General features: G+C 41.2%; 3 protein-coding genes across 7 annotated transcripts; 2 read left to right on the forward strand and 1 right to left on the reverse strand.

Moving 5' to 3' along the window:
* Positions 1-4548: 4548 nt before the first annotated feature.
* LOC140564051 (uncharacterized) lies at positions 4549-43097 on the forward strand. Of its 5 annotated transcripts, none has more exons than XM_072689110.1 (7): positions 4549-5025; positions 5097-5220; positions 25494-25575; positions 26964-27197; positions 27642-27880; positions 31373-31426; positions 41501-43097. In XM_072689110.1, exons 2-7 carry the CDS (start codon positions 5152-5154, stop codon positions 41624-41626), a joined length of 804 nt encoding a protein of 267 aa, XP_072545211.1. In that variant the 5' UTR covers positions 4549-5025; positions 5097-5151; the 3' UTR covers positions 41627-43097. The 5 variants fall into 5 exon arrangements, with proteins under 5 accessions (XP_072545211.1, XP_072545210.1, XP_072545212.1 ...); XM_072689109.1 differs by having other exon boundaries at positions 4549-4696; positions 4936-5220; XM_072689111.1 differs by having other exon boundaries at positions 4549-4696.
* A 5326-nt stretch (positions 43098-48423) lies between these two features.
* Positions 48424-60754, reverse strand: slc4a1ap (solute carrier family 4 member 1 adaptor protein). The gene is made up of 14 exons (XM_072689113.1): positions 59912-60754; positions 58559-58784; positions 57055-57183; positions 56892-56952; positions 56639-56778; positions 56170-56330; positions 55951-56020; positions 55627-55816; positions 55247-55346; positions 54244-54490; positions 53268-53372; positions 53095-53150; positions 51664-51733; positions 48424-49715 (listed from the first exon to the last, which is right to left on the reverse strand). Exons 1-14 carry the CDS (start codon positions 60752-60754, stop codon positions 49666-49668), a joined length of 2448 nt encoding a protein of 815 aa, XP_072545214.1. The 3' UTR covers positions 48424-49665.
* Positions 60755-61196: 442 nt separating this feature from the next.
* supt7l (SPT7 like, STAGA complex subunit gamma) lies at positions 61197-66738 on the forward strand. The gene is made up of 5 exons (XM_072690280.1): positions 61197-61301; positions 62636-63092; positions 64083-64407; positions 65241-65478; positions 65603-66738. Exons 2-5 carry the CDS (start codon positions 62662-62664, stop codon positions 65863-65865), a joined length of 1257 nt encoding a protein of 418 aa, XP_072546381.1. The 5' UTR covers positions 61197-61301; positions 62636-62661; the 3' UTR covers positions 65866-66738.
* Positions 66739-144179: the final 77441 nt, after the last annotated feature.

A 144179-nucleotide genomic window follows, 5' to 3' on the forward strand; every position in this document is an offset into this window, starting at 1 on the left:
AACAGTGTTCCTAAAGATCCTATATTAATTGTTAAAATGATTAGAATACATTTTGAAGACAAATCTAGACTAAATCTCCATGATCTGACTGTGACAAGGCATAGATCAGGCCATGGTCTAACTTTGACAAGGCATAGATCAGACCATGGTCTGACTTTGACAAGGCATAGATCAGACCATGGTCTGACTTTGACAAGGCATAGATCAGGCCATGATCTGACTGTGACAAGGCATAGATCAAACCATGGTCTGACTGTGGCAAGGCATAGATCAGACCATGGTCTGACTGTGGCAAGGCATAGATCAGACCATGATCTTACTGTGACAAGGCATAGATCAGACCATGATCTGACTGTGACAAGGCATAGATCAGACCATGATCTGACTGTGACAAGGCATAGATCAGACCATGATCTGACTGTGACAAGGCATAGATCAGACCATGATCTTACTGTGACAAGGCATAGATCAGACCATGATCTTACTGTGGCAATGCATATATTAGACTGTAAGCAAGAGGATCTATGCTGGCAGCATGTGGGAAAAGATTCTCTGGTCTGATTAGACTTTTTCCGTTGTATATGTGCTGTTAAAGGGGCTTCTACAAAGTACTGAATAAAGGGTCAGAATACATTTGTAAATATATGAGATCTGAGTTTTTGGTTTCTAATTCATCTCTAAACTCACTGAATCTTTTAAAAAACATGTTTTCACTTTGTCATCATGGGTGAATTTACCCATGAAGATTGATAAAATGGCATATGACTGTATATTTGACAGATTATGACAGGTGGTTGTTTTTTTTTTTTTTTGACCTAATGAATTATACAGTGAGTATATTGATTTATGCACATGAAAGTAATGCAATAAAAATGACTGGTTTTCAACCTTTAAAATGTTTAATGGTGTTCATCACAAGAGAGCTTAATTTAGATTAATCAAAAGTTAAAATGCTAGCTAGCACTATTTTTTTTTTTGAATTTGTGGGTGGGAGAACAAATATTTGCCTAATAAACTGTCTAGAGGAACCTGTTTATTTTATTCTTATAATATCTCAGTGTAGTTTTGAGAACTTTAGCCTCGAACATGAGGAAGCTTGGACACTCTGCTTTAATAGAGAAAATGCTTCACCAACTTTTTAAGAGATAAATGCATGATCAGTCACTGGACTGGATTAAGCTAAGAGTTAAGAGAGAAGCAGCTGTGTGTGTATGTGTGTGTGTGTGTGTAAGTGAATGAGAGGTAGTTATGAGATTTAATCCATATTTCAGCATAAATAAAGTGTAATCTACCATCTGAGCTCAACAGTAGCGACACTGAGTTTACATCACTAAAGATACCCACTGATACGTTACTAGGCTCTGTACAGTGAGAGACCTACAGGAGGAAGTTGGGGCCAAACTTTAGTAAGATGATTCATTTGCGAAAAATAAAGATTAATGAGTTGAAGTTTGCAGATTTATAGTGTGTGTTAACAGCACTGGCCTCTAAGGCCTACTTAACTGCATCTCTGGGCCAACTGAAGACAAATCCACTTACTCTTAAACATTACAATTCTGTAAGAAAGCAATGAAAAATGCCTTCAGAGCTCGGATTAATGAGGAGTTTTTCCACACACTGTTTCAGTAACTGTCATTTTTCATTGGAGGTTTGTACCAGAGCAATCAAGAGCAAACGGTGAACGCATAGAATTTGGACTCGCACTGCCCTCCTGTGGTCACCAGAAGTCTGCACAGCCTGCTCTGTACAGTTTTTGGATACAGTCTTTTTTTCATACTTCAGACCCAGCAGGCCTTCAGCAGGACTGCCAAATCGACTCAGCTTGATAATGAACTGGTAGACTGAATTAGGGAAAACACTAAACAGGGCTGCAGGACCGCAGGACGTGACAGTCTAGAAAGCTTTAATCAGATCGAATCAGAGCGAATGATGAAGAACACTCGTGTAGGGGATTTGGGGCGTCTGATGGTCTACTGCAGTATGAATGGGCCACGGTCAGGATAAAAGCAACTCTGAGAGCACCACAGCACTGGAAACAGATCAAACTCAGCATTTAGACGAGCTGTTTGAAATGATACAGACAGAACATCAGCCCTAACTGATGAACCACACATATTCATCAAGAGAGTTTCAGAATTCACTAAATCAAGCTCTACTGAGTGGGCAATATTGATAACTCACAAAATTTGCTGGCTGACTGCAGTACTCAGTCAGAAACTATATTGTGCCAAACGAGGCCTGGTGTTAAGTGGGTGTTCATCGCTAGTGATTTAAATCAATGACGCACATAAGTCTAACCACTCAGTTTTTAGTACCACAGTTTAAAAGGGACTGTAAAATAATGATGTGGCTTAAAGGAACCACAAAGCCAGTCTGCTATTTATTCACTGTGCTCTTGTGGTCAATAAACCAAATATTATAATAATATTAATAATGTAAAAGAAACATTATATAAAAACACTGTCTTTTTTTAAACCACTGGAGGATATCATATGAAGTACAGTATATATATATTAAAATACAGTTATAGAGAACTAGTTAACCCTTATAACACTCCAAGGCTTATTACACACTAAGGTGTTTTACTCAGTAACTACAGGGACTGCTGTACAAACTGGAGGGGCTATTCTTTGCTAAACTGGTTATAGAGTTAAAGAGTCACTAGCTATAGAAAAGTGAGTCTCTGGCACCTGGAAAGAGCAAAATGGTTCGAGCACAAATACACAGTCGGTAAGAGCCATCCCACAGAACAGTGAAAGCACTACAGTGCTTCTCCATGGCAGCTCCAGGACACCTGGTAGCAACTGAGGGACAGATAAATGCAGCCAAATACAGAAACATCCTTGCAGAAAACCTCCTCCAGAGCACACGCAAACTCGGCCTAGGAGGCAGTTCGCCTTTCAACATGACAATGTCCCAAAGCATACAGCCAAAACAGCACTGCAATAGCTTCAGGGCAAGTCTCTGAATGTCCTTGAGTGGTCCAGCCGAAGCTTAAACTTCAACACAGATCAGATGTTATAGAAAACTTTACAATAACGGGTTAAAACCAAGTACTGTATCTCCCCTCACACCTGTAAACACGGACGTGGGCTAGAAGTGCACTGTATATTTTGCTCAGTGCTTTGTAAGCACCTGTTAATGGCAAATACACTACAGATGCTGTGGATGACTGTGAGTCTCTTGTGCGTAGAACAGAGCAATAACCAGCACATTTGTTCTTTGTATGTGAAAACTGTTGGTAAAAGCCATCCCTGTGGTGAAACATGGTGGTGGAAGTATCGTGCTATAGGGCTTACTGCCCGTCAAATTCAATCAAATTCAAACATACCAGTGCTAAGATAATGATAAATGCCCAGTAACAATGCATGTACAAACCTACAGAGAGCCCATGCCCCCCTGGAACCTGCCCACGTTTCACCCATGTGAGCCTGTGTACAGCTGCACATGAGCATTTGTTGACGAGCTGAGAGATACAGAAGTGTGAAGCATGTGGACTGAGACAGGTTGGGTCATATTACAGGATTTAACACAGATTAAAGACTCTGGGGTAACACTTTACTTGGACGGTCTATTGCAGATGCCTCCTAGATGCTCACATGATACTCAACTAACATTCAACTGAACTCCCAGTTAAATGGAAATGATTGTCAGTTGAATGTAACCCTGCACCTAACCCTAACCCTGACTTTACCCTTTTAGGGTTAGATATGAGGGTTAGGGTAAAGTTAGGGTAACGATTAGGGTTAGGAGTCTGGGTTGATTTAAGGTTAAGGTTAGGATTAGGATCAAAGTTAGAGTTAGGATTTAGGGTTGAATTAAGGTTAAGGTTAAGGTTAGGATTAGAGTTAGGATTTGGGGTTGATTCAAGGTTAAGGTTATGGTTAGGATTAGCGTTAGGATTTGGGGTTGATTCAAGGTTAAGGATAAGGTTAAGGTTAGGATTAGCGTTAGGGTTAGGATTTGGGGTTGATTCAAGGTTAAGGTTAGGATTAGGTTAGGATTAGGTTAGGGTTAGGATTTGTGGTTAAGTTAAAGGTTAAAGTTAGGTTAGGATTAGAGTTAGGATTGGGATTTGGGGTTCATTTAAGGTTAAGGTTAGGGTTAAGTAAGTTTGAGTGCAGTTCCTACACATTCAGTAGTAGGTCAGTGTTAGTTGAATGTCAGGTGAGTGACAGAGACGCCGCTCTCCCTATTATAGTCAGCGTACCATCAACATAATTGTAAAGCTATCATTTTAAGGTTCATTACATAATGCTGCTTATTATATACCTCTCTGTAACTCTCTCTCTCTCTCTCTCTCTCTCTCTCTCTCTCTCTCTCTCTCTCTTTGTCTTCCTCACTCCCTTATTAATATTCATATGCACACACCTTGTCTCGCAGGCTTTATCACTCTCTCCTACCTTTACTGGGCAGTGCCGTTACTGGAGCTCCACCTGCTCTCCTGTGTTCCCTTTAAGAAGGGGTAACCCCGCCCCCTTCCCAAAGCCACATGACATCACCGACCCGAGCAGCCAATGAGAACACTGCATACTCAGAACTGGAGAAAATACGAGGAGCGTGCGTGCAGTGTGTGTGTGAGAGTGGAAGTGTGTGTGAGTGTGTGAGTGAATGTGTGATGTGTGTGTGTGTGTGTGTGTGTGAGTGAGACAACAGCAGAAAGGAGAAAATGAGTGTTTTATAGGAAGTTTAGGAGGTGAGAAGTTTGAGATGTTCAGCTGAGGTCTGCTCACATTAACACAACACACACACACACACACACACACACACACACACACACTACAGGTCAGCTTATGTTCTTGAGCAAAGTTTTGCGTGTGGTTGAACGGAGAGCTGGGCTGGTTGTGTCGACGCTGTCTGACCTGCTTTAGGCTGAACTGGCTTGTGTGTTTGCTTCCTAATGGCGCTGCTGGGTTTGGCTGTTGGTGAGAGCAGGCGAGAGCTGCTGCTGCTGCTGCTGCTGCTGCTGCTGCTGCTGCTGGATAGCTGTGACCGCCTTTCCTGGACCTCCTCAGAGCACACACTGTAAGTGGGAGCTGATTGACTTTATAGATTAGCCAGATGTCTGGTCACCTAAGCCTGGTATGAATGTGTAGATCCAGTTTTGAAGGGAGCAGACTAAAGACACAGCAGTGAAGTCTCCTGGCCAGGATGCTGAAGACCCTAACTAAAAAACTCAGGAGACATTCCCTCAATGAAATCCATCCTTTTCAACTTAAGGTAAGTTCATTAAAACATCCATCATAATAATAATAATCATTTATTTTGATCATTTCTTTGTTGTTTTGGTTTTGTCGGCTATTTAATTTATTGTAAAAGTTGGGTTATAGTTGCTGGGTGGTACTTTGGGATACTTTGCAATGGGAAAAGTTGGTTAAAAGTTCTATATTTACCTATATTTACATTACATTTACTTATCCAGAGCGACTGGATTACTTCTCTATTTACTCAAGAATAATCTTAGCTATATGGATTATCAAAGACTGCAAAAGTCTTTTTTGCCTTTAAGTGCCAATAAACTAAATATTATTTTCCTCTAGAAACATTTGCACCCACATACTTGCATAACAAAAGCAACAAATGCTATTTTCTAGTGATTTTTATTTTTTTTGCTGTCCCAAACGTGTCTAGTACGCCCCCTAGAGGTTGAGAATTAAGTTCGGCTACGTCTCTAACTCTAACATCGCAACTGATGAACTTATGTAAAGCTGGACAGCAACGCTCTGAATGTTGCTAATGTCGGATTGGCTCCTAACTACCCCATCCCACTACTGACTAAGCCCCGCCTCGGCTGTCTAGTAATCGAACCCCTGATGTGCATTTTCCGAAAATTGCAGGAGATCCGCTGATGTGGAGGATGGATGTGCTCTGCAGGCAAAAAAAGTGTGTACACTCCAGTTCCTGCCACCACACCTAACTATGAGCTCAGAGATTGTTAAAAAACAACAACCACCAAAGAAACAAACTACAGTGCGAGTTAACACGACTGAACTTGCATGTCTCTTCTACGCAAAAGACATACGCGTAGTGTACATCTTTTGTGTAGAAGAGACGTGCCATTAAACAACTGTGGTGTTAATGTGACAGGCAATACCGCAGAAAGCAAACTTTCAGCTTCGTTCAGTGCTAGCAAACTTAATTTCGTCAAACTTAACCATCACCAACCAACCATCAACAAGCAACCACCATCAAAGCCTCATCGAATAAAGTTCGTTAAATTCTTCGGCAGTAGTAGAGTACAGTTTAAGTAGCTGGTGGTGTTAAATAATAGTTCCTGGGACATCACTTGAAGGTGCGGGAGTGTTCGCTTGCTTGTAGCTAGGGTATATTCAAATTCATATCTCCACTGGCTAATGACCTCGTATTTCCGAGCAGAAATCCAGTAGCAGAAATTGAGCTTGGACCCAAAGTTCTTAATACAGGCATGACACCAACTACAGAATCTCACGTCGCCCATGTTTGTTTATTTGAGCTTAACCTATGCCCATTATTACTGGTGACCTACTAAATAATGACCGTTAGGACAAACTATAGCTATTTACCAACTAACTTGGCAGGACATGTGGGGTGTTCCCGGGATGGAGTGGTCAGTATCTACCAAAAGTGCTCCTGGAAGGACATCCGGAGACATGGGTCTTCACGAGTTCTTAAGACTCATTAATGCAATCCGTGAAGGCCTCACCTCACAGCTTACAGGACATAAAAGGGTCTGCTGCAAACCTCATGCTGCCAGACACTACAGGATGCCTTTAGTGTTCTTGTGGAGTCCAGAGCTTGACGGGTCAGCACAAGTATGGACCTACACAATATTAGGCAGGTTGTTTTAATTTAATGGCTGGTCGGTGTGTATGCAATTAATCATTGTTTGATTTATCTGTCTGATAATCCAAGTCATCAGTCCAACTGAACTGCTGTGCTGCTTCTGATTACACTGCTCTGCTGTTGTGAGGCTAAGGAACCCTAAAGGACCTCTTTTAAGTGCATGGTCTTGTTCTATGAAGAGTGAAATCTTCATATCTGCTTAAGCTCTATCAGTATTAGCAGGTTCACGGAAGGGAAATGGGCATCATAGCTCACTTGAGATTATTTTCTTGAAGAAAACAGCATGCCTGTATTTAACCCATCCCAGTCTTAACCCTAATAATAGCTATAATTCAGCTTCTTCAGACTACCATCACTATATGAACACCATGGCTGAATACGCCAGTAACTTTCAGCATAATCACAATCTACACCATCACAATCTGCACCATCATTACCTTAGCTCCAAAAACTGATGTAACGTTTGCTCAACTCTGGTACTTTCCACTCTTAACACACTTTTATTTTCTGTGCTGACCAAAAGGTGACGTGGCTTCCGGTTTCTTTTTTTTTCCACATAAGCCTCGCATTCTTGGGTCATTAATATTCTTTCCTTGGAAAGGGAAGTTTGTGAAGGGAGCCACTTTTGGAATCTGTGGCATTAGTTTATGTGTTTGTGGAAAAGTGAACTTGCAGGTACTAAGGCACTCCGGAGTTACACAGTGCAGTGGCAGAGCAGCAATTACAGCCAGTAGAGCATCACAGTGATTTTGAAGCTGTTCTTTAAGGCAATAATTCTACATAATGTTGCTTTAGTTATGGCTCAGTTAAGGCATAGGTCAGTTTTGGCATTGGCAAATGTGTACTTGGGCAGAATTGGCCCAACTGTAGCAGCTACGTGTCATGAACTAGGCTTTGGCTTGTTTGCTATGTGAGTCTGGCAGTTGTGCTTTATATTACATCAAAATGTAATGATACATGGACTGATTACAAAGGTTTTAAAATCGGTGGTCTAATGCGCTGCCACTATGGCCTGGGGGTCGTGAGTTCAAATCCCGAGCCATGCCGCTTTGCCATTAGCAGCCGGAGTCAGAGGTAGCACAATTGGCTGTGCTCTCTTGTGGACTTTTACAATTTCTAACAGTATTCAACACAATAGTAAGTAGAGTACAAACAGTATACTCAAGCTGACATGCAGTACTCTTGCACTGTGTTGTGTGCAAAATAAAATATGTGTATGTGGTTGCAGATGGGGGAGCAAATTGGAAGTAGGGAGCAGTTTTCAAGTTTGGGATAGTTTTAAGTTTGGGATATTGGCTGTACCAGCACATGTGTTTGTTGACTACGAAATACATGGGGAAAAATGGTTCCTTGGTGACATTAATGTGGAAAAGTTTCCCTGATGTAGATTCCTGCTCTGATGTTAGCTCCCCTGCACAGATGTGTTTATAATCCATAAACATTGAGTGATCAAGATCCCTGACCAGACGCAGCATTCCTCTGGAAATTCAAAGTTTCTTAATGAAAGTGAAAAATGAATCTGATTAGGGGGCTTAATGAAGGCACATGAAAAAGCTCCAAATTGTTGTTTGTTTTATTGCTTGTGTTTATAAAACTCATGAAAGGCCATATTTGCCAATCAAGAGTTAAGAGCTAATTACAAATGTGTGTATGAGCAGTTGGCCAGACCGCAACTCAGAGCTGTGCTTCCTGTATCCTAATCAGGCTAGTCTTAGTTTTGTCATCAGCTGTGAATGTGTGAAGAAAAAGTAAGTGTTGATCTATTAATACTCTGGCGTTAGGTGCAAATGGAGGAAAGTAAACTTGTGAGAAGACCATCCAATCTGTTTTGAGAGGTAAGGGAGGTGTGAGAATGGCCTAAAGGCTAGAGAAGTGGGTTTGGGACCAGAAGGTTGCTGGTTTGGTCCCCTTGACTGGCAGGAAGTCTTATTGTCCTTTGTATGATGGATAAAATCCATTGTACTACTGTGCAGTGGCTATAACTGTAATTCTAATTCCTATCCATAAGTCTTGTGTAAAGCTTTAGGCTACACTATCCAGTCTCTATAGGCTGGGGGGGGGTACATTTTTAGTTTTTAAAATGGATTATTTAAATGCAGAATCAAAACAGTATGATAATGTGACCTGCTTTCATGAGCCGTAAATATGTCTTCATATTATTATGTTTGGAGCACATCTGAGTCCTCTCAGTTATCCATATTGGCTCAATCTCGTGTCAAAAAGTTTAAAAAGTCAGTGTTGCAAGAGCTGGTTTATACTTCTTACAATACGTCTAAAGTCCTAAATCTGCTTTGAGCATGATGTCAAACCCATGCCCTAGTGGGCCACAACACTGCAGAATTGTTTTAGTTCTGTTTCAACACACTCAATTCAGCTCATTAATGCATTCAGCACACACTCATATAGCATGTCTAGTCCCTTTAGAGAAGTATTGCCAAAAGGGCTCGCTGGAGCAGACAAACATGAACCTATTGGCACCATGCTGCCTAATGCCAGGTGTGGGCTAGAGTGGTATAAAGCCAAAAATCTCCAAAATCTAGTAGAATCTGGTCTTTCCTGGAGACAGTTACTTCAACAAAAGCAGGGTTAATTCTTTATTTCAGCAAAAACCGTGAACAAGCAGATGTCCCAATACTTTTGTCAATTTAGTGTAGCTTAAGCCTTACATTGAGGATTGTCCGCTCAAACTGCCCCTCTGCTTTTCCTGTTGGACAGACCTGACTCTAGGCTTGTTATCTGGCGAATGTTCTGTAGTTGGGCTTTTAGTTTGAAGGGTTAAGGTACTTTCTCTCCATGCAGGAGCCTTGATTGGGCTTCAGATGCTACATTCCCACGCTGTGCCCATGATCCCGAACCCTCAACAATGCGTCTAACGTGGAAAGTCAGTGGCTAATGGCTACCCCTCTCTGAAGGCTGTTATTGCTGTTCCAGTGGACACATGCCCTGCTTCAAGCTTGACCTCTTAGCTTACACTGATAAATACAATTATGTTAATTAGAGTCCAGGCTCATGCCAGGAATGGCCTTGGTGTTTGTAGAGGAGCACTGCTGACTGAGGCCACACGTCATTGTGTGTGTGTGTGTGTGTGTGTCGGACATGGTCCAGTGGACATGAATGAAATCCCTGGCCCTGAGTAGTTCTGTAATCATAATCTCCAGGAGTGCTGGGTGCATGGACATTACACATGCTCTGCCGCAATCACATACGTGTGCCAACATTAACCGCAGCGTCCAATAGGAAAATGCTGAATGGGCTGAAAGGTGGATAAATGGAATTAAAAACACGTTCCATGACAGACTTCTCATAAACACTTGCCCGCTCGCTCTCTTTCTCAGTCATGTGCTTTAGCGAGCAGCCTAGTCTCTCCTCTACTTTCCACCATTTCCCCTTCAAAGCAAGTGGCCCTGAGGCCTGTTGTGTTTGTGTGGGCTCTGACTGTTGTTTATGTGTAACTTCCTGTGTTTGAGTAGGACAGTGTATATCGCAGTCCTTACCAAGAAAGCCATTTTTACTGGGGTTCTGCCTCTATGCTGGCAGGAGAGCTGAGAATTTTACAATGCGAGTCTGAAAAAGCCTTCCCAAAGGCCGCAGTTTGTCCCTGTAAAGAGGAAAAGAGGCCTTTATATTAGCGATTTAAAGAGCCATAGAATGCAAGCTATGTATAACGGGTATATCAATGTCTTAAAAAGTCTTCATCACCAAACAGGTTTATGATATTTTAGAAGCTGCTGGAAGGGCTTCGGTTAAAGTGTCATGAAACATGAATAACTGGCAGTGCTTGACACTCAAAATGAGTGTGTTCATTGTGCAGTGAATCACAGGCCTAAATCCTTCTGGCACGCAACAAGCAATTTATGAAATGTTTGCTTTTACATGCGCCAAGAGGAAAAGGACAGGAAATTCTAGCCAAGCATCATTTGCATGGTGTCCAAGGACTTAATCTGAAAGTTAGCGCGAGAGTATTTGCAGAGAGCATTCAAGGGAGCTGTGTGCAATTGCAGAGACGGCCGTGTTGAAAAGCTGTGCCTGTAGTGACACTTTGTGCAAATGGTTTAATGAAGTCGGTAAACTACTCAAATTTATGAATGTTAGGCTATTTTAGACAGTCGGTGCCTAAACAGACTGCAGAGTGTTACACTGGTGCTTATAGAAATCATTTCTTAAGTATTTTTAGTTCCTTTGATGTATAAATAGCAAGTAAGTGACTTCGGTTCGGGTGAAAAATGCTCAGATGCAGTTTTACAGGCCTGTTTACAACCCTGTTATTTTGCTTAAGAATAAACAAGCTGTTTTTACTTTTATGGGTTTATTGGCTGGTTTATGGCACCGATGACGGCTCACAGTAGCCTCATAGCATAGCATAGCGGGGCCTAGCCTACCATAGCCTTGTAACAAGAACATTGGCAGCGTTCAAATTGAGTACTATACGCTAAAACTATGAGGTATGTACCATATACTGATCTTCATAGGGCGGGGTTGGCAGGTTACAACACAAGATCTTAACATACTAACAGGAAGTGATAGTATTGCTATGGCAACATATGTCGCTGCCAGTTCTTCAGACACCGTCTGCTGTTGCACTGGCATCGTTATCTGCCATTTATTTCCTAATTTTATCAGAGCTGAGTAGCTCCTCGCTTCACATTTCATTGTGGGATAATAATGTCCATTATAACCACACATTTAAAAATGACCAGTTTTAATTATGCATTGTGGGTGTTTGAGTATTCTCAACTATATTAAATACTATATTAAATACTACATTAAATACTACATAAAAAATGAGTAAGTATTAAGTAATAAATATTACTAATTAGAACGCAATTGAGACACACCCATTGTAATTATTTTTTATAATTAATTCAGTCTTACACTGCAGTCCTCTTGGCGTGTGTTCTGTATGATGTGTTGTTGGCTAGCTGAAGAGATTAGAACCAGTTAGGTTTTAGTCCAGTACCCACCAAGCACCTGCTCGGTTCACCGGCTTTCCTGTGGTGCACAGCACTTTTCTGGCCTCCTCCAGTCAGTCCTTTTTTCTTGTCTGGTCGGCATTCTGGTCGACAGGGCTGGAAAATTTCCCCTTTTTCCAGCCCTGTTTGAGTTATGCAAGATTTTCTTTTCAGCATTCTGACCGCACTGTTTGAGGTTCACGGTATGTGACGTCCATGTACCAAACTCTCGTTATTCAACAAGGGTACCTGTAAACTGTTGAGCGCTAATAAGGTGTGAGTAAAATATGAGTAGATCACATTGAAATGGAAAACAGTCTTCATTGATCAGTTCCTTATGGAATAGCTAAGAGGAAGGCATCATTATCTCTGGCCAGGAAGAGGGTAGAATGATGGTCCCTGATGGTTAGCAAAGCAGATTTTTGAAAAGGAACTGATACAGATCCAGGATTTTAGGGAATTTAATATATTTAATTGGTAATTTCCAGGACTGTGGGAATATTGTCTGCATGTTTGTGTTTTTTCCCTAAAACCTTGATCAGTTTACGACTCACAGTATTTTTGCCATTTCCAGCCCTGAGCCACTACACATCATTACTCGTATCTGTTTTCACTATGTTTTCAAACTGGAGCCTAGTGGTTTTCCACCATCAGGCAAACTGTCATTAGCATTCAGCCCTGGAGGAGGCATGCCTAGCTGAGGCTGATGTTCAGAATGAACTCTTATTCAGGAGCAACGTGCAGAAGAATTGCAAATGGGGAGGCAAAATATTACTTGACAGCAGATCGGTATGGATGAGTATTGCTTTTGGGTCGAAATCAGCAGAAACTTCTGGACTGGATGAAAACAGAAGAGGATAAAAGTCGCTTCTGATCCAGTCTTGTAACAAATTTATCCTGAATCAGCACACACACTCTCACACTGTGTGGTGTGATGGTGTTAACTGTTTGTGTGTTCTTCCTGTGGGCTAGTGGAGTATTTAAGAACTTTGAGCATGATGGCCTACTTTTAGACGCTCATCTTAGATGAAGTGATGTAAAAACAATTATTTTGTTGATTCATAATTTTTATGATTAGTAGTTTAATCTGTTTTAGGGATAATTCTGGATCACTGATGATATCTGCTGACACTTTGCTGATTTCACTATTGATATTGGAAAGTAATAAGTGGGATTGTCCCATTGCTAAATATTACTGGACTTTGTTGCGAATTCACTATATGTCCAAATATTTGTGGACACCCCTTCTAATGAATGCATTCAGCCATCTTAAGTTGCACCCGTTGCTGACACAGGTGTGCAGATGCACATATTCGACAATAGCAGATAAACTAAACCTATTAGCATCATGCCTAATGTCAGGTGTGGGTTGGAGGGGTATAATGCCCCCCAGCACTGAGCTGTGGAGCAGTGGAACTGTGTTCTCTGCAGTGCTGGTGCGCCATCCAATACTTTTGGGGAGTTAAGGATGAGGTGAGGAGGTTATCATCCTGACCTAACTCTCTGATGTTCTTGCTATTAAACGCATGCAAATCTAGCAGAAAGCCTTCTTTCCTGGATAGTAGAGACCATTACAAAAGCAGGATATGCTCTTTTTAATAAGCCATACAGTGAAGGAAGCCTTCACCCTGACTAGTGGACTAGTTAAAGATTCTTTTGGGAGTACAGCCGATACTCTAAGACACTACGTTATGAAAGTTGAATTAACTTCTGAGTTCTTCACTACAAGGTATTTTTGAGTGTTTCAGTAGGACCAGAGAGGAGGACACTATGCAAGACTTAAGGCACATCAGATAGCAAATTGAAAAGCATATGTAGAAGAATGCAGCCGGCTGGGTTCCGTCGTTCACTTTCATCATTCACTTTTCAGAGATGGTAACTTCAATAGATAGGTGCAGCGTGTTGTTACCTGCCCATTCATTGCATCTGTCCTCTGCTTCTTTTCAAGTGTTTTTCCATTTTTACCATTTATACAACAATTTATACAACCAAAACATTAAAACCACCCTGTAACAAAGCCACATTTCAAGTGGGGTGCATGTTAGATAGTAGCTGAACAGTCACAGGCAGTTATGGTTGACAAGTTGCTGGAGAAATTGTCAGTTGTGAGGATATGTGACTTCCACATTTCCTCTGAACAGTCCACACTATCGAATCCACAAGCTAAAAAAATACACAAGCTTCCTATAGCCTTCCCCTGCCTTGAGGACACCAGTTAACTTATTTATTTTATTTTATTTTTTTTTAGATCTTGAGACAGTTGCTTCTGAGAAGCCCATGGTTGCTATTTGGGCTCATTAGACAACCCCCCTGCTATGGTATGGTACCCAGTAGACTGTATATTTCTGACTCATGAAGGTCTTAGTTTTCACTAGTGGGGAAATGCAACAGATTGAGTACAAACTGGAGCAGGATACTCTATTTACCCAGACACCTTTTTTGGTCTACTTGTATAGCACTTTTTGTTAGCAGCTGAAGCTTTGAAGAAATCTGAAAAGAAAGAAAACATTGAATCAAGGAACCAAGGTCAGACCCGTCCTCCTCTCATCAAATGCACTTATAAATGAATGATAAATGTTCTTAAGTCTCTTTAACACTACATAAGTCTGTTGTCATGCACAGGTGTAGTGATCTTGTAAGTGATATGCTTAACAGTAGTAATAGTAATACTTAAAATAGTAATGATGATGGGTATTAATAAGAATAACAACAACAATTAGACCAATCAGTCTTTGTAAATGAAAACTTGAGCTGAGTAAGAGTGAAAGATGCCTGGATATGAGTTGCTGTGGCTTTTGTGATCTACCGCTTATGCTAACCAAACACTAGAAGACTTTTAAAAGACTAAAGTCAGACGTTGACTCACATCTGAAGACGATTAGTCATTACTGACTGAGTTTTTAGTGACCGACTATGAGTGGAAGTTTACTGGTGGAAGTTTACAAGAAGAGACACCGTTGAAGAATGGAGCAGGAACAGAAGCAGCTTTTGGCCACAGCGTCAGCACTTTCAGCACCCCCTCACCCAGCAGAGGGTCTTTGCTGCTTCTTGTTTGGCCCTGGAGAGAGAGCTCACCTATTTTTTATATACAATGTCCATCACAGTTTGCATAAGCCAAGACTAAAAACTTCTGATCATAATAAACACCACTGGGCCCCAAAGGGTCCAGCAGAATTAGATACTCTCGCAATGACCAGAGGATCACTAAATCGGATACCGGCCATGTTGCTAGCCATCAGGAGCTGGGACTCTGAGACTGCACAACTGGCCTTGCTCTCTCCAGGGTGGGTAGATGGCACTTTTTCTCCACATTACTCCAGTGCATAGCTGGCTTGCACTGGTGTCTGCTGGCTGAGGCATCAGAGCTGGGTGTACGACGGTGTCCTCCAATCCAAGCGCCTTGGTTGCCTGGTAATGTTGTTTCGGCAGCAGTTTGGGAAAAGTAGTTTTGGGAGCATTGTATGTGATTGGGAGAATATGTATGGGTTGGGAAACTGGTGATCCAAATTGTGGAGAAAATGGGGAGGGGAGGGGATGTCGGAATAAAGCTAAGACAACTATCTTTGCAACCTTTCACCAAACGATCGACTACTCCACCAGCTGAGACTGTTTAGCTTAGCATAGCTCCTGCTCATGACAGTCAAATCCGCCTGCTTGTATATACCATACTACCGATCAAACGCTTTCCAGTAGTCCATCTGCAGTCGAACCTGCAGCTCCAGGTCTTCTGCTCTTCACAGCTGACTCTGAGACCTGCTCCAGTGTTTGACTCCCATGATTTTATTCCGAATTATGAATTTGGCTGCGGCAGGTTGTTTGGTGTAATGCAGGCATTAGTTAACCTCACTAATGTCCTTTCGACTGAATGCAATCAAATCAATGTTCGAACATGTAGAGTAGAACTGACACTTCTGGACAAGAGGTGTTACTGAATGTTGCCCAATGCAATAAAACATATAATATCATAATAATGTTTACAGCTAAGCTAAAGCAACTCTACTGACTGTTGTAGCAACAGTTTTTGACAGTGGTGATCATTATTATTTCACCTCTAAATTACGAGAGGGGAATTTCTACTCCTCTCCATCAGCAGTTTCTGTCTGAGTCAGGGATCACGTGGAGGCTTGATATGTGTATATGCAACCACAAAGTGAAAGAAAAGCAGTTTGCCTCTGCGTCTCTATTAGAAACCAGTGTAAACAAGTGTGTCGCCCTGAAATTCAAATAGTATGTGAGTAAGTGTGTTTGTGCATGCATGCATGTTCTCTTGTAAAAGAACTGAAGACACAGAAAGCTTGTGGCTGTGATCACACTTAGTCATTCACTCTCCCGACACACACACACTGTGGCAATGATGGCAGCTCCACCTTCCATTCCAAACTGTGTAGCAGATGGGCTCAGGCCTCGCTAGAACTCATGTTTCTGACACACGTGTTCCAACCCAGTATGCAACTCGCTCATCAACCATGATGCACTTTTACTGTATGATGCACTAAAGTCATCAGTTTTACTGAAATCAGACTAGGCTGTCTTTTATAGTGACGTTTGCTAGGCTGGAGAAGCCTTACAGAGCGTGCAGAGAAATCCTGACAATTCTGATCCACAGATGTCTTTTAAAACTCTGCCTATTCAAAGATAGAGGGAGCTTAGCCTCTCAGAAAGAACTACAGGGGGAGGTATAATTATAATGAGATGGTTAGTAACTGAAGAAGCAGAGTCAGATCCGAAAGCTGAGGTTTCTGACTTGGGCAGCCCACAAAGATCTGACTGGTCAGTCTTATTTCACAGTGTAGGTCTGCACTGCAGATGCTCTAAAATAAGAGTTCAGGCACTGAAGAAGTGAGTTGTTCCATAACACGTCCCCTTTTAACTTAAAGATGTGAGCGCGCACAGACAGCAGACCGCGTCTCAAATGACAAAAAGATGCATGAAATTTGATCTAACTGATCAAACTGAGTCTCAAATTTCCAATCGGATGTGAAGCCACATTCAAATGAAGCTTCAGAGGGGCCAAAATAAGTCAAAATAGATTTCTTGTGACTCTTTACTGTTCAGATGGTAGAAAATGACCCTGTTTACACCTGGTCACTTCATGCATCTTAAGTAAGAAGATTATATCTGATTATATCTGAAGCCACATAAAAAATGCAAGTGTAAACACACTGAGGACTCATTGAAACCACATCAAAAATCCCTTCACCCAAACCACTTCAGAAGTTCACAAGGTGATCCGAGATGCATTTGAGCCACATGTTACACAGGGTAAATGCATCCATCTCTCCAAGACGCATTCCACAACCAGAACCCCTCCCAGTACAACCAAAACACCAGTAATAATTGCATATTCCATCCCACACAGCAATCTGATTTCGGCCTAACTACCCAGAGACGCATTTGACCATCCAATGTAAATGCCTGTGGCTAAAATCTGATTTGGATACTAATCCAGATACTAGTTACAAGAAGTGACCAGGAGTAAATGGGTGACCGCAGCTTGTAATGTAGGTGTGATATTAACTTGACTAGCTAGTGACATCCAGTGTCTTGGATATATATTTTTAAGTTTTGCAAAAGCTGTGAAATTCTGAGTGAAAAAGCTCCTTATCTGAACAGTAAGTGTTTATTAGCTCAGTAAAACACTGATATTAGAATAAACACTAATAATAACACTCCTACAGAAAGTGGTGGTGGTTCTCCATTACTGTGTTCATCATTAGAACATCTCCAAAGTTCTCCTCATGGAGTCTAGTATTATTTAGAGTTCTCCTCATATCAACACCTGGTTTGGTGGTAAATTGGGGCTTAATGATGGTAAATCAGGTGAGCTGCTGCTGCTACTGCTGATGGACCTGAACACATCCACGCTGTGCTTGCTGGACTGTGGGGTGTCCAGGAAAAACCTGGAACCAAGCTCTGTTACTTAGTCTAGCTCACAATATCTCACCTACTTTCTTCAGAATGAGAAATTCCTGTTCCTTATTGCTGTATTAGTGTTTTTCTGGATCTGTTCTAATGGGATCTGGAGTTTCTACAGTAAGAACTCTCTTATTGCTGAGAGAAATGGGTTGAACTCATGTGCTCCTGGGCCTGAAACGTCTGCAGAGTGCTGGATTTTCCTTAAATCATTACATCCAGCCAGTCTGACTTTTCACACTCACAGAAAAGTCATCAGAAATGTAGGATCTAAATCTATCTATTTTTAGACTCTTTAGGTTTAATTGGAGTGCACCGTAAAGCTTCTCCAACCTGGCTACGGTTGCTCTGAAATCATGTATTTGTGAGTGGAACATGGAAAGATCAGTGGTGTATTTTGACGCGAGTGTTGACTCATGTTTGAGGATGAATGTCAGTAAAGCAGTGAACTGCCAAGTAGTGACTGACCCTTGACCATTGTTGCATCAATAACTCTCTCTGTCCTCTGAACCGTTATCCCTTACACACACAAAGACGGACACGGACACGGACACAGACACACACACACTCCTGTCCCTGTAGCCTTTAATCCATGCCCGTCATCACTGGCCCTAATCTCCCTCCTTCTCAGATGAGAACAGCTACTCGGGCTACTCTGAAAATCCATCAGGCCAGTCATGGCAACAGTGCAGCTGCCCTCCTTCCCCCCCAACACACAGCTGTACTGGCTGCGTAATACTGTAGATCTCTGGGACAGCTGGTTACCTTCATGGCCGATGTAAGCACTCCTTAGTTCAGTTTACAGACCAGTACAATAGGTACAGAAGGTAGACTGGGCACAGTCCGTTAGCAGTTAATGTACTTGGAAAGGATTTTGAAAGGCTGCTGTTGAAGGGCAAAAGATAAAATATGAGTAAATAGACATATTAGAAATGGCAGAAATATTTTAGAAATTTGAAACAATTCTGAGGTTATAATTGATCATTTAATTGTCTTTACTGATTAGGCTCACAAAAATGTTTTATTTCTCAATAGAAGATTGATGCCCTGTCTTATACACGGTCTAACAGAGTTTTAGTCAATTAAAAAAAAAAAAAAAAAAAAAAAAAAAAAAATATATATATATATATATATATATATATATATATATAATGTAATTCTTGCTGTAAGTCAAGATTAACTTAACCATGGTTTGTTTGCAGCATAAAAACATTTTTTTGAATGGTTTGGACTTTTAGACCAATTACAGGAAGTTGAAGCAGGCTATCGTCCCTGATAAGACAACAGAAGGGGAAAAAAAAAAAAGAACCAGAAAAGTGAGATGAAGCAAAAATGAGTCATGGTAGCACAAGAGGAGAGAAGTAGCCGAAATGTTTCATTGAAATTTGGTGTGATTATCATGTTTAAACATCTTCATAAACATCTTTTTCTCCTTATCTGTTGGCTGCGATATAATTGCTGCAAGACAAGGATGTTCATTTGAACTAGTGTGGAGTACTGTGCATATAGTTGATGTTGCTGGTATAAATACCATAATCTTAGTAAAAAGGCAGTAACGAAATTAACCTGTTCAATCATTTTATTTGGGAAAGGCTCCCCGTCGAATTGAAAACACACTGACAACAGACCTGTGTCCTTCTAGTATCGGAAGATTCAGCCCACGTAGGCCATGATCGCGGGACGTAGGCGTATCATGCAAGTTTTTTAGTGCGTTTGGAAAAATGTAGCTAACTGGACCAGATGTACACAATGTAACAAAGACGAACCTTGGTTCGGACCTTGGCCTGGACTTGCAGGTGTGAAAAAGCCTTGAGCTAACCAAATAATAACATTAGACTTAAAAAAAAGGCAAGGCCCGTTTGGCTCCATACCTTTAAACTGGTGAAGAACCTCTACATTGACCTCTTCAAATCTTAAAAATGTTCTTTACACCTCTTTACACACCTTCTTTACAAAAATAGTTCATTTTTGGAACCAAAAATGGTTCTTTTATGGCATCACTCTTTTAGCCCTTTTTAGCACCCTTATTTTTAAGAGTGTACATTGGTTAATGTTATGTTGATGAAAATGACTGTGAAAATGATTCCGTTCTCAAGTGTATGTGTTTCTCAGGCTAGTTGGTATCAGGGCACATACTTTGCTTGCAGTGTAGATGTGTTATCTCAAACCTGGCAGGCTGCATAGCATAGATGTGTGTTTTTGTTGTTTTTTTTTCACACAAAAGTGGAAATAACAGGCGAACTATGGCAGGTGTTGAAGTAGAATTATGCTAGCCGTGTGAGAGACTAAGCAAAGTAGTCGGGCTTTGCTGCACAGAGTATGCAAATACACCATGCATGGATGATACACTCTGCCAACCATGGAGTTTGCATCCTTATAGATGTACCTCACCCACTGCAATACAAACACATATTTGCTCAAAGAGCTCATTCATTCATTTTTACTTTCTTTTTACCTGTTTATACATGATCTTCCTAAGAAGAGAGGGCTCACCCTTCTCCAAAAAAGGATAAAAAGCAAAGACAGAAAAACAGTTCCAGGTAGCCACTGTCTGTTTACATCTTCATATTCCTACTGTAGCATGACTGATCATTGACTGACTGACTGACTGACTGTGCTCAAAGGAGCATAAACCCAGACTGGCATCAGTAAGAACTGAAAGTTAATGAGAGCGATGGAGGACACCTTGAGATCTTGGAGACTTAAAATATTTTTCAATACAGTTGTTCAATAGGATTACTAGAAGTACCCGTCAAACCCCCTGTTTGACTGCAGCCTGCTACCTACAGGATGTTTTTAGAAGATTGCTCTTTAGCAGAGTGATGGTTCAGTGTTCTACTGTGCAGTGGCCTCTTTAAATAATTTTGATATTCATGGTTGAGAGAACTGCTGACCTTTTCTGTATCCTCACCAGAAAATTCAGCGTCAGGAGTACTCCAAAAGAGTATCGAACCAAGCCCAAGGCATTTTGGAAACAAGTGTTGTGGATGGATAAATGCTCTGCAATGAGCATAGATGTGTATGAAGGTGTTTTTTTTTAATTTTTTTTTTTATTTTTTATAAAAGTTAAAAATAAAAGTAATCTTGCATAAAATGCATAAAAAAGACTTTTAAAAAAGAAAAGTCTTAAATTTAACAAAAAAAAAACAAAACAAAAAAAAACACCCACTTACTCACTAGGACTCCCTCATCACTTACAAAGATCAATTACTAATTGATTACTATTATCAACTGAGCTCTCTCGGGCTCCGGCTGCTGATGGCAAAGCAGCATGACCTAGGATTTAAACTTGCGATCCTCGGGCCATAGTGTCATAATGACCTATAAAACTAGAAAAGAAGAAGGGCATATATATGGCATGTGTAATTACAAGCATTTAACCTAGATTAGTTTCCTCACAAATATTATTAGCAGTCAAAAACATGTTTACTACTTTCATTTTCAGTTTCTTTCCTAGATTACACGTGACCTAAATGTATTTCCTAACAGATACACTATGTAGCCAATCGTTCGTGAACACCGCCTTTTAATGCAGGCATTCAGTTACTTTAAGTTGCATTAATTCCCTGTAGAGAAGTAATGCCACTAAAATAGGACTCTCTAGGGTAGATAAACGTGAACCTATTGGCACAAGGCATAGGCTATTGGGATGGGTTGGGGGTGAAGTGGTCTGGCGATCATCATAATCATCCAGCATCCTGAGCTCACTAACACTTACTGAATGCATTTGGATCATTACAGCAATCCTCCTCCAAAATCAAGCAGAAAGCCTTCTTCCCTGGACAGTAGAGACAGTTACTCCAACAAAAATGAGCAGGATAAGCTCTTTAATACCCCTGATTTTGGTTGAAACAATGAATGAGCAGCTGTCCCAATACTTAAATCGCTGTTTATACATAAATATTATGAACAGTGGGCTAACTCTAGATCTCTCTAGATCTCTAGAACTCTAGAGGAGTTTTTTTCCCCTTTACCCAAACGTGGTGGTACATGATTCTGTGGTTGTTTTGGGGCACTGAAATGTGAGACAACAGATGTTTTAACAGGTTTCAATCACAACACGAACATTGCCACTACATCAGATTATGCCAGAGCTCTATACTAGACTAATCCCCCTTGGTTATGTAAGGTTTACTGGTACTTATGCATGTGTGTCAACATCTACTCAGTTGCCACCACAGAAAGCTGCCCTGAGTGCAGCTTTTAAATGCAGTTGAGCAAACACACACACACACACTGACCATGTGCAGAATGTTCTTCACTGTGGGAAACCTTACACCCCTCTGTATCCTCTGCCAGCATCCTTCACAAACCTGCAGTCTTTCTCCAGAGTCTGGAGAGGAACTGCAGGCTGTAGACATGTGGAAATTCTGAGAATCTCCAGCTTCCTTTATTTTGGGGATTTGCTGGGAGCTCTTGTCAAATTCTGATACTGGCCTTATTACCTAAGTATACAAAATGACCCCGTATTTAAATATGCAAACAGAGCTGATCCCTATTTGTATGTGTTCACTGATACTCTGTAACAAGGCCTCTCTTTAGCTTTAATGACTGCTTTGCTTAGTTTAATGATAACACAGAAATTAAGGAGTTGTAAAGTTTCTCGGTCATAAAATACAGAGGTGAAGTTGCAACAGCGCAAAGGCTTCAGCACCGATATTACAGCCAGTTACGGAGCGGCACAGTATTTGTTGCCTAAGAGAACTTTTACACTTAACAGATAAGCCAAGAGTGAGAACATCACACAGTCTTTTTAGCTGAAAATAGCCCTACTCTACCTCAGGGTCTTTAGGTAATGTTGCTCATGGAAAAAGCAAGTAGTGGATGATGGCTATACCAAGCATTACGGTAGAATTTAGATCTTATCTCCATAGATTGGCACATGCATGCTGGTCTATAAGGAAGGTATGTTATCATATACGTGCACGTACACATTCAGCCGTTTCCAGTCCTTGTAGAACGTGCTCTTATCCTCCCATCTGGGGGTTGTTCCCTGGGAAACAGGCCCTTGTGTTGGTGGAGTAGTCTATTTGGTTATCACTGGTGTGGGTGTTTGTGTGTGTGTCTTGGCGTGTCTTGGCTCTTTATTGCTGAATGGAATTCTGCCCTTTTTTGGATCCCAGTGAGCCACTTTGACTCTAGGGGTGAAATTTACTGCCATCGTCTTCTTGGGTTGTACCAGCAGCTCATGTCCGGTTTCAGCAGAGCTTTTCTCTGGTTCTGTTGTGCTCAGTGAGCTCTGATTCGCTCACTTTTTAAATTTGACATTGAGGTCTTCAGGTGAGTCGAGGAGAGGGTGATCCATGCAGATCCACATCTTCTTTGAGATAGTTGGGGTTCTTTTGAGTAGGTGGTGTTTTGTTTTCTTGTTCATCATTGTAAAAGTAGAAATACCATGGTATAGTATCTTGAAGTTGCATTAAGCTTCTTGAATCAACCTTAGAGTTCTAGAGCTTGAGTCTACCTCTGGTTTTCTTCTTCATGTGGAAGGTGTTCCTAATATGGGAATGATGTCGACTACAGAATGACGAATGAGTTCAGAGGTCTGTTACAGACAGTATATCAAATTTGCGCTTTGAGCCACCTCTCAGGAAGGACATGCCTACATGCATTTCTGGGCAGGCTGGGACTGAGGCGGTACAGTAATATTACAGAATTATACACGAACATGATTTGGCTTATGCAGCGTCACACAGTCCTCGTGAGCGTTTTCCTGCCCACTTCTCCAAAGTTATATAGCGCAGGTAGCAGCGTGCTGAGCCTGAAGTAGCAATGATAGAGAGACAGTATTCTCCATATTCCATTCAGTGGAGCATCACAATGATTTGGAAGTTGTTATTTTAAGGTTTAAATTCTACCTATAGCTTTATTATGCTATAATGTATAATCTATATGTTATGTTCACCAATACTAATAAAACAAATATATAATTTAGGCTCTGTATGTACTGTATACCATATAGTAGTGTAATTGAGTATTGTGCAGTGTAAATCAGAGGTGTTTCTTAATGGTGAATGGTTAGTGGTACATCTCCTTTTGAGGTTCTTAGGGGTATTTTTATTTAGGTTAGAAGATAATTAGAACCTAATGCTCAATTCTATCATTATACTGTATAAGGCACAGTAAAGAGTCAGTCATGCAAACACCTTGTATCTCCATGTCTGCCATTTTTCACTCCCAGTTTTTCAGCATTCGAAAAATAGGAATACTATGGAATAGTGCAGAATCTTGATGCTGCTTCCTAATTGTTGTTGCTAGCTTGCTGCTTGAACCCACCTCAGGTTTTCTTAATGTTGAGAGGTTTCGCTAATATAAGAATGACGTTGACGGTTATTGATCTGTTACCCTTTGAGATTTTTTTATTTTAGTGCTTTCTCATTGTTGATGTTGTGAGCAAAGTCTTCAGCAGCTTTCAGACATATATGACATCAGACATCTATCATTTTAACTATTGCAAGTAAAACCGGTATGTACATACCAGTATTGGACTCAAAATATTGTTGCCGTGCAAAAGCCTTGTATTTCCAAAATATCCCATTAATAACTTTTTATGTTCTGTTGGTGCATTCATCATAAGACAATTTTGACACAATGTAAAAAAAAAACCAAACAGATTCACATTATGTCAAAAAGTGAAAAAGGGCAGACATGCAGATACAAGGTGTTTGCATGACAGTGACTCTTTACTGTGCGTTATATAGTAATAGAATTAAGCGTTATGCTCTAATTATCTTCCCAGTGTAGGTGAGGAGTGGTTTTTGTGGTGTATGGTAAGTGGTATGCTTGGTGTGAGAGTGACTTTCACACAGGCCTGGGTGGAGCAGACTCTCTTTAGGGCCCTGAACTGCACTGTATTCTTACACCACTTCTCCACACGCGAGCCAGAAGGACTTATTTATCTCATTCAGTCTCTCATGCTCTCTCTCTCTTTCTCCCTTCCTCCCCCTCTCTCTCTCTCTCTCTCTCTCTAACTCTCTCTTTCTCTCCTGCTTTCTGTTCTTCTATGTCTCTTTCTCTGTGTCTTTCCTCACATTCAGCCTAGTTGTTTGCTTAGCAAGAGGTTGAAGAGAGGTGTGTGTGCGTGTGAGTATATGTGTGTACTTGAGAACAGATGGCAGCTGCTTGGCCTGGCCGAGACAAGGTAATTACTGTGCACTGGGCTACTTAACTCTTTAGGGTAGTCTATTGTGTTTTTCCCCCCTCTCTATCTCCCTCTCCTCCTCTTGTCTCTCACTTTCTCGCACCGTGTTGCTCTCTGAAGGAGTGTTATTTTGGCTATGGAAAATGGGCAGAAGACACAGGGACACATGGTGAGGGAGCGCAATGCAGCAGAGCGTGGCTTTCTATGTGTTGTGTCTTTACGCTGCTTCATCTGCTGGACTGGTCCTAGTTTATTAGTCTGACACCAATAGATCTCTTTTCTGAAGTTGTGGTATCTCTCTTTTCAAACAGACACATGGGCATGGAGCCATAACTTCTGCCGGGCTTCTTGTGCCTACAAGCCAGCGTTTTGCTCTAGGTTAAATGAAAAAAACATCCATTGGGTCACACAGATCATTTCCTTATGGGTTCCTGAAATGTTAGTCATTTGTCATGTTGTGATATAGTGGCTCTGCTGTGTTTCCATGCAGCTGAGTTTGGAAAACAGATGTAATGCAGCTCCTGAGAGGATTCCCCTGGCCTGTGTTGTCAGTGTGCTGCGGGAGGCGTGACCTTTTATCCACCTGACCCTCTGTGCTGCATGTGGGGGGCTGTATTATCATGACTCAGGTTGAACATGTGATAAGAGATGTGGCTTTTTCAATACAGATTTCCTACCATGGCAGTGAGGAGGGTGGAGAGAGTGAGGATTCTGAAGGGGAGAACCAAGAGCTGGCACAGATCGATAGAGGTGTGTATTTGTGTGTTAGCATTTCATCATTTCTTTCTTCTTTTTTTTTTGGGTCCAGTTTCCTTTCCTCATAACCCTGGCTCAACACTGATACCGCAGCTTATACTAGTATAATGATTCACTAAACTGTGTGGCCTCTAAACTTATTTAGAATTAACCTTATTCTGACCTGAGCTGTAATGCTAGACCTCGTGTTGACTCAGTCATTACAGCGTTACATCATTCCAGGGCTTGCTGTGGTGGCCGAAAACCCTAATGCAGTTATTTTTTTTCCATGTCATTCATCATTTATTGAATAATTAATGTCCTAATGCATAGGTTTGTGTCCATATTTTTCAAAACCTTGAAATAAATATTCTAGTTTTTTTAATTTATTTATTTTTTGGTCTGTCAGTTTGTTTTTTCCTTTTTTCTTCCAATCTGGTACTGTCAATTAACCTACCCGTTTAAAGCTCCCCATAGCACTAGCAATGCTCCCAACACTAGGAAGGCAAGAACTTGAGAACGTCTCCTTTCCTCAAGCCAGTCATCACCTCTTTTCGAACTGCTGCTGATGCAGCCAACACGCTCAGAGGAATACTATCTGGTGCTCACCTAATGCTATCTGGTGCTTACCAGAGGTTTACCAAAACATATCCCTGTCTGTCATCTAATGCTATTTTTTGCTCATCTAATGCTATCTGGTGCACACTTGATAATATCTAGTGCTCACCAAATGTTTATCAGAAATTGTTCCTTCCTATCACCTAATGCTATCTGGTGCTCACTGGATTTGTATGAAAATTTGGCTGTCTCTCCGGGCATAATGCAGCATAGTACTATCCAATAATATCTTGTTTCTGCCCATGCTCCGCCTCCACCACTCCCCACCTGTGATCGAACCACAATGCTCCGCTAGCTAAAAGACCTCCTCATTATACCATGATTCACCAAGACCATCCATATAACTTCTAACTGTACTCCTTATGGTTTCAGTGTGAGTGGGTGGGGCTAAACTGCTGTGGGCTGAATAGCTAGAATAGATTTGTGAAAGCTTTTTTTCGGTGCATTCAGAAGAGGCCATTTTTGCAGCTTAGTTTCCCTGTATAGGCTGGAGAGAGATACATTTACATCATTGTGTTATGAGTGAATGGCTAGACTTCTCACGAGTAAAAAGCAGTTGTTAGAAGTTCAAGCCTCCGCTAATACCCATTTGAGGAACAGAATGGCATTTTATCACAGGCACCTCAGCAACATGGGGTTCTGTAGGCCTACATCTTCTTCATTGTCATTATTGTTCTCTACACTTATGGTTAGACTTATCCTAGACCTAGACTTATCATTCAGTTGTCCAAAGTAACCAGTCATTTCTGTAAACTGACCACATCTACCACATCTTCATCCCTCAGAGCGCAGGAGGAACTGTGTTCTGACCCCTCTGGCCACGAGTCAGCAGCACAACCAGGGTCTGCTATCTCCAGCCCACCTGCGGCGCTTAAGGCTGCTCCTGGAGCCCGCGATGGACCGCCACAGTTCAGAGGAGGAACTGGAGCGCATAGCAGGGGCCACCGGCACTGAGGGCAGCCGCAAATGGCCCCGACACAGCGAACTCAGCAGCGCCTCCAGTGACGAGGAGGTGAAAGGTAGTGAATCTGTTGTGTACTAGTGGAAGTTTGGAGCTTATATGCAAATCTGATATATCTGTCTATGTGACTGTCTTCAAACCTTGTATCTCTGGAATGGCATAAAATGTTCTGAATAGCTGTTAATGGACTTTTTTGGGCCATTTCTACTGGGCCATGCTTTGTAAAATGCTCACAGTGTAAATATAGATATTTTTTCCCAAATGGTGAAAAAGGACAGTTATTCTGTCACATAAAGACCTTATTATTGTTATTAATTTCATTTACTTAATATTCAATAACTTTTATGAAACTTATATATATATATATATATATATATATATATATATATATATGGTCTGTGTGTGAGTGAGGGCCTGAAGTGTGAGCTGAGGGCTTACGGGTTTAGGGCTTTGTTGTGTAAACCTGAAGGACAATGAAGTTTTCTAATTGTGATTTTAATAGACCTGTGTGAGCCAAATGCAGGAGCTCGTCTGAGTGCCACTTCCCCGAGCCCTGTTCTCTTCAGCTCCTCTCCGCCCAGAGGCCTCAAACCCCCACCCACTATCACCGCCACCCGCCTCTCTGCCAGGCCCATCATCCTGAGTCATTTTGAGCAGCCCGCCATGCCCTATTGGAGGCACCGGCCATCCTACACAGGAGAACCTGGAAGACCCAGCTTGGACCTGGAGAAGATGCAGCAGGTTAGCAGGAAAAGTTCAAAAATAGTTAAAATAGTGAATTTCTGCATAATGTGTTCATCTTTATTGTCTTCATTAGTTAGCAAATGTTAACTGTTTAGCAACCTGATGCTAAATTTAAAAGCCAGTAGCTACATAAGTAATGTGATAATTGAGTGATTCATAATCGTTGATTATTTGACACTTTTACACAATCATGGAAGATTGTAGGCTAATGTTTTGTTTGTTTTAATGCAGTCTCATTAACAAACTAAATTTTCTGCAAATGGGAAGCAAAACTATCCCAGATGTGAGGGTTAAATTGCTCCAGGAAGCCTGCTCCTAACTCTAGCAGTCAATATGTTACTCCAAACATATTTCATACGAATACATCTTCTGTGACTCTATAAACATCACTAGATCTTCATTGTCCACTTCCAGCTCCGGGTGTGTGTTGTTTTCTTTTTCGAAACCACTATTTAACGTCGACTACTGGAATGACTTCAAAACCATTGTTGTTACTGGCCTTGATGAGCTGAAATGAGGAATCGGGAGACCCATTCACTTCATTCAGTCAGATTATTACTTTGTGCTTCAGTGACTCTTTCGCTTGTTGGATTTATGCTCTTCCTGCAGCACATGCGCATCCATCACCCCCTCCTCCAGTCTTCATTAGACCGCCGCATATTCAGAGAAAAACACTTATGATGGTTCCGAGCACCACTCTTTGTTTCCTGGGTGGCCAGACTTGAAAGGCTGTCAGACACACACATACACGCACATTAGACATCTTGTGCCAGCCACAAGGAAAAACGAAAGAGAGAGAGAGAGGGAACGGATGACAGATGTCACTTCACCCCTCCCAGCCCCCTTTTCTCTCCCCGTGAAGCCAAGCTAGACTGTGTATGCGTCCATTCATGTGTGTGTATGTAAAGGAGTGAAAAATGACAGAGACAGGAGGAGACTGACCAGGCAGCCAAAATCCATGTTTAATATTAGTTTGGGCAGAGCAGGGCTGTTGTCCCGGGATGGAGAGCGGGCTGTATGGAGAATGTTGAGAAAGAAAGAAGGGGAAAAGAAAGAAAGCGAGAGAGAGAGGGAGCGAGAGGGCGGGAGGGGGGAATAAAGAGTGGCATCGTACTGTGGGCCTCCATATGTCTCGAGGATTCTGTGGCAAGGGCAGATTATGAGATGCAGTGGGCCAGAGTGTGTGTGTGTGAGTGTGTGCGCACACGCTCGCTCAAGTGGAAGGGGAGGTGTTGGAGGGAACACAATATGGGCCCTGCTGAAGTGCCTACCAAAAGCTCTTCTCGTTTTAACCCTTTAAATTCAAAGTTCCCTTGGGTTTTCTGTCTGTATCCACTTCGTTTTTTGGACAACCTGGACAGGTGGGGGTAAACCGCTGTAGGCTGGGTGGGCAGATATTTGTAAAAGCTGTTTTTTTGCAGCTATGTTTGCCTTTATGGACTGATGGTGGTATATTTTACACATGTCATTCTGTTATGAGTGAATGGCTAGACTTTGTGTAAAAAACACAACAGTGCCGCTTTGTAATCCAATGTAGATGTGCTTCAAAGTTCAGGCCTCCAAGCAGTTCCTCAGAATCCAAAGACTTTGATTCTGATGAACGTCAATATAACAATATCAACTTTGATTTGATTGATATAGGCCCACATCTTCATCTTCATCATTGTGGCTATCCCTATAGTTTCATAGGCCTACAATATAGGCAGTAGGCAGTGAGACTCCTGTTAGCCAGTCCTGTAATCACATCATAGACAACACTGTAGTGTTCAGAGGTTTTGGTATATGTACAGTGCAGATTCACATTTACCTGGATGTATACACTATATGTCCAAATGTTTGTGGACACCCCTTCTAATGAATGCATTCAGCTACTTTAAATTGCACCCATTGCTGACACAGATGTGCAAATGTGCACACATACACAACTTGTCTAGTCTCTGTAGAGAAGTACTGCCAATAGAATAGGACTCTGTGGAGCAGATAAACATGAACCTGTTGGTGTCATGCTGCCTAATGCCAGGCATGGGTTAGAGGGGTAAAAAGTACCCCCAGCATTAAGCTGTGTACTAGGGAACGATAGTGGTGCTCCATTCAGTGCTTTTGGGGATGAAGTCAGGTGATGATCATTTAACATCTTGACCTCACTAATTCTATTGTCTGTGAATGCAGTCAATCAGTGAATTAGCAGGTGTCCTAATACTTTTGTCCATAAGATAGGTAGGTAACAAAAGTAATCTGCTTTCGGTTTGGTTACATTTTACATTAAAAAGAAAAGAAAATAGCACATAATAAACTTCAGTTCCTATATTGGTAATATTTATTTCGGCTCTGGTGTATTTTTATTTTTAATGGTGTCATTATTTCACAACAGTAACAGTTAGCTTCATTCCTGAATATGGGTTTCGGCTACTCTATGCACGTCTGTGTGTCTGCCCTCGGGCTACGGCCCTACTGCATAATAGTACAGCTTTGCTTCTATGTTTTTTTTAATTATTATTATTATTTAAATGCATGAATAGATGGGTGAGCCTTCTTCACTATAGGAAAGGACAGCTGTTATGTGTTAGGATAATGACCTGCATTTGGGCAACGGTCATATGAATCCTTCCAATTTCCCTTTATTACAGTAATCCATACAGACTAATCCAGAGCCATATGCAGTTGCTCATATGCAGTACACGGGGGTCTGGTCATGGTCATTGTTTTGCTTTCATGAATGGCTTGGACGACAGATGTCGAAACCAGATTTGGATGGTTGGGTGGGCTTTCAGTCTCTCTCTCAACAAAGTTTGCAGTGAGAAAGCATTTTAGTGCTGCCTCTCTTTGAGCTCTTTTCTGGGCTGTTTGAATGATCATGTCCAAGCCTTAACATTTTTGTTTGGGGTATGAGAATCTACTGAAAAATGCTCTGTGTTCTGTAATGTGTATAAGCTTATTAGCATTCATTTTGGACAGTTTATGCAGTCTGAAGATTTCGTGATGTATACATCATTACAGAGGATGCTAATCAGACTGCGTGCTGTCTGTAGTTTTGTCTATTATGGCAATAAAAGCTGAACTTAGGAAAGCTGAAGCCGTCATGGTCGAAATAACAAAATGTTAATGCATCCAAACCTAACCTTAAAAACAACCATCATCCTGATCACCCTGATCACCAACATCCTGACCCCACTAACGCTCTTGCTGCTGAATGCAATCAGATCCTCACAGCAGTGCCCTAAAATCAAGTAGAAATCTTTCTCTGGACAGTAGAGACAGTTACTCCAACAAAAGCACAATTAAAAAAAAGGGGCAGATGTCCCAATACTTTTGTCTATGTAGTGTAGCTGTAGCAATCATAGAAGTGTTTCATTGGTCAGACTCTGATGTGCACTCATCCCAAAACCCTGAAGCCCGCACGGGCTGGTGTAGGAGTATAGGGGACCGTTAATATGTCCGGGATGTTGGTCTTATCAATGGCAATATTTCTACCTTGGTTTTGTCTTCCAGAAAATGCTCCTGAAAAAGAACTGCGGTGGGAAAACGAGGACTATAAAGATCCGGGTAAGTGTGTCTCTGACACACACACACACACACACACACACACACACACACACACACACACCCACATACAAACTGCACTGCACTGGCTGCACACTTCTAATGAGATTAAGTTAGGAATGGTTCTCCAGTCAAATAAACGGGCTGTCGAATGACCTCATGCTGCTCAGACTCTGGGGTCTTCCCATCGGAACAGGCAGAAAATAATGTGAAGTGTTTGTTGTATTTCACATCTCTTTCAGGCTAGGAAAATAAAAAAACGGTTTGACTGTAGTCGTTTATTAGTGTTTTCTTCTCTCTTGGCGAATGATGTAGTTATTAGTTAAACAGCCATGAGTCTGGGTTGTTGGCTGGGTACTGCAGTCAGAACACACTCACTGACCCTGAGAATGGTGGTAGAGGAAGTGGTGTTTCTCTAGCAGTGCCTGTGCCAGTCCAGAAGGAGCGAGCTGGGTGTTGACAGTGTGACGTCACTAGCAGCCTGGCACGAACTCCTGCTGCCCACCAAGCATGGCACAGGAATAGGTGCACACATGGGTGATCGGGAGGCTGCAGATCAGGTTGCTGGAGGCAGTGGGATGAGTCAGGCACACAGACAAACACACACACACTTGATATTGCAATGCTTTAAGTGCCGATGTTTTTCAAATTGTAGTTCTTACCTACTCTCATCAGCTTTAAAGAAATGTTTTTATTGCTTTTCTTTACTTTTATATCCCTTGTTTAAATATTCCTTTTGTACAATCATTATTATAGATGGTTCATTCAGAAATATATACACTGGAAAAGACTGCAGAACAGAACTTTACCAACTAATTAACTACACATGTACTTATTTAAAATATCAACTTGGATATTTTTGGTGATGAATTCTGGGCTTCATGTATATTAAAGAGACAGTACATCACAGATCTGTTCTCCAGTATAGAGTAATATGGACAGAAGCAGAAGCAGGATGTTAATGTGCAAATTTCTGCAATATTTCCGTTTCCAACCAATTAAACATGCAGAGTCACTGTATGTTAACTGTCTGTGCAAAATCTAGAGCTCATTAACAAGTTATTCAGTAATATTAGAAGTGGCCAAGTTGGTAATTATATGCTGGTTATATTGCCTTCAGCAGAAATATAAGCTATACAGCAAGGCCCAAGGTCACATGCATATGCACATGGTACAAAACTTCATATCTTTAAAAGGACTTTACAGGATAGACAAGAAACCTCCTGAATTTTGTAATAATCAATGTAACTATATTTTATTGTAATAATACAGTACTACTACTACTAATAATAATAATAATAATAATATAGTTATAATGAACAACTTCTCCCATTTTGATCATTTATTTGAGTAAGAAGGCAGGTACAATAACATTGAATATCCAGGATGCCTCATATTTCAAATTTAGTGTCAAAATCTCAGGGCAAATAACAAGCAATTACTATAAATAATAATATATTACAGTATGTTACTTATCATTGAATAGTTGCCTGTTTTCCCCAAAACCTGCTGTCTGTATTGTATGAATTATTATTGAATATAGCAACAAATATTATTGAACAATTAAAAATTCCAAATATTTGAATGGTAGTGTAGTTGCCTATGATTTGAGGTTCAGCACATATGTGCATTTTGTGTGAATACTGAAATTGACTTTCAGCACAGAGCCATAACAGTGCTTAATGTATTGACGTCACATCCTACAACACAAACGCAGGAGCAAGTTTAGCTTTGCTTCTTTGGCATTTTACTTTGTAGGCTGGTAATGGAAATGGCAACTGATGATGGAAACTGTCACATGATGCTGAAATCCTTTTTTCTCCAAAATGGCAACTTTTAATAGAAGTCAATGTAAAAAGATTTATACCAGGTCATTTTAAATCATTTCTATTGGTCTAACAATTTGCAAGTACAGCTGAGTTTTTAGCATTATAGGCCTAGCTCTTGTAGCTCTTGTAAAGTCAAGACATATTTTTTGGCTCCTTCTGTTATTTTCTGGTCTGGACATTTTTGCCCTAAAACTGCCCTAAAACACAAACGCACAAACGCACACACACACACACACACACACACACACACACACACACACACACACACACACACACACACACACACATTTTCAATTGAAGCACAAACCCGTTTATGTCAACATGCGCCAAATAAACAACCTCTCCCATTTTGAGAATGTTGTTATTACTATAATGAAGGCCTCTGCCCTTCCTTTGAATGTCCAGATTTTCACTCAGAGTTCCTCTGAACTCACAGCCGCTCTGCTTACTTTTTGCTAATCAGCTGAAAACGTAATTGTTGTGTAAAACCTTTCTCTTCGGCACATCCAAGAACCTCCATTTCATCTACAAGGGATCGAATGTCCTTTTTATTCGATTAAGGTGAAGAGGAGAAGAGGAACAAGTGATGGAGAGAGCCCTTGAATGTGTGTGTGTGTGTCTCTCTCTCTCTATCTCTCTCTCTCTCTCTCTGTGTGGGGATGAAGTCATTTTCCATTTATAGAGTGCCTGCTGTTGCAGGTTCTGTGATCTGTAGTCATGGAGAGAAACATGGAGACACTGAGAGATAGATGCTTGTTATCTAACTCGCCTGCCTTGTTGTTTTCAGTCAGCTTCTCCTTATTTCTGCTCTTTATCACTCCATCCTCTGCACTGAGAAGAGGAGAAGCCTTTGAGTTTTAATAGAGAAGGTCTTTGGACCAGTTTCTCTTATTTTGGTCCCATCCGCTCTTCACCATCTGTCTGCTGATGACTTCTCCCTCACTCACTAATCTAGCCCTTCTTCCTCTTCACATGCTGAGGATGGGCCCCTCGCTTCTGCTCTGTCCTCTATCGTTCACTGTATCTCTCTCTCTCTCTCTCTCTCTCTCTCTCCCTTTCTTTTTTTTCCCCCCTGGCTATGTTCCAGGTGAAAGAGGGGGTTGTAGTTACCAGGGGGCCCGTTAGGGTAGATGAGCGATTGTCATGGGGGCTAGAGAGAGAGAGAGAGAGAGTGTGTAGTGGGAGTTGTAAGGTTTAGGGCTGGGGAACAAGAGGGAGATGAGGGAAGGGAAAGTGAAAGGGGGAGGGAGGAAAAGAGGAGTAATCAGTAGTTGAAACCAGAGCAGACAAACAATCTCCCCATCGGCGCTTAGACTGCACCCGGGCTTGTTGACGAGGCAAACGTGAAGGTGGAGGGGTTAGCATGTTCCCATGGACAGAACTTTAACTGTGAAGGTATCTTATTTACTGTGACGGACAAAAGACTAGAGAAGGAAGTTTGGCTAGGTGGATTAGAGGTCTAAGCACCTGCAGAGCAGCTCCACTGAGCTTTTAGGACGCTGTTTCTGTTGATGAGTTTGTTCAGGTAAGGACTAAAAGACATTGTGATTGCAGCAAAACCTTTTAAACAGGATTTTTTTTAGTGGGAAGAACCTCTACATTGTCCAGTCTTGCTGGAGGTTTGGATTCACCATTGAACTAATGTGTAGGCAGCTGTAAAATAATGAAGTAATCTTAGATGTCCTGCATGATGAACAGAACTGTAGAAGATAAGCTGAGACTGAGAAAGCTGTAGAACATCAATAATGAAAGTACAATATCCTGAATGCCTCATATTATTAAATATGATATCCAAATCTTAGGGCAAATAACAAGCAATAACAATAAGTAGTAATATATTACAGTATATTATTTATCATCAAATAATTGCCTGCTTTTCCAAGAACTTGCTGCCTATATTGAATTGCCTATATTAATTATTTTTAAATATAGCTAGCAGTTATTAATATGATAAGTAATTTCAAACATTTGAATGGTAGTGTAGTAATCCAGGGCTCAGAGCCGTAAAAGTGCTTGGTGTAATGACGTCACATCTTGCGACACAAACGCAGGAGCAAGTTTAGCTTCTCATCTTTGGCATGTTACTTTGTAAGCTGGTTATGGAAATGGGACATGACGCTTAATTCAGGTCTTATTTACAGAAGTCTTCATTCTACAGAACTCTAATCATACACTACACAGGCTGGTTTGCATCACACAGAACAAAGCAACCTCCAAAAGCACAACCCCTAGAATTTCTAAGCCATTTTATGATAACAAGCCCGGTCATGTGAGAGTTCTTGTGTGCTGAGTATAAGCCACACCCCTTCCACCCACTTTACTTTTATAGGCTGCACCCAGATGCCTAGGTGTGATCATTGACCATGGTCAGTAGGCAGTAGGCCATACAGTTAAAAATTTCAGTGTGCTGTAAATGAGGCTAAACGCAACGGTTAATTAGTAAGAAAACAGAAGCTGGGTGAAAAATATTTAAGCTAATGCTTGCGGCCGAAGAAGAGTTGCAGGGAAGCTGTTGAAGTGAGTGTAGGGTCTGGCAGGGTAAGGTTTTAGCCTAGTACCCGGGTAGCATCCAATCTCTTCTGCTAGCTAACTGCACACCGTGCCAACTGACTCTTCCATAAGACTCGGGAATATTTGCACTAAATAATTAGTTACAGTGTAAAAAGCTAGGCTAGTCAAGGCTAAGCTATGCAGCCCTGAGCTGTCACAGGGATGCCAACCAGCCTAAAAAAAATGTGTGTTTGTTTTTTACAAGCTCACCATAAAAAGAAAATCTGTTTCAGTTTGAGGTCAATAACAGGGTTGTAAATAGCTTTACAAAAGCACATCTGAGCATTTTGCATCCCAACCAATGCATATATACTTACTGTTTATACACCAGTTAATGCATTCCTTGGCTCCTTTAAATGGCACCATTTACAACCACATATATCATCAAACATGTCTAAGTGTCTGGATAAAATCCTACACATTCAAATGTTAAAAGAATCCCTGGTGTTGAGAGTCATAGGCAGTAGGTTTTTGCCGTTTCTCTGTAGCTACAGCTGTGCACAATGACCAACAGTGAGCTCAGATAGGGCCCAGCGAATGCTGTTTGAGCACTTAGTGCTGGCAGGGACAAAACGAGGGGATTAGCTTGAAATGTTTTATGCACACTTTGGTACATTTGCACCTTTAGCCTGCAGCTAGAGGGGGGTGGAGTTCTGTAGCACAGCCATAAAAGTTTATACCTCTTCATGCATTTTATGATTAAGTGAAGATGATTAAATCTGGTCCCACAGAGAAGGAACCAAGCAGTTATATGACTGGATAAAGAGTCTGGCTCCATGTTGGGCCAGCTCACCTCATTTCTATCAATGCTAGTGCTTTTTAGCTCATGCCAGGCTTAGATGCTCATATGTAAAACGAGTTAACTTTTGCTTTCGCTCGAAACCTGATAGCCCCCCCCCCCCCCACTCCCACTCCACCCCGCCGCTTCTCTTTAGCCCTGTAATGTGGGCAGTGAGACACTTAAGGACTATTTCAGACAAGGTTCAATGATTTAATACATTGAACCCAGCTTGCACATGTGATGTATTAGCTTGTCACACTTCCCAGGTTTTCTGTGGACAGTTTTCAGTAAGGGGAATGGAGAAAGCAGATATCTCATTGTGGCTAAAGAAGCCTTTGGTAGAATTCTGTTTATCTATTAGGACTGAGTGGGATAATAATCCTCTGATTTGAATCCTGTGAATGAGCTTTTTTTTATTTCTGCTGTGACCTGTGGTAGGTCAGAACTTGGATCAGTCCTATGGTGCAAACCTGCCATGCAGGAACCCCTGCTGATGTTGATATTATATAAGTATAGGGATGGTACAATACCACTTTTTCTTTTCCAATACCGATATTTAAATCTTTAGTTTTGGCCTATAACTAGGGATGCATCGATCAAATCAGTGCATCCCTACCTAGAATGAGCCAATAGATTTATCCATTAATACCAACATGCCAAAATGAGGGTGGCTGGGCTACTTGTTTTAATAAATTTGGGTTTATACCCCAGAAGTTGCCTCCAGTACTATAACAACCACATAGCCAAACCTCAGCAACCTGTGGAGATTTTTTCTCTGTCTCCCATTTCCACACTCTCTTTAATGGAATACAAAGATACTTATCTAATAAAATACTACTTAATCTCATTAACTGTAACATTTTCAGACCTCAGGGTTACAGCGTGCAAAATTGCAACCTGTGTCCATGTTTGTCACTGTCTGATCAGCGTCTCAAATCATGTTTCTCTGCATCTGTTCAGTTTATCAGCGTCTGTTATATGTCTGGATCTGTCTTGTCTTTGTTCGCTCAGTTAATCTATTTGTTTCTTACCAATTATGACTTTTCGTGGGAGGCGGGAGGGGATTTATAGGTGAAGCCTCACCACTACTTTATTAATAGAAACTCCCTATGGCTATGAACTGAAAAACAATAACATCCAAGTCATTGGATATATTATAGCAAATCACCCTAGCACCTTCCCAAAAACCTTTTTGTGAAATCTACAAAAGAAAAAAAACAAACAAACCTGGGATACCATAGCAACCACATAGCAAATGTTTAGGAACCGCCTGGAATACCGTATTAGCATCAACCAACCATCAAGCAACCACCTCCGATACCCCAGCAACTGTCTTGCAATTCTAGCAACCATCTGTAACCCCAGATAAACCACTTATTAACTGTTTTAGGTACCATAGCAACGCCCTTTCCAATATTCTAGCAAAACAACTGCAATAACAGCTTTTTATCTTTTATCTTTTTTAAAAAGATATACATCATACATCTGATTTATGTACATATCCTGCATCTCCTTAAAGAGCCATGGAAGGTGTTTTGGCAAAACCAGTGGTTCCTTTATGGTATTATTCCAAAGAATCATCTTTGGTACCTTTCATGTTTAAAAAGCCAGAGGTAGGTCCTGTTTTCAAAATACCTAATATGAAATAATTGGAGGCATTTTGCAACTAGATGTATTACAGTGGTGTCGGCCAAGACGGAACTAACCACATCTGTGCAGTGAGGACCCCCAGCCCCAGCCAGTCTCTCTACGGGTAAAGCCTTATCCTTCGGGGCCACTCCTGGTTGCAGAGAGTGAGCGCACATAACCCCCCAGTCTCCCACACTAAACAGGGCTGGAGAAAGTGCTGCCTCACTGCCAAATCACACAAAACCATTTCCTGTAAGGGAGGGAAATGGCTTAGAGCTGCTAATTTTAGAAGCAGCCCCTTGGCCATGGAAAGAAGGAGCAAGATTTCTGTATTAGAGTGCCATTCTCAGATGAACGTTTCTTTTAGAATCTACAAAAAAGGCTGGTCTATTTTTTACTGACGCAGCTGGCGAAACATTTCTCAGGTACGCTTTATTTACATGCAGTGCACACTTTTGTAGTCGGGTATAGCAGGGGGTATAGAGGGGGGCGTAGGCCTTGTTTGACTTGATCTTCATACTTCCGCTCTGTAATGGCAATTTGTCTTTGTCTGGGATTTCTAATCCCGTCTTTGTTGTTCACGAATACCTGCTTGTTCTTATATAACCAGCAGAAAATGTGTCTGTGTAATTGGCCAGGAGATCACTAGCCAGGTGAAGTAGATCGGATGGGTTAAATCCACAGCATTAGGGTTCCATAACAATAGTGGAACCCTGTTTGGGAACATATAGAACCATGCAGGGATGTCCCGATCTGAGTCTCCTGAGGCTGAGTATCAGCCGATACTGATCTGATCTTTGTGTGTGTATAAATAATCCAGCCCCACAGTTTAGATCAGATGAGCTGCTGATTAATCTGTTCAGTAAAATCCCTTTATTTTCATTCTCTGTTTCTATAATCAGACTTTCTGGACTGACTGATTTAGTTTAGTAGACACTTTTCTTAAAGTCACTGTTTTATAGTGTTTAATATCTTATAATCCAGTCTGACTCTCCTCCCTGACCAATCAGCTCCCAGCAACCTCCTTTACAACACTGGAGTCGGGTCACTTTGTGTGTGTGTGTGGGGGGGGGGTGGTGGTATACACTCTGGACTGGTATCTGTAGTTGTTGGTCTACTGTGTGCATGTGTGTTAGCTTTAGTGTTAGCCTCCACTCGGTTCTGAATGGGTTCTTCATCGCTGGTTTATAAACAGAGAAAGGAGAGTGAGCGGTTCTGTGGTTCTCCCGCTGGTAAAACGGAGCGTTTCAGTGAGAGTTTTATAAAGGGTCAGATATTATGGTCTGTTTTCAGGTTCCAATGTAAAATAGCTCCACACTGCAGACTCTCAACTCCGTTATTTACCTTCTGAGAACGTCATCACTGCTGGTGCAGCTGGCTGGACAGTAATAACGCCTTGAGGACACCAGATGACTCTCTGAACGCTGTGGTTAAAACAAATACTCAGAACTGAATTGGGATTAAAATAGCCAATAACTGATCCATTTAAATATGCCTGTCTTGGCCCTGATCCATTCCAAAGGATTGGATCAGGACATCCACCAATCCGAAGAATCCTTTAACCAGACAAAATACTATTTAAGCGTCCAAATGGTTCTTTGAGTTGTCATAGTTCTGCATTGAACTATTGCAATGATTAAATAACCCTTTTTAATAAAGAGTGTAGAGCACTGGACATCTGAATGAAAGTTTACTAAACATGAAGAAACACCCAGAGGTGATATTTCTAAGTAATGTTCTCAGGGATGTGGGGGTGTGTATGTGGAATGTGTTCCTCAGTCTAGTTAGGGCAGTTGTTTGCTCAGGTGGTGCAGAAGACAAATTCTAGGAAATATGAGGCCGTGCCCTTCATGCCAGGCTTTCTGAAGTCTGGGCACGGCTTTAAGGTAACTCTAGTCCACCCGAGAACCAAGCACACACCATGTTACTGATGCTTTCCACATGCAGAGCCAGTTGCCACAAATTAGGTATGTAGCCTAAATCCTGACCATTTATGACTGCAGTATATTAAAACTGTTAGAGCTTTGCTGTTAGAGAATACACACAGCATTCTCCATCCAAGAACTCTGGGTGAAGAACACTTTGAAGTCCTGGTTCAGACTGCAGGATAAACCAGATTCTTAGACTTGAGCATTTAGATTTCAAGTTCCAAGGGTTCAAATCTCACTGTAGTGACGTTGCACCCACATCCACATTGGTAGCCTTAGTAACAACGTGTAAGTGAGTACATCCTTCCTAGGGCAGGGCTGGCGGAAATTTGTAACGACCATAACTAGCTAACAGAATGAACACCCTGTGGATTTCACAACTGCACACGCTGCACTTTCAACTGCAACGTGAACTGAACAGGACATTGGTACAGGCTGACCTGGTCAGCAACGTTATGTTTGCTAACAGGCTAATAAGCTCTTCCAGTAGAATTCAGAATTGGACTTTAGGTTTATGCACTAACTATATGTCCAGATGTTTGTGGACAGCCCTTCTGATTAATGCATTCAGCTACTTTAAGTTACACTCTTTGCTGACACAGATGTGTAAACACACACACACACACACACACAGCTTGTCTAGTCCCTGTAGAGAAGTATTGCCACTCTCTGAAGCAGATAAACACGAACCTGTTGGCACCATGCTGCCTAATACCAGACGTGAGGTAGAGGGGCATCACGTCCCCCTGCATTGAGCTGTGGAGCAGTGGATCTAACTGTGTTCTCTGGAATGATTGTGCTCCATCCAATACTTTTAGGATGATGTGGGGTGGTGTTCACAGCAGTGCTCCAAAATCTAGTAGAAAGTCTTTCCTACTGGACAGTCAGTCCAACAAAAGCAAGATTGATTGGGACATCCCTAGTGCATGCTTCTATATATTCCCAGACCTCTATTCCACTATTATTACGGAACTCTTTTATTTAATTTGTTATTCATTTCAGAAGTAACAATGAATTAGCAGGTGTCCCTAAACTTTTGTCCATAGAGTGTATCTTTACTTTTGTGTGCTGAGAAATCAGATTTACACATCCAAATGAGTCTTGAGAATCTTTGTTGTTGCTTTTGGAGGTTGTGCTGAACGTTGGGATTTGAGCTGATAAGGGTTTGCCCGAATATTTGTGTTCAAGCAGTTTTGCTAATGCTAAAGCTAAACCCCTGCTGTTTTGAGCCAGTCTGGATCAGGGAGGATAGTGTGGGCATTAAATTTCATGAAGGGTGTTTTATAGGATCTTCTCTGTGATGCTTTTTTTGCTTTCTACTTAGCTTTACCACATTCTCCATCTTCTCTTTTCTCCACAGAACCTGAGCAGCAGCCGCCACCAACCAAGATACTCCTTTGACCCGTCCATCTATGCCTTCCGGTCTCTGAGCACAGCCCCGCCATGCAGCCCCCTGCTCTCCAGCGAGGAACCTCCGTGTGCTTGAGGAAAACGACTGGAAACTTTTCCAAGACTAAACAGCAAAAGATTGTTGGACCAAAATTTCCCACATTAGGACAAAAGACAATGTTGTTGTCCTGTTATTCTGCAGGATTTAAGCCTGAACAAAGTCCCTCTGTTGAGAGTTGTTAATAAAACAGGACGTCTAGAGAGAATGGCTGAAATGAACAGGAGGAACAGGATGAGCAGGGAGTTGGGCAACGTTGTCTGAAGCCATCTCACCCTCTCTAGGCTCTTTGACCCTATTCTCAGGAAAGCCCTTTGCTACAATGACAAGGCCATGGCCACTGTAGTGAACTGCAGACGACAGGGCCACAATCAACAAGAGATAATAAACCAGCATAATTTGGTCAGTGGCCACTGGCCACTTCTCGAGGTTTCAGGTATACATTTGTTCCATTGCCATTTTAGTCATACGCATCTTCACACTTTGAAGATCATGTGGAGGATCAGGACTGGGAGCATTTGTTGTTTAGGGTGTTGGTTCTGATTGGAAACAGTCAGTCGCTGATTGGACTTCTGGAGTGTTTTTCTTATCTCGAAAGGTATTACCACCAGAGTGACCAGGAGGCCAGGAGGTTTATAACCATAGGAGAATTAGGTAATAATCTCACAGATAAGGCTTCTTTACTTTTTAGGTTTGGTCAGCGGTCTAATTATTCAATAAATACTGATTTCTATAACTGATTGTGTGATCTGAAGATCAGGACTATCTGGTGACTGCTTTAGTGCTTGTCTAATGTGTACTGTTCTTTGACAAAATACATATACAGACGAAATAATAAGCCTGGATCATGGTACTAGTCCAGCTTTAGACTTCGCATTTAAGCATGCAAGCAATCTGTTGAACAGTCAGAAGTCTGACCGCTGTTTCATCAGACAGCATACACAGTGTGATGTGCCTAAACCTGACTGTCACTGGAGTTCCATTAGTATAAAAGCTCCTTTGCCATGTTTGATTGTGTTTTGGATCATGTGCAGTTAAGTACCAAAGTCAATCAGCTCTTCTCGTTATGTTTCGTCCTGAACATCCTCTGGGTTTTCTCCATCCTTACTGCACCCTCTAAAACTCAAACCTATTGTTTTGGTGAAAAAACAAGCCGAGAACGTGGGCAACATGTTCTAGTGTGCGGTATATTGCATAAGTAATCACATTGTGTAAGATAGGTTTCTATTAACTATGTACTGTATTCAACAGCATACCTAACCTTTCGCTGAATGTAGCCTACACTCAATATGTTTTGCAAGGCATAGGATAACTACAAGGAACTACTTTTATTTTTATTATTTTTTGGAGTTGTTATGGGTTCCGCTGGGAGTCCCAGTCGAATGTATCCATGTGAGCAAATACGATATGCACCTTCAGCTTGGACAGAACGTACATGTTTGTAACATGTGAAAAGCCACTTGTCCTCTTCCCATGTTCCAGTGAGAGAAATAAACATCTCTTGGCTCCAGCAGTGTGGACTTTGTAATACTTGCACTTGTGCTTGGGCTTTTCATGCTAACACTACCCTGATGACTCTTCACCCTCATTTTGTAACTTGAGTAATGCCTCTTCAGCCTGGCATGCGTGTCGGTGGAGATACAGTTGTCTGATTTGAGCTCTGTGAGTGAGCCCTCTGTTCCAGCTGAGGGAGTTGAGAAAGCGGTCAACTTGTCCTTCTGCGCTCGGGTTAGGATCTACAGCCAGTGACCCCACAGAGCAAGGCCCAGAGGAGAGCACAGACCTAGGATTTGGACCAAAAGGGAGCTTAACCTGGGTCAAAATTGCCACGCCCTTGTTGATCTCACGGAGTTGTAACCATGTTTATACCCTGCACAGCTGAAGAATAGATGGACTGTAAAAATACACAGTTCGCATGAGTGAAGATGCCTGTTCTTGCAGTGTTTCTTCTGAAATCAAGGGCATTAATGGGAAATTTGCCCACGTCTTTACTGCAGTGACTCTCTACTCCTCAGAGAACGTTTTATACTAGATGTTGGAACATTTGTTGTGAGGATTTGCTTGCTTTCATCTATGAGAGCAATTTGTAGGTCTGGTACTGATGCTGTATGATTCATTCTAGATCACAAACACTACTCCAACTCATACCACTGGTGTTGGATGGAGCTCCGTTACTTCAGGGAACATGGTTCTACTTTTTCACAGCCCAGTGCTGGCAGCTTTATACCCCTCTAGCAGACACTTTAGCTGGAATTAGGTGGAATGACCTTGGGCTGCTCCATAGTGTCCTGCTCTGTTGTCCAGTGCTTTTCTATGGAGATGCAGTACCTTTGTCAGCAATGGGTGCACCTAAAGTAGATCATTCACACTGAAGTAGATCATTCACGCCACTCTAACTAATCTTACAGCTCTTGGAAGGAGCTCCACCCCCCCCAGAGAACACAGTTTCACTATTCCACAGACCAATGCTGGAGGGGGGCTTTATACTCCTCATATAGGCCTCATCCAAGAACTCAAACCTTCCTCAGTTTTAAGTTCATCCTTCTTCTAAGGTTCTTGGAGAATCTTTAGGCTACAATATTTGTATCCAACTACAAGGAAATTAAATTTCTCACTGAAATAAATAAAAATGAAGATCTTGCAAAGGCTTTCGTCCTTCAGATTTTTCCTTGAACCATTGTAAGAGGTTGCTACACGGTTTCCAATTAAAGAATCTCTAAAAATTCAAGTATCTTATCCTTTTAACAGTGAGATTCTTTACACCACTCCAACCCATCCTGAAGGTCTTGAAAGAGCTCCATCATTCCAGAGAATACACATATACTGCTCCACAGCACAATGATGGTTTACCCCTTTAGCCAACAGTTAGAATTGGCATGATCCAGGTCCTCCAGGACTGAGTTTGGACCTCACTGCCTTACCAGATTACCTTCTATTGTCTTGCTGCAATATCCAATCACCTTATCACCTTACAGAAGGGATAGATCCTTTCAAACGCATTCAAACATTTGCTAAACATAAGAGACATTATTTTTGACCTCAAGTAAATATATGGTTTGTCCTGAGCTTATGAACTTGGGTTTGCTTTCTTTGCCCATAGACCTAGATGCCTGTGAGGGTGTACAGTATGCAAATGACTGTGTGTGTGTTTGGTTTCATCCTGCGTCTGTGTGTGGATGGCAATAAGCCTGAGCCTGCCAGCAGTGTAAGTTCCATACCCTCCCTAGAGCCCCACACTGGTTTTAGCGTGGGCTGATTCCTCAGGGCTGCCCATGCCAGATCCCAAACAGAGAGATAAGCTGTGTGTTTGTGTGTGAGTGAGAGAAAGACTGTGAGTGAGAGAATGAGAGAGCACCAAGGCTGACGTCAATGCTCTGCAGCAGTGAGGGGCCCAGAAGAGAAAAAAAAAAAAAGAAGAAGCCAGGATTGGCGCAATTAAGGTGGGTGGGTGATGCTTGATTAAAAGATACTCTTGAAGAATGCGGTTACACAAGCCATTGTTTGGTCTTACAAGCAGGATGTCTTCGAAAACTTTCAGTCTGGGCTATTTTAGTGAAGAGTCTCTGACAGACAGCCCTCTACTTTAAACCATTTCGTCAATCCAAATACGCCAGCATTAAAACAGCTAAGGCAGCCTGTGTATTGTGTTCACTATGATCTCCTCTGTACGTTAAACAGCTTCAGCTACACTATGAATGTTCAACCAAAGCGTAGGTATTCATGCAATTAAGATGTATATACACCGGTCAGCCATAACATTAGTACCACCTGCCTAATATTGAGTAGGTCCTTTCATTCCTGAAAAGTGGAGTCTTCATGAAACACATCAATGAGCCTTAGGTGTCCATGGCCCTGTCACCGGTTCACCAGTTGTCCTTTCTTGGAGCACTTTAGCTAAGTACTGGCCACTGCATACCAGAAAAATGCACACAAGACCTGTCTGATGTTTCGGAGATGTTCTGACCCAGTTGTCTAGCCATCACAATTTGGCCCTCAGACTTTTGCTTGCCCGTTTGTCCAGCTTTCAACACATCATGTTCAAGAAGTGAGTGTTCACATGCTGCCTAATATATCCCATATATATCCCATATGCATATCGAATGACAGATGCCACTGTAGATGAAGATAATCAGTGTTTGTCTGCTTCTGACAGTGGCAACCCGCTCACAGCAGGAGGGGAAAAAGGAGACGGAAGCATTGAGGAGAACCAAGGGAAACCCATGTTACTCTCCAACTGCATTTCTTCACTGTTTGAACACACCAGCTGTCCTTCATACTCTGAACGCTTCATGATGCCCCAAAATAACTATCTTGGAATAAAGTCTTCTTACATCATCATGGAAATGTGATGCTGTTTTAGTCTTGTTTTGTGTTGCATTTCGCTCCCAGAGGAATGCCATTTCTCTTCACTGTGTAACTGTCACACAAAAACATTGTATCTCCAAAATGTCAACACTCTACAGGAGAAGGAAAACACCTTGGTTACAGTTTAAAGGAAGTCAATGTAAAATGATTCTCATCCAAGTCATTTCAGAGCATTTCTATTAGTCCATTCATCATGAATGTCTGACCAATATAAAGAACAACTGCCAGATTTAAAGGAGTTGTATTTATTGCTGGGCCACAAGACTCATCCTGTTGATCTTGCTGATGTTGTCTGTGTCTTCCTGGCTCTATTGTGTGGTCCTGTAAACACAGATTGTGTGTCTGTGTATGTGTGTGTGTGTTTGTGTTGAACTGAGGCATGTTGTTTTGGTTTACTGCATACTTTTACAAGGTTGGGATGACGATCTTCTTGATCTTCTTGACTTTCACAGGGGTTTTAGGTGCTTCCTGTATTACACATGTTGACAAAACTACTGTAGATATTAGGAATAACTACAGAACAGCCTTCTTACATTCACAAAGAAGAAGAGATCACTTCTTCTCTTTCACTTTGTTGTGTTGGAATAACTGTCTCTACTGTCTTTCTACTAGACTTTGGAGCGCTGCATTCAGCAACAAGAGCATCAGGTCAGGATCATCACCCTCCTCATCCTCAACTCATCCCTGGAGTACAGGATGAAGCACCACCATCATTCCAGAGAACACGGCTCCACAGCTCAACGCTAGGGGCCTTTCTCCTTCTGTAAGACTCATTTGCACGTGGGGTGCAACTTTAAAAAGCTGAATGCATTCCTTAGAAGGGGTGTTTAAAAACATTTGGACATACACCATCTCTGGATTTTTAAAAGTGTAATATATCTGAAAGGTAAAAGTTACAACACCTGTATATCCACCACATTTTGGAACACCTTTGCAATAGCGGAAGTGCGCCAGATGTTTTACAGAGTAAAACACACTGAACCAAATGAAATGAAATGAAATGAAAGAACAAACAAAAAATGAACTAGGGTGTGAAATTGGAAAGCTGGGCCCAGTGCTATCTAGTGGTCAGGGTTTAAACACAACGCTAAATGAACCCCCATCTGCCACCAATCTTTTCATCAGTTCAATTAAATTTTATTTATACAGACTTTTTACAACAAAAGTCACAAAACAGCTTTACAGAGATCCGGGTCCGAGCCTCTTTTGAGCAAGCTACTGAAAACAGTGGCAAGGAAAAACGTCCTCGGGTCGAGAGGAAGAAACCTTGAGAGGAACCAAGACTCAAAAGGTGAACCCATCCTCCTCAGGTGGAAAATATGAGTGAGAATGATAAAATCATGCAGGTAAACAGTCAGTAGCATAATCATGCAGTGAGGTGAGGATGAATCAAGGTGAGGTCCCAGAGCATTGATTTGTTTGATACATGTAAACTATTCATTCAAACTCTAGTGCTGGGCGGTGTGACTGTTCATTTGGTCAAACCATACGGTTTACAATTCCTCCTACACACAGTTCTTAGTTCTTGCAGACCGAAATGTAGCACTGTTAAGCGTAATGTAGACATCACAAACAGAGAGAGAGAGAGCGAGAGAGAGAGAGCGAGAGAGCGAGAGAGAGAGAGAGAGCGAGCCAAGCACGTTCTGAACACGCTACAGTAATGTTGAGAAACTAAAGGCTTTCTGGGGCAAAACTGAACTTTAAACATGTTTTCTTTCTAAACTTCAGTTCATGAACTTTCAAAAGACACGTTTTAAAGACTGCAGTAATGACAGATGTATCAATCTCTATTATTTAGCACAGTAAAAATATCTAATATACACTTTCAGTTAAATATGTTTATTAGTAGTAAAGTAAGCCACTGTTATCCTATAAAGACAGACCAATTGTTTCAAATAGGTAAAAAAAAAAAAAAATTGAAGAGAAAACAAAGAAGGCAGTTCATTAGTCAATTTTGAAAGCCAATTTTACTGGCAAACATAAATAATATGAAAAAAATCTAAAATAAAAAAAAAAGCGCTACACATTTTTGGCCCTACCGCCCAGCACAATAAAAATCCATACTGTTTTTGAGAATCGATACAGTATTGTGATACTTTTTATAGTTTGATAGTTTTATTGATATGTTCATACACACCTAGTACAGATCAAATCTGTTCCTGATTCATTTCAACTCTTCAATTCAAATCCAGCAGAGGGAGTGAAAACAGCTGCTGGTTCAATCAGGTGTGTTCAAGCAGGAAATGGCCTAAACTGACCAGCTGTGTGACCAGTAAAACTTCGAGAGAGGGGCCCTGCTGTGCAATCAGTGAGCAAATCATGCCCCTAGAAAAAACATGAAGATTGATACCTGAGCCTTTTACTGAGCTGACCTATTAAGTAGACAGAATTAGGGGTACTTGGGATAAGGAAGGAATTATTAGCTGCTGAAAAAGCCCCCCCCCACCCCCCAATCAAACAATGACAAATGGTTCACAATTACATTAATATTTATTTTACAAAAGAACAAAAAATATAAAAAACAATTTATGGAATATTCTGCCCAAAACAAAAACATTTAAGGTCTAAAAAGGAAATAAGGAGAGAGCCAAAGGTGAGAGTTGAGGGAGTTTGTGGGAGGTCCTAATCTTTCCCTGGACAAAACAACACACACACACACACACACACACACACACACACACACACACACACACACACACACACACACACACACACACACACACACACACACACACACACTCAACGCTGAGTCACTCTTCATTAATATCGCGTAAAGGGAACACACATACACACAAGGTACACTGCCCCAACACACGCACACACACATTTGTGCCACTTGATTCATTAACAGCTTGCTCACAATCCCAGAATGCAGACCAAGTGTCCAGATGGCTGGTGAATACACCCCCCCCACCCCCTTCAGTGCCCTTTCTCCAGAAAGGTAACACAAGCCATACGCAGAGCCAGAGCCAGATCCAGCAGGAGCACTCTCTGCTCGTATCAGAGCGGCTTAGTGAACTCACCAGGAAGGCTAGTGTTACACAGAAAGTGACCCAGGACAGTGTACCGAGTCAACAATGTACCTGCGTAAGCCTGTTAAACTGACCCTGGACCAGCTGTTGCTGCTGCTTAAAATACTAATGACAGAAGCTGGTCATGAATTTATTCCTTTAACCATTTAACCAAGACCTAAATCAACATGCTGTTGATGTTTTAACAAAGCAGGACTCTCAGATAGCAAGAGAACAGGTCTGATATATAAGGAGATAATAGGGCTGTTGCTATCGGATATTGGGCTTAAATTATTCACTTCCCTGAAAATTAGGACAATTTAAAATAGGTTTCCATAAACAACGTATAAACATCTGGTTGGACTGATGGCCAAATGTACTTCCTTCTAAGCTTAATCAGTGCTGATGTAGAAGAGCTAATTATTCTCCAGCCCCCAGCCCCCCCTTCCTAAAACCCAGTTCTTCTGTTCTCTGGAAGTGCACTAAGGTGGAAAAGCGCAATACAAGTGCAAAACAGTTGGCTGAGGCTGTGAATGGCAGAAAAGGTCTCGCTCACAATGCCCTTCTCATCCGCAAATGGCTCGAGTCTCCTTGACCCGTCCGAGAGAGCGAGTTCTTCGCTAAAAGGAAATGTGGCTGTGTGGTTTTCAGTTGTTCAGATGAAGTGGACCCTGCTTGAAAAGAAACTTGTCCATCCTGCGCTCAGTAGCCGTACTTGTCGTTAAGATGAGTCCGACCATCTCCACTCTGACCTGTTCGAACAAACAAAGAAGAACGAGGGGTCAATTCACAATGCACTCTTAAAAATAAAGGTGCTTCAAATGGGTCTTTGAGCGGGGCCACTGAAGAACCATGTTTCTAAGTGAGATGTGAGGGTGTGAAGAACCTTTACATCAAGGGAAGGTTCTTTAGACCCTTAAAATGTTCGTCTACGGCATCCCTCAATGAAACCAGTTGAAGCACCTTTATGTTTTAAAGTGTGTAGGAGCTTCAAAGAATATCTTATGTACAGCATTTAGAAAGCTGCCATGCTTCAGACCAGTAGTGCCAGGTCTGATTCTGGAGTAGCCCCTGCACTGGGTATATAGGGCAGGATTTCCCAGCTCCCAACAGACGTAACCCAACCAATCGGTTAGTAAGAACTGATGCATGAAAAGAAGATTTCTGGGGCCTTTCATAGGTTCTTCACACTCTCACAGGTCTACTATAAACACTTGGTTACTTCATGTTCTAAAGCAGCTTAAAAAACCCTTTTAAGTGTTTAGGATCATTAGGTACAGAATTTAGAAAGCTGCCATGCTTTAAACCAGTGGTTCTTGAGTTTTCCCTGCTCCTAACACACCGACTCCAACCAGATTCCCAGAGTTGGGACTTGGTACTTCAGAAGAACTGCTCATAGAAAAAAATTCACAGACAAAAGCATTTGGACACCTGTTCATTCAGCATTTCTTCTGAAAACAAAGGTATTAAAAAAGGTTTATCCTGCTTTTGCTGGAGTAACTGTCTCTAGTAGAACACATTCCACTAGATTTTGATTGATTGTAGTGAAGATTTGACTGTATGCAGCAACAAGAGCATTAGTCAGATCAGGATGTTGGATGATCACCACCCCACCTCATCCCAATAATATTGGACTGATGTGGAGCACCATCCATCACCAACACAGTTCCACTGCTCCACAGCTTTATACCCCTCCAGCCCATGCCTGGAATTAGACATGATGCCAATGAATGATGTCTTTTGCTATATTATCTATCTGTATTATCCATTTTGCTAATAATATCTATAATATTGGCAGAACTTCTCTACAGGGACTAGACAAGCTGTGTGTGCAAATTTGCACATCCAGGTCCGCAATGGGTGCAGCCTAAAGTAGCTGATTATCTTCAATAAAAGGTGGTGTCCACCAACATTTGTGCATATATAGCGTATGTGTCCATGTGTCACACATTCTGAGCTTTAGCTTGAAGCATAGAACACACGTTTAGTGGAAATTTCTGCAGTATGACGAGAGTCAATGTTCCTTGTTAGCCGTTTGTTCAAACGGCACTCATTATGGCCATTTGCAGTTTTATTGCACATGCCTTTAAATGCTACACGCTTATCATACAGTGGAGTGATGAAAGACCATATGGCTAGTGCAGCGGTGTAATGAAGGCCATTAGTTTCCGTATTAGGTCAGCTCTAATGTCAGTGTGATCACGGCCTCAGTTCACATACCAAGCAAAAAGCTTCTGGCTGACTTTAATCTTGATTGACTAAGGAAGCACGACTTTATCTTCCAACTCTGTGGCTTTGATGTGCATTCTTTGGCCCTGAACAAAAATGCTGTGTTCCCTCAGCTGTGTTTTTCTCCCCACCTCCACCATCTCCACTATTTTTCCGCTTTACCAGACTGGCGCACTGGTTCAGGGATTACCCTGGGTGAAAGAATTTTTGGGCTGGACACAAGACATGTCAAAACAGTGTTTGATAAGCCTTCATATCGGAAGACAAACACCTAAGTAGTGCGAATGTGTGAGTGTGAATGAAGTTATGCTCACTGAACCCCAATGGCGTTCCCCAATGGAGAAGGAACTGTCCTTGCTTCCAGCAATAACTTACACATTTTAGTTTCAGAAAATGGGGGGAGGGAAAAGAAACAAAAAAACAACAACAACAAAAATCATAAAAGGGACGTTGGTAAGCCTGGTACAGTACCTGCTGGAGGCACCCATACACAGTAGTCAGGGTCATCCTCTGGGTATTGCTTGGACACAGTGCTGGGAGGCTGTGAGGAGGAAAAATGGAAAACAGTAGATCACACAATTTGTTCTGATATACAATTTAATGAAGATCTTAGTAATACTTGTAGTACTACTGTAGCATATACACAAATCAGCCATAACATTAAAACCACCCTTGTGCAGCTCTAACCCATCAAGGCATGGACTTCGCAAGACCTCTGAAGGTATCCTGTGTCATCTAGCACCAAGAAGTTAGCAGCACGTCCTTTAAGTGCTGTAAATTGTGAGGAGGGGCCTCCATAAATCTTATCAGTGAGCCTTGGGCACCCAATACCCTGTCACTGGTTTACCGGGCGTCCTTGCACGGGCCAGTTTTGGTAGGTACTGACCACTGCAGGCACTGCAGGTTATGGAGATGCTCTGACCCAATCATGTCACCAGCTAAAATGTTTGGCCCTCATCAAAGTAAATCAGATTCTTAGACTTGGCCCTTTTTCCTGCTTCCATCACATTACCTTCAAGAACCAACTGTTCACTTGCTGCCCAATAAATATAGCTCAACCCCTGGCCAGTGCCATTGTAACCAGATCATTGATGTTATTCATTTCACCAGCCAGTGGTTTTAATATTATGGCTGCTATATGACCCTCAACATCTGCTTGGGACAAGAGCATTAGTGAGGTCAAGATGTTGGATGATCACTACTCCACCTGATTCCCAACTCATCCCATAAATATTGTATGACAAGCGTCCAGGCTTTTTTCTGTCCTGGCACCAAAGTGGTGGAACGAGCTGCCCCTGGATGTCCGAATGGCAGAGTCGCTCGCTGTCTTCAAACGCAGACTGAAGACCCACCTCTTCAGAGAGTACTTGGACGAATAGTTCTATGGTCGCCTTATTGTATTGTGTTTAGTAATGTCTAAGCTTGGAGGTATCTTTTGAATTATTAGTCTATTCTAACTAGCTGAGGTTTTCTTGGGTAAATAGCAAAGCACTTTGTAAGTCGCTCTGGATAAGAGCGTCTGCTAAATGCCGTAAATGTAAATGTAAATGTAAATGTGGAGCGCCATTGATCATTCCAGAGAGGACAGTTCCGCTGCTCCACAGCTCGATGCTGGGGGGGCTTTATATCCATATATGAACATATAGTGTGTCTTGGCAGCCCTGTAATGTGCTCAGTTTCAAAAGCAGTCCATACTGAAACACTCCTTATAGCTTCAGGATGAATCGGTGGGGTTAAACTGTTGTAAATGGAGTAGGTGGAGCTACGTAAACAGATGTGGACTGTATAAACTGGGGAGCATGACACTGGATTTAGCATACACTCCATGAAACATATGGGCCCTTTAAAGACTAGAGAATGGGAGCAAATGTGCTAATGTGCAGTACAAATTCCACTACATACCCTGCTTGGTCCCAGTATCTTCTTTCCACTCTTCTTCGGTTGCGGCACGACTTCACCTTACGGGTATAAGGAAGTAGTAGTAGTAGTAGTCATTAACTACTTTCAACTAAAGCTCTGTTTCAGGATAGACCTGTTAGAGTATTCATTTAGATATACTGATCTCTGGTTCTTACCTTTTGAAGGTGAAGCAGAGTCTCCCCTGTGAGGAACAGATTTAACCTTCTCTTTAACATGTGATGAAGGCTTCTTCACTGTGCCTCTGTCAAAATCTCCCATCTCTAAATACACATAAAAACCACATGAAACAAGTCACAAAATCACAAAAAAGTGCTTTAAAAAGTGACAGAGGCTCAACACTGCCACCATGTGGTGGAAATGGAGCAGTGCAGATTAATAGTTATTTAAAAAGTTAGTCATTTAAGCAATGCTGCACCTTCTTTGTCTATTTATGTGCAGGGGGAGGCTGAGAAACATGATGCTGTTTTATCTTTATCATGATAAATTACTCAGCAATATGCTTCTCTGAGCTTATCGTCAATGTCGTGGGTTTGATACCTGAGCTCGGCAAGCTGACACCGTTAGGGCCTTAAGCAAGACCCTTAATCGTCTCTGCTCCCCAGGCGTCCCAGCGATGGCTGCCTACCGCTCTGGGCTGTTTTCTCTCTAGGTGTGTGTTTGCTCACTAATGTGTATGTTCACTGCACAGATGGGTTAAAGGCGGAGGCCAAATTTCATCTGTGGCCAACACAAAGATGAATATGGGCTTCTTGCTTAAGCAGTCCTGTTCAAGTTGATTTTGTAATTTAGCATTTTTTAATGCGACATAACTGTTTTTATTTTTTAATAATTTTATATTTACATTTTTCTTATACTGCCCACCCCTACATGAGTTTATTTGCTGCCTTTCTTTTCCCTCAAAAAACCCATAAACTGAACAATCCTCCACCCTCAACATGTTATTTTCTAACATTATTATTAGCAGGTCCTTAAACTGCCATTAATATGAAAAGGTGGTAAAGAGTAGACTTAATATTGGTACATAATATTAGCTCCGACTATATGTTCAGTATAACGCCAAGGACCCCCGACACTACCCTGAATAATGCTGTATTGTACATGTGAATATCTGCACTTTGGCTAAGCACTAACCTTTAGGGCTGTGTGAACACGTGTCCTCTTCAGAGTCCTCTTTATTGGGCATCTCATCAGCCTGACCAGCCTCCATGTCAACCTCTGACAAGGCTGTGCTTTCTTTGTCCTGATCTTCAGTCTCCCTCATTTCCCCTTGTTTCTCTCCACCCTCCCCTTCCTCTTCTTCCTCCTCCTCTCCACCAGGGGGTAGTTCTTTCATGTTGAAGAGCTCCGCGGGTAAGTTGGGTCTCTTTGGAGGCAGCTTCTATTTGTGTGAAGAGTGTTTTCTTTGTAAGAGATCTGGTCACAATATGTTTAGATACACCATATGGACAAAAGTATTGGGACACCTGTTCATTCATTTATTCTTCTGAAAAAAGAAAAAAAAAAAGAGCTAATCCTGGTTTTGTTGGAGTAACTGTCTCTACTGTGTAGGGAAGAAGGCTTTCTATTAGATTTTGGAGCATTGATTTGAGGATTTGATTGCATTCAGCAACAAGAGCATTAGTGAGGTCAGGATGTTTGATGATCACCACCCAACCTCATCCCCAACTCATCCCAAACGTATTGGATGGAGCATAATCACTCCAGAGAACACAGTTCTTCCACTTCTCCACAGCTCAATGCTGGGGGCTTTATACCCCACTAGCCCACACCTGGCATTAGGCATGGTGCCAATAGGTTCATGTTTATCTGCTGTGTAAGCAACTGGTGCAACTTATAGTAGCTGGATGCATGCATTAAAAGGGGTTTCCACAAACACATGGACATCTTGTAATTAATATCAACTTTAGACTACACACTGAGCTGCCAGTTTATTAGGAACATAGTGTTTAAATACATTGACTGGCAACTTTTATCAGCAATACCTGATAGGTGCACTTTGTAGATATACAGCAACTAAGTGTAGTCAATATGATCTTGCACAATTTATAATCTGCCCTCCATCTCTTCCATGTAAAGGGATCACCAGATATAATTTACCTATTATTAACTGGAGAAGAAAAAGACATGTCCTCACCCCAATAGTGCCGGTCTTCAGTTTGAATTTTTTGCCACCTTTCATAGCTCCAAACTGAGGCAGCACTAACTTTTTGGGCTTCTCTGACTCAGAAGACTGACTGGAAGACAAAGAGAACCACAATTACACATCCATGACCATGGCTGATATTTGAGGGAGTAATATGGAGCAGTGTTTCTCAACCCTGGTCCTGAAAGCACCGTGCTCTGCACATTATACTGGATTCTCTGCTGTGTTGGGAGTAGGGTAAAAATCAAAATGGGCAGTGCAGGGTTCCACCAGGACCAGGGTTGAGAAACTCTGATGTGGAATATAACCCATGGGTGGGAAGCAAGATCATGTTCAGGCACCGTCTGTGAAGAAATCTGTAAATCTCTTACGTGCTCTGCAGGGAGGGAAGCTGGGTAGGCCTGGTCAGTTCAATGAGTTTGCGCAGCCGCTGACCTTCCTTCTTCAGCTCAGCCACGTGTAGATGTAGCTTTTTCCGCTCCACGCCATCCAGAGCTGCCTGGCTGCGTACAGCACTCATAAAAGCATCCAGAGGATCTTCTGTGGATGAGCTAGAGCCTCCTGTTGAAGGGCACATGGGAAACAAGCACAATGTTAATTATACATACACACCAGACATCCAATATGAAGCTGCAGATAGAGATACCTCAATTAACTGTTTATTAACAGTTTTGAGACAATCTTCCACTTCTTACCTCTTTCTGACGAACTGAGCTTCTTCTCTGTTTCGGCCACCTCTTTGTCCACTTCAGCTAACTTTGCAACCTTAATGGGGACATACAGTCATCTCCATTATCTTACAATGTTTACTGCCTTCCTAACATCATAATGTGAGCATAATTCTTCACAGTACAGTACGTGATGGGCATACTGGCTGTGCAGTGTAGACAGGTCATACAACACAGCGGTTTTACCAGGGAGTCGTAGGTATCAGGCCGTTCCTCAATCTTGCCAGCCTTCTTCATGCGTTCCTTTCTCTTCCTCTCCACCGTGCCTGTCCGGTCCAGGAAGGAGTCGTCATCGCTGTCATAATAGTCATCATCCTCCCAGTTTTTCTTTTTACGCTTGCGGGAGACTGGAAAGAAAGGGCAGAGAATAGGATAAAGAGCAATACTAGCAAGAGCATGATCTTAAAATCGTCAACCATCACTGAGACGTTCACCTCCTTCTCCCTTGTTGGACTGTGTGGAGCAGGTGGAGGGGGGATTAAAAAAAATATATATAATAATAATAATAATAAAAATATTCCACTGCACTCAGTCTAACCCTGATTACCAAAGCTGATTCTGCATGAAACAGCATTTCTAGCCTTTAAGAAAGCACACCTGCTGCTTTGAGGCTTCAAAAGCACAGGAGACCCTCAGATGCTAGCAAGCCACCAACCTGCTTCCTGCCTCAGTAGTCCTCGAGCTTCCAGCATGCGGCAGGCCTCCAAACAGCACTGGATGGCGGCCTCCTTCTTCTTCCCAGTGTGTGTGACCTCAGCAACCAGCTGCCTGCCCACTGCATCGTCCACTGGTAACCTGGAGTTAAAAAAGTCAGCAGTGGTCTCAGCATGTTATACAGGCAGACGTATTCAAGTCCTAACATTCGACATGAAGCATTATAGGGCCAATATAGGTTGTTTGTTGATTACTTGATTCTGCAGAGCCACGTGCCATGGGCTTTGTCCTCATATTCAAACTCCAGTTCTTCGCCTAAAATAATATAAAAGGACATTTCATTCATAGTCAAAAACAATTGACATTCATTTAAATGGCCGTGCCTTTATACTGGCCGAAATGGTCACTACGCCCTACCTTCTCGATCATAGAAGCCCTGGAGAGCCTTTTTTGGATCCTTCAAGTAGGCTGCTTCCTGGTCTTCTTGAAACTCAGTGGCAAATGGATTCTCCTCATTCTCATCCTCCTCTGGGGCAGCCTCATCGCCTAGGGTAATTAACAGAGGAAGAAGAAATGACTTGACACTGTGTGGACAAAAGTATTGAGACAACGGTTCATTCATTGTTTCTTCTAAAACCAAGAGTATTATACAAATATATATAAAAAAGAAGTTGGATAAACAAATGCTTTTGTTGGAGGAAGTGTCTCTGCTTTCCAGGGAAGGCTTTCTACTACATGTTGGAACATTGCTGTCAGGATTTGACTGCATTTTCTATTGCCAACGGGTGTGTGTTTGTGCGTTTGCACATCTTTGTCAGCAATGGGTGCAACTTAAAGTAGCTTAATGCATTCAGTAGAAGGGATGTCCACAAACATTCAGACATAGTGCACTATTATTTAAATATTGCCTTTGATCGTCTTCTCGAATTCCACATGCAATGTCACACGTATTTCATAAAACATATTTTTACTTTGAACTGTTTTTTGATTATCAAGATACCTGTGTTAAAATCTAGACATATATGTTAAGCTGAGAAGCTTGTTCAATCCCCTGTCATTTCAAGACCTCTGCAACTTCCTCCTGGGTGGTCATTCTATGCATGCCATCAGGCAACTGATCCAGAATGCAGTACCATTAATCATCTTCAACCTTCCCAAGTTCAGCCTCATTGCTCCTCCACTTTGTTCCCTTTCCTGGCTTCCTGTAGCTGCCCATTACATTTACAATGCAGATATTGGCCTACAAAGCCAAAATTACACATATTTAACCTGTACCTCCATACCTGATGGAAATGGTCAAAACCTGGTCCGTACCAAGAATCCCTTAAGTATTCAAATGGTATTCGGCTCGACCCACCGCCCTTTAAGATGTATGCAAGACTAGCATCTAGACTATCCTGCTTTCTAAAGCCATGGTGCTGAAACAAACTTCTCCTGATGGTCTTCAAACATCAACTGAGGACCAGTCTCTTCCAAAAGCACTTAATCCAACACTATCTAATCCTAGAAACGTCTTAGTTTGATTTCTATGACATCCAGATGTTGTGTTTTGTATGCATCTACCTGCTGGCTATTGTGCTTTTCTTCCTAGGTATCAGTACTGACTGTATTTGGCAGTTTCTAAGTTTAGTGGTATCCTTGGACTCTAGCATATTTCACTGAAAATCTTCTGAGTGGACAGTGAAGCTCCCTTGTAAGTCATTCTGGATTAGGACATCTGCTAAGTGCCACTGTACTGAATTTACTGTGTTCTGCACTGATTTAAAAAGACTTTTAGCGTCTGTTACAAAACCTTGCCTATATCTGCACTCGCACTGCCAGAAACACAGGCAGGCTCAGCGTAAATTGGCCGATAGGCGGTTTGTGAAAGCTCTTCTCTTCCCTGTATCCTATTCAGACTCAAAGACTCAGCCATGCCTACCCATTCCCCAAGAACAGCCGGTGTCTTCTGAGGAGCTTTTTCTAGAAGACTCCTGCTCTCCATTCTTAGCAGCACTGTTATTGTCATTGTTGTCATCATCATCATCGTCGTCGTCTGAGCCATCTCCCATCATTCGCCTCTCCAGCTCTTCTCGCTGTTTCTTGGCCCGCTCTCTCAGCTCTGTCACCGTCAGCTCCGACTCCGCTTCCTCATCAGACTCAGGACCCTAAAGGTGAGCAAACGGAAGTAAAACAAAATATATAATAATAATTATAATAATAACAATATTAAAAACAAGTGATAATACATTAAAATGCAGATGCTTTAAGGTAAACCAATTTCCATAGCATAGGGATGCTCCAAGACAGCAGGACATGAGCCTGAGATCATCATGCTCAATGCCATGCATTGGCTAGAAGGTATAAGTGGGCAGTGTGGCAAAATTTGATCTCGCTTTTAATACATGAATATTAAATATGCTTTCTATTAGTCTGGTTTAACAGGATTTATTGCACACGCCTGAGGAGCAGTGGAACCACGTTCTTTGGATTGATGGGGCTCTATCCAACATCTTGGGGATGAGCTGGGTTGGAGTTTGTGACCCAAAACTAATTACCCAACATCAGCACCCAACCTCACTGACGCTCCCTGCTCTTGCGATCAAATCCTAACACCAATGTTCCAACAACTAGTCAAGTCAAGTCAGATTTATTTGTGTAGCTTTTTACAACTGTTGTCGTCACAAAGCAGCTTTACATAATTAGTACTTAATAAAGGACAGAGACAGAGAAGAAAGAAGGAATAACATGAAGCGTCAAAGACCCCCGTGAGCAGCCAACGGCGACAGTGGCAAGGAAAAACTCCCTCAGAGCTGGAGGAAGAAACCTTGGGAGGAACCAAGACTCACAAGGAGGACCTGACCCATCCTCCTCTGGTCAGAACTATTTAAACATTAATGATAAAAATTACCAAAGCAGAAAGTTGATAGTGGTGATAATAATAGTGTCAGACAGGCACGAGTCCATCTAGGTTTCAGCACGGCCACCAAACAGGCAGCAGCGGCTGGCGGGTGAGCCATGGGTGGTGGCGGGTTGGGGGGGACCCGCTGGCCGGACTGGTAGGTGGCAGCTGGTTAGATGCAGGTAGAGGGGACCTCAGCAGGCAATCTTCCTGCAGATCGGGCTGGGTGGCCATTTACTCGGGGAAGGACTAGTGTAAAACCTTCCCAGACGAGTCAAGTCTAGTACTTCACCAGGTCAAAGAACAAGATCCTATTTAATACCCCTGATCTCAGAAAGAGCTCAACATAAGAAGGCGTCTGTAAACTTTTGGACAATTCACCACAAAGCTAACCTGGAGAATGAAGAGCCTGGTGCTTCCTCCGAACTTCAGGACGTGCCCAACCCTCAGTCTTATATAGGTCTTGGGTGGGATCTTGTTCTTGTTCAGGAAGGTGCCATGAGTGCTGCCAAGATCATAGACGTAGAACCCTGCCTCTTCTCCCACGACCCCCTCATCTCCCACCAGGCCACGGTACTGCACCACAGCATGGTAGCGGGATATGGAGGGGTGCTCCAGAGACACATCACACACAGGTAACCGGCCCACCACGAAATAGCTCTGCTGGGTCAGGGGGATGGAGTCCAGTATGGCCCCATTCTTAAGCAGCTCAAAGGAGTAGGGCACACTGGCCACCCCAGCCCATGGAGGTTCAGAGTATGGGAGAGGGGGGAATTTACCAGTTGGGGGCACTTTGGTAGGGGCTTTCACTTTGACATCTTGCTTGGGTTTTGCATGGATAGGCCTTTCTCCAACAGGGGGCTTCTTTTCTACCACCGGGGGCTGGTCTGAGCCTTCAGGCGGCGGCGGCGGCGGCTGGGCCGGGATTTTCGTGGGTACCTGACTCTCTGAACCTTCTGAAGCCTCCGAAGTAGGTCTCCAGGCTCCAGCCCCTCCTCCTCCTTCTCCCTGCCCGGCTATGGGACTCTCCACCCGGGTCGCTTTCTCAGTCTCCGCCGCTCCGCTGCGCCGCCCCACCACGGAAGGCGCCGCGAAGACCTCGGGTTTCTTAAACGGATCCGGGGACCTCTCTAAAGTATCCTTCTTCTCCTCCTCCTCCTCCTCCTCCTCTTCCTCTCTATTCTCCGGCTCCTCCGACATCTCCGGCTCCACGTTTGCTGGCATGGTCCCCTCCATGTCTGTTTGGTGTAACACTTTAAGCGCTCCGGCCTGTTGTTTATTCAAAAGGCTGTGTCCAAAACCACACACACACACTCCCTCGCTTTTCAAACTACACACAATGCACTTATAAGGGCAGACAGACTTTTTTTTTCATTACATACTGCTTATTGTGCTACACACACTCCCTCAAGCTTCATGTCACACTGATAGAAATGCGCTTATGAGGGTAGTAGGCTTTGTTTAGTAGTACGCGATTTGGGACGCAGCCGCATAGTCACCCTATACAGCACACCACCACATATCCACGCTCTTTTTGATGCTACAAAAATCTTTAAAACTCTAGAAAGGTATATATGTATTCAAAGAAAATGCTAATGTAATTTATTAACCCCAGCTTTTAGAATCAACCTTATAGGAACCAACGAGATATTGTCGTGTAGCTCAACGGAACGTTTAGCAGCGTGCATATGTGATGCTGTGTATAGCACCGAGACTGCTGTATTATTTTTTTTATTACTAAATATTTAAAAAATAGCCAATATTTCTAATTGTGCTCTTCAAGGTATGTATTGCACAACGCATGCAATTAATTTCGTCCTGTTTATTTCTTCTGTATGAAGGCAGTTGGATAGAAATGAGCCTGAGCAGAGCTTTGGGCAGATTCGCTGATCTGACCCCTTCAGTCCTGCTGATTCGTCCTAAAACGCTTCAAACTTTTAGGTTTTGATCATTTGTGTTTAATATAATCTGTGTAGCTCACAAAACAGCACACGTTTGTTCGTCCCTAGACTAAGTATGAGCTAGGTGTCTGAGGGTGAGGTGTGATCTAACCTCTTGAACCCTACAGCCTTGAATGAAATGGACAGAAATATGGACCCAATGAAGAGTCCTGGTGGCTGCTAGAACTGCTTTCACTGCTTTGCAGTGTCTGGTTTTATAGATCACAGTGTCAGAAACGACATGCGCCTGGTTGGGATTACTTATCAACTCAACACAGTGTGTAATAATGTTGTAATGCAGTTTAATATGTATTCAAAAAATCAGTGTATTGCTACCCATTAATCAAGATTGCTAATTAGTGGGTGTAAGTGTCTTGTATAGCCTCTGTATACATGTCAGCTGCATTATGTACATTTGTATAAATGTTAGATATTGTGTCATAACTTCATCACATGAGCTCTGATTGCATTATATATATATACATACACATACATACATACATACATACATACATACATATATATATATATGGGCAGTGGTGGCTCAGCGGTTAGAGCGCCGGGATATCGATAACAGGGTTGTGGGTTCGATTCCTGGGCTTCGCAAGCTGCCACTGTTGGGCCCTTGAGCAAGGCCCTTTACCCTCTCTGCTCCCCGAGCACTGGAGTTGGCTGCCCACCGCTCTGGGTGTGTGTGTACTCACTGCCCCTAGTTCACTAGTGTGTGTGTGTGTGTGTGTGTGTGTGTGTGTGTGTGTGTGTGTGTGTGTGTGTGTGTGTTCACTACCACAGATGGGTTAAATGTGGAGGACACATTTCGCTGTACAGTGTACACAAATATGTGCACCTTTACCTTTTTTACCTTTTGTATAATATACAAACACAATTTTTTAAATAAAACTGAAACACAACATTTATTGTAAATAAAACAAACACAAAATTAAAGTCACTTTAATTATTCTTTTATTATGCTAAAGTCTAGTCTAGTGTAGCCCAATTGACTAGATTAGGGATAAGAAGAAATCTTACTAACTGCATTAAAGTCTGGTGCAACCAGCTACAGGATTATCACCATCATTGTGCTTGTGTAACTCATGTTGTGAACTGGAAAAACGTATGTCCTAGAAAGGAACACTGATCTTCGGTTTTCACCTTATGCTCCACATTCTATCTTCAGCAACAGGGCGACACTACCCCGAAAGGATGATGCGCTACTGGGGTGAACTCCCGGTTGCGTCCGCCCCTCCAGGCCGGAGCTCCTTTGACCTTTTACAGCGAGAATTCCGGCAAGTGGAGATGCAAGATCCTCCGCTGCACCAACCATCAGCACAGCGGCCTCGGCCCACCACCATGCTGGACATCCCCTCAGAGCCCTGCAGTCTCACCATCCACACAGTGCAGCTCAGCCAGCATGCCCGACGCCTCCGCAGCCTTCTCACTGCAGCTCAGCTCGGCCAGCAGCCTCTGGCAGCGTTATCTGATGCACAAGGCCTTCTCAGACCAGAGGATGGGGATTCACTGCCCCCGCGGCCGGTCACTCCAGTAGCACCGGATGATCTGCTGCCTCTGGACAGTAAGGCTCCCTGTGAACCCTTCCAGCTGCGCCACAGTGACCCAGAGAGTGACTTCTATAAGTAAGTGCATTTTGCAATGTCCCATGAGAAAAAATGGACACGCCATGAAAACCTTTGTGTCTTTTTGATTCATATTAAAGCTTGTGGACATTTGATCTTCATTTGAACAATATTGAGAGATGGAGGTAACTTGAATAAACACGCACAGCTGAAGAAAAATCAGGGTAAGATGAAAGGTTGCCAGAGAACACCTAGATAAAGACCAGGACTTCTGAAACTGTGTGATTTGGACCGACAAAGCTGTAATGTTTTTTTTAGACAGCGGTTTAAGGTTTTCCTCCTTGTTCTTGTGTTTGGTCTTTTTTTGGTGGCAGATGCTGTACTTTGACATTAGCTGTGACATTAGCTACCAGTAGGTCCTGTGATGACATTTTAGGACTGTTGGAAACTTCTGGACGTGCTAGGAGGATGGCCTGATCTGACCTTGATCTGAGATCTCTTTAAATTTCTTCCTACTTATCAGCATCTACACTCTTTTTTTCTGAAGGCCTCAGAGAGCTCTTTGGATCTGGCCATGATGGTGATCTTCAGCACTCACTTTAACAATCAAGAGCAAACCAGACTAAACATCTGAGGTTTAAATAAGACATCTGACTCCTCCAGAATAATCCTCTCTAAACATGTTCTGATCTGCAGCAGATGTGCTGCACTTGATTCTACTTTTACACATTGTAGGTAGTAATAAATAGGGGGTGTCATAATGTTGCTTCTTACAAGAAAACGGCCACTGCTTTCAAATAATTATGTTAAATGAATAATAAATAGTTTTTAAAATACATTTCTCCAGGTTTATGTGTTTAGTTATTTTACCTTCATCTCTCAATAATGTTCAAATGAAGACTAAATGTCCATCAACACATAAAAGTGCCCTCCTAAAGTGCTGCTTATCCGTTTATGGGTTGGTCAAGTGCTGTGTCCATTTCTTAATTCAGTTTTTCATCAACTTGAGCAAGTCTCCTCTTCTCCTCTCTATTCTCATTTCCCTCACAGAGGCGAAGGAGAGCCGGTGACGGAGTTGAGCTGGCCCTCCTGCCGTCAGCTCCTCTACCAGTCAGTTGCTACAGTGTTGGCCCATGCTGGGTTTGAGTCTGCGAACGAGAGCGTGCTTGAGACACTGACTGACCTGGTCCATGAGCACTATCTCCGGCTGACCCGGCTCCTCCGCGTGGCAGTGGACCGCGAGGCTCGTCTGGGCTCCACCCCCTTCCCCGATGTGGTGGAGCAGGTCTTTCATGAGGTGGGCATTGGAAGCGTGCTCGCCCTGCAGCGCTTTTGGCAGGTCCGCATCAAAGATTACCACAGCTACATGCTGCAGGTGAGCTGTGCTTTATAGTTTCTGGCTTTTATGTTTGAAATCTGTCAGAAGGTAATGTGTGCTAATGCTTTTGTTGTGTTTGCTAAACACAGGGGTATGTATATTAAACAGTAGTTGTTGTAAAATCTTTACTTGGGCAAAAGCCTACTCATGTCAAACCATCTTAAAGCAACATTATGTATAATTTTTTACATTTTAATATCAGCTTCAAAATCGTTGTGATGCTCCACTGACTTGTAATATGGAGGATAGGGGCACTGTCGGTGCTACTTCATGGCTCAGCAAGCTGCTAACTGCTGTGTAACTTTAGAGAAGCAGGCAGGATCACACTTGTGAGAGTCATATTTGTGTAAAATCCTGTAATATTGCTCTACCTCCTCAGTCCACAAGCTTCTTTTACTTTTAGTGACTGTTCTATATCTCACAGCTTGTCCAAAAAATGTTTTCTCAAAGCACAAAATACAATTACAACCTGTAGGGGGAGCCCAGAAGCATGATATGCCTATTTTCCATAGTGTTGCTTTAAAAGCACATATTGAAATATTTGGTATTAATCCCAAGGAAGCACTGTCACACACATTACTTTACATATAATGCAGCATAGGTTTAGTCAAAATACGCTGCATGTTATATTATTGCAAAACGGACCTGCTCAGAGTACACCTGCCATGTGTACTAAAAGCATTTTAGGACATTAAGTGGCCCCAAACTGACAGTATATGTATATAACACATGATGATGTATAATCTACACCTGACTTATTATTCCTCTACACATTACTGATTGATTGCTGAAGAGTAAAACATCTGCATCTTACATCCTTTGGTACTTAGGTCAGTAAAGAGCTCTCAGAGGAGTATGAGAGATTGGTAAACCCAGAGAAGGCTCTGGAAGACTCTAAACCACTGAAGGTCAAAGAAGAACCTGTGAGTGACATTGCCTTCCCCCTGAGTGAGGAGCCAGAGGCGGACCTGGCCTCAGGTGACCAGGCTCTACCCATCGGGGTGCTGGGTACATCCAGTGAAAGACTCGCAGGAGGTCTGGAGGAGGGGCACTCCCCTCACACCTCAGGTACTCAATCATCGCTGTTATTTATGATGGAGTAAGGAATAGCTGACCCTTGACCAGTCTCTATATTCATAATAACTGAAACCTGAACCTGATCACAATGTACCATTATGTTGTATCCGAACAGCTCCAGCAGGGAACAGCTCCCCCCTGTGGCAGCTGTCGCAGGTGAAGATGGAGCCTCAGGACGGTGAGGAGGGCCAGGTGTCGGGTCACGGGGTTCTTGGCGGCGATGTGTTTGAGGAAGGTCCCATGTCCACCATGAGCGAGGCGGGCATGGCTCCGTCACCCGGCGGCTCAGACGGCAGCTACGGCTCTCATTCTCCAGACTCACTGATGGGCACCTCGCCTTTCAACCAGCGGCCTAAGAAACGCATGAGGAAAGTATGATTGTGTATGGAGGGGACTAATGGAGTGTCTGTTATGTTTGTAGTGTGTGATGGGCATTTCTTTTGTGTCATTTTGTGTTTGATCCAGCAGACAATGAATGGAGTACGTGTGTGTGTGTCTGTGTGTACACGTTCACGCAGGAGATGAGAGTAATCTCTAGCGAATGGTTGCTGGTCACTTTTTTTACCCACTTACTGTGTTGGGCAATTACTTGTTTGGCATGGTAAAATTAGCATCTGTTAATTGTAATGGAACGATCCAGGAATCACAACATTGGGAGTAATTATGGCCTGACGTCTGCTTCAAAACGCACAGGGACATCAATCAGGGGATAATGGCAAATTAATTACAGCATGCATAATTCTGCATATTAAGTCAGCAAGCTTTTTGGTACCTGTTAGCATATTTTCAGTTGTCACTGTGGATACAGACTCTTGTTTCCAAACCACCTGCCCCAAAAAAAAAAAAACACCACTGAGGCTTAATGGGAATTTAGCCTCTCTCTAGCCTATCCAATTACATGCAACCTGTGATACAATCACCTTCTTAAATTAATCTGAACTTTTGATTGGGACCTCAAGACCTCATGGAACTGTCTTGTGTACACATTCTTGTTCTCTCACTTGCTAGATATGCTGTGTATAAGCTAAGCTAATTGATAAATAGTATACTCTATAGTACTCTATAGTACTTTACTCCAAACCACCATTTGTATCAAATCAGTTCACTTACAAGTTCAGCTATAAGTGTAAAACAGAGTAGTACAATTTGTGTGTTACATTTGCAGTGAGTCTGTTTGTGAAGTTAAATTGTATGTACATCTTATTTTATACAGTAAAAGACTTTCACAAACTTGTCGTTTTCCAACTGAAATGTATTGCTTGTGCACTTTTTCCTATTGAACACAGAATTTAGAATACTAGAATATTAGGCATTGGTACTAAGGTCATTCGCTAGAAAGTCTTTTTGTGAAAAGCTATAAAACATTTTCAGAACCAGTTAAATGTTAAATAAAAGGTAAAGGTGCACGTATTTGTCACTGTACAGTGTACACTGTACAGCGAAATGTGTCCTCCGCATTTAACCCATCTGGTAGTGAACACACACTCACACACACACACATGTGTTAGGGGCAGTGAGTACACACACACACCCAGAGCGGTGGGCAGCCAACTCCAGCGCCCGGGGAGCAGAGAGGGTAAAGGGCCTTGCTCAAGGACCCAACAGTGGCAGTAGGATTGTGCTAAACCTTGTTGTAAGCAAGTCATTTATTAAATGTTAGTCCCAACTTGGCTAGTAAGCTTCGTTAATAGACTTCTGTTTCAGTGTGCCAATACTGTAAGTAGCATCAGAGTATGAGGAGGCTGAGGTTGTAGGCAAGTGCTTACTTATTGTTTGCTTGTTATTGTTCCATTATTGAAATTAAATAATAATAATAATAACAATAATACTTTCTTACCACCCACCTGCCCTCCTTAAAGGACTCTTGATCATTCAAAGCACTTACTTACACCGTATGGACAAAAGTATTGGGACAGGGTATTAAAAAGAGATTATTCTGCTTTTGTGTTGTGTTGTAGTAAAGCTTATAGAATAAACTCCTAATGTATTGGAAATTCTTCTCTACAGGGACTACACAATGAGTGCGACTTAACATAGCTGAATGTATTCATTAGAAAGGGGGCTCCAGGGGTGTTCAGGATTTGACACAATCTTACTATTTAACAAAATAGCCTGTGTAGTGTAAATAAACTGTTACTTTACTTTATATATTTATGCAAGTCCCACAAACCAAACAGTTCCAATGGAAATCCAAGGAATAATAAGATAATATACACATTTATTTGTATTGTTATTTTATTTAAAAGTAAGTATTTAATAGTAAGATTGTGGTTGGTGTGGTGCAACAGATAACACCACTACTGGGAGACTAGGGTTAGATTCCCTGTCTGGGTGACTATGCTGCGCTACACCAATACACCTAACGTGAGTGTGGGAGACTCATAACACTACATTGGCCCACCTCTGTAATACCAGTAACCTTATAAGTCACTTTGGGCAAGAGCATCAGCTAAATGTAAATGTATTGTGCTTTTTAACTGATGTCAAAAAGCAGCTGTTTATCATTTAGCTTTTCTACAGTATACTTAACATTATACAAGTTTAGTTTAGCCTGTTTATTTCATTCAGTTGTTGCTGAGAATTCATGCTAAAAACTGAGACATCAGTAGGACTGAGGCCAAGAAATATTCGTAACGCCAAAAAAGTCAGACATTCTCTCTCACTCTCACACTTGCACACAAACACTTCCCCAAATGGCATTAACAAAAAAAGCTGGAAGATTCTCTATTTTAAAGCTTTAATTTCCAGGTATTATTTTAGCACCTTGTCAATTTATACACAGGAAGTGTGATACGTCGTCAGTGCTCTCGGCTGTGTCTGCTTAGTTCTAATTGGAAATATTCTGTTGAGTTATTCTGAAAACTAAACAACTTAGTTTCAGAGGGGTCAACAATTTATAACGGCCTCAGACAGTGTCAGAAACCATGTAGATTCATAAGCCATAGCATTAACATTGACATAAATGGAAAAACCTTGATTTTCTGGCGGCAAGGGCCAAATTGGGATGATTAGATGACTGCGTCAGAACATCTCCAAAACATCAGCCAGGTTTTGTGGGGTGTTCTTGGTATGCAGCGGTCAGTATCTACGACAATTGCTCCAAGGAAGGACAACCAGTAAACCAGTGACAGGGTCATGGGTGCCTATGGCTCACTGATGATTGTGGGAGGCTTAGCCCATCTGCTTCAATACAAGCAATACAAGCTCCTGCAGCACTAACTGCTGTATAAGTTTACAGTGGTTGTGTCTTGTGGAGTCCATGCGTTGAAGGGTCAGAGCTGTTCTGGCCGCACAACGGGCCTATCCAATATCAGTCAGGTGGTTTTAATGTTCTGGCTAATCTGTGCAAGCCAGTTTGAGAATACTAACTCAAGGTCTGTGTTTCTTGGATGATTGATTATACGCGTTTCACTTAGATTTTTTTTTCCAAGCACTCTTTTCAAGAACAAATCAATCCCTCCAGCTCCACATAGCTCTTCACACTCCACGCTGCCCATCAGAGTTCAAAACACTCCTGCTAGCGAACAGGGTTAGAGAGAGTTTAGACGCTGCACGGATGCTTTTGTATTCAGGGTAGTAATATAACTCATGCAGGGCCTATCTTGCATCCCTGCAAGTTCAAAGTATCCGGACTGAGCTTTCAGCCATGGCCTAAATGCCCTCGCTGTTAACAGGCTTCATTCAAGAGTTCATCTCTATTCACTCTGCTGAATCAAATGCATAGAGTATCAATATGTTTTCCAGACAGTCGTAAGTCGCAGCAGGGGGCAGTGTTGTGCCATATTGTTGTGGCACCGGCATGTCACTGCGTCTCTCCAGGTGTTCAATATTTTTCTTGGCTCTGCCTGCCCGTATTGAACCTTCTGCCTTGTGAACAAGCAGCAATTCTGTTTGAACGGGTGGAGCGATCCATTCTGCATGTCTCCAATGGCATCTGTGGGTTCTTCACAGTTCTTTCTATAAAATGAAAACGTGTTCAGAGCTTGGTGAGATAATTATCCCCCAGAGGCTGCATACCTGTTTCTTTCAGTGAAAAAAAAAGGAAAAAAAAAAAACACAAAGTAACTCCTGTTTCAAAGAAAACAAGACCAATTTTCAGTCTTGTCGAAGACACCACCTGCAGACAAACTTTCGCTGTTTCTGCCAAACAGCAATCCTTTCTTCAGATCGGATAAATACGACTTGTTTCTTTCTCATGTCATTTTTATGGGTCCGCACACGCTCACAGTGGACACCTGGCTCCTATGATCCTACATGATTTGCTCAGTGGTTACCGTTACGCCTAAGTCACCCTGGCTGTGGTGGATCAGGTGGTGCTTTTTAGGCTTTTTTTCCCATGTTCTGCTTGAAAAAACCCTAATGTGTCCAGCTAACCACCAGTTACATCAGGGGTGGGCAATTCTGGTCCTGGAGGGCTGGATTCCTGCACCGTTGTGTGCTTTTCCTGCTCAAGCACACCTGATTCAACGTACCTGTTAATTGGCATGGTTTAGTTTAGGTCTGATAGAGCAGGGAAATCTGGAAACTGTGCTGGACTCTGGCCCTTGTTGCCCATCCATGAGTTATACTCTTACAAATGTCTCATCAGGGTTTTGTTTAGTAAAGGCAACAGTTTGATGTAGAACTATGATAACTCAAAGAACTTTTTGTTGATGGTTCTATAAAAAAAACAAACACACACAGCAAAAAGGTGACACTCCCATTACAAGTCAAGGAACCCCTCCATAGTACAAGTTCTTTTTGCTTCGAGTGAAGGTCCTCCCCATCACAGGATGCTACCAAGCTGGGAGGGTGAAGATTAGCACATGCTTTTCTAAGTCTTATGAAACACTAACTGCTGATAACACACCGTCATTAGACAGATTGTTGAACACAACACGGTTGAAGGAAAATGCTATCTGACAATTCTATTACACTGACCAACTGATGCCCTGGCTGGTAAGCATCATGCAAACCTATCACACATAACCAATAATGCAGGCTTGGACCAATCGCGCTCTCCAGTGATGGCTGCGGCATCAGAAGGGATCGAACCTGCAATCTCTCAGTGTTAGTGCAACACTCAGATGAGCCCTCAAGAGCCTTGAAGAACCTTTTTAAAGAACCTTCATGTTATTAGTTCAATATCAGTTAAAGGTTTTTCTTAGAACACATTTACACCAAGAACCTTTAGAGATCTTTATAGAGGCTGTAGTAGGAACAGTAACTGCTAGGGTTCTTCTTTCAGTGATGCACCAAAGAACTTCTGACAGGTTTAAAAGGTCAATTCAAATTTTAGGGTTTGGCATTGAACCAATACATGTGGAGGTTCACCCATTGCTGACACAGATGTGCAAATGCAAACAACACAGCTTGTAGAGTCCCTGTAGAGAAGTATTGCCAATAGAATAGAAAAACATAAACCTATTGGCACCATGCCAAATACCAGGCGTGGGCTAGAAGGGTATAAAGCCCCCCCAGCAGTGGCGCAACTGTGTTCTCTGGAATAATGGAACCCTGATCTCACCAATGCTCTTGTTGCTGAATGCAATCAAATCCTCACAGGAATGCTCCAAAATCTAGTAGAAAGCCTTATTTCCTGGACAGTAGAGCCAGTTACTCCAACAAAAGCAGGATGAACTGTTTTTAATACCCTTGATTGCTTGAGAAGAAACAATGAATGAGCAGGAGTCTCAATAATTTTGTCCATTTAGTGTCATATTAACAATGGTTGGTTTTTTACAGAACCAGAAATGTTTTTTTTTTTTCTGTGGTGTTGCATGGAGAATCCTTTTTGGCAGCTTTGTTTGTAAGGATGTACTCAGGTGTGTGATGATTTTATGTGGCATGGGTGATTCTCTTTGAAGTTTGCTACAGACAAGTCTTCTTCACAGTTTTTCTTTGTCCTTTTTTTTGTCTTTCCGCCCCTCCAAACACTGCTGGCAGATTTTGAGGAGGTGCACATGTCATTTTTGTTTTCCCACACTGAAACCACACTCAATTTAGCAAAATGCAAAAGTACACTGTTGTTGTCGTCAAGAGATCTTGAGTTCTTCTCTAAGTGCTTTGCTTTTGTTTCTGCACAGGTTGGAAGCTGACTCTCACTTCGCACCCTGCAGGTGTTGTACAGATCTGGGAGCGAATGCAGCAGCTTTACACGCCTTGAAGTTTAGTGACAATTAGCCATGCAGCGAAAAAGAAAATGCATGTGTTTTTCCTCTCCTGGAAAGTTGCTGGTAAGATTCCCTGTTTCCAGCAGTGATATCCAGCTGTAGCTAACAGGAGAAAACACTTCACATGTAGAGAAGCAAAACCTCATAAACACTCACATAAAGTGTTTCACTCACTCCCTCAACTGCCACTTGTGGGAGTGCATTACAGGATGAAATGCTGCGTTGAGAGGGTTTAGTCTTGGTGCATTTTTCTCACTGGAAAACATTCACACTGCTGTTTCGCTGAGCTGAAGAGCTGAACCCCTGTGTTGTGCCTGAAGGCCAACATTATGAACCTTCAACTTTTTTTTCTTTCAACTGAAATGTCTGCCTGTCGTTTGATGTTCTGGGAAATCTGTGGATCTGGAGTTGTTTACAGGCTTCTCAGTGCGTTTAATGCTTTCTCTATGTGTCAGGCTCAACTGGACACTTCGCTAAGTTGCAAACATGAGGCATTCTGGACACGGGGGAAAGGACACATTCAGGCAGTTGGCAGCGCTCACTGTCAGGGACTCCAGGCTTTTTTGAAATGATTAGTCATAAGCTTGAAGCTTGTGTTTGCATTTAGGCTACTGGTCTCAGTAGTGCTTCAGTCAGAAGTACACTACATCGCATTCCAGAAAAGGGTTTATCTCCAAGAGCACCATATATGAAGCTTGTTTCCTAGTGGTACTTTTGCATAGATTATTAATATCATAAAGAGAAGATCGTGCTCAGTGGCTATTGAACAACAGTGTAATGAAATGTAGCTTTCGCATTTGACCCTGCTTGTGACTTGTGGGCAGGAAGCACACACACCCAGCACGGTTGGAAGCACCCTCAGAGCTCTGGGAGCAAGGAAACCTCAGCCTTGAATGTTATAGGAGGTGAAAGCACTGTTCCTTCATTTGCCTCACTTCCTGACCGTCCAGAGGGTCGAACTGTGCCCAAGCCAGGGTCGACCCAGGCCTGTGCCAGCTTCTCTACCCATTAGGCCATGGCTGCTATACATTCAATGCATTTTATTTACAAAGTCAAGTCAAGTCAAATTTATTTGTGTAGCTTTTTACAACTGATGTCGTCACAAAGCAGCTTTACATAATTAGTAATTAGTAAAAGACAGAAAAAAAAGAAATAACGTAAGACATGAAGGATCAAAGACCCCAAGGGAGCAGCCAACGGTGACAGTGGCAAGGAAAACTCCCTTAGAGCTGGAGGAAGAAACCTTGGGAGGAACCAAGACTCACAAGGGGGACCTGACCCGTCCTCCTCTGATCAGAACTATTTAAACATTATTGATATTGAAGTTATCAAACCATCTGATCATAATCATAATATAATAATCATGGTGTAGATAGTTAATAGTGGTGATATTAAAAGTGGCAGATAGTTGAGAGTCCATTTAGATTTTAACATGGTCATTAGACAGGTATCAGTGGTAGGAGGGTGTGCCGCTGGTCTGCTATGGGTGGTGGTGGGTGGGGGGCCTGATGGTCGGACTGGTAGGTGGCAGCTGGTCTGACGCAGGTAGAGGAGACCTCAGCGGGCAATCTTCCAGCAGGTCGGGCTGGGTGTCCACTTACTCTGAGAAGGGAAAAGAGAGAGCAAAGTGCTTTTCCATATCTTATTCCTCCTCTTCCTCCTCCTACTACTACCAGTCAATCGGTGTGTTAAATCCCTACAATCATTTATCTAATTCTTAGTCTGCAGTAATTACTAGGGATTTCCTGATCCTTAGGTTTGCCTTCAAGATTGGCATCCTCTAGGCATCATAAATAGACATGCTTCTCAGCTGCTGCTTCTCATTTTTTTTTTTTGGAAAACTTTCCTAGACAGAGTTCATCTGTGAGTTTGTTTCAAAAGATTTGATACAGAGCTGATACATGGGGTGACGTTACCATTTAGCCACCAAAACAAAACTAAAGTTGGCTTTAATTTCAACTCTCCCTTCCACCTTAAATAGTGCCACTGCTGCATTGTTTAAGGTGGAACGGAAAACTTTATCTTAGAGTTAGCTCTGAGCCTCGCTGTAAACGTGCCGCAGCAAAATGTTGGTTTCATTTGTGACATTTTTGTCTGCGCTGCCAAAACCACCCAGTTTGGTTGTAGTTGTGCATCGATAAAGATATTTTAATTGAGTTTCTCCATTTGAGAAGATCTAACGTTCCTCCTATCCCATCTTTACTCCTGAATGATGCCTGGGTAGAAACCAGACAATGGTAAAAATGCTCTGTTCTACCAGCGGGAGAACCACGCTCCTTTCTTTAATTTCTAAACCAGCTCTAAACGGTGCATTCAGAAACGAGGAGGAGCTAATGCTAATGCACACACACTAAGTGATCAGACTGCAGAGTTGTGAAGGAACTGGACGCTGAATGGCCAGGTAAGTAAATTATTTTAGAATTTTTAGTGGTTTTGATGGTGTTTACTGTTGTGTAGCTAGTTGTAAAGCTGTATTACTTATAGAAACACAAAGATCAGATGATCAATGAGAGACTCGGGTCGGATTGGATAGGGGGATTGAAAAACCTTGATCAGGACATCACTAGTAATTACAGAACATGGGAAACACAGCAAAGTGACTGATTGTTGTTTTTGAGTTCTTGGAGAGGGGAAGTTTGTATCATCAGCTTCTGCCCATTTAAGGCTTTTAAAGAATCTAATATTAAAAAGCAGGAGTGCACATCTAAAAGCTGCCCTGCTTCGCTAACCGGTGACATACATTACCATAATTTTCCTTTTTCTTTTTCCAGTGACTCGGAATTAAAGATAATGGTGATTCTAAAAAAAAGTCAATGACAGACAGATACAATACAGACGAGTTTCCTGTTGAAAAGGAGGTTGATATCGGTTGGAGTCGTTGTACAAGACTTGCCCTCGCATAAGATCGTTCTTGAGAGTGTAATTGGATTGAAATCTGGCACTGTGTAAAAAGATAGGATTAAAGTTTCTCAAGCTGTTAATATAATGGGACGAGTGAGAGATGAATTACAAAAATGCACGCCTGATAATTCTACCTTAAACACAAGACTTAATGAATGAAGGTCCTTGAAAATGAGTAGGAGCTGTCAAGCTGAAAATGAATATATTCAGAGTGCTGAATGTTATTCGGTTTAATGAGAGGCAAGAAACATGACGCATGAACAGTTATTTTCCTCTCATGGTCATCACTCATACTAGAAGAGTGAGTCACTGCAAAAATAACAGCATAATTGAGATACGAAGACTGGCTTCATGTTCTACTAGAAAACAAGCTGAGCCGTAGTGATCAGAACACCTGTGTAGACCTATAGACACATCTATAGACCTATACATCACAGAACTGCCGATAAGTGCAAGAAGTGAGACATAGGGACCCGGTGAATAAAGAAACGAGTCGAGGCCAGTTCTAATAGCCTGACGCAGTGGCTTTAAGTCAGTACGTCAGAAGATAATGGGAAAACTTTCTACACTGTAATGTGGTGGGTGTCGCACAAAAGCATGGCTCATGCAATATTTTCTTTCCTTTTTGTCCTCAGGCTGACGTCTTTTCAGAAGGATGTTATGCACAGCTGGATGGGAGCCAACTCTGCCTTTGTTGTGTTGCACAACAAGCAGTGATTGAAAGTACATTTAAAGTGAAGGTTGAGTATGCGGTACTTGAACAGTAACTGCTGTTTTAGTCTGCTCCCTCCCTATTTAACATTTAGTGGACTGTTTGAATGTAAAACCCATAGATTCATGATGTGCTATAGAGGAAGGAGCAGCTATTTGAGGTTTAGAACCAGGGACTCCAGTCCTGGATGGCTGGGGTATTGAACAGCTTGGACATTTTGGCGTCATCTGGACAGTAAAACTTGGTTGGTCAAATATCAACATAGCTCCTGACTCACCCACTCACCTCCTAATTGCAATGGTACTCACCATTATTCTAATTTTAATGCGTACTATTATTCATTTGGTTTATACACTTTATATTTATACATACACTCACACACACACACACACACACATATATATATATAGGCCAGGACCTCGATAGGACTGTCCCATTTCTTAGCAGCCTAATGGTCACACAAATAGAACAGTCCACCCAGGCTGCATGGTGACATCACTGGAAAAGTCCCACCTCTTGCAATTGTGGCGTACTTCACAGAAATGAATAATAATTATAAAATAATAATTTTAAAGTAATTTTAGTTTTCCTCTGAATTGTATGTGCATACAGAACTGTAAGCTGCAGTTCTGGGCCGTATACAAAGGGTCCTTCACTTTAGAACAGACGTAGTGTCCGAAATGCAAAAGAAATTCAGCCTACCTCTGCTACAGCCTAGGTTATGGAACGCAGCTATAGAGGCTCAGTTGTGAACTCACAGCCTGTATAATCTCCACAGAAAGAGTGGGATGCTCTGGTTCAGCCTTACATAAGCCTAAGGTCACCATGCCCAATTCCAGGCCCCCTAGAAAACCCCCTAGTATCCAGTAGCTTTGAAAGTTAAGCTTCAGCACAGAAGAATGAGGAAACAATCAAACTACAAGAACTGAAAAACAGGAAAAACGGCCAAGACCACTGGTTCAGAGCATATCCAAAAAATCAGGCAGGCCTTGTGTGTTCCCGTTATGCAGTGGTCAGTACCTACCTAAAGTGCTGCAAGGAAGGACAACCGGTGAACCAGTGACAGGGTCATGGGTACCCAAGGCTCATTGATTGATGCAATCCATAAAGACCCATCTCACAACTTTAGGACTTAAAGGATCTGTTGCTAAAGTCGTGGTGCCAGATACCACAAGACACTTTCAGAGGTCTTGTGGAGTCCGTGCCTAAGCTGTTTTGGTGAAACTGCTTAGTATTAGGCAGGTGGTTTTAATGTAATGGCTGATGGGTATATATGTAGTTATATACCTAGTTTTCTCAAATACTTTCCTCATTTATTGGGAAACTTATGGCTTAATTTGTGAAGTTACTGTTGGGGAACGCACTGACTCTTTAGGTATTATTGGCCTTGCTTTGACAAAGGACTGCTTGGGTGGTCTGCTATTTCTACCTCATTAAGGTATGGCACCGTTTTTGCCAGATGCTTTAATGGCGCTTACTAGTAATTAAGTAACAGGCAGCAGTAGGAGATTGAGGGAAGTCATTATCTACTCAAGCCTCTCAGGAGCCACCTAGAGAAACTCTGAATTCAATACCCCACCCATTATGCATAGCTAATTAAGAATTAACTCGGCTCTGATGAGAATTGGGACTCTTTTTCTTTCCTTTATGACCAAAGCTCCGGCCGGCCCCAAGCTGTGTGCATTGGCGGCGGAGCGGCAAGGGCGTTTTGATCCAGCTGTTTACAGGGACAGGGGCTGGATAAGCAGCCTCTCAGCAACAGCCGGGCAACTTAAAGAAAGCCTGTGCTCGGCTGTCGCCATGGTTACTGTTCGGCCGCGCTCAGATGTACAGAACTGCGCTGAGACCAAAGTCACAGAGACAGACTGTCTGATTGGGAGGAATAAGGATAATGTAACTCATGAGTAGTCCTTGTACCAGCGTTGTCCAGCGGACACCAGGACCGGTCATTTCAATATGTAAGCGAAGCTGTGGGGGCCTCTGTGCTGTGCGGCAGTTAGCTACTGATTCTACATCTTTTGTGCAATTTGCATGAAAAGATGTGTGCTTTTGCTGTAGTTAATGTGTTTTGATAGGTGGGCTGTGGCTTTTCAAAGGCCATTTTTGAAGGCTTGTTAATTATTATCCTAATTTCGATGATAATTAAGGCAGAACTACTGCTTGCTTGACTCTCCTGGCATTCACAGTCTAATATTTTGAATACACAACTGTAAAATGGAGATTAAACTGCTCAAGAGATTCATATTTTTTGTCTTGCTTGAAATAAGTCACTACATTTATTATACAGTTATTTTTAAAACTCAGACAGCAGTGGATTAACAGAGCGGTTGGAATAGAGAACGTGTTGTGATTTGCCTTGCACAGTATGGAGTTCACAGTATGGACCTTCTAGAGGTAATTGCCTAAACCCGGGTGTTAACTCTGAATGCCTTTTGTTAGACTGGCTATGACAGATTCAAAGCCCTTACAAGGCCCTGAAGTTATAAGATAAATGTTATCAAAAGGATTTTTGTGAAGAAAGCTCTTCTTGTTAATGTGACCTTTTCCAGACACATCTCCGAATGAAGCCTTCTCAGTGTGTGCGCTTTCTCACTCAAGATGCCTCTCCAAATGGAGAGATTCTTAATGCTGAACTCATTCATTAAAAAAAATATCACGCTTCAACTTTCAGCCGGCACAAAAGCTTCAGCTCAGAGTTTAAATGCCTCGCCTCGACGGCGACATTTCCTTCCTTCCTGCTGCTTTATTAAATATTATTAAATTGGTTAAAAACTAGGAAGTGATCTTCCGCCTACGCTCACAAGCATGTGTGTGAATTTCTGAAAACAGCACTTGTGCAAGAAAGTTCAGCTTCGGAATAGACGGTCTGCACATGGCGTCACAGGTGGCAGGAGTCACTCCGCCCAATGGTAACGTCATGGCTAAAAGACTGACAGAGTGGCATCGCTCGCGTTCGGTGCGAATGCTGCTAACACAAAAGTAGAAAAGAGCTGTAGTACAAACAGATTCAGCAGGAATTCAGAGAGAAGAGAAACTGGATCACTGCAGTTTGAAGAAACAACTGGAATCCAGGCACCGAAATGTGTGGGAGCTCACTGAGCGCTAAAGTCACGCCCTGAAAACAGGTGGGGGGAAAAAACAAGCCCACTGCGGTTGCGAATTTAGCGACATGCTAAGTTCAAGTAAGAGGGAAAGCAAGCAAACCTCTACCCAATGAGCCTGAAACCAGTCAAAAACACTGCTAAGATCTTTCACTCGACTCTGCTCTCAGATATGAGGTTTTATCCACACATCACTCTAGTAGTCTATGGACAACTAAATTATGTCTATGGACTATTGGTTCTTTATAATTTGGATGGATTTGGAGTCTAACTGCCTTTAACTTGAGCAGATAATCGCCTGTTTCAGTCCCGGTTTGGCCATTTCCCCAAATAAATGCAGCCAAACTGCAGATTTTTTTTGCCACTCAGTCTGACAAAAGGGGGCGTGTTCCAGCAGGAACCTGACGTCAGTGCATATCTTCTATAGATGAATGTATAAAGATGAATAAATAAATAATAAAATAATATTATCAGTCTTTAACTGGACATATTATGAGAAATGTACCTTTTCAGCATTGGCTACATTTGAGCATCTATGTTTAGATTTCTGGAGTGGCTATGAACCCAGACCTTGTGAAAAAAGACAACCCTGTCCTTTTCTGTCCTTTACGAGCTGTCTAGGCCAGAAAAGAAATGTAGTGAGCATTCAGTGCTCTGTTCAGCACTGTTCTGGCTGTTAAACAGCCTCTTAGACACGAGACAAGAAGATAGAAACCCATCCTCCTCATGTCGACCAGACAGCAAAATAACAACATATTTTTCCCTTATCTCAGATGTAGCTGATTAGCTAAGTAGTACAGTACACAGTATCAAGTATGCTTTTTTTGTGGCCTCTCTCCTGCTTTTCACCAACTCATTTTAGGTACTAGTTCAAGTATTCACCCAGATCTTTTTTATTGGTACCTTCAAACCCACACAGACTGTATCCAGATCTTCATGAAGGTTGAGCAGACTTGTCAGTGTAGTTCACGGCACAGTATGACTTACTGTGACCATGCTAAACGCTGAACTCTGGGGTCAGCCGTTTCAGGAAACATCTCTTGAGAACCTAAACCATATCAAGAACACTTACATTATTGACGCTCTGGCTCGTGTTTGTTGGCAACGTCAGTCTTCTAGCTCCTGCACACAACTAAAGAAGTGAAATGTGGCAAATGAAAATGTCTTGGTTTATTGGTTACATCTGGGATAACTAAAATGTAGTTTCTTTAAATCCATGATTGTAGTCAGAATAGGTGAGAAACTCTGTGTAGTGTGAGGCGAGGGTATGATGTCTAGGGCTGACTAGTTCTAGATGGACTCTTTGCAGGGATCAATCTCATCAGGATGGTGAGTGGCTTTCTGGCACAGCAGGAGGGTGAGTGCCACATGCAGGTGGCTCGGCGGAATGGGGGTCAAGGTCAATCTTGCACGAGCATCGAACTGAACAGGAGGGAGGTTCAGCTCGGCAAACAAACAACCGCACCATCATGACTGCTGCAGAAACAAGTTTTCCACGGCTTCGAGGTGAACTTTTAATGAAATTTAAGCAGCTCCTAAGAAAATCTGAGCACACCTTTAACTGCTAATTACAGACATATCAGATTACCTTAATCAGCTTGCAAGCTTTTATACAACACAAGACCACCCTCGCTCTCCTCTCCAAGCCTTTTCCCAATTACATTGCTTTTTATTCTTTGTTACTATTCAACAGATGTATAAATGTGAAGGCATAGACAATTAATTCAGTTTTAAATTGTATGATCTTCCTCTAATTGCTTCAGGCCTTTTGCTTGCTAATAGACTGTTTAGGGACATTATCTTAATGACTTCAGCCTGACATTTTCTGAGCAACTCCTGATTCATATTCATGAAACCACAAAATTGCTCAGTCGAGACTTAGAGCCTTAAGTCTGCTCTCTCTCTCTCTGTCTCTCTCTCTCTCTCTCTCTCTCTCTCTTTCTCTCTCTCTCTCTTGCTCTGCTTTCTACCGACTCATTTTAGGTACAAGTTCAAAGCGTTCGAGGTGACGACAAGAAACTTTGAGGTTACAAAACCAGACTATCTTTGTTGTGACCTTTTTAGCAGGGTTGCTTGCAAAGGGAACGAAAAGCACCAGCTGTGACCCTTCTGACACAGGGTGAGAAAGGATCTTTATATAACTGGGAAGGTATTTACAATGTATGATTCAAGTCTTTTGCAGTCATTGTTACCAGAGTTCTTGGTATCTAAGCAATAAATACATTTTTTGGTAACTGTAAACAATATATATATATATATATATATATATATATATATATATATATATATATACTGTACTGTATATACTGTACTGTACTGGATTCTTGCGAATTACAACATACAGAACAGAGGTGGCAGGGTACACAGTCAGTTAGGAGGTGGGATTAGATGGTAATTCTAAATCTTCTGGTGTTTTTAGCAGTTTAATATTGAGTTAGCTGGTTTGTGAAACTGCCGAACCAAGATGAAGGACTGTTTACACTGCTGATTTCCGGCCCTGCAGTCAAGCCCATTTCGCGAGGCTACGCAAAATGCAAAACCCCAATTTTACTGCGGCTGAAAAGTGGATGTCTGGTTGAGGCCTGCAAGATCAAGAAAACTGCCTTTTGCTAGAAAGGCAAATCAACTGCAAAAGACCTTCAAAAAGATGTAGAGGATTCTGAAATGGTGGTGCACTGTCCTGCAGAAATATGAACTTCATGAAAGAGTCATCAGAAGAAAAGCTCTCCTCCATCTTCAACACAGAATACGTTTTTAAAGGCACATCTGAACAAGTCTGATATATTTCAGAAACAAGTCCTGTGGACTGATGAACTTCAAATACAACATTTTGACCACATATCAACAAAGACATGTTTGAGAGAAAAGACTGCAGAATTTCATGAGGGGACCACCTCTCCAACTGTCCACTCTGTTCCCTTTGCAAAACCCAGTGGCACAGGGAACACTTCCACACGGGTATAGTGGAATAATGAATTTAATTAAATAGCAGCACATTCTGGAAGATCATCTCACCAACCGCAGAGAAGCTGAAGATGAACAAATGAAGGCTGTACAACAGATAGTGATCCTAAACACTCCATAACATCCACAGTGGACTACATCAAGAGGAGCAAACTGAAGGTCATGTCATGGCCCTCAAAACCTTTACATTTACACATTATATATTTTTTACATTTAACTTTGTTTCCTATAGAGAATCTATTCTCACATTTTGCTTTATTGACTTATTTTTTTTTAGAAACAAAATGATTCATTTGACCATTGGTGTCCAAACTATTGTATAAGATTTACATTTACATTTATGGCATTTTGCTGATGCTGTTATCCAGAGCGACTTACAAGGTTACTCATATTACAGAGGTGAGCCAATGTAGTGTTAGGAGTCTTGCCCAAGGACTCTTATTAGTGTAGCACAGCACAGTCACTCAGACTGGGAATCGAACCCTGGTCTCCCACATGGTGTAATAGCTCACTGGCAGGTAGTGGTATTATCTGTTGTGCAAAACCAACCACCATGCCACACTGTATATATACATATAAATATATATCTATATATATAGAAATAATAAAAAAAAAAAAACAAACAAAAAAAAACAAATATATATATATATATATATATATATATATATATATATATATTTCACTGGACAGCACACACACACACATATATATATGCACATCTAAAATACTAAATTTAGTTTGGGTGGGTGGAGCTAAACATCTGTAGGCAGAATTAGCACATACGTAAATGTGATGTTTTTGGGACGTTCCAATAAAGAAAAACTCAATGGATTTTTCACTTACTATAGATTGTATAGATAAACTGGGGAGTGATGGGTAAACTATATCAAATTATTTTATTTAAAGAAAATGAGGATATTGTTTCATGTTATGGGTTCTTTAATATCAAGATTTGGCCATGTTTCTTATGGAAGTCACCATTTCTCTAAGCATGGAAATCTATCTGGTGTGGCCAAAGTTTTGTGTGCCATGCTCATTTGCTGCATGGCAGGAGTCCATAACCCAGTGACATGGCGACCACCTGCTCCACTCCACTCCAGCCACTCCTGTTTTCTCTTTTAATTACCTGTGTAATTGGATGGCTTTGATACCGCTTGGAAGAATTTACAGCGCTCTGTGCTTTCTTGAGGAATGATAGCTCATTTCCTCATGAAAAGGGAGAAGAGAGGAGAATTTTCTATAAAAGTTTCCAGAAACAAACCAATGAAGAAACGGAAACGCTGCTCCTACACATTTGATGAAGACGTACTGGAAATGCCCAACATGTCTATGCAAATTGGGATCTGCACGAGCACTCTTGAAAACAAATGTCTTTCTCCTCAGAGAACAGCGACGGATGAGGCGCTGTCGCATGACTCACAGGCCGCTTTTGACTCGCCACGGCATGCAATGTGCGGCATCCCTCCCCTTCGTCTTAGGAGTGATTGATAATTTAATCTGTAGTGAAACGGTTTTCACTTTTGCTGCCCAACGAATTCTCCCTCGCATATTTTACTTGAAACAAGAGCATGCCAAAAAGGGCTGTCAGTCCGATCTGACACAGTTAGTTTGACCCCTGACCGCTCTTCTGTTTCACCAGCAGTCTAAAAGCGATTAAGAAGCCATTCACACAGACAAGACAAATTAGTCCTTAGCTGTCGCTGTGCCTGAAATGAACCTTTAGGTTTTTTTTTTTTAATGATACAGCAAATGAACATGTAAGACATAGGATTTTCATGTGGGCTTTAGAAAAGAACCTTTGCAGATTAGCAGCTTTAAAAAGGCAGTAATTGAATTTGCTGCATGAATGACACTGAAGGATGTATGTGTGGAGTTTGATTAGAAGCTGCTTTGCTTTTTCATGTTTTGCGTTTTTTCTGTAGGTCCTAGTGATGTGGAGGGAAGAGTGTGCAAGCTGGGTTATTGCCATTAATGAACACAGTAACTAAAATGAAAACCAACAGAGAAATATGTCTTTGTTAAATGTGATAAAAAAAAAAAAACTACAGGTATGTTCCAAATATGTGTGAGCAGCCTTCTTATTAGTGAATTCAACTGCATTCAGAAGGTTCAAATGCACCCACAGGCTATAGAAAAGCACTGTTATTAGGATGGGGTGCTGTAGAGTAGCCATGCATGAGCGCTGAATGTCACCACGCCCAATGCTAAGAACTGGCTGGAGGAGTATAAAGTACATTAAATGTAACACGTTTTCTGCCAGTTATAGGCTGTATCCTAAATGTAAGATGTGCTGCCTACTCAGTAGGTTAGTAATCAAGCTTTCTATTTTATTGGGTGAAAATGATCATAGGTAATGATATAGCAGTCTACTATTGAGTCCGTTATAGAAACCCTCCTCACTATACGGCCTTCTGAGACAGCGTGGACTGCAAGGTATCATGTCAGCTAGCTGCCTTCAGTTTAGACACAGCTAAACGCCAAAAGATCACTATAGGGCAATTTGCTCCTGGGTGAAGTGTGATTTACATTTGCACCACTGCTGTAATTACAAATCATGCTTTGTGGAGAGCTACACACATGCATTTCTGGACAAGCTGAGAGATACAGATGCTGCATCTGAAGGTAAAGAAGCATGTGGACTGAGGCGGTAGAGTAATATTACCGGGTTTTACAGGAGTGGCAATGATGGAGACGCAATTCTCCCTGTTACAGTCAGTGGAGCATCAACACAATTCCAAGGCTGCTATTTTGAGGTAAAAATGCTACAAAATGTTGCTTTAATGAACTTTAATGAACAATGAACTTGCTCTCTCTGAGCCTGACTCCCTCTTTCTCTATTACTTAGAGTGATGCTAGCCAGCGCAGAAATCAGGTGCAATCATTGCACAAATCCATACAGTGGCTGGAGTTCGGAGTCAGCAACCAAACCTTCAAGCTGTATTCTTCTGATCCATATTCTTCAGACTATTGGCCTTGTTTATTTGTATTGTATTGACTGCCAAGACCCTTTTCCTGGCTGACAAAGACTTTTACACAGTACTGTACATCATACACACTGTATACTGTATACTACAAGCTATAATGCACAGTACAGACCGCCTGCTCAGCACACACAAACCCTGAGTAGACAATCCACAATACAGAGATGGGTAGGATGTCAGCCAAAAGTGATCGGCCTGCAGTGACCTGTTATATAGCAATAGCAATAAAGTGCAGAGTGAATTAGGGGTCGTATGACGGGGGTCGAGGTTGGGACTGCTGATGGAGTTATGAGTTTCAGGGGTGACTACAGGCTACAGTTGCTACTGGCTATTCAGCAGCCTGATGGCTATACACAGTGCCCTCCAGAAACAGCCTTAAAGTAATTTTAGCAAAAGTTTGGGTACTTTTTGACATCACAGCTCCTGGTCTCTTTCTAAATAACGATTGGGCTTTGCATCCGGTCCCACAGACTTACATCTTACTTATAGTCATGACTACTAGATCTATTTGGGGCCATGCATCCATTAAGGATTTCTTTAGTATATAGTAAAGCCTTTTTAGATGAAAAGTATCGCGCTCAGTTTAAATAAGAGACATATTTAAGACTCGGCAGCAGATCCTTGACATGTGATCATGTCCTGAAGCTTGTGACAGATGCGGTAAACAGCAGTGCATGCAGGGTATCCTCTCTGGTTATTCCCTGCTGGCTTGAACAGAGTCCAGCTCTAGCGCTTGCTTGTTTTGGGGCTTTTGGAATTGTGCCTCATCTTCAACATGTAGATAAGATGACGGATTTGGCCAGCGGTGGTGAGAACATCACAACACGTCATCTGTCACGTTTCACAGATGAAGCACTACGTGGTTTCCTGTTTTTCTGTGAACGCCAGGCGGCTTTTAACCTTCTTAGGAGCACTGTAAGTGCTGTAAGTACTGACATCGTATTATGACCAATCAAACACTCTGTCATTAATGAAAGTGTGAGTAATAGTCCAGTGATGTATTTTCTCGACCCTCCCTGCTTAGCATCCATTGCTGGAATCTGAAATTGCCTTAAGCCTGTAGTTCTTTATCGCTGTGTTAGAATTGGAAGCTCATACAGATTAAAATATGCACTTAAGCAAGTCCCAGAGAGAGTACTGTATGTTGTATTCTGGTTAAGATGAAGTTTGCTCTAGTCATAATTTGAATTCTGCACTATTTAAGGTGGAACGGAAGATTCTGAGAAGAAGCAGGCGGAAAAGAAGCCAACTTCAGCCTTGTCATTTGAAACCCATTTCCAAAGCTAAAAGCAAATAAAAGAAGTGGTCGGTGGTTGGGAAAAGTGGTGCTTGCACAGCTGCCTGTCACAGCAATCATGTACACATGTAAAAAAGTGCACCAAGTGATGAAAGGTTTGACATGCTGTGACAGTTGCCCCATTTTAGCTTAGGATTTTTAGCTTACCATGTTGTTATTCCTCAAATCCACCTTCTGATTTGTGCTGTTAGTCGTCCTCATTGGGGCGAAAGTCATACCTGCCGTGAGTGGACGCATGCTTATAGTGACTGTATTTGCAGTGCAGGATGGGTTTATGTTAATGTACACAGCTGTTCAGAGTCTGGTTCTTGTTTTCACAGGAAGAGAGGGTTGGGGTTGGCAGGATAATGTGACCTTTTAAGACTTATATATGTATTTTTGCTTAAAAAAGAGAGTCCACACCCCTAACTTTACGTCCATAGCGGGTGGTTCCCTTAGTCCCTTAGAAAGCAACCAATCAGAGGTTTTTCTGCATCAACATTGAAAGGTCTCCACCCACCACTACATAATAGTGGGGACATTTCTCTATTATCTACTTCATCATTAATTAAGGTGGAGTTAAAGACACAACAGGGTCAGTGTAACATTTAATAGTTTAATTTTCTGACCGCTTGAGGCAAAATCTGAAAAAATGGTGTAAAACTTTCTTGGTTTTAATAAAAAAATGTCTTCATTAATTTTTCAAAATTTCAAGTTTCCATTTCTGCTCCTAAAAAAAAAGATTTTCTGAATTTCTTATTTTTGCATCTTTTAACGAATGTGGTAGAATTATACCATCAGATTGGGGGAACACCACGCCCAATCAGATGTGTGTGCTGCATATCCAGCAAGCTGATTGGCTGTTTTTGTTTAAACGAGCAACGTTATTCGTAAACAGGCGCCATGTTGAGATCTCTCATTCATGTTGGACACTAACTCACCCTGCACAGAGAAACGGTCTACAACATTCCTTCAAGATTTACAGTAAATGTTCACTGCTGGAAAAAATATAATTGACTAGCTTAGCTTTTAACCAGTATGGGGTTATAGGGTATGTTTTTTGTTTAAGCTGATGTGGCCAGTGACCCATTTATGGTGCTGTGTCCCACCTCGCCATTACCACCAAACCACTGAACCCTCCACCACAATTTTTTGCATTGCCCTTTAATGATAAAACAGCTTTTCTACCTCATCTAAACCTTTATGGAACACAAGGTTAAAACAAGATTTACGGTTACGGCTGTCTAACTATCTCTGGATCTCACTGTAGAATGTAAAGAAGAGAATTACTCTGGGACACACACACATATCTCTCAGACAAACACTTAAGCTGTGTGTATTTTGGGAAAAGGGCCATACTGCTGGTTGTGAGGTGCCTGTAAATGGAGCCTTACCCTGGGGCCATCTGCAGAACTGGCTGGGAAGAAAGGTGAACATGAAGCAGAGATGGGGCTAATTGTACCCACCTCTAGGCTGTGTCAGACACAGATCACACCAGCTTGAGTAAAGACCCCTCTGGCTAATGCAGTTTTTTTCTTATTAAGCCATTTATTCCAAGAAGGGAATTCCCTTGAAGATACAATGAAGCCAAACAGCCATGTTTCCCTCGTATACAATGCACCCGTCTTCACTCAGGAGCTGCATTGTGTTCCTAAAACAGCATATAGTACTGTTAATCAGAAGTAAACAACAGAAATGAATGCACAATTTATTACTAATTATTAAGATTAGATGATTCGGCCCACACAGGACCCGTGACAGCTTGATGAATATCTTGGTGTACTGTCAGAATATATATATATATATATATATAATGTTGTGTAAATGGGAGCATCATAACAAATCAATAATTATTTATTAATTATTACATGGTTGAGTTATTGATTTTAATTAATTTATTACTGAATTACTGCTGGTTCAATGAATTATGACCAGAATAAACGGGGCACCACCTGGGACTCCAGAAATGCAACTGTCCACTAAAAATACAGGTAAGTCTGTAGTTCTTTAAACCAGCTTAAACATTCACTGGCTACATCTCTGTTCTCGCTCTTTCATTTTAAAGTGTCTATTTATCTGTGTGATTGGGGTGGTCCCTTGCGGAGAAAAGGGGCATGTTTGAAAAGGGAGCTCTTCTCTTCCCATATCAAATATCTTAATTTCGGCAGCGAGGCATTAACTCACCGACTCACCTTTAATACACTGGAACATGCAATGACAGATTCTTCAGACAGAGCTTACATTTACTTGGTATGTTTTTTGAATTACACACTGAGGTGGGGTAATGAATATATGTTCTCCTATTACCAGAGAAAGGAAACTTCCCCACCCCCATTTATTTCATTTAGTCAAACACAAATTATATACAAATTACATATACATATACAAATTACAAATATTTCCATAAACACAGTCACCTAAAATTTGTGGAAAGCCTTCCCAGAAGAGTTGAAGTTGTAATAGCTGCAAAGGGTGGCCCAACATTATATGAAACCCTATAGATTAAGAATGGGATGTCACTCAAGTTCATGTGCGTGCGAAGGCAGGCGAACGAATACTTTTGGCAATATAGTGTATATCAGCCAGCCGCCGGTCTCCTCAAATATGTCCCTGGCTGAACTTGATACTTCAACAGTTCTGTAGCTCCATCCGTACCACAAAAGGTGAGCCTTACAGTATGAGCAGTTACCTTGGATGGGTGTACAGGGCTCCAAAGGGGTCTTAATGAACCTCCGCTTTGTCGTTCCTGGTGTTTCGGAATTGTTACCATTGCATAGCAATAACTGATACTATGGAACTACTGTTTGGAGGAAGCAATTGACAGTATTAAAGCATATTCAGTATGATTATCAGATGAATACACCAGGGCTTCTTTGATTTATTTAGTTTTTTTGTTAAAAATGGTTGCATAAAAGCAATAAAACACTCAAGGTCGTGTGGTATCACGAATACCGTTACTCGTCCTCACAATAACACATTCACTCTAGTGTTCTATTGCTTAATTATACATGCCCTCATTTCATCTCGCCTGGATTGCTGTAATGGACTATTCATTGGTGTCAATAAGACTAAAGACAAAGACAAAATGCAGCTGCAAGATTTTTCACAGGCATGAATAAAAGAGAGCATAACACTCTGGTTTTAATCTTGCTCCACTGGCTCCCAGTTCATTACAGGGTCCAGTTCAAAGTTGTTTTTGCATTATGCGAAAATTGGTATTTCTTGCTCCTGGGCTCCCCCTACAGTCCCCCTACAAATGTAATTCACGCTTTGAGCCACCCCTAAAGGACATACTCTACATTGGCATTCCTGGACAAGCTGAGAGACACAGAACTGCCACTGAAATGTACAGAAGCATGTGGACGGAGGCGGTAGAGTCATATTACAGGACTTCACACAAATATGACCCGCTTTGCAGTTGTCCTCACAAGCATTGTCCTGCCTGCTTCTCCAAAGTTACATAGTGCAGATAGCAGCCTGCCAAGCCCAGAGTACCAACTACCAACAGAGGCAGGTTATTGGAGCATCAACATGATTTTGAAGCTGCTATTTTGCTGCTATTTACCTCATTCCTCTTCCAGGTCCCTGAAGTCTTTAGATCAGTTGGTCTTAACTCTTCCATGGCCTTGACTGAAGCTTGGCCTGTTCATTGCAGCTGCAGCACAAGACTCTGGATCACCCTTGTTTATGCTTTTGTTTGTTAGATCATATGTGTTTAGCACATTGGTTTCAAGTGGTGCTCTATAAACAACTTAGTTACTAAAACTACTGGTTCAAACATTGTTGTGAGAGAGAAAGCTAATGAATAGTGATTTCCCATCAACACACTGTAGGCTGTGTGAACATACAACCACACATTTGCACATTTGTAGTAAGTACAGAATTGGAGTTGAGAACTGTAGTCAATGTTTAATGAGCAGCACACTGGACCTGTGAGGAGGGGCTGCTTTCAGTGGGCTAACAATTAAGCTCTGCTCCCTTCATTAGCACAAGAAACCATGACTATCCCAATCTACTGAGCCACATCCACCTGCTGCCCTCTACCTATACCCCTGCGGCTTTCGTTTTCTGCCTATTTCACAAACAGGATGGTATTTTCATAAACAGTGTGATGCACTTTCTCGCTTCCACTGTGGGACAAATCCTGGAGTATCTGAAAATGTAGCTTTATACGAGGGAAAATATCTGGTTAGTAACAGAACACATGTAATGGCATTATGTAATCAGGATACAAAATCTTGGTGGTGTTGTTAACACAATGCTAGTGCTAGTGTTACATCATTTTACATTTACATTTATGGCATTTAGCAGACGCTCTTATCCAGAGCGACTTATAAGGTTACTGGTATTACAGCGGTGGGCCGCTGTAGAAAAGTAATCCTGAAGTAACTGAAGGTGCTCAGATTACCGGTTGTTCTTTTTTGAACCTCTTTTGGTAGGTACTGACCACTTCATACTGAGAACACCCCATAAGACCTTTCTGATGTTTTGGAGATGTTCTGACTCATGTCGTCTAGCCATCACAGTTTGGGCTTTGTCAAAGTGGCTCAGATTCTTACACTTGTCCATTTTCCCTGTCCAATTACCGCCTCATATCTATATCCCATCCCTTGGCAGATGAAGACATTCAATGTATTTCATTTCACCTGTCAGTGATGCTAATTGAGTTGACTGATTGGTGTAGGCTTCAGGGTAAGATTAACACATGACCTATCATGGTTTACTGCTGCTCTTGGATCAGAATTTTCTACTATTTACTATGACATTATTAACAGGAACAGATCAGCAAGATCTTGATTAGCACTCCTGCTCTGAGACTCAGGCCTTGATCATTAAAAGGCTGCTAAATGGCTGCTGTTAATTTCCTCCAGCTTTAAATGAACCTGCCACCCCTTGCTGTCTGCGATGTTCTAGAAGTGCAGGAATTCATCACTGTGTGAATGCTGTGGGGAAAATGTGCAGAAGGCAGGTAGAGATGAAGTGTCATTAGAGATGACTCACAGTGAATTGTGTCAGCAGGAGTTCCTCAGCTGATTTCACCAATGGAAGTACGGAACGTGAAAAAAGCAGAGCTATTGTCTTCTGTACGGCTGAGACAGATGCTGGAGGACGCAGGTATCGCGCTCAGTCTCAGGATTCATTATGGATTCATTATCTCAGCTTTGAGGGAGCAAAAGTTAAAAGACCAAGGATCCGTTGACTTATGATGTTTGGCTACTGCGTCCCTCCAGTGTCAGATTTGTTCAGTTATTGTAAATGACATGTTCAGCTGGCAGTGCCAGACAGGGCACCTGTGGATGTGTGCCTATGTGTGTGTGTATGTGTATTATTTGGGTGAAGGGTGTTTTTAAAAAAAAAAAAAAAAAGAGGCACAGTCAGTTCTAATTCCAGGTGGATTTGGCAGAAGGATCTGAGTAATTTCACACCCAGCTGCTTTTAATGTTCCGCCCTTAGTCACTGTCCGTGGTGCTGAAACGACACTATCATTGCCTGTTTGGGTGAAAGGTTTCTATGTTCTCTATCAAAATGTCATGTAGAGCATCAATGAACGTGGCATTTTATATTTTCAAGTGAAGATAATAGGTGCTTTAGATGAATCCAGAAATGTGCTGTAACTCCCCTAAGACCCTGTCACACAGGCACACACACACACACACACACACACAAACCCATACCTTTCACCATTTTCTTACATATTCCCATTCAAAGTGGATGTTTTAGTGCTTGTATAAAAACCTAAATAAATAAAAAATATCAACTAAAAGGGTGATTTAGGGTCTATTTTAGTGTAACCTAAAGACCTAGCCACACTCACGCTTTAATGAACTACACACAAGACAAGACAAGACAACCAACTTTACCATTTGTGTCGGACACAGATGGAATTTGGCTTCCGCCTTTAACCCATCCGTGCAGTGATCACACACAGTGACTGTGAAAACACATGCCCGGACCAGTGGGCAGCCATTGCTGTGGTGCCCTGGGGGGCAGTGAGGATGAAGAGGGCTCAATATTGAAATGAGCAAGAGTTCAATGATTAAGAGTACATTATATGGACAAAGTATTGGGACACCTGCTTGTCCATTGTTTCTTCTCAAATCAAGGGTATTAACAAGAATTTATCCTGCTGTTGTTGGAGGAACTGCCTCCACTGTCCAGGGAAGAAGGCTTTCTATTCGATTTTGGAGCATTACTGTGAGGATTTGATTGCATTCAGCAACAAGTGTGTTAGTGAGGTTAGGGTGTTGGATGATCACCCCCCCCACCTTATCCCCAACTACCCAACTCATCCCAGAAGTATTAGATTGAGCACCATACATCATTCCAGAGAACACAGTTTCACTGCTCCACAGCTCAGTGCTGGAGGGCTTTATACCCCTCTAGCCGACGCCTTGCAGTAGGCATGTGAAATTCTTACCATTTGCACAGGAATTTTCGTCCATTACTTTCTTTTTTTTCATAACAAATAAAAGCAGAATGCTTGGCATGGTTGTTTTATCAATTCTTCTTTGAGTACATGGCAGACAGGCTGTGTGTAATTGCCACAACACTGCCACCAGTGGATGGGAGCTGTAGTGTGAGTTGTGAAATGGGTGTGGAATATTTTTGTGTAAATGTGAAGATATTTTTGGTGAACACTTTTAGTCATACACCAAAGATCTATGTATGAGATCTTGTTGAACTGAAATCACTACCACCAGCTGAATTGCTAATAACAACTAATAAGAGAAGCTACTCCCAATTCAAGGGGGTACAAGATCCTTACAGAATTTACAGACCAGCTTGTCATCCCTACAAAACATTGGGTTCATATGGATAAAGCGGAATAATGACAACACCAGATTTTGTTATTAAAAATGACCCTATGGCACAGCATTATACAGAAAACTAATCCCAGAAAGTGAAAATTCATTAAAAGTGATTGAGCTGGTGTCGAGGTAAAGCAGAGGAGAGGTGATGGATTGAGGACTGCTGCAGAGAGAGTCGTATTGCACTGGCATACCTAGGGCCACAGAGTATCCAGATCTAAATGGAGAAATTGATTTTTTTTGTCATTTTGAATCTAGCATAGATTTACAATGTGTTCCGTAGGTATTTGGACAGTGAGATGATGTTTTTGTTGTTAAGCTCCTGCACTTCAGCACATTGGATTTGAAATGAAACAGTAGCTTTGAGGTTAAAGTGCAGAATGCCAGCTTTAATTTGAGGAGACGTATGTCTGTATCGAGTGCAGAAATGGCTGTCCTTTTTATTCATTATCTTTCCATTTTAGAGGGCATGAAGCCAGAATAAATGGGACAGTTGAAGCTCAGTTATTTCTTGGCCTGCTGCATCATTAGTTCAGCACAAGACAGATTACAAAGGATCTAGAGTTTATTGTAAATGTGGAGTCTGTTGCTTTTGCTTTCAATGCGATGCTGAAAATTGGAATCAATCAGAGACAGAGCAAAATCAACTATTATGTAACCTTGTTAAAGCAACATTATGTTTTGGTTATACCTTCACATATCAGCTTTAGAATCATGCTGATGCTCCACTGGTCCAACCCCCTGGGCAACCTGGCGGGACGAAATTGATGGAGATTTGCAGGACAGAGAGAAAAGATGAAGAGTCAGCATCTGAAAGCAGTGAAATAGGCGTGTAAGTAAAGGTTTTTGAAAAGCAGGTGGTAGCTGGTGATTGGCTCATCTTCGCTGAGCTTTCATTTTAGAGTTAAACAAGGAGGGCCTCTGATCTAGCTGAGCATTTGTTCTCTCAATGTTAGGTGTGAGTAAAGGAAGGGGCAGGTGAAACATGATATTATGGGTAATAATGTTCCCTCCCCCTGGTGCATGATAAGTTTATCAAAAATTAGATGTGTAAGATGCATCAAAAGTCTTGAAATGATATAATGTACTTACACCAATCAGCCATAACATTAGCACCACTGACAGGTGAAGTGAAAAACATTGATTATCTTCATCCACAGTGGCATCTTTCAAGAGGTGGATTTATCAGGCAGCTTTTGAAGGTGATGTGTTGGAAGCAGGGAAAACGGGCAAACAAGAATCTGAGCCACTTTGACAAAAGTGCAATTCTCATGGCTAGAGAACTGGGCCAGAGCATCTCCAAAACATCAGCTAGATCTTCTAGGGTTTCTTTTTGGAATGCGGTGGTCAACACCTACCAAAAGTGGCCCAAGAAAGGACAACAATGTGCACCTAAGGCTAATTGATGGGATCTAGTTACAGGACTTGGATCTACTGCTAACATAGTGGTGCCAGATACCACAGGACACTTTCAGAGGTCTTGTGGACTCCATGCCTTCAGTGATCACATCTGTTGAGGCAGCACAAGAGAGATCTACTCAGTATTAGGCAGGTGTTTTTTTCAGATTTTTCTGTTGGTTAGGTCAGAATAGATGTCCTCTATTTCTCCTGTGAGATCATATTGAGTATATGTGTGTGTGTGTGTGTGTGTCTTTGAGTCCATGCTCGGGTCCTGGTCAATGTGACACAGCCCACCCTCCATCTGCTGTCACAGCCTGTCGGTTTCTAAGATGAAGTCTTATGGACAGATGAGATGAAGATGATCCTGTGCCAGTGCCTTTCCAGAGTGATGGAAAGGAAGTGGAGAGATGAAGGAACTGCCTTCATGATCCAAAGCAAAACATGGTGACACAGAAATGCACTGCTGGACCACTCATCTTTATTGCTGATGGGACAAGAAAGGGGGATGTCATAAAAGCTCCTGTAAGTGTACTAGGTAGGTGTCCCAATACTTTTAGCTTTATAGAGCATTGTTTAAGAAGCTTATGTGGAAGTCATGTGTATTCGTAGTGCATGGTTGTGGAGATACACTGGGTTGGGATGTAGCATGTGCAAGCTGTCCACATTTTTGACAGAATATTAGTGTGTGCTCTGGATAAAACTGGTTTGCGGTGTTTTAATCACACCTCTGAAGCTCAGCTTACTTATAGCACAGAATCTCATTTCTTGAGTATTGACTAGATACTACAACTATGGAAACTACTCAGGACAAGAAGGGGTTAAAAGCGCCATTTAAATTCTTCTGCACCTGACTCCCTTTTTTATTGCCATTTACGCTGTGAATACTTCCATTAAATTGGATTTCGGGCCTCGGGGGATTGACAGCCAGTGAGGTATCTATTGCAGGAAGTGCTGGGGAATGTGAATTTCAGCAGAGTAGAAAGAGCGTTTCAGCTGTAAGAACTGGGCCGCACAGGCTGTTTAAGCTCTGCTGCCTCCACATAGCCACTGATCTGATTTTAGTCCCAGTCAATGGACTGGTGACCTCACATCATACACTAAGCTTTTAGTTTAGATAAGGTCACACAAAAGAATAAACGCTGTAAATCCACACGTCAGCGCGACAGTGAGAAGACTGAGTGGTAGTGATTTAAGAGTTGAGACTCATGACGGTGCCTTAAATTAGATTAATAGAGAGCGCTTTATCTTTTCAGAGATGTTGAAATCCACTAAGAAAAGAGAAATCAATTTTATGATCTTTTTTTCTAACATAATCTTTTTAAATATTATCGCTCGCATGCAATCATGCAATTACGTTAATCGCTTACTTTGAGAATATTTGCTAGTTATTAGTCAAGGATCAATTGATGCAGCCAAAGATGCTATGTGTGTGGCATTAACAGTTGTCCTACTGCAATAGCACCACATGACTGGTCATAGATGAAGGGCTCATGGATGGAAAGATACACATTAAACATAAATCTTCTATATTTTATTTAATTTAACTCTTATTGTATGCTACTCAGATTTGGATTGTGTCCAATCGCTCAGATCGTTCTACAGTGGTCTAAAGACTCTTGTCTTTAAGCAATAAACAGGCTAACACTTTATTATTTACTGCATGTGTTTACTCGGGAACTTAAAGCAGTATTATGCCAGAATTGGCATTTGTTGCTCATGGGCTCCCCCTACAGTTGAGAAGTGTAATTTGTGCTTTGATTGTTAGGCATTTCTTGCGTAACAAGTGTTCTCCTGCCTGCCTCACCCATGTGAGATTACATAGTGCAGTTAAATAGTCGAGCATGGAGTGTCAATAATGCAGACACTATTCTCCCTATTACAGGACTGTGGAGCATCAGAATTATGTAGAAACTGTTATTTTGAAGCAACATCCCACCTCTCCTGCAACTCACAGGATTCTTCCCAACACCTGAAAATGATATACAATAACCCGGGAAATCGGAATTGTGTATATCAGGCTCACTTGCACACTTTTTGATTGTGAGCAAGTGAGACAGACTGAGTGAGTGACAGATGTAGCGAGAGAAAGTGACACAGGAAATGTCTGGATTGGTCTCTCACTTTGCTCAGTAGACCTATCTGTATTTATTGTGGGTGGGATTTATAGTCCACCACTCTCATTCATTGTGCATCATTGTGCATCAGTACAAAAAAACAAAAAAACCCAAACCACACATTTTCTTTTTTGCTTGGTGCTACCTCATTGATATGAGGTTTTGCATGAAGGGATGTCTGTTAAGGTAAAAACATAATGCTGCTTTATCGCCCAATTTCTTTTTACAATCTTTAAAAAGGTATCTGTCTATTTAGCCTCTTTCCCATGGCCCGCAAGTGGCCATCATTTCTGCCATTTACATTTTTGTAAATTATTTTTACATATTATAATTTATTTATATATAATAAATATATCATATTGTTTGTGTCAGAAACACCCATGGGAACACAATGTATCCAACAAGAATGAAAACCCCATATAGCTTTTATATACAGCAATACAAACATAGAAGCATGCAGAAATCATGGGTCCTCAGTCTGCGTTTGAAGACAGCGAGCGACTCTGCCATTCAGACACCCAGGGGAAGTTCGTTCCACTACTTCGGTGCAGGACAGAAAAAAGTCTGGATGCATTCTGGATCAATTGCAGGGGCCTGATGGTGTGCATAGGAAGACCATCCAGAAGGGACCAGCTTATGGCCTGTACAGTATCTCCACATACTTTATATTAGTTTGCTTTCATAAAGGTGCACAGCATATGCCCTGCCCCTCTCCACCTATTCTGCTGTAAAAGGATACAGCCAGACTCCTAGCTGTTATCACTAACAGGATTTTCCATGAGCATTTCCAGTGTAATGTTTCTATCCTGTATTAAAATCGCTGCTGCTTTACTTTCTTTTCTACCGAGGTCTGACACTGCACAGATCTACATGACTTTGAGATCTACAAGGTTAGTGCTGATTCTTTACTGGCTCAGTTTTGCTGAACACATTTTTTCCCTGTCACATACAGTTTCCTCACAATGCCAGAGTTAAGTTAAAGTGTCAAAAGCAAAAGGGAAAAAAATGACTGAGTGAAATCTTATGCAACCTTTTGCTGCCCACACATCATTACACAGTCTGGTTCAACTGGAACTGCTGGCGTATTTAAATGAGAAACAGGAGCAGAAGAGATCCAGAGTCAAAAGATGAAGAAGACATACTTAAATAATAAAAAAAGGCTGTTGTCATGTCCTCTTGTATTTTTAATGCATTTGTCTTCATTACATATGTTGAATATTCTCAAATCTGTAAGTAAAAATGTACTGGTGTACAGTAATACATGGATTTCTTCCTCTAGAGAAAATCTGGTGTAATGGGGATAAATGGATACCATTGCTGAAGCAGAATTATGATAAATCACAAATTTATCATGACCCACAATGAATAAATCTAATTTTGTTGTCCTGTGTTTCTCATGCCGCAAGTCAGCTTCGGTTGGGGTATTTACACTGGGGTATTTACAAAAGCTTACAGCGATCCAAGCACCTTTTATACCACTGCAGTACCAGATAATGAGACCGGGAAGAAGGATTATTATGTATTTTTGCTGCATGTTAGACCTACAGATATATAATAAGAATATCAATCAAAAGTTAAATAGGATACCAATAATATCATGTTTATATCTGCAGTTCCAAATCTTTGTGGACACCCCTTCTATTAAAAGCATTCAGCTACTTCAGCGAAGTTGCACCCATTGCTGACACATGTGCACACACAGCTTGGCGAGCTTGTAGAGAAGTACTGCCAATAGAATAGGACTCTACGGAGCAGATAAACATAAACCTAATGGTACCATGCATAATGCCAGATGTGGGCTAGAGGGGTATAAAGCCCCCCCTGCATTGAGCTGTGGAGCAGTGGAGAACTGTGCTCTCTGGAATGATGAATAGTGCTCCATCCAGTACTTTTGGGATGAGCTGGGGGGTTGGGGATGAGGTGAGGTAGAGATCATCCAACATCACGAATGCTCTTGTCTGTGAATGCAGTCAAATCCTCACAGCAATGCTCTAAAATCTAGTAGAAAGTCATATTTCCTGGGCAGTAGAGTCAGTTACTCCAACCAAAGCAAGATAACCTCTTTTGTTTGCTAGGTTAGCATTATTTATATGTCCTTTCATTAAAAACTGTTAGATCTGTCATAAGGACCCTTTAATTGTCATAATTTAAGTATGCTGCGAATGCTTTTGCTCTTGGTGAGAACTGTCTCTGCCAAAGGCTATTTTTGTTCAGTTCTAATTTTCTAAGCAGAGCGTGATTATGTTCTTGGAATCCTTTAGCTTCTAGTTATGTCACTCTGATTACTAAATGCTTCTTTATTAACCGATTTTCAGCATGAATGCGCTCATCCACTTTTAATGAAGATTAGACAGGACAAGTTGCCCCAGACCAAGCCATTTTCCTCTCTGTGTGGAAACATTTTAAATGTACTGAGGCACAAGCAAAACTGATCATGATACCAGTCAAATGTCTTCAAAGCAGCATCTCTAACACCTCTATTTCTCTGTTCTAATTCTAATAATACTTCCTTCCAATTTCAGCACCTGAAATGTCACCATACACTGACAAAAGACTGACTAAGTGAGAGCGGCTGTTAAAGGTTAGCTTTTTTTTTTTTTTTAAAGAATTCATAATTTAGCGTACAATAGCAGTCAGTTTGACAGTGTTGTTCGTGAACAGCGGCTCTGAGAAGTTCATTCTCTGCCCCCACGTTGATTCGAACATGCTACTCCGTCTTGTTTATCTGACAGGCTGACAAAGTGCCAGTTACTCCACATGCAGTGATCTGTCACACTTGCCCCTAATAAATGGCACACAGCATGTTCCATAGTGGCTTTGCGATGCCATCCATGGAGTGTTTGCTTCTAGTCTATAGAGACTCTGTTGTTGAGTTTTTGTTTTCTGCTGGGGTCAAGCTGCATAATTTGCTTACATGCATTCATGTTTTTTCTTTATCAAAGTGCCAGGATGGAAAGTAGTGGTTGAACAGGGAACAGCTGAAACTGGAACTCTTAGAACTCATTGGCTTCACAGCCACATTGTTCCTGGTCCCAGACACCCAAGACAATAATGGGTGCCTTATCCGTTATAGCTCCATTCTAAGTGTGTACATTTGAGAAAGGTGAAGTCTGGAAATGACCATAAAACACACCATCACCAGAGTAAATAATGAAATATGTCACAGTTTAGGTTTTGTCACTGTCTGAAGAAAACTAAACAAGCCCCCCAGCATCGAGCTGTGGAGCAGTAGAACTGTGTTCTCTGGAAGGATGGTTGGTGCTCCATCCAGTACTTTTGTTAGGGATTGGGAATGAGGTGAGGTGATGATCATCCAACATCCTGAAATCACTCCAAAGCTCTTGGCGCTGAATGCCATCAAATCCTCACAACAGTGCTCCAAAATCTGGACAGTAGAGACAAATATTCCAACAACAGCAGGATCAACTCTTTTTTAATATCCTTAATTTAGGAAAAAATAATGAAGGTGTCCCAATACATCTGTATATGCAGTGATCAGTATCTACTAAAAGTGGTACCAGTGAACTAACAACAGGGTCATAGGCGCCCAAGGCTCAATGTTGTGTGGAGGGACCTCTATCTTGTCTGGACAGGATCTGCTGCTAACATCTTATGCTGGATACCAAAGAACACATTCAGAGGTCTTCAGAAGTCAATGCCTCCTCAACAATAGACAGGTCAGAGCTCTTTTTGTATATTTACACTGGTTGTCCTTCCTTGGACCACTTTTAGTAGATACTGACCACTGCATATACAGACGTATTGGGACACCTGTTAATTCATATTTTTTTGCAAAATCAAGGATATTAAAAAAGTCGATCCTGTTTATGTTGGACTAACTCTCTCTACTGTCCAGGGAAGGCTTTCTACCAGACATTGGAGCAGAGTTGTGAGGATTTGATGGCATTCAGCGACAAGAGCTTTGCACTGAGGGTAGGATGTTGGATGATTACCACCCCACCTTATCCCTAACCAACTCCCTAACTCATAACAAAGGTACTGAATGGAGTTTATCCTGCATTTGTTGGAGTAACTGTCTCTACTGTCCAGGGAAGAAGGCTTTCTACAAGGTTTTGGAGCACTGCCGTAAGGTTATGATTGCATTCAGCGACAAGAGTGTTAGTGAGGTCACCACACCCATATATATGTATAGGCATCCTAAAATATACATATACATATGTTTAAAACACACTTGCTAAATAAAATTAGAGAGAGAGAAGTTGTTGCTAACACTGATAGAACATAATGTGCTGGGCCTAGCTGTAAAATGGGAACATTATGATGATATATGAAAGAGGATTCTGGAGCTGGAAATACAATAACAAGAGAAGAAACATGACATGGGAAGCTGGTCACAGTGTCACTTTCTTTCTTCAGGGTTCCCTGAACCTCCATGCTCAGCTTCAGCGTTGCTCCAATTAATGTCACCAGGCAGCTCGCTACGGCGTATTCTCCAGTTGGAATAATCACCACCAGTGAACTCCAGCAAGTGTTTGACAGCTCAGGAAAACCAGAAAAGCTCCTTGACATGAGGCAAAGAATTATTCAAACCACGGACATGAGGTCCGCTCCACCAAAGGAATTGCGACAGCTAGGCAATTAATTGTCTAGGCAATTAATCTGCCTTTCCAACAAATGAAGCTAATATCAATAGCTGGAGTTCCAGATGCATGTTCATTACTCATCCAGTTGTAACGTTCACTTTGGCTGATTGTTCCCACGTTCATTTATCTCAGATTCTCCTCTTTTTATCTGGCCTTGTTTGTTAAAGGCATCCTATTGTTTACTGAACTCAAAATAGTCTTTCGATGCTAAATTACTCTTTGAAGTGAGAATGGGCTGGAAGATTAATGGGAACTTTGAATCACTAGGCCAGATGTGTCGCAGATAGAGCCATACTGTTACTGTAATATCAAAACCTCAACTATCTACGGGATGTTTATGCCAGAACAAACATTGAATACAATCTCACATTAACTTGCATTAAAGTTTATAAAAGGTGATGTTTTCCTTTCCCTCCATATCCATATTTCAGAGATATGAGCTTTTGTTATCACAGTGGCAGTATACACGTTTGGCTGTCATGGGCATCTCAGCTTATTGTGATGCAGTCAAAAGCTGTCTGGAAATAACAAGTTCACAGAAATGCCCCACAGCAATTTCAGGCTTGTTTGTCCAAAATCTGCCTCTAGGGCATAGTAGTTCTGTCAGGTCTCGGTCTACTTGCGTGCCAAAAGTTTGGCATTTTATGGAGGGCAGTTACAGGAATGGAGAATACCAAAGTACTTATACTTCCTCAGTTTACTTAAGTATTGGAATATGTGTGTTTTACTCAAGTACTGATAAAATCGAAGATTATTGATGTTTTTAATGACGTCTTTTTCTTCCTTACATATTATTTACGCCTTTTATTATTAATGTAAATCTCAAAGGCTGAAAGGCTCCTGTCTTTCTCTTATGCCCATCAGTCAATTACTTGCACAGGGTAACATATTGTATTTGTTCGAGAATACAACACAATTCATATTACTGTAAAAATGAAGCAGTCCACAGCTAGGCTAATTCATCTTTCTGTAAGGACCACATGTCCCCACACCGCGCCCACTACATCACCCACCACTGCATCATATACTACAATACAAAAAAAACTTATTTATTTGTCAAAGGATCCATAGAATGCATTTATTCAGTCTTTTTTTTGGTGGGCTCATAAATAATAGAATTTGCTGTGCTATGATTTGGCTGCTTTCCATAAGGCACTGTCACGTCTCACACAGAATCAACACATTAGACTAAATTATTTCTGCATCATTTGAGTTAGTGTAAACAAACAGGCCTCCACTGTGAGACTTACTTACTGCTGTGCTGTTGGTGCGGTATGTGGTTAGTCCAGCTAGCCTAGATAACTGAATGGCCATGCCTCCATAAAGACAAAAACACAGCCAAAAACAAGACAAAAACACAGTTCACCTTGTGTGATTAGCTGTGGTCTGAGGAAGTCCACTTTGTGCTTCAGGGAGCTGGCGTTGGAGAGGAGAATAAGTGGCAAAGCCAGTCGGCTAGGATTTGCTTTTAGCCAAACCACTCTTTATATGGGACAGTTCCTCACATAGGCCTTAACGTTGCCTTTCCTGGAACAGCGACATTGATTGCAGTGTTTTCTGATGTCTAGCAGACTTTGGTGGTGATAGGATTGTCTCAGCAAACTCTATACAAGTAACATATGCACCATATTATCAAGACCCAAAGTGGTCTTTTAGGTCCTGGCACAGACTATGTACATTTGTATAGCTTGTTGTTGCTCCGTTATCGTTCTTTTGTTCTTCACAATACCTTCAGAACTGAAGAAGTTCTGGCTGTGCAGATACATGTTAATATTGTGTGGGTTTGTAAGATTTGGGGTTCATAAATAATACAGTTAATACAGTTACAAAACAGCTCAGGGTTTTAGGTTTTAGAATCAGCCCATTTAACAGTTCTGTTTTACTTATTGATTTTCTTTGAACAATGTCTGGGGTTCATGGTTTGTCACTTTAATGCACAGACCTGACATTTGAAACATTTTGTTTTCTGTGTTTGTGGCTCCATGCTTTTACTTTTAATATGTAAAGTCTTGAGACAGTACACCTACTTTCACTACAACTACATGTTCTCTGTACTTTTTACACCCATGCCAATTACAGATGCATTGCATTTAAAGTTAAATGTACCACCAAAATGCTCTTCAAGTGTCAGTAGCAAAGGTATAATTCTAGACTCCAGTGACTGACAGGTGTGCTTTCTGGCATTCAGAGCAGACACCATGCATGAACAATTCACAGGCAGGGCAGCACACCATGAAAATTGAAGTCTTTGTGAGATCTGAATGGCTGGAACATCATGCTTTTGTTCACCTAAAGTGTTATTTTTTTCCTCAAAGAAACGGTTTAGAATAAAAATTGTTAAAACTGCTTCTTACCCCAAAGTGTTTCAAAATTTTATACAGAAAAATAAATGGGAGAGATTTGGATTGAGAGAAAATATAAAAATGAGACTATTCTCTTTATTAGTTATAATTGTTTTGACTAAAACTAATTAATCTGCTTCTTAAGTAATTAATCTGCTTCTTATGTTCAAATTAAAATATGTCATACATTTTTCTATTTACTATAGTCTACCATATTTACATCCATGTATGGAGCATGTTGCTAGTTTGCACCATAACTTCAGCTTACAATGATTTAGGAGATGACTCAGAGGGCGGGGGCTCAGAGGAGTTTTGGGCTGGAGTCTGGGTGGCTTGTGGTAGTAAGCCAGTCCCCCTCTGATTAGTGGAGCCAGGAATGATAGATGACAGGGTTATAAGGGAGGTGATGGGGTGGTGGAGGGTTGTGCAGACTTGTCATAGACACGTTAACAAGGTCGAGATGGAATTTATAGGATGTTAGATTAGGGAGGAGGGGTTTCTGACATAATCCTCCTCCCATAATATATTTATACCTTAACACCACTTAAACCGACCATGTAGTTTTACAAGATTGGCTTTTGATATATAAAATATTATTATTATTATTAATAATAATAATAACAACAACAATAATAATAATATTAATACTGTCAATGTACAGCCAGTCAAAATGTAACTGGTATCATCTCTATAGCCTGTCTTAGATTACAGTATATCAGACAGTTCATGAACATGTGGGTGGAGCCTCTGAGGCTGAGACTAGCAATGTGATTGACCTTGTGTTGTGGCCATGTGTCATTAAACATTATATGGATAGCTTTTTACAGATAGCATAAAAAGGCTTTCCTCAATACATACAACTATAAGAAGATGATTAATGGCTAGCCACTGCGAGAATGAATTAGTGACCTTCAGGGCAATATTTAGACCACTCTTTATGTGTACATGGGTCACAGAAATGCTCACAGGCAAGGAAAGCTTGTGACTGCCACAGTAAATATAAATCGGGCCAACAAGCGCCTCTAAACAGCACTCGTAAAAGCATGCCATTTAATGAAATAGCCATTTCTGTCAATTGAGCCACAATTCAACAGGGAGATTTTTTGTCCTGGAATGGTGTTTCACAGAACACAAAGATTATAGCTAGCAGGTACAACATCTGAATTAGTTTGTTGCTGCCGTAAGGATTATTTTGTAAGCTAGCACAGCAAAGGGGTGAACTGGAAAAGTCATGAGGTTCTGATGTACATGCTATTCAGAATTTGTAGTGCAGTGCCTAATTAAACACCTCCTGCTTATCATTTCAATGTGAGTGAATCTCAGAGGAGCGGGGTGTGAGGCTCCCATTAATCCATCATTCAATAAATAATTCTCAAATGTGCTGCTTCCACGGTGAAGACTTCTGCTCCCAGCAAATCTGGACCATCTGCCATATTTCCTAAAGTAATTATAAAACAACACTGTCCAAATGGGAAGACATCGTCTCATCAATGCTGAACAGGAAAATGAGGGAGAGTCGTAAGCCATCAGTTTGAGGAGCTGAGATGTTAGACCCTGCTGAAAACTCCTATAGATGTTATTATGGGATCATCCTCTAGGCTTCTGACTTTTATCTTCTGAGTTCTCCCAGTTGCTTTTTTCCCCAGTGAGTAGTCATGTGTGCACAGGTGGGGGGGCTTAGCGTGCTTTAGCCAGCGGGAGGTCTCTCCTGGTTGGCCTTTTTTCATTAAAGCTCTCTCCAACAGTGATATATAGGGCTTTAGCTGCTTGTACTTCTCATTTGCATTCTCATATTCATTCTCTGCTGAACTAAAACTATCAAGATATCAACAGTTAGGTTAGCTTGCAAACCATCAAGCTCTAGAGGTATATTGGGAATGGTTACTAACATTTCTATTCAGTTCTATTCTTTGTTTCTTTCTGGAATTCAATTCATTTAGCAGATGCTCTTATCCAGAGTGACTTACAAAAGTGCTTCTCTGTTCACTCAGAAAATACCTTTAGCTAGTTTGTGCAGAGCTACCTCTAAGCTTAGATATTACTAAATACAAAAGTCAACATGGAGACCACAATACTCAGCACTACACTTCGCCCAAGTACTCCTGGAAGAGGTGGGTCTTCAGTCTTTTATTTTTCAACTGTATTTTTGCTGACTAACAATTTGAAGACACTGTTCCAATTCCACATCTGTTGGGTCTGAAGATTTGGAGGATTTGGACAGCTTTTGATCTGGTTTATGGTATTCACATATGAATGAATGGGGTCCAAAATTGTGTGAAATGCACAAAAAACAAAAGACCCAAATATTGCAAAAATGTTTTTGAACTAGGAAAAGATTTGGAAATGGCTGTGACTGTGGGTGTTTTTGTGCACTGTGGGAGAAAAGTTGTTCTGAGCTAGATTCGATTCAGCCACACTGGCACTGGAGGTCCAACACCGAACCAAACTAAGGAGACACCACGATGGCATAGCTCAGACCAAGGGGAGAGGGAGCTGATTGATGCAGCTCAGAGCCAGAGCTTGCTTTACCATAACCTTATTAATCTTCTAGTCTTCTGTTATATCAGCTTATTGACTTCTTCTACTGAGCTGAGATTGTTCATCGCTGTATGCCATACTGGTCACCCCTCTACATAGGTGTGATAAAGAAGTGCAGTTTTCCACAGTCTTAAATGCTGTGACAACCAGGTGTGTCTGGTAGGTACTGATTGCCTCTGAGGGTTCTGGGAATTGGAGTTGGGTAACAGTTGGATTACCTTGGGTAACAGTGCCTTGCTGCCATCGCTCTCTAGGTGGCAGCACAGACAGACCCCTTACAGTCTCAAGCTGTAAATCACATGATTCTCTTATCACTCTCTTATTAGAGAAATGACTGCCCCTACAAGTGGTCCAATCATGACACACTGCTTTCAAAGGCTTTATTTGATTTCTGAAATGCTGAATCCAAAGCTTGTCAGAAAATGGCTCTCATTGGTGTGGAGATTTCACCACTTATAAGGTGGGCCACTGCTCCTCCTTGCCGGCGTATCTAAACTGCAAAGAACACAGTCATAAAAATACTGCAAATGGGTGCTAAGGTGTTTCTGCTATGTTAAATTTTTCAATTTTGTTTGTTTAGATGCTGCTTCTAATCACGATAGCCTACTTTAACTACATCTTTTTCTGAATTACTGAAATTTTGTAATTGAGCATAAAACATATTAAAACGTTTACATGGAAACCTAGCTAGTGATGCAAATACGGTGGTATTACCCAACCAACCACATGAGGCACCACAGCAACCACTTGGCAACAGGCTACCAACCACCTAAAATACTAGAGCAACTTCTTAGCAACCCCCTAGCAACACCATAATAACCACCTAGCAGCTACCTAGCAATCGCCTAATAAAAACAGTTTCACCAAGTGACCATGTAGCAAAGCCTAACAACTGTGGTGTCAACCAGAGGATGATGGATTTCCCTTTTTGAGGATTGGTTCCACTTAAGGTTTCCTTGATTTTTTCTTGCCACTGTCGCCTTTAGCTTCTTCATCCGGAAAGCTGCTTTGTGACAATGCCCGTTCTTAAATGCGCTAGATAAATACACTTGACTTGACCTGACAATTATTTTGAATTCTCAAAGCTGTCACAAACAATAGAGAAGACTAGAGGAATTAGGCCTTTTCTGCACTGATGCACTGGGCCCTGTAGAATCTGACCAAAGGCTAGACAGTGATGAGATCTCAAGGCTCGGCACTTCTGATGAATCTCAGAGTATACATCTCCATTGCCAGGATGTGCTAATTGCTTTATTGATTGGGAGTTTTGCGGAGCATCCACTGATAAACACATCAGGCCGAGACATATTGGCCTGTCGCCCTTCCCCCCCTCTCTCCAGAGCTGTTGTTCCACAGGCTGGTAAACAGTGCTTTCGGGGACACCTCTGGGTTTGGCTTTCTACAAGACTGCAATCATAAATCTTCACAAGGAGGAAGTTTGGGGAAAGCATCTGTTGCGACAGCTGTCAGCGCATTTATCAAGCCGCTGGTATCAGATAGGTGGGATAAGATGAAAGTCTTAGAGATACTGAAAGCCTGTTTGTCATCCAGTCAGTGGTGGTTCTTGTAAAAGTGCCACATGAACACATCTATGCATGAGACATCTCTGCAGTGGGGTTTGATCTGATGCCGTAATTCAGTTCAGTCTGGGCTACTATTACAGTATGTTGGGTGGATTGATTAGGAGATCAGGAGTGATTACAAATGACATAAAAGAACATGGAAGCCATTTCGATTACTTAAAGCAGCTTTATGCAAGAATTTTTTTTTTTCCCTACAGTTGCGGAGTGTAATTCACTTTCACTCCACTGTCGTTAATACAAATTGCACTTTGAGCTCCCCTTCATAGACAGCTGTACACGTGCATGTGATGACAAGCTAACAGACAGAGTGTGAAAATGTGAAAGAAGCATGTGGACTAAGGCTGCAAAATAATTTTACAGGATTTTAAACAAATATTACTCTGGTTCCTATTATAGTCAGTGGTGCATCAACTTGAAATTACGTTAAAATGTAATCGATCCAATCGGATTCCATTTGGATACTTTTGAACTACGTCTGATCAAACTAGGATATTTGCTCTCATATTTTGTTCATTGGTGTCATAAAGCTTGAATCATCTGAAGATATAGCTCTTGATATCCCCTTATTTCTTCCTAGTTACAATGTATTGTGATTCAAATATTGTGTAATTTATGGGCATACTCAAGGGCATGCTGTCCTGCTCCGGATCCTGGCATTGCTCTGTTCACAGCAGGATGGTACTGCATAGTTGTGCATGTGACAGTTTAGCTTGCATGGACTCTACACCAGTTTCATCTCCTCTCCCTCTACAACAATACTGAGCATATGCCCTGCACTAAATCCCATCCCTCAACTCATAACATGCTCTCACATTAATCAAAGTTCTCCATTATCTCACTTAATATGACCAGTTCTTCTATTGCTTTCCTACTATCTGTTAAACTGACTGGTGTCTACCAGAGGAGCATAGACTCTCCCTTTTTGAAGTGTGATTCCTCTTGATCTGAGGGATTTTTCCTGCCACTGGCTTGTCCAAAAGAAGCTCAGAGAATCGGACCTCTGCAAAGCTTTTTACTTGGTGACAACATTTATTGTGAAAAGCGACATATGTACACATGCACATACAGTTATACTGAATTGAATGTAAAATTAATACACTGATGTGTGGCAAATCTGGCAAATCAAAATAAAAACTATATTTTGTATATAGAATTATTCATATTTTTCAAAAAAAGGTCATATCAGACACTAATTATTTGATTATATGTATTCATCATGACTATATAATCCAGAGTACATTAAGCCTGTTAGCATCCATCACTTCCAATACGGCACAAGAAGCAAATAGAGTGCCATTATAATACAAATTAAAAAACATTTACTCTGAAATACTGTCACTCAGTTATGACTATTTATACCCCTTAACTGGCCAGGAGCTGTTGGCAGATCCACACTATAAAATGTGGCTTGTCGGTACAGTCTTAAAAAATAGCAGTAGCAGGCGGGTGGGCGGCTGGTCTGACATGGGTAGCAGGAAATCCCGGTTGTCAGTCTGGTGTTTGGGCAGCTAGTCTGCCGTAGGTTGCAGGAGAGCCTGGCAGTCAGTCTTCATCAGGCTGTCAGGCCGGATACGTGGGCAGTCATTAACTCAGAGAAGGTAAAGATGTGGAATTTGTTATGTTTGGATTCATGGAGTACAGAAAATGTGAACATTAGCAGAGTGTGGCTAATAACTCCGGCAGGTCTAACTATATCAGCCAAACTAAAAGGAGAGAGAAAGTAATTTTTAAGGGGCGAACAGACCAACATCCAGCGTCTTACAGTGCAGGCTTTCATCCCTCCCATTTTTCAATCGTTTCCATGTAGCTCCTAAAAGAAGAATCACTTGGAACTGAAAGAGTTAACACGTCAGACCACAAGAGCACAGCATATCTCTGGGACCGATACAATAAGAGCACATCTTTGAGCTACAAAGCAGAACACATTGGTTGTAGTGGTTGTCTTTATCTGAACATGTGTTACAAATATCAATAGTAGAAATACTACATGTTGTTTGTAAGATTGTGAGAGTATTTTCAGCTATTACACATTTAGCTGTTCAATACTGAATGGATACGTCACTGATCATTCTGACCTGTTTCAGCATATGGAGACTTCTCAATGTCTACTGCTAACCAGGAGCATTCCATCTACTGTGTAAATGAGGATTACCAGCAAATACAGCTAGGAATCCATATTACACATTGTAATGCTTGCATATTACACAGTCAAATCTGGGTACAATGAGCAAACCTCTCACTAGAAACCAGTGCAAGCAATATTATTATAATGTCTCAATGATAATTACACATCTGAAGATCATTCTAAAAGAACAACTGAATTAAAAAGGGGTGTTTGAATGAGAAAGGAAGCAACAGCAGTATTTCTTTCTCCAAAGATTTCCTCGTAGCAGTCCAGACATCTTTGATCAGAGCACTTCATAGTGAGAGTACCGTTGTGTGAGTGTGTGCTGGATAAGGAGGATTAGCAGATCTGACAATCTGCTTCTTGCACTCTCGATGAAAACGACCCTCAAATAGAAACATCATTCTCTGCAGGTCACAAATGCCCAATTATTCCAGGTTTACACATGCTTTTAGAAACCCAGCGTTGGCTTTTAGAACCTGTTTGCAAAATGTTCATATTGTCTGACCCTGAGAAGCACCCTGCTTTCGGTCAAGGAATAGAGAATAGAGGGCTCTAACCTGGGTGAAGTCTGCTCATTTAAACTTGGTTTGAGGTTTTTCCCTTTTCTAATGAGCTTCCATTCAATGTAATCACCACTTAAACACAGCGATAATTCATTTATATAGAATTTCTTTCAGCCTAGTTTAAACATTTTAATAGGATTGGATGGTACATTTGCTGCCCATGAGTTCATGTTTTTTGCCTAATAGTTTCTAAAACATCTGTGGCTCACTAACTTCATTCATTCTCAGCAGACTGTAACTGTTTGTTTATGCCCAAACCACTGAATTAGATGCATGAAAGCTTGCTCTGAATTTAAAATACCTATTTATTTACCACATACTGTAAATTAGAAATTAGAACTAACAACCTGTTACCATAGCAGCCTGATGCACATCATGATTCAGATCTGAGCAAAACTGGAAAACAACATGGTGAAATATAGTGATATAGTGTCGGCATGGAACAGAACACAAATACATTTTTGGAATGAATAACTAATGCTTTCTAAAAAGACATGAATATAGAAATGATTAGGCATCATGCCCTTTTCTGAGTCTCAAACAAACACAAAACACTGAATAATTTATTTGTATATGTTTTGAATACATTAACGGTTAACAGTACAATATTTGTGTTCTATGTAGTTCTGGGAAATATGACCTTGAATAAATTACATGATTAATTGAACATTTTACCTCAATTATGATTCATGAAAGATGTTCACGTTACTCAATTGCCTCAGTATTTAAGTTCTCCCCCATGTTGCTTCAATATCACAGATCAGGCAGGGCAAAGTAACGTGACTTAGGGGAACAGTACATGAACACACACAGCGGGGAAAGCTCTAACCACATAAAAAAATATATATATTAACCCCTAACACTCCAAGGTTTATTGCACACTAAGGTGTATTATTCAAACTGGGGCTTTTCTTTGGAAAGTGAATTTTGTAATAGCACTTTCAGCCCAACAGCGGGAAATAGACAAAACAACATAAATCAAAATAACTGAAATGGGCAAGATTACATTGATTAAAAGTCCTGAATGTATTTTTCAATTAATCCCTTAAAGCCTGTGGACCGCTAGCGGGCCAAAAGTGTTATTACAAACTTCTATTACCAAAGAATAGCCACCAGTTTGTACAGAAGTCCCTGTCATTACTGAACAATACACTGTACTCTGTAATAAGCCTTGGAGTGTTAAATGAGTTAATTTTCAATTAGTTTCCCCAGCTCTGGTTCTAGGCTATGCTAACATGAACCTTGCTGACTTCCTTTTTAAATCTGTATACAGATAGGCAGATAGCTAAAATAGCTGAACTTTCAGAGGAAGAACATGTCTGAAGCCCCTTCTCTTCCCGATATCTAATGTCCTATAAATACCCATGTCTACCTACTGTGTCCATAATGAAGTTCTCAGAACCCACCACCACCTCTTTACCTCCCTTTAACTCAGTCATATCTCTCAGTCTTAGCTCCACTAATCAGAAGAGAGTCTGCAGAAGCCACCCAAACTAGTTAGTTCTCTACTGCCTACAGTCTTACAGCGACCCCATCGAAGAACCCCTTTTGGAACCATGCACTATGTACAGCGAAATGTGTCCTTTGCATTTTACCCATCTGTGGTAGTAAAGTAGCAGAGAGGGTGAAGGGCCTATCCCAGTACTGTTAGCCTGGGTATGGAACCCACAACCTTGTTTATCAATAGCCATGAGCTCTAACCTCTGAGCCACCGCTGCCCATAAAAAATTGACACACATCTCTATTGCAAGCATGGTTGTTGGTTCAAGGAACCAAACATGGTTCTTCTAAGGCATCGCTTACAGAAGCATTTGAAACACCTTTATGTTTAGAAATGCATGGTCTGAATTTACAAAATACAAAGAGGTCTTTAAACCCAGATTATGGAAATGAGTAACAGGTAAATATGGTTTAGAGAAGATCACTCCACCTTGTTATGCAGTTATAAACTGTGTAAAACCACTGAAATAACCTGAAAACCATGCAGATTATGGTGAATCATGTTCTGCCTCATTGACCAAAAAGCGTCAAAGCATCGTTTCATAGCTTTTATGACACTAATCCACAACCCAATGTTCCTAATCTGACATCTCTGTTAACACAGGCCCATATGTCTGCAGGCCTTCACCACTTTAATTAACACATCCCTCTACCCCATCCCCATCCACGTCTCTTGGAATTAGTTTGAAGTACTTGCAACACACTTCAGTTTAATTGCCTGTTAATGTGGAAGAACATCACAGAGCTCTAACATCTTGATTTTGGACTGAGGATTCCCACTTCCCGTTGATTCATCTTCAGAGAAGAGCATGCAGGCATACCACACTTCAACTGGTTTGGAGCAGTGTTCAGGTCCCGGTTGTACACTGTAGCAATCGCAGAGTGGACACTTAAACACTGCTTTCATTTTGCCTCATTCTAATGGTGAATCTTAGCCATGCTGTGTTTTTATGTTGAACCCGGGTGACCTGTTTTCTGTTTCTTTTTTCCCCACAGTTTGTTGCTGATGGTGTTATGGTCAGTTGCTGGTGATTGCATGTACTTTAATTAACATATTTGGGGCTTTTTTATTCCAAATTCCAGACTTACAGAAAAGTGTACATTTGAATGCTGATGAGATCATTTATTTTCTCAGATGTTATTCTAGTCTGTCCATTCTTGCCTTTTCTGGTAGTAACTACTTCACAGCTTTACTTTGTAAGTATATATGAGAAAGTATATCGCCACTGTCCAATGAAAAACACGTATCTCCAAAATAGTGACTTTATTATAAAAATTATATTTTTGTTCCATTAACTCTGAATGAAAGTCAATGTAAAACAAGAGTTTATTCCATGTAATTCAGAGCATTTCTATTGGTCCATTAAAGTATTGTCTGTGTACAGAGCAGCTACACAGTTCAAACCATGAAGAAAACTGGACAGCAGCAATATACATGCCATACTAGCACATCTCCTACAATACTATAAACAAGTCTGTGAACAGGTATTTGACATACAGACATCAAATATCAATTTTAAAATCTCTGTTATCTCCAAGAAACCCTACCCCCAGCCCGCCCCAATGCCCTGCTTAAGCTGCCTTTAAATTTAAAACCGTGTATACAATAAACATATTTAAAGTATATACATGTATATATACATACACAAACACAAACACACACCAGGAAGGAAAGAAAAAAAACACACTGGGTGGGGAACATTATGCACATTGTTGGTTAGCCACTCCACATGTATTGTTAAGACAATGTTGGAGCTTATCTCACTTAGCCTAAGGTAATAGTTTGCATATTAAGTGGGTTAACAGTGGGTTATAAAAAGTTTTATGAAATGTTTTTCGGTGATCCTCTAAGTGAATCCTTAATCTTTTTTACTTAAAGAAAAAATAAGAGCTCACAAAGCCAGCGTGTAAATTTAGGTGGGTATGCTAATTTCCAATCTAGCAAAATTCTTCTAGGAGTGTAGCAAAGGCCCAGCCACTTTGCAAGCTGCCACTGTTTATAAAGCTCTCATTGAGGATGTCCAGTATTTATAGTTACCATACAACATCCTGTCTATCTAATAGATCCTTTATTAAATAAATCCTGCTCAGCTGCTGGTAGAACTGAACAAATCTATAGTGGCAGGAGTTCACAGACAAGTCAGCAACCAACCCAACATATCAATAGCTTTATTGACCAACAGCACACTCTGACTACTGACCCCTGACTTTCTGTTTATTTCAATTTATTCTCATGTCATATGATGTTTTACAGGCAGAAACAGACTTACTGTGGAGATACATGGTTTTGAACAGCCTAACACTTTTGCACTTTGTCTTGGGCAACACAGTGTTTCTAATAAAGTGGCCAGTGTAAACAGAGTTTAAAAAACACCCAGAAACCATGCTGTTGATGATGAGTGTCATGAATGACTAATCCACTAATAGCTGGTCCTATGGTGGGCCTAGAGAGGCCTAACAAATTGTGGCCAAAAGAAGGGTCAGTAATTACAAACCTATGAAGTACACCTACTGTATATTGTATATTGTTGACCTGATACATAGTACACTATATGGACAAAAGTATTGGGACACCTGCTTATTAAAATAGAGCTTACCCTGCTTTTGTTGGAGTAACTGTCTCTTTTGTCCAGGGATGGTTTTCTGCTAGATTCTGGAGGAGCATTGCTGTGAAGATCTGATTTTATACAGCGACAAGGAACATTAGTGAGGTCAAGATACTGGATGATCTCCACCTCACCTCATCACCAACTCTTCAGCTCATTCCAAAAGTATTGGATGGAGCACCATCCATCATTCCACAAAACACAGTTGAGCCACTACTCCACAGCTCAATGCTGTGGGGCTTTATACCCCTCTGACCCACACCTGGCATTAGGCATTGTGCCAATAGGTTGATGTTTATCTGTTCCAGAGAGTCCTATTCTACTGGCTACTTCTCTACAGGGACTAGACAAGCTGTTTAAGCTGGTTAGCAATGAGTGCAGCTTTATGTAGCTCAGTGCATTCATTAAAAGGGGTGTCCACAAACATTTGGACATATAGTGTACACTGTGTATTATGTATCAGGTCCCAAAAATGTCAACTTTACAGGAGAAGGAAAAGTTTTTATTCCAAGCCATTTTGGAGCATTTCTATTGGTCCATTTATCATGGCATTTTGACACGATATAATGAACAACTGTCAGATTCACATTATGTCAAAATGATATTGTATTAATTTACTTAATGTGATGCTATATTGGATACAGTGTGAGATAAGTTGACAACCAGGTTATGGTCATGCTGATGGGACAAAAACTGAGTTAGATTGATTAGAATACAGAGATTTGTTGATAACATTATGCAAGTGGTAATTATATATATATATATATGTATAATGGCATATAATCATGTTGCTCAGAATTTTCAAAGCTCTTATTGAGAAAGTCCGGCCTTTATAGTTACCATTCAATACCTTGTCTATCTAATAAATCCTTCATTAAAGGAATCCTGCTGAGTGAGCTGGTAAGACTGAACAAATCCATATAGTGTCTGGAGTTCACATACAAGTCAGCAACCAAGCAACATATCAATATCTTCACTGCCATAAGATTCTCAGCTCCTTCGGCATAAAAAACCTGAAACCGAAGAGAGCAGGTCAATCAGCAGTTCATTTAGGACTATGTGTTAAAATCTGCACCTCAGGTTTTACTTATTCCACCTGCCTCATTCTAATTGTGGCTAAAAAGGTTGTGACTGCAATCTACACTTTTAAGTGATCCTGTCAGCCTTTTACAATCCAACATCACACCCTCACACTTTCGATGTCCCATCACAAGCACAAAATCGTGCAAAAGCAGCTAAATTAATTAGCCTCAAAATAGAGGATATTTAAAAGCACTATAAACCTGTTCCATTCACATAAACCTCAGTAAAGATGTTCCCAGATGAACTGAAAAACAGCTGACAATGACTTATAAAAAAGAGCAATGTCAGCAGTCTCACCTTTACAAAAACTCGAAGCTTCAGTTTCATAAAGAACAGTTGCTCCACAAACTTTTCTGCTGTCATTTGGAGGTGACTTGTTCCATTATTCCGATACTCTCTGCAGCTCTGACTCCTGACACCAGTTTATCATTTCTTTGAATCAATTGAAGCCCCTTTGTAATGGGATTAGTTTTACCTGGTGAGTCATGTAATTATTACCAGAATTTCTCAGTGATTTTAGTCCTGTCTGGACGCACCATGTCAGTCATATTTACGGACCAATAAACCATATATCCAAGATTACATACCAATGCATACTTAGGGTTACTATGAATCAGTTACTGCTAATATAAAGTTTGGCCAATAATTAGTCATAACTTCTAATTGCTAACATTCTCAACGATGTCTTTGTGACCCTCCTGTTGTCCACCTCAATACACAACATTTAGACAACCCCTACTTGTCAATGTGACAGAGAGGAGCATTCACAGGGGCCATCCTTTTACAGTTACACACTATATTACTTAAATGTTAAAGCCAAACCAGTGATTAATACCTAAATAATGACTGGTTAATAAATCCAATGGTCACAGGATGCTGTTGACTGGATATTTTTGGTCATTCTTTGGAGCTGAAGGCACTCATCCCGATATTTCTTAACCCGTGTGAAGTGGTCATCCATCCACAGACTGCCTGAAGCAAACTTACATTAGTCCACCTCCCAACGTCAAACTAATCCCCTCTGAATAAGGCTTTAGTCAAGTTTGAAATGGTCAGAAATATGGTCCATTATGCTTTACTAAAAAGACACTTGCTTTGGCTTTCTTTAAGATCAAGATCATTTCATTTGGTGTCCTGAAGAACAAGGCAGTGGAGCAATGGAATAGCACATAATACATTATCACCTCTTCCTCAGCAGCCACATCTCCAAGTCATTATCTTCGGTTTCCTATTATTCATTCCAATGTGAGAGCTATTTTTGATATTTAGACTCTAAGGGCACTAACAAGTTGAGAAGTTCTCTAGATGAGAGCATGTTTCAAAAGGGAACACAAAGCTTTTTGGGGAGGAACATTAGAAACACTGTGACAAAAGGTGCAACAACAGAAGCCCAGGGGAGGAAACCTTAGAGCCAAAACTGGATTCGGGACCAAACGAGCAGCAAAGAGTTTGCAGGTATGTTGCAGGCTAAATTGTTGCTCAAGTTTTTCCTCAGTTAGTGCTTACGGGAACTCTGCCTTTCTTTTCCAACAAGCAAGGCTATTTATCAGCTTTGAGGGAAGGCCTGCGGAGCACCATGTAAGTGTCTCTCACTGTCGCTCCCTCCCTCTCTCTGAGGAATGTACTTAGAGAAATCTCTTGGCTGCAAAGAGCTGGGTACAGCATATCAAAGATGGACCAGGCTCTAGGGAATCGACTCAAGAGTTTCTCCTGGTGCTGGCCCAAAATACGCTCAGACATTTTGGAGCAAATGGAAGGTGAAGGAATGTGTTACTGGGAGGCAGAAAGATACCGAGGTAGAAGAAGAACTAAACGAGGGAAGAATTTTGATTAATTTACATGGGCAGTTAGTCTTGCTTTTGTTCCAGAAATGTGTGTGTATGTCTGTCTGCTTGTTTACTAGTTCTTTTTTATTCTTCAAACATCCTACAGCATTTTGTAAAATAAGAAAAACAACTATAAACAAGAGGTTTGCTTTGCAGGCCTGATTTATACTCCTTTCAATGCCTTATGTCTGTTAAGAACTTGAGTGGCATTGATGTACACTATATGTTCAAATGTTTGTGGACACCCCTTCTAATGAATACATTTAACTGCAGTACTTTAAGTTGCAGCAATTGCTGACACAGATGTACAAATGCACACACACACAGCTTGTCTTGTCCCTGTAGAGAAATATTGCCAATAGAACAGAATAGAATTGAGCTATGGAGCAGTGGAATTGCATTCAATACTTCTGGAAAAAAAATTGGGGAACTGGGAATGAGGTGGGGTGGTGATCACCCCACTCCTGACCTCACTAATAGTGAATGCAATCAAATCCTCACATCAATGAACTCCAAGTAGAAAGCCTTCCATGGACAGTAGAGACAGCTGCTCCCACAAAAGCAACTCTTTTTTAATACTTTTGATTTCAGAGGAAATAATAAATGAGCAGGTGTCCCAGTACTTTTGCCCATATAGTGCAATGACTGTATACTCAATTTAACAATGCTATAAAAAGGTTTAATATTTCACATTTGTAGAGGTAATATAATAGAAATTAATTGCTGTGGGTCGTTATTGATCCTCTTTTTTATCTTTTGTCAACTGAAGCTGTTTTTGAAGAAATATTTTGCCAAGAAAATTACATTAAATTACAGTTTCCTCCTTACTCAAAATGTAGCTGGTCAGCTCGGCTGACTTGACCTCTGATTCTGTGGTCAGAATGTTTGGTATCCAAATTGTCTTTCTTTAGGTTTATACTGGAGCTAAAAGGATACATTTGATAACAAACTCTAGATGTCAGTAATTAACCACATCCTGCTCAAACCACATCCAGGTCTTTATTACAGTCACACAGACTTGCTTAGGGCACAGGTACCATTAAAGGTACCATAGAATAAAACACTATATTTTCATTGGCATAGCTGAACAATGAGAGTTCGGTTCATAAAAGTGACAAACCGTGAACCTTAAACCCTTTTCATTGAAAAGAAAATGTACCATAACCAAAACTGGGCTGTAAAACTGACCAAAATGAAACCTTTAAACTGTTACTTAACAGTTTAGCTCATTTTGTGAGTTGTGGAGAAGGCGATGAAGTGGGCAGGCACTAGCCGGATACTCGGCTAGAAGCTAACCCTACCAGACCCTACTCCAGGACCCAGTAATGACAGCAACACTATTTGGTAAGACTCAATAAATGACTATGCAATACATAATGCTATGGAACTTGCAGCTCATCTTTTTTCACAATCCCTGAGTAAAGCAAAAACGATCCAGTTCCATTCTTAGGCAAAATAAAAGGCTGGTAAATAGATTTGTACATTGCATCTGGGCATTTTTCATTCATAAGCTTACTATTAACACAACCTTACTATTTATACATTACAGGACACAACCTAAAATACGAAATAAATGCATTGTGTATGATCCTAAACAGAGCATCACTGGGGTGCATTATAATTGGGGTAATTTTAAGGGTAATAGGGGAGGTCTTAGACAACAATGGAAAACATTTAGGGTACTGATGACTACTGACTGACCATTGACTTCTAGTGTCACATAACTGTAGTGTATAAGTGAAGAAATTGAAATGGCAAAATGCTGACTAGTCAACTACATTGTTGAACTTATGTAAATTGTATGGTAAATGGCTTTTGCTGAACCCTGAACCATTGCATTGAAGCCGAGTATGAAGTACAGTCCAGTATGAACTACAAATCACATTTTCTTCATGTGCCATAATGTACTGCTTGCTTGATGATAGACTGTGGTGGGAGGAGAAGGTGAATCATAAGGTTAATTTAGTAACATTAGTTAATATTATTTCCCCCTCCCTGCTGATATAAGGTGGTGCAATCAAAAACTAGAAGACATTTTAGAGGCAGTAAAAGTAAAAAACACAGTAGAAAAATCACTTTGACCTTTTAATGATGTAAACTGATGTATTGTCTTTAATATGACCAAACCGCTCGGGTTGACTTCAGGCTATTTTTCCAGAAACTGTGTGTGTGTTCGTGTTTTCTAAAGATGCATTCAATTCAGGCAGGGAGAAATTCTCCAGAAACTTCAATTAACACTTAATTCGACAGGATCGGGAGTGGGAGCGAGGGGGACGACAGCACGCACTTGCGGGTCTGCTTGTGGGAGCAGAAGGGAGAGGAGATCTATGTGTGGTGCTGGAGAGGCTGAGCTCCTCCTCTGTCAGCTGCTGAAAGTCAAACGTGCCTGGAATGGCAAGCTGGATCAAATCCTCTGGCACAGTGTGCAAAAGAACCTGGATCCGCGAGGAGAGAATGAAGCGCCGCTCTCATCAGCATACAATCATGCCTTTGTTTCAGGCCACTCTTTAATTATCACGGAAGGCTGCGCTCAACAAGCAACATGACGCCAGAAATGAATAATGATATTAGGAAATGGAACATTCCCAGAGGTGGCTAATCAATAGCTGCCAAGTGTGAAGCATGCTAAAGAGCTATTTCAGAAAGGCTGGATTTGTTTGGTTTTAATGAGGGTGATCCTGAGGCATCGCAGCAGCTTATGATAGCATGAGTCTGATAAATTAATAAATAAATGGCAGGAAATGCTGAAAATCAGAGAAACGCTTATTTCCACACTCCCGTATCCTTATTTGGCTCTTACGAATGCTCCGCTTATCCGTCTCATTCATGAGGAATTCTGATAGATCTTTCTTTGGGGTGTGTATTGTGCATTCAGTCTTCTGGATGCGGGTGCTGGACGGTTGTGTCCGTGGCACATGAGGCAGGTGGTGGTGGTGGCTTCAAAAGGAAGCGGCAAGACATAGCGAGTGTGGGCGAGGAGCCTCTCTGAGCTGCATACAGAAGCACTCAGCACCAGCTTGTCTTGTATAACAAGAGCGAGAGAGAGAGAGAGTGAGACAGTGAGAGAGGGAGAGAGAGAGAAGGCCCAAGGATATGGAGACTGTTTTTGCAATTTTCTACCTCCAGGTCGCAGCTGATCTTAACAAATTAGCCACTGGGATGTGTTTTAAAGAAATAAGGTGGGTTTGCTTTGCATGGCTTGAAACTGGAATTGAAATGTAATGAGCTTGATTTAATTGATAATTTGAAATTTGCTCAGTTCTGCAAAGTGCTAGCACTGCCTCCTTAGCTAGCATACACCTCGGGCTAGACTGGCTAATAACTGCTGTGGAAATCTGTTTAAACCCTGAGCTGCCTTTTTAACAGTGACCTTATAGGACATCTTGTTAAGCCTGTGATTGGTGGAGTGTGTCTTATTATCACATTATATTTCATAGCTGTGTAATGATAATGAATGGAAGCACTATTTGCGACCAGTGTGCTACATGACAAATTGTTTCCCTAACGCATAACGAATGATGTGATCAATCAGAGAAATGGGAGGAGTCAGTGATAACATTTCAGAGATGAGTTCAGTAGTTCATGTCTTAATTATTTATTTATTTATTAATACATTTATTTGTTTATTAATAAACGCGACATGGTAGCAGCTGGTGTAAGCGTAGTGGGTAAGAACACCGCCTTTTCTCTGGCAGAAATACTCCTCAAACAGGCTGTAGCTACCAGCTTTCCATTATTAGCCCCACCAGGGTGTACAGAAGTCCATGTAGTTACTGAGTAATACACCTCAGTGTGTAATAAGCCTTATTGCAGGGTAAAGGGGGTCAATTTTGATTCCCTGGCTGAGCATACCACTATCACCAAGTGCACCAATCACCAAGATTCCTTGGGCAAGATTCTATACAATACCTGTGCAACATGTACATTACTCTGGATCAGAGCATCAGCCAAATGCCAGAAAAATAAAAATGGTAGCATTTATCCTAGAGCTCTGTCGCAGTTTTAGGGGTCACTGCACTTGATGTTTTAGAAGAAGGTTAGAGGGGATATTTGTGCAATGTCTTTGGAAATTCCTTAAATGATCTGTACAAATCTGGACTGAAATGCCAAATGATATCATTATAGCAGGCTTAAACTAGGAAGGTCTGAACTAGACTAGGTTCTTAAACAATTCTTAGCTTCAACATCTAAGTTCTAAAACCTTTTAATTGACTCACAGTTGTCTTTTAGAGTTCTGTGCCAGTGTCAGACACACCACCTTTCATTTATTTAATTCCCTGTCAATAATTCCTGGCTAACAAAAAACAGACAACAGATTTAACAGAACATGTTAAGTGATACTGAGGTCTGGACTCCAGGGTGGTCAGTTCTTGTTCTTGTCTGTTTGCTTTTTATAAGTTATAAGTTTTGGAAACCAAAAAGTGTTTTTTTTGCTTTTATGTTCCTTTGACTTTCTCTTTCCTTATGCAAGTGGAGTATCATATGTCTAATCTCCACATAAGCATCTTCTCAATCTTCTTGATATCTCTTTAGGCTGAAATTAAATGACTGAATGGTGGTTTCTGACTACATAGTGTTGACAGTTCCATTATGTATCCAGTTCAGAATACTACAGTGCCAATCTGAACGGCTGTATGTTGTTCTAACTAATAAAAAACTTTGCCAGTTTGGAAACGACATTGCTGAATTTGCAATCATACTAATGTCAGCTCCATTATACCCCCAAAACACTACACCTAAACTGTTCTGTGACACTGTGACTTTGGGTAAATGGGATTTTTGCCAGCAATCTAAGGACCTTGCAACAGCTGCTACAAAAGAACGCATTTGTGGGCAGAGCATGGAGAGGTCAGCTGCTTCCGCAGTCATTTCCCCTTCAGTGATTCAGACTCAGACTCAGGTTCAGCTATGAGCTAGACCCACACATGGACCAATCAACACAACCTCAGTTAAGTCCATCCAATAAAGCACCTGGAGGAAATGTAAAATGACACTTCTTCTCCTGCATGACTTCACACACTCAAGCTACTCAGCTTTGGTGACTTAGCTCAGCAACCTGATAGACAGCTTAACAGAGATAGGTGGAGTTCTGAGCTGCACACTGATCCAAAAGCTGTCAGAACTGTCTGTGAATATTTCTCATTGCTTATGAATACAAGACTGGCTGCTAGTCTGATCATTGTTTACTGCTCTGTGATATCTGTGTGCCGTGAAAAGCATTACAGCAATGCTGACATTTTTCTTATTTGCATCTATCTATTGTCATCATGCTGTTTAAACCACTGCCACAGAGAAGACATCTAGTCACTGGATTGAGAAAGATCTCAGTTATTATCCATTAGGAGCTTGCGGACATGCAATAATGTGAAGAAGAAATAGTATGGAATTTAATGCATAAAAACAAGGACATAAACTAAGCCATTCGTCTTCTGGACCCCATCGAGCCACTCATGTGTGGCAACCTAAGAATTAGATATTCCACAAGCTTCTGCGTTTTGTGAGATTAGTTGACATGAACTGGTACAATAGTTCACCTGAAGTCAGAGAACTGCTATCCAATCACTCTGGTTAGGAGATAAACATGAGAGCTTTGGGTTGAAAGGAAGTTCAGCTTCACTTTGGACCATGGAGTTCAATTTAATGGGGTTCAACTTATCATTCAGATAACAACTCAAGCTCTCTTGTTCTTTTAGAGTCAAGGCTCTTCTTTGATCCCTAAAATGTAGAGGCCATTTTTCCCCCTTCTTCGCCCTGTTCTAGTTGCCCTTGTGGCACAGCTGATAGCAAGTAATTACAGGTTGCTCTCGACTGCCAGAAAACTGCACCGTGCTGACTTATGTAGTGAAATCATAAGGGAAAAGCTTTGGTGGAATTAAGGCCGCTGAGATTAGAGAAAATTGAAATGGAATGACTTTGCTGAACACCTGGCAACCTTGCGTGATTAACACGACCTGTCAAATATGGCTTGATTTATTTTTTGTTCTCAAAATTCAAAGTAATTTTCGAAGTTCCTCAGAAAGGAGAATGAGCAGTGTTGGCCTTTGCTTTTGAACGTGGACCAATTTCTTTGAATTGAGGCTCCCTGAATGTGTTGAATTCAGTCTTTGGTATGTGTTTGAGTGATATTCACATTCTGATTGCGGTCTGATTTGCCCAAACTGAAAAAAAAAACAAAAAATCTTTTTTGTAAATGAAATGTGAGTGTGAAGAACCTTTATATTAGACATTAATGCATAAAAACTAAGACATAAACAAAGCTATTCATCTTATGGGCTTCAAAAAGCCACTCATAGAGAAAATTGAAATGGAATGGCTTTGCTGAACACCTGGCAACCTTGCTTGATTAACAAGGCCTGTCAAATATGACATGATTTATTTTACTTTCTCAAAATTGTAAAAGTTATTCCTGAGGTTCCTCATGAATGAGAATGAACTCAGTAAAGCAGTGTTGCCTTTTGTTTATAAAAGTGGACCCATTTTCTTTTAATTGAGGCTTGTTGTACTTCGGTAAGTGTTTGAAAGATCTCTGCCTGATCGGCCTACACTAAAAATCAGGTGCTACAACAGGTTTTTTGAGTGATGCCAAAGAAGAACCACTTTTTGTAAAGAAGATTGTGAAGTGTGAAGAACCTTTACATTGCTTAAGAGCCACATCCACTTCTTTAAGGATCCACACACTCATCTCAACTCATATTTTGCAAAAATGGTTCATTATGGAACCAAAAATGGTTCAGTAGAGGTATTGAGTAAACAAACCTTTGTAGCACCTTTCTTCTTTTAAAGAGTGTACACCTTCTACCCCACCCAGAAAAAACACCTTTTTCATAAATGCCTGTTCAAATTGACAGCTGTACTATTGTAAGAAGGAGGAGTTCTCTCATTCACTGCTAGATGGCAGTGGTAGCTTGATCTGACAACTTCCACTCATGCAGACAGAGTGTTGCACAACACTGGCCAGTGCACAAGGTATTAAGAGGATAATCCTGCATTTACCGTCACATTATCTTGTATTGAAACGCATCATTCCTGTCAGATTCATAGCCTCTACACCCAGGCACCCAAGCATCCTCAGAGCAACCGAATAAAACAACTTCTGGTGGCCTCTCGATGTAGCATGTCTGCTTATACTGAATTAAACTGGTAGATGTGGGTTAATCAAAGGATGATTTGCACATTTGCTGCTTTATGAATGAATAAGGAAAGATAACTCACACTTTGCTTCAGTCATACTTAATCATCAGCTCAGTCTAAAATGTGTGATGCTTACTAGACCACCATGTTTCAGGCATTTCACCACTAATAACCTAGCAGTGACACTAATGTGTGTTGAATCCCCAAGAGCACAGCTTTCCCTGAAACGCTTAGTATCAGTGTTACATAGACCATCATGCCACGTCCATATCAATATGTCTAACAGCGGCTTTTGGAGTCAGAAACCAACCAAGAATGAATGGGATATAGAATTGCTGACAATATGTGCATTAACAGATGGGCCACAGTCCGTAATTCTACACCTAATTGCCTTATGAGGAAGATAAGGAAGCCCATAAAGTGGGTAGTGAGTGGAAGCACAAGTTAGATGTGTCCCAGTGAAAATTCAGGAAAAAGAAATACAAATTGTTCTCTAAGTGCTGTCATTTTCTTACGGCCAATCAAAATCATTACAGTTGAGTTTTAATCCAATGACCAATCTTAGGCTCTCAAGCTGTCTTGTTTTTGAACCATCCAATCACAGCTTGGTAACTGTTACTATCTGCCATTGCTTCAAGCCTTCAGTTATTTATTAGTGCACCAGTGTTCGAATTGGAAGCTCAAGCTGTTTTTATTGAATTCCACTAATGCACCATTTAAGGTGGAACAGAAAATTTCAAGAAGAAGACGACGTAAAAGAAGCTAGCTTCAGCCCACCTTATTTTAAAGCAATTTCCAAAGCCAAAAGCAAATGAAAAACAATGGTGGTCTGTAAAGGTAATACTAAAACTAATCTTTTATTACAAACGCAAAAATGAGCTGCTTATCAAACATGTACTACACTGCACTAACTGGTCAATAAACACTTTCCGCTGTGAAGGTAGCTACACTTTAGCCTGGGATGCTTCCCACTTTTGATTTTTAAAGCATCAATATGCGAGCATTGATATGTCTTGCTCCTGGGCTCCCCCTACAGTCAGGAAGTGTTTCTTACATTTTGAGACACCTCTTAAGAAGAAAGCACTTACAGTGCATTTCTGGACTTCTAAGAGATATACAACTGGCACTGCAACTGAAAGAAGCATGTGGACAGAGGCGATAGAGTGATATTACTCTAGTTCCGGTGAGTGTTTTTCTGCCTGCTTTATCACAAAGATACAAAGTGCAGTTAGCAGCGTGCCGAGCCTGGAGTAGCTATGTAGGATATATAGTGTCCGTATTAAAGTCAGTAAAGTATCACAATGATTTTGAAGTTGGTAAAAATACTACATAATGATGCTTTAATGTGTGTTGTCCTGTTTTTCCTTGATTTGACCATCTTGAACGCTAATTGTCTTCACTAGGTGAAAGTCATGCACATTTGTTTTACAATTAATTGATTATCATTTACCTCGATGACAATTTACTAACAATTAAATAAGCTGCTTGAATTGCTCAGATGGCCCAGGGTTTGAGTTGGATGGTCTGGATGGGTCATGTGACTACACACACGGTAGTGTGTTTTTAAGGGGACAGTACATGAACACACAGAGTGACGAAAGTTGAGGTTCTGAATATTGGTTTTGATAGATTTTTAATTAATTGCCCAGCCCTATTTTATAATGAAATTTGTTACAGTGCCGGTGGGGTTACTGTTAATGTACAAGACAGCTTCTTCTTACCACAGAGCAGAAGAGTAGGTCGAATGGTGTGACCTAATACAACCATCTTAACTTTTTCAGAGGCCCATTCAGAAATGAATTTCTGCCTATGCCCCTGAACAAAATGATCTAACAAAGCTGAAAATGTGTCGATTTGTATTTAGTTTGTCTCATAAACTATGTAAGAAATATAGGCAATACTATATTATGATACGTATTTACTGATCCAAACTGCACTCTGAATAAGCTTGCTCTCTTGCTCAAAACAAAAATACAGTGCATCCAACAATAAAAGTAGCCTCATGGATTTTTAATGGAGTGATGGAAAGTCTGAATTCCCCACGCTGATACATTACATTGGGATGTGTACATGCTGTAACTCCTCCAACAGATCATTTGAGGGCATTGCAGTGCAGTTTAAAGTTCTTTCACACACGTAACATAATTTTACTTAAGGTTTCACTGTATATTCCATGGAGCTTTCTTACTCAATGTAGCTTATGCTCATTTCTCCAAGTTCACCCCCTATTCAAATGACTCTAACAGTCATTTGTGGTTGCTAACCCACTTTCACTGTTAGCAGACGCCACTCTTCTCTGGGTTTATTGGCTGGCATGCTCATATTTCAGGCTACACAAACCACATGGCCAGTTGCAGAACACAGTTTCATCCATCTCCTCTGCTATGAAGCCCCTCCAGTGACCTGGAGATAAATCGCGTGTTGGGCCTTGTGCGACTCTCCAAGGACAGAATTAGATCGGTAGGCAAAAGTCAGCACTCATGAAATATGGAACAGGCCTTTCTGCTGGTGGGGCTAGGGGACGAGTTACCTGTGAGGATGCACATGCCAGTACGCAAATGAGCTTGCGTGAATATGCCATGGCTGCATGGTTGTGTGTGGACGGCTGGGAGAGAGCAGGCTGAGACACAGCCAGTGGGCAGAGTGCGCATAGCCATGGGCATTCACTCACTGCACTGCGGAGGGGCTTCTGCGCTTGTTTACTTTTCTCCATTCTCTCCTGCTGAGCTCCGTCGTGATCTGCTGCACTTTGCAGGGCTTCTGATCGGCACACAGTGAAGTGCTCATCTTTGGAAATGGCAGCCCTTACACTTATGCAAAGGCTTTCTTATAAGCTGTGTAAGAGCTGAGGACCAGAGCATGGCTCTTTATACTGTTACAAATGAAGCTGCCAAAAAAGTTATTTGTTGCAAGAACTCCATAATATGGACAAAAATATTGGGACACCTGCTGCAAATTTGATTGAATTCAGTGACAAGAGCATTGGCGAGGTCAGGATGTTGGATGATCACCACCCCACCTTATCCCGACTCACATCCCAGATGTGTTAGATGGAGCACCATTCATTATTCCAGAAAACACAGTTCCACTGCTACACAGCTCAATACTGGGGGGCTTAATACCCCTCTAGCCCACACTGAGCATTAGGCAGCATGGTGTCGATAGGTTCATGTTCATCTGCTCCAGAGTGTTCTATTCTGTTGGTGATACTTCTCTAGAGAAACTAGACAAGCTGTGTGTGTGCATTTGCACATATGTGTCAGCAATGGGGGCAGTGTAAAGTAGCAGAATGGGTTCATTAGAAGAAGTGTCAACAAACATTTGGATGTATACTCTATCTGCTTCCCAGCCATACATCAAGCTATCGTGTTTATCTGCTTCTATTGGCAATACTTCTCTACAGTGACTAGACAAGCTGTGTGTGAATTTGCACATCTGTGTCAGCAATGGGTGCAACTTTAAACTATCCAAAGTATGCTAAAGTAGCTGAGTGCATTAATTAGAAGGGTTGTCCACGAATATTTGAACATATAGTGTATGTCTGGTTACAAGGCTCTGCACCAAGCAGACTTTTCTAAACTGGACCTCTAAGCCAAGAACAGTTTAAGAACCTCTGTTGTAAATCAGAGGCTCCTACATTCAACTAAATATCTGCTAAATTTGTCTCTAACTCAGTTTTCTCAAATACTCCCTAACCCTAACCATGACCTTAACCCAAGACACAAGCCTAACCCTAATCCTGGTCCTAACCCTAAGTCTAAGAATCAACTCATTCTGTATAGAATCAACTGATTTGATTCCCCAAGCATCTGTAGGTAATCCACAGTATAATGACCCACAAGCCCACAGACAACAGCGGCTCTCCCAGCATGTTAAGCAAACATGGGGAGATGGCACCACCAACCATCTGGATCTTCAGGGAACCAGAAAAAAGAGGTTTCCTCAAGTCAGGCTATTGCATTCTGCTCTTGCCAGGATAACGGTTGGAGAAAGTGAGCTGTGATCTGCTCTTCTGGCCTTGGAAGACCACAGTGGGGCCATTACATGTGAAGGCAGGCTTATTAGAGCGGGCAGCTTGGGCCTCAGCGCTGGCCCATGCTCCCCCATGGGACTGACTGGAGGAGGGAGTCATCAGCAGCCTGAGGCTTAATCAGGCTCAGCACGAACCTGGCTAGCGTGAGGAATGGCAAGGAGCCTTGTCAGGGCAAAGGTTTATTTCTCTGTTAACTCTGGATTGCATATCTTTAATCAAATGTCCAAGCTGGGCACAACCTTCTCAGTGACCTTGAAAACAAACCAATATCGCAGTGCCACAGAAAAGCCAGCGAAAAAACCCTGAAATCCTAGCAAGACTCACATAGTGTGCATAACATACACATAATATATGAGAGGTAGGAAAACACTGGGGTCAAGAGATAATTACAGAGACAAGAGGAAGACTACTGTTCCCTGTTATTGCAGCAGGACAGCCCACCTAGAGAATATTTTATCAACAACTATGGGATGTCTCCAACCAACCCTTATTAAATATTGATAAGTGTGAAAAATGCATGGCTTATGAAATATTAATGATGACGTCTCCTTCACTGTGATGCATTAGTGTCATGTACTACTTTATCTCCATAACAGTAAACGTTCATGCTGCCGTCTACGTTTGATCAGATTCATCAACAGCAAGTATAATGAGATGAGATGAGATTCAGATTGATGATGAAAATTAAAAGAGAACTGCTTATAATATTTGATGATCAATACGCACAAATTTGATGCCAGTGGAGTGCCTGACAGAGCTGCAAATATATAAATAAATCGTCAATACATTTAATCATTTTCATATAACCATCAACATGCTTTACATTATTCATTTACCCTACCCATGTGAGGCCAGTCATTCACTCAGAGAAAAAATAAATGTCTTTAGCAGTCACAGATGTGATGCATCGACATAGTCAAAAATGGCACGCTTTCAAAAAGCCTGGTAAATAATGAGAAGCCTTTATGGTTTGCAGAGCAAATGAATGGAGATCTTTATAACAGCGCCACTGAGAAACCTCAATGGAGCCAATTTATCTGGACTGCTGTCTCTTAGCTGATAGATTGCCTTCTGAGCACTATAAGTGGCCAGCGCTGTAGGTATGAGGCAAACTCTGGATAAAGTAGAATCACAGCAGGTTATGGACATGGCTCCACGCTGAGCATTGTTCTTATACTAATCTTTAATGTTTAAACTGGCTCTTTTTTATTAAGTCTGTTGGTTAACCATTCGAAAGGATGTTTATCAGCTCTTATAGCTGCCAAGCAAAAAAATATGTATATATATAACATTGAAAGTACAGGAAAAGACTAACAACTGGAGCACATTTATACAACAGTCTGATATTTGACAACATACAAATACATTTCCAATATACGAAATAATTGCGAACAAGGACCACGCCTTGGAGCTGGCACAGGGAGGCAAACACACAGTATATTGGCCAGAAGAGTGGCTTTGAGGTGGTACCCCCCCATATATTGAAATGTATATGATATACAAAGCTCTCCTCATGGGACTCTAGAATGACTTATAGTTATATTACTTGAGAAATTCATGCCTTGCCAGCTGTTTGGGTGGCATAACAAGGACTGATCATATTAGGCAGGTGGTTTTAATGTTATGGCGGAACGCTGTTTACTCAAAAGCTATTTAGAATAAGCATCTAGTATGCAGTTGGGACACAGCACAAGTCCAAAGACAGAAGGGACAAGTAATGTAGCACACTTTTAATCTGCGTGGTATGAGTTACTGTCAAAATGCCTTCAGAAGCAACAGTCTATGCTCGGTTTCCTCGCCCTGCACCAGTCCTACTGTTCACTGTGAAGTCTTTCTCTGCCTTTTTAAAAATAAACTTTCTATTGGTCTTAATATCCATACTTATATGCTTTGATTAGTTTTTATCTGTTTTATTATCTACAATGTTTTATTTGTTTTATTTTGTTTACTATTTTATATTATTTTTAATGATTAAATGTTTGATTTTGTTTTATTATTTCTTAACTTGTGTTAATGTTTAACATTATATTAATTATTCAGTTTTTCAATATTTTGTTATTATTATTATTAGTAGTAGTATTAGTATTAGTGTTATTTTATTCTTTCTATTTATCCTATACTTTCGTCAATCACATGTGAAGCACCTTGCATTTCAATTTTACTTGTCTAAAAGGAGCTATATAAATAAAGTTTGATGGATTGATGGTGTGTTCTACTGTGCTCTGTCATGTTCTTGATTTAGTTTACAGTTATGGACATAATCTTGAAATCTTGGTTGCCTGCATATTATTAGTAAACTTTGCCTGATCACACTGTGTCCATCCTGTCCAAGTCCATTTGTTACAGTTCCATGTGACGAGAAGCTGAGTTACCACCAACATTTATGTCTACATGTCTACATCGTTCACTCCAAATATCTAAAGTTAGTATTGATAGGCCCCGTATTCAAGATACTTTGATCCATGGCCTAGCCATAAATGAGTACCTTATTGTGACAGTTTGCAAGCAGCACTCAACCCAACGTTTTTATATCCCAGTTTTTAAAAACATCAACTGAACAAACCAGTGGCTACTACACTGTCCAGTCTGGCTAAAAATGACCAGAAAATGGCTTGCTTTTAGACCATTTCTTAACTCAATCTAGTGAGGTAGGAGAAGTTTACTGTGACACTGTAATGGTTTCTACCAGCCTAAAGCTTTTCCGAATGCAAAGCCTAAACCTGCTTAGCCTAAGTGGAATTCTGCAGGAGAATTAAGGGTAACAAAGCTGCTGGCAAGAGAAGGGCAATTTCCTTAAAAGGCAAAAAAAAAACCAAAACATCCAGAATGTGAACTTCCATGGCAGAAGTCTTCCTCACTTTGGCCTTAATATGCTTCAGTTGCACTTTTGAGAAATATCTGAAACTCAAAACGGAATGTTTATTCATCATTAATGCATGCAGTGCTAAAATTGCAAATTGAAATTTTATTGGGTGTTTGAGTTCTTCGACATCACACTCATGTGGCATGTTTCTTGTTTTGCCAGCTCTGCCCGAGGTGCGATTTTGATGGGTTTGTTGAAGTTGAAAGCTGTGAAAGTAACACAGTCTCAGAAAGCTGTCAGATTGACATTAGCATCGCCCCAGTGAATGCAGCATTTTCAAGTCTATGGGCTTGTAGCGTTTGGAATTCTTGATCTAACCAAGCACTTATTTTCACACTAGGCTGTAGAGACAAATAACTAGCATCATTATTGTTTTGGCTGTTGATTTTACTCACTTGTGTATGCTACTGTCAGTGATTTTCATTGTCAAAACAATGAAAAACTAAAACTTTGCTCAGTACAGTCAATACTGCTTTTTGTATCATCTTTCATTGAGAAAAAGGTGTTCTTGCATCAAATGTGTTTTGAATTCAGACAGCAAGCAAACAAGGATTTTTTGTTAATGATTAAAACTTATATTCAAATCATATGTTCAAAATATACTATATGGACACAAATATTGGGACGCGCATCTTAATCATTAAATTCGGGGGGTTCATTCAGGCTCATTGCCATTGGTGTATAAAATCTATCCATGCATTCTGCCTTTCACACATTAGTGAAACAGAGTTCTAAGGAGCTCACTGAACTCCAGAGTGGTTCTGTAATCGTACAGCCTCATCTCCTAGTGAAAAGGACCACATTGGTTGCTTGTTATGGTCTTGTAAAACATCCCATTGCATTATTCAGAGGAAACGCAACCTCTAATGACGAGCAAAAGACTAAAGGCAACTCCTATTAGAGTTGACTCACAACTGAGAGTTGTCAAACCCAACGTTACTGTAACCAAGGAAAAACTTCAAAAAGTAAACAGCAGGATTTTCTCCAGCATTATCTCCCAGCCCCCTTTTACAGTTCTTCATCAGATGCATAACAGACAGGTTGTTTGAGTGTATGTGTGTGTGTGTTTTGCTTAACTGCGCTACCAGTAGATGAGTAGATGTTTTTTTTGGACTGGAACAATCAACCTGTTTGGAGGTTTCTATGTGAGATCATAGGATGCCACTCTTGCAACAAGTCAGTTCTAAATGTGGATTAAAGATGAGATGTCATAAAAGATCCTGTAGGTGTAAAGTGTAGGTGTCTCAATACTTTTGTCCATATAGTGTACATTCAAAAATTAAAAATCTAATCAGTTTTACATCACTTGAAAATAGTATCTGTCTTCTATATTATGAGCATAGTGTTTGATGAATGAACCATTTATAATGATGAAAATGTTTAAATTATGTTTTTGTAAGACGCCTGGGATGATTCCATAGTGATAAAGTCATTAAATGTGATATTTATCCTTACATTTGCATAAGCATTTATGGTTTTACTGTACTTTTGTACCATGGAGTCCATTCTTGCCCAGTGTTTTTCTGATGGTTAAGTTATGAACACAAGACAAGTGAGGCCTGTAGTTCTATAGATGTTGTTCTTCGGTTCTTTGTCAGTTCCTAGAGGATTTTACACCTAGCTCTTGGCAAGATTTTAGGAGGGCAGCCACTCTTTGGAAGATTGACTACTGTTATGAACCTTCTCTATTTGGACAGCATGGATTGTAGTTTAGTAGAGCCCTGGAGCCTCTGAAATAGCTTTATAGCCTTTTCCAGACTGATAGGGGTCCACAAAGTTTTCTGAGATCTACAGGAATTACTCTTCTCTGTAGAATGATGTGCCTCACTGGACAACCTATGTGCTGGCAGGTTGGCTCTGGTTTAAAGGCCTAATGTTAGATTAAGATTGGACAGGATGGGCACAGGTCAAGGCTGGTTGTTGACTAAAGCACTCACTCTGGTTACTGATCATTGATCCTAATGAACTCTTCAGCACCCTTTCATACCTAAAGATAAGCATTTGAAGAGATACCAATGGTTTGTGGAAATCTTATAGTCCACTGTAAAATCTGACTAATGTAACCTATCAAAGATTAAGACAAAAGGCAAACATGTCTTTCATGGAGCTGTATATTATATTTTTATGTATAAGACAGTTTTCCCTGAGAGAACTAAGAATTACAGAGAATTTCAGCTCGAAAGCCATGGACATACAATGTACCCGTTGTGCAATTTCAGTATAGGCATTTTTCATGCTATTTATGTCATACATGAAACATTACCTTCAATCTTAAAGTACTTGTTATGAAGCTCAGTCTGGGAACCTGTCTATACCTCTGTAAATGGCTTTATACAAAACAAAGTACAAGTCACTTGATGTGGAAATGATTTATTGTACTTACCAACACTACAGGCTTGAATGGTCCTTTTAGTGTTCCTCAAATGGTTTTCTTCAGCTTTATGGAGAATCAAGTGTAGGAGTAAGCATGCTGTCATTCACTTCATAACAGCACCCCTTTAATTCTGTCTTTGCCTATACAGGATATTGAAGGAGGTGTGGGCCATTACCTGGTTGTTTTTTATCCATTCTATCCATTCCACTCATGGATTCATCCATCCACTCAACCAACCAACCCACCCATTTTATTTTGTCCACTCATTGTATAATGTAAGTTGCATGCAAAGATAGGACATTAAATAGTTCACTGAGGCATCACTTTCAATCGTTTAGAAGAAGTATCCTGCAGGTCAAAGTTAAAGTTATTCAATAACCACTCAATGGAGTACAGTATGTTCCAGCTTCAAAATATTATACTATTTCTTGACAGTACACACCCTGTTGTGGTCGAAAGCAGTCCTTTGACAGTAGAGGTCTGGGTGCATTAGCTTCGAATCCACCTTTGCTCATTGGTGATCTTGGAGGAGGTTGGTGGTGCAACCAACCAACCCATTGTATAATGTAAGGTGCATGCAATTGCAATGCAAAAAAATGTCTTACTCTAAAATACAGTTGTGAAGTCTGTTTACTAAGATATCACCTCCAGCCTTAAATAACAATCTTGCAGGTCAACATTTAACCTTATTCAATCACCACTCAAAAGAGTTAAGAGTACAGTATGTTCCAGCTTCAAAATAATGAACATTGATATTCTGCATCAATTGTCATCTGAACAGCACACTGCTATGTTCTCTGGTTGTACCCTGCTAGTAGTCCTTTGACAGTGGAGGTCAGGGGGCCTTAGCTTGAAATCCAGCCTCTGAAGCTCAGTGTGGGAACCTCTCTCCACCTCTGTAAATGGCTTTGTAAAAACATTTAAGTACAAGTTGCTTGATGTGGAAATGATTTATAGTACTTACCAACAGTTCAGGCTTGAATGGACCTTTTAGTGTCCCTCAAACATTTTCCCTTAGCTTTGTAGAGAATCAAGTGGTAGAGTCACCACGCTGTCTTTGCTTATATAGGTGATCTTGGAGAAGATGATGGCCATTAACAGAATGATTTCCAGCCATCCATCCATCCATCCAACCATCCATCCAGCCACCCATCTTACCATCCATCCATATTTCATAACATCACCTTTTTAATGATGTCTTTGCCCATTAATGATTTTGGAGAGGATGGTGGCATACACCCACCCATCCATCCATCCATCCATCCATCCATCCATCCATCCATCCATTCAACCATCCAATCATCCATCCAGCCACCCATCCATCCATCCATCCATGTTTCATAACAGCACATTTTAAATTATATCTTTGCTCATTGGTGATCTTGGAGAAGATGGTGGCCATGAACACATTTATTTTTATCCATTCATTCCATTCTATGCCTCCACCCATTCTATTCCATCCATCCATGCAAATACAATGCAAAGAATGTATTCTAAAGTCATCAGTCGTATCATTTTAAATCCTCTGGCTGAGAAATCACCTTGAATTGTTGAAAAGAGTGGTGTGAATTCAAACCAATGTTACAGGACAATCCATGAAATTCAATCACCACACAAGCAAACAAAGTGTGCAGTATGTTCCAGCTTCAAAATAATAAAATTTGATGTTTTGCATCAATTTTCATCTGGACAGCACACACCCTGTTATGTTCTCTTGTTGATTTTGAAAGCTTGCTTGAAATTAGTCCTTAGACAGTAGAGATCCAGGCGCATTAGCTTGAAATCCTCCTTCTCAAGCAAAAACAAAGCAAATTAGGCCATTTACATTGCTAATGTGTTTACATGGATGAACTGCCAATCTGTATGGATACAGGGATTCACAGGGCATTGTTAAATAAATAAACAAACAAATAGGCAATCCATCTTCTTAAGGGTCATGAATATGGAAGATAATTAGTTATGGCAACCTGGAGGTAGTGACCTCTTGCAGCGATTGCTCTGTGGAGAGTTAGAGGCCAGGGGAGGCACTGGGACAATGTGGGTGTTCCCAGCTTTATCTGACAGCGACAAATGTGAAGGCTCTTCTGCTTGAAGCATCACACTTCAAACTAAGTTCTCCAGGGGTATAGCCACCCACCCACCCATCCTTCCAGCCACACATCCAACCATCCATCCATGTTTCATAACAGCACCTTCTTAATTATGTCTTTGCTCATAGGTGATCTTGGAGGAGGTGGTGGCCATTAACACGTTGATTTTCATGAATATAGAAGATAATCAGTTCTGGCAACCTGGAGGTAGTGACCTCTTGCAGTGATTGCTCTGTGGAAAGTTAGAGGCCAGGGGAGGCATTAGGATGATCTGGGTGTTCCCAGCTTCATCTGACTGTAACAAATGTAAAGGCTCTTCTGCTTAAAGCCTCACACTTTAAACAGAATTCTCTGGGGGCTATAAATGTTTACATGGTAGTTCTGTATGTTGGACAGTTTTTGTGGCAGTACTTGTGTATATCAACATAAGTGAACAATGTGCACTAAATACTGTACACGGTTGTATGGGTTGGACTTATACCATCTAACATCTCAAACTATTAGCGTGGTGTATGGTATTGCCGGGGGCAGTGAATAGCAATAGCTGCACAAGTTCAGTTTGCTCACAGGGTCACAGGGACTAAGTAAACCCCATACACAATTTTAAAACCAATCATTTATTAAATGTTTAATAAACCGTCAGTCTGACAATTACGAATGTTAAACTGCTCTGAATCAAGAGAGAGAGAGGATGGTTAGGATTAGCTTATGTCGTCTCGGTTCGTCTTCCTCTGGAGATGGACTTGTTATTCAAAAAGGAGAGTCTGTAACCACCGTCTTTAGTTGTAACAATAATATATTTTATTTCAATCGAAAGAACAGTGTGGAGAGAGTCTGCCAATTCTGGGTGCCCCTCGGTCTCTCTCTCTCCGACTTAGGAATACCTTGAGTTTTTATACCCTATTTCACGTCACATTCTGTTGGAATGTTGCCATATATGGAATGTTTACATTTCATCCATAGGGAACAGTCATTAGCTCCACCATTACCTACGTGGTCCATGGCCACATCTGGACAGCATTTAAATCACTGACACGTCTGCCCAAAGGGATGTCCAAATCTAAACAGTATCTTATGTCTGCAAAGCCAATGAATATACTACACTTAGAACAAGTGTGATAAGTGTTTAGATGAGAATGGCTCACATCCAGTCCTACTTACCCACAATAAAAGTACTACAAGGAATAATTTGAGCGATGCCATAAATGAACCTTTTTTGGTTTTATGAAGAACTATTTTTGTAATAGAGATGTGTGTGAAGAACCTTTTCTTTTAAAGATATAAAGAAGTCAATGGGAAGTTTCTTTACCAATTTAAAGGTTCATCACTCTCACATCTCTTTTACGAAAGTGGTTGTTTATGGAGCCAAACATCCTTCTTCAATGGCATCACTAAAGGAGAACCCTTTGCAGCACTTTACTTTTAGGAGTGTACTTTGATTTTATTTGAAAATATGGTAGCATTGTGTGTTAATATCCCCAGATGTTTGAAAATGAGAAAACTCTTCAGCTTGTTGCTATAAATCAGTATGCTTGTGCCAGACTGCAGTGATGCACGGACAGCTTCCATAAAGAATCTGCTTTAAGACGTTATAGTGTTCTTAGATAAAACCGTCATTGATGTGGGTGAAGGTCAAGAAAGCTGTAGCGAGCCTATTGATATTGTTTCCTGGAAGACTTAATGGACCAAATAATCCGCACAGTGCCGCGCTGTTTGCGGGACTGACTGTCATAGCGAAATGCAATGAAAGTAATAACCATCACCTTGAATAATGCATGGTTATAGCCGTATCTTTTCACACTGATCAATTATTCACCATTGTTTTGCTCCCACTCTGCGTGTTTTTTAATAGTGGTGGCTGCTGTCACATCAAAATAGGCACTTCCCAAAATTATTCCTTTGCTTTCTGCCTGGTGTATTAAAAATTGAAAGCCATTACACAGACTACATGAGGGGACAGAACTGGGACATGAATAATGATTTCTGTAGGCATCTGCATAGACGACATGAATTCCTAAAGTGAGAGACAGACGACTGCCTCCTTTCAATCTGTACCTGTCGTGTTGTTGCTCTCCTCTCCTGGTGTTGTGGGGAAAAGCAGGGCTTGCTGTACTGCTGTCACCTGTCCTCCATGGTTGGCCAGTCAGAAGTGAGTGTGAAGGGTTTTAAAATGTGTGTTGAGTGAAAATATACATTTGAAAATGTCAAAACATGCATTTCAGATTATAGGGGATTTCTGGTATGTGAAAATTGTGTTTTCTGAGTTTACTTCATAAAAATAATCTGTTGCATGTTTAATTATCATGCAGAAGAATATGCTTTTAACCCTTTGAGCAACATATGGACTATTACCAAAGAATAGCCCCACCAGTGTTGCTGGCAAGTTCCTGCAGTTACTGAGTAATACAGCTTAGTGTGTAATTAGCCTTGCTGTGTTAAGCACTGTAACATGGAAACTGAATTATGCTCAGTTTCAGATACAGTATATTTAGTATTTTTGGGCAGGTGAACGCATGAATTTGTATGAATTCTATGCATTTGTAATTTGTTTGTAAGTAAGGGCTTGGTGTGGTGTAGTGGGCAACAATCCTAACTTCCCTGTGGCTGACAAAGGTTTGATTTCTTGGGTACCCAGGCACACCAAGCTTGAGCAATACACTACATTCTCATACATGAGGAACCTGATTCAAATGTAACTTACTCTGGATAAGAGCGTCAACCAAATACTATAAATGTAAATGTAAAGGGGTTGGAGGCTCAAATTCATAGACAGAGCTCCTGGTGCAAGAAAAGTCAGTATAGACACAGAGCGCATCCCACTAGCAAAGAGAAACCATGACCCTTTTGGGGAAAACTTACTTCTATATGAAAATAGAAGTGAATGGGAAATTCAAGTGTCTCAAGTGTCTCGAAACAGCTTAAATATAAAATGTCTACTTTAGACCAGCCTACTTATATAATACTTGTATATGAAAAAAACAATACTCATATGAATGAAGAAATGGCCAGATATATACAAAAGCTAAATATGACTGGACTCAATTGGTGTCCCTTTTCTGTCCCTAAATCAATGTGGAAAAATGATTCCACAGAGCAGCCAGTCGTACCATTACCACACTGAGTCACCCTATAGGCTCACGTCTATAGCCTACTATTAGGTTATCCATAGCCTCTGTGTTTTGTATCACTTTAAATCAAACAGCCTATATATGAGCTTGTCATCTTGCTGCTGTCAACTATGAGCAAAATAGTATATCTGTATAGATGCAGTAACTCCCCAACTCATTCCAAAAGTATTGGGATGGAGCACCAATCATCATTCCAGAGAACACAATTCCACTGCTCCACAGCTCAATGCTGGGGGCTTGGTACCCTTCTAGCCCACACCTGGCATTAGGCATGATGTTCATGTTTTTTTCTGCTCCAGACAGTTCTATTCTATTGGCAGTGCTTCTCTACAGGGACTAGACAAGGTGTGTGTATGTGCATTTGCACATCCGTCTCAGCAATGGCTGCAACTTAAAGTAGCTGGAAAGGGGTGTCCACAAACATTTGGACATATAGTGTATCCTTTTCACACATCTCTGTCATACTTTTTTCTTCCACCAGTGTGATCTTCCACCAGTTTGTCTTTCTAAGGTGGTGAACTGGTCCAGTTCTCTTTCCCTTGGTGTCAGTGTTTGTTCACACTGGCAAAGAAGACTGGAAGTACTGGAATCCTGTCCATCCTCTATTGGTGCGCAGATGAATCCACTGCTATTGTTTGTAAATGAAGAAATCAGGCATATGAGATGTGAAGGAACTAAACTGAAAAATTAGTGGATTTGACATTTTTGATAGCTTGAGATTCTCAGGAGAGTGGAGCCTTTCTTGGATGACTGCTCTCATCTATCACAGCAGTCCAAATGAGATTTCGAGAACCGCTACTGTGGAATGGTGAACAAAGGTGATGGATCATTTCTATTCAAAGAAAAAGAGCCTGTTTTCAGTGCTGCATTTTTCAGTGAGGTCTTTTTCCATTGCTTTACACACGACTGGCCAAAACAAGCCTTTTCCATGAAAAATTCACAATTTATGTGGTTAGAGCAATGTTATGATTCTGAGAAAGTATATATTTGAAATGGAATGTGAAAGTCAAATTCATCTTGTGGTTTGTGGACCATTTCTTACACAGTGGCACAGAGGAAACAGTTACAGAGACTTTTACTAAAGAGTGAGAGAAAGAAGAGTCATTTATAGATCGTATGCACACATGCTAATCACACACAGTACTGCTTAATCAATGGGAACAATGCAATCTTTATAATTGACAGTCCTTAATTATATGGCTTTCGCAAGGCAGCAAACTGTACTGTGTAAGTAAACAACTGCATTATGCTTCAATAAAGAAGATGCATAGTCAGTTTCATAATTTACTTGTAACTCTCATGACATCAAACATTGTAACATATCGCTGCTGTGCAATGAAAAACATGTATCTCCAATTTAGTCTTTTAGTTTTTAGTTATCTCCATGATTTGAACCCTGTAGCTGCTTTTGTATACTTGTGAATACTTCTGGATGAATAGACCAATGATTAAAACAGACCAATGAGTAAACTTTCACCCACACATGCACTGAGAATGGTAGGCTATAGTTATTGAGTGTCATCATATTGGGACCATAAATCATCTAGAGCAGGGATGGGCAGGGATGAGTCCAGCGCTGTTTACTACTTTCCCTTCTCTAACGTGCTAAATCTAAACCTGGCAATTTATGGGTAAGTTGAATCAGGAAAAGCACAATATCTGATGTCTGGGCTTCCAGGACCGGAGTTGCCGGTTATAAGTTATTCTAAGAAGTGCTACAGTGGGTGCTTTTGAGTGGTGAGGTGGGGTTGTGATGATCCAACATTCTGACCTCACTAACATCCTTACAGCAGTTACTCCAATAAACACAGGATAGGAACAATGAATGAGCAGGTGTCCCAATACGTTCATTGCCTATACGTTCATAGCTTCATCACCCCACATAAAAAAAACAACTGTTGTGTTAATGAAATCTCAAAAGTTCTTCTGGTTTCAGGGATGTTTTCCATGGTTTCCACAATTCGTATCATTCACCTTTCATTTGGTTTTAAAAATTGGATTTATCAAATGTACTTCCCTAAGAGCTACTGGATTCTACTGGACTCCATGTTTTTGTCCCTGTCATAGAGTTTAATACCCAGACTTGACCACCAGACCCCAGTGCTACATAAGAATAATAAATAAATCAATAATTAAACATTTAACATTATTTCTCTGCTACAAAACTGCATAATTACTTTGCCTGGAAAAGAGAAAGTGGTTTCAACACAGCATCTGCGAGATTCGAAAAGAATTTGTTCATCTGTTTATCCTTGACAATCAGAGCTCGTGAAATGCCAGAAAGAAGTGACCTTCTGGTTGTACGTCCTTGTTGGTTTAGTGGGCTGATAGCACAGTTCATCAACTATCCTTGGCTGGCTTTTTCTTCACTGTGTCACCGTCTCTAGATGTATTTCTTGCACTGTTACGACCATCAGGGTTTGAATGTTTGTGTTAGTCAATGAGCCTGTTGGAGATTCTTTACTATTTCAGAATGATTTCCGTAAGGCATTGAGATCAAGAGCTGGTCTTTGAGACATACTGTAGTATTAGAAGGTCTTGGCCATAAGATGGCATCACCTTTTAAAACCATGAACATATCCCACTGTTTGATCTCTTAAAAGGAAGCAAAATGCCCCCGTCTCTTCTTTCCACTCTAACCCTTAGCTTGGTTAATCACTCAGCAGAAGCTGTGAGGTCAATAGCAGCAGTAAGCAGTGATGACCTGAGTGAACACTGCAGGCAGCAGTGGAGGTTTCTTCTGGCGTAATGATGTAACTTGGGACTTCTGCTAAATCCTCTCAGGAACGTTTCTACCCCACCACATTTCACACCAAAGGCAATCTACTTAGATCTCATCTCACGCCCATGTCTCAGCATGGGAGTGCCTTGGCATTATGGACTTACACAATATAGGGAGCTCCATGCGTGAATGCAGACTGTTAAGACAAACATAAACTTTGAGATAATTGATAAAGATGATACTCAGGTGTTTATGGCTTGTTATGAAAATGTCTTTCTTTCTCTCTTTCTTTTATTTCCTCTCATATGCATGTTTTTTCCCCCCTGCATTTTAAGTAATATCACCAGTTGCCTCTTTTTCCATAAACAAATAAGCGATAGGGACATGAAATGAAACTGCTATGATTGCTTTTCTCGCATTTACTACCTTGAGGGCTGCTATTATCCAGTGACTGGCTTATCAATTCTGCAGTTGAGGGAGAAAAAAAACAATTTGGGAGGATTAACGTTCATTAGTGTCCTTTGGCACTCAAGGGAATATCTCCTGCATTTTAAGTGTTTCTTATGATAGCCCCTGCTGTCTAAGCCTTAAAAAAGAAATTTCATTATGCAGATCTATATTCAATACTCGGCTTAACAGCCCTGGATTAGTGAGACAGTGATACCATTACACCCCCCTTCCCCACCAACACCCTTCCACACCCCGACCCAAATTACCATAGAGATTCGTGCAGAAGGGTTTGACTTTTGTGGCTGAGCTGAATTAATCAGCTGTTCTCGGGTCAGCAGGAGCTTATGTAACGTGGCCTGGCCAAATGCTCACCTTTTGCACAACTGCCTCCTCCACATTTACCACTATGTTCTAGTCAGTGGTAGACATTTCTCACCTTTTCATCTCAACTCTCTTCTGGCTGGTCTCCCTCTGCGCACCTTCAGGCCCCTGCAACTTATCCATAATGCAGCAGCACGGGTCGTCTTCAACGTTCCTAAATTCAGCCATGTCACTCTGCTGCTGCGTTCTCTCTTCACTGGCTTCCTGTAGCTGCTGGCTGCATCAGATTCAAAACCATGCCGCTGGCCTACAAAGCCAAGAAAGGACCAGCCCCCCCATACTTGATGGCAGTGGTCAAAAGCCGATCCGCACCAAGAGCCCTTCCAGCTTCAAGTACGGCTCGACCCACCATCCCTCAAAATCCACGGAAGGAATCCGCCCAGGCTCATTTCTGTCCTGGCACCAAAGTGGTGGAACGAACTTCCCCTGGGTGTCTGAACAGCAGAGTCCAATGCTCGCTGTCTTCAAACCCAGACTGTAGACCCACCTCTTCCGAGAGTACTTGGGCGAATAGCAGAGTGGTCACCTTGTTGACTTGTGTTTAGTAGAGTCTAATGGATATGCTCTGGATAAGAGCGTCTGCTAAATGCCTTAAATGTAAATGTAAATAAGCTAGTGACACAGTGACATCTCATTGATGAATGCCCAGTACCACACCAGTTTACATGTACATAGTTATGGATAATTGCATATAAAAATATATAGAAGCTTGCGTAGGTATACACACCACAGGAAGATTCGAGGCCAGTCTAAATTCAATCATGCTTTTCATGGATCTGGGGGCTCATTGAAGATCTTGGGTACTCCAGGAACCTTTGAGGAAAACCATAAAAGTCTATGGTTCCTAAAATAGCATCTTTTATGGTCTTCTAGGAGCCCTGCAGTACTTGAGGATTTACTCAAAAGAAAAGGATTTCTCCAGAAGTCAAGAGCTAAAGCATGGTGCTTGATGAGATGCCTGCAGGAACCTTCCACATATCAAGGGTTCCTGAAGGCAAACTCCACTATATGGGAAGCTTTTAGAGACACCTAAAATGTATTTAGAAGTTCCTTGAGTACCGTAGTGTTTTTTTTCCCTCTTTTCGGGTTTAACAGTGTAGTCCACTCTTACTTTCTTTCAAGGGATCTTCATTAAAGGCAGTGGTTCAGTATAGAACAATGACAAATCAAATAATTTGGTTGCTTAAATGGTTCTTCTCTTGGTTAGTGAAAGCCTAGATGGTTCCTGTTACAACTTGATATTACAGTGAACTGAGGCATGAATGCATTAACTGACTGTTTATGAAAAGTATTCATCTTTACAGGAAACAGGTGGAAAAGTATATTTACAAACATATCAGGTGTAGTAAATCCACAGCTCAGTTGTGTGTTCTGGTGAAGGTCTAAAGTAATTCAAAGTAGGCAAGCAAAATGATTTAAAGGAAGAAAAGGTTGCACGTTAATGGAAGAGAAAATTAGTGACATTGCATGTAATGCAGAAACTGCTGTAGTTACCTTAATTTCTTAACATAAGGTATATTAGCTAGTCAACTGGGCTTAATGGAGGGCTATTCATAGTGATTGGGTTAGTGATAGGGTTGGTTAGATGGCGTTTGCACATCTAATGCTCCATTGAACCACTGATAGCTTCGACTTGCATTTCTCATATAACTTAAAAACAACTGAACCAGCTCAAACACCATTGTGTCAGTTAGATTACAGAAGAAGACAACAATTTTTCATGTTTGTTGTCCCTTTGACTGTTGTTTTATGAAACTGCAACATAGAATTTAATTTGACTCTACTAATTACAAAAATTGAGTGTTTCTGAATAAATGAGCCTTTTTATCAGTTGTTTCTGCACATTTGGTGTTCGAAAGCAACTATAAATCTGCTAAAAGTTGATAAATCTGTCCCTCCAGCTGTACAGGGATATTACCAAACCAGGACAAGATGCCACAACGAATAACGCACTCAATCACTATGTGATAAAAAAAACAAAAAAAAACATTGCCATCTGACTCATGCTGAATATTCTCAACCGGCAGAGAAAGAGCAACCTCGGTTGCACCTTAGATTAGAGCACACATTATTATCGACAAGAAGCCTCAATGTCAATTCAGTATTCATGTGTACATGTGAGTGTCTAAAGGACCATTCTTTAATTATCAGTCATCACAGGAGAGTATCTGCCTTTTCCTTTCGGGTCAAAGATAATCCCCTCTGTTTTGTAATATTTAGATCTGAAAATGCTCACTGTGCCACCTCACAGATCTCCAGAGAGATGTAATCTGCAGATTATAAGACTTTAGTAGGAATTCCTAAAATAAATAAAGAAAGAAAAGGGCCGAAATGTC

This window comes from Salminus brasiliensis, chromosome 10, assembly GCF_030463535.1.
Source record: "Salminus brasiliensis chromosome 10, fSalBra1.hap2, whole genome shotgun sequence".
Classification (NCBI taxonomy): Eukaryota; Metazoa; Chordata; class Actinopteri; order Characiformes; family Bryconidae; genus Salminus; species Salminus brasiliensis.

Coding starts and splice junctions, on each gene's coding strand:
- slc4a1ap (XM_072689113.1), bottom strand. CDS start 60,754: ATGGAGGGGACCATGCCAGCAAACGTGGAGCCGGAGATGTCGGAGGAG. Junction 53,151..53,267: donor CTCTGCTTCACCTTCAAAAG/GTAAGAACCAGA, acceptor TATACCCGTAAG/GTGAAGTCGTGCCGCAACCG. Junction 51,734..53,094: donor AGATACTGGGACCAAGCAGG/GTATGTAGTGGA, acceptor TCCTCCTCACAG/CCTCCCAGCACTGTGTCCAA.
- LOC140564051 (XM_072689108.1), top strand. CDS start 5,152: ATGCTGAAGACCCTAACTAAAAAACTCAGGAGACATTCCCTCAATGAA. Junction 27,198..27,641: donor CAGTGACGAGGAGGTGAAAG/GTAGTGAATCTG, acceptor TGATTTTAATAG/ACCTGTGTGAGCCAAATGCA. Junction 27,881..31,372: donor ACCTGGAGAAGATGCAGCAG/GTTAGCAGGAAA, acceptor TTTGTCTTCCAG/AAAATGCTCCTGAAAAAGAA.
- supt7l (XM_072690280.1), top strand. CDS start 62,662: ATGATGCGCTACTGGGGTGAACTCCCGGTTGCGTCCGCCCCTCCAGGC. Junction 64,408..65,240: donor ACCACAGCTACATGCTGCAG/GTGAGCTGTGCT, acceptor TTTGGTACTTAG/GTCAGTAAAGAGCTCTCAGA. Junction 65,479..65,602: donor GCACTCCCCTCACACCTCAG/GTACTCAATCAT, acceptor GTATCCGAACAG/CTCCAGCAGGGAACAGCTCC.